The 144179-nt window shown below is 41.0% G+C and overlaps 1 long non-coding RNA gene across 1 annotated transcript; it reads left to right on the forward strand.

Annotated features, from left to right (window-relative positions):
• Positions 1–21239: 21239 nt before the first annotated feature.
• On the forward strand, positions 21240–93243 carry LOC140904727 (uncharacterized). The gene is made up of 3 exons (XR_012156655.2): positions 21240–21401; positions 87050–87335; positions 92443–93243. It is a non-coding gene; the product is annotated as an uncharacterized LOC140904727 (long non-coding RNA).
• The last annotated feature ends 50936 nt before the right edge of the window (positions 93244–144179 follow it).

Here is a 144179-nt window from a genome sequence, read left to right on the forward strand (position 1 = left end):
CAAGCTGAAGCACAAGGCCTGTTGCCTATGCCCCTGGCCTATACTCACCAAGGTTGGAACAACAAAACAGTTCATTGAATAGCTAGGGATACTGATTATGTTCTGGCTTGCACTTCATTGGAATAAGGGGAGCGATTTTTAAATAGTAACTTTATACTAGACCAATGGTTCTCAAACTGTGGGTGGGTCATGACCCCATTTTAATGGTGTCTCCAGGGCTGCCTTAGACTTCCTGGGGCTGAAGGCTGAAGCCAAAGCCCAAGCCCCACTGTCCAAGGTTGAAGCTGAAGCCTGAGGGTTTCAGCCCTGTGTGTTGGGACTCAGGTTACCTTGGTCATCAGCTTCTCTCCCCTACCCCGGAGTTGTGGGGCTTGAGCAGGTTCAGGATTCGGTCCTCTTTCCTGGGGTCATGTACTAATTTTTATTGTCAGAAGGGGGTCATGGTGCAATGAAGTTTGAGAACCCTGGGTATGCACTGACAATAGTTACCTTGTGCTTTGCATACCTTACAGTGGAAAGCCTGGCCCTAAGCTCATCCTCTAAACTGGTGCAGAGGCTTTCCCTGATTCGCAGATGAAAAAAGAGAATGTATGGTGACATGTTCAACAGGCTAATGAATGCCTCTAGGACAGCTGACATGGAGCTAAGAGCCTGGAGGATTTCACTGTCTGAAAAACTGGACATGGACATGGAGCAATGTTCCCTCTAATTTTTCCATCCATGTGCAGAATAAATTTTGTTATGTGCACTGAGGTATGTGTGGATGTGCTCCACAAGTAGAAACAAAAAAACTAGATATAATAATATAATATATATATTTAAAGTTACTATAGGGATAATTACTCCAGCTAGGACAGGTTAGGCATTTTCTACTCAAATAATTAAATTTATGTATAAGAGAGAAATAAAAATTATGAAATGCACAGAGCAGTCAAAAAACTAAAATAACACACTTTGAAAGAATAAAATTACAGAGAAATATATGTATGTTGCAGGAAGTACCAAGAAATAACAACAACAATAATACAAGTATGTGTTGGGAGGTGAGTGTGAAAGACTGTGTGTGTGCGTGAAAGAGAGAGACAGACAGACAGTGTGTGTGCTGGCTGCTGGGGAAGTTTCTGAGAGATGCTGTGAGCTGTCTATTTAAGGCACTTATTGAAATCTCTCCTGCTCCTCCTGAGCCAGTTCCCCCTTCCCTGCTCTGCAAAGATGGGGTACATGGGCAAGGGGGGAGGGGAGAGACAGAATGTGTGTGTATGTGTGAGAAAGAGAGAGAGAGAGAGAGAAAGAGAGACAGATACAGAGACAGAGACTCTGTGTGCTACCTACTGGGGAACTCTCAGAGACCAAGCACTGTCTCTTTAAGGCACTCACTCACCACTCAGAAGTCATGTTCAGACCTCAGAGCTGCTGTGACTCCTAAGTCCTGCCCCCTTTCCCCTGCTTTGTGGAGATGGGGTAGATGGGTATGAAGCAAGCGGGGGGAGGAGGAAAACCATGACATCAGCACTCCCCTCCCCCACTCTGCACAGCCAGCAGGAGGGTCCTGGGAGAAGCTGCAGGAGCAAGGTGTCTGTAAAGCAGCGGGGGGAGGGGCACCTGAACACATGCTGCTGGATGTGCACAGCTCTGCTAATCAAGTGTGTGGCACTTGAATCATTCCTGGGTGGCTGCCTGACCATGCAGCTTAGAGTGAGAGGAGGAGAGCAGCCCAGAAGCATCAGTGTGACACACAGGATGAGATGCTGTAGATTATGAAGGACCAATCAAACATGTGGAGGTATCTGGTTGAGTTTAAAGAGAAACAGCTTAAGGCCAGATCCCCTCTGCAGCCCCTGCAGAATGGCTTGCAAACATCGCCATATTTCCAATCCTCCTCCCACAAATGTTCCAGGGGGTGGAGAGGGCGGGTGCAGGGGAGAAACTGAGGAGGAAACTCATGGAGATGCAGAGCCCCTTGCTGGGCTTTTTTTATTGTCCTGGTATCCGGCTGCTCGAAATTAGCTGTCAGCCTATCTGCCTCCATACTTCACCCCTGCAGAAACTTCTCTCCCTTTGTCTCACAGATCTTATGGAGCACACAGCAGGCAGTGATAACAATGGGGATATTTGTTTCACTGAGGTCTAACCTAATAAGCAAACTGCGCCAGTGACCCTTTCAGTGTCCAAAGTCACATTCCACCACCATTTGGCACTTGCTCAGCCTATTGTTGAACTGCTCCTTACTGCTGTCCAGGTGGCCGGTGAACAACTTCATGAGCTATGGGAGAAAATGGTAGCTGGGTCTCTGAGGATCACTACAGGCATTTCAACATCATCAATCGTTATTATGTGATCCAGAAAGAAAGTTCCAGATTGCAGTTTTCTGAACAGACCTGTGTTCCTGAAGATGTACATGTCATGTACCTTTCCTGACCATTCCATGTTCAAGTTGGTGAAACACCTCCTGTGATCCACGAGTGCTTGCAACACCATAGAAAAGTATCCTTTTTGGTTTATGCACTCTCTGTCAAACTGGTCTGGTGCCAAGATAAGGATATGAGTGCCATCTATTGCCCCTCCACATGTAAGGAACCTCATCATGTCAAAACTATCCAGTATGTCCTGCACATTGCCCAGAGTCACTACCCTTCTTGGAAGAAGTTGATTAATGGCCCTGCATACTTGGATTACAACAGCTCCCAACTCCAAATTGATTCCCCACTGACCGGTAGCAGACCTGCACTGCAAGCTTCCACACAGCGTTCAGCATTTGCTTTTCCACAGTCAAAGCAGGTTTCATTTTAGTGTTGTTGTGCTTCAGGGCTGGGAAAAGCTCTGCACAAAGTTCCTAGAAAGTGGCCTTCTGCATTCAAAAGTTCTACAGCCACTGCTCGTCATCCCATACCTGCATAATGATGCAGTCCCACCAGTCAGTGCTCGTTTTCCAGGACCAGAAACGGTGCTCCACTATGTTCAGCTGCTGCCCGACTGTCACCAGAAACCAGGAACTTTTTTGTTCTATGGCTTGCAGCAGGGTTGCTTCAAGGACATTGTAACATTGCAATCTGCACAGTGGATCCTGTCTTGACTATGGAAATACTGCAGGATAAGACACGAGATGTTTGTAATGCTCACAACAAGATCACATACCTGAGCAGGATACATGCTTCTCAGACTATGGCATTCAAACGGCTAAACCAGCCTTTTGAAAAAAAGCACGAAAAAGTATGGTTTGTTTGCCATTGATATCGGGGAGGAAGGGAAGGAGGGAGGGAGTAAATTGCATCAAGGTAGGTTGAAGCCATGTTCCCATTCCATTCCCCCCGCAACAATGTTTGTGTCCCATGAGGCATTGCAAGCCCTTCCTAAAACCTTCTCCAGCTAGTTGCACTGTGTGATAACTACACACAGTGCACTGCTCTGTGCATCAGTGCAAGTTCTGCTAGTGAGGAGGCACTCCACCAACGCAATGAGTGTGGTATGGATAAGCCCAATTGACTTAATTACTGCAGCAGCTGATGGCAACTTAAAGTAAGTCGATTTAACTTTGTAGTGCAGACACGTCCTAATTAAAATCTAATCCTATCTAGAATGCTTAATGGATACTTTCGAACACTGTTTCTCTCATAGGACCCAATCCGGCAAAGTGGCTTGTGCCCTCAGCTCCTGTTGACTTTAATGGAAGTTAAGTTGAAGGTATTTAGCAGCTTGCAGGATCAGGCTCTTACTTACTTTTGTGTGATAGGTGGGGTTGTTTTTAAATTCTGTCTTTCCTTTGTACAAAGCAGCAATGCTTGAAAAGGAAAGCAGCAAAAGATGAGTTAGAGGTGATATGTGGTGCAGTGGCTGTAAGGACAGTCTGTGTATTTACAATATGTCACTTCTTTTTTTGTGCCACCATTTGTTTTTGTTGTAGAAATTCAGACAGCTGGCAGAGTTCTTATGCTATAGGGACCAGGGTGGTGTATTAAATAAACCCTAGTGGCAAACATCTGGGGAGACAGATATGGGAGGGGGGACATTAGTGTTTCAACTTTTCTTTTATTTAATTTCTGTGCACAGTTGTTTATTTGTGAAAACTAGATGTGCATGTGTCAAAGTACCAGTTTCACTGCCTCCTGAGATTGTTTCAAAGCCCTAGAAAATATCTGCAGAATGTCCAGTTTTGCTGAACAGTGTCTAGCAACTGAATTGGGAAATATTCCCAAGTCAATACTCAAACTTGATTTATATTCTTCTCAATGCTAACAGAAAAGAAGCATCAAGTGATGAGAACAGTCACAGGGGTGTTAAAATAAAAGTGGCTGTGACGCTCTGTACCTCAGGGGAACACCCTACACCCCCATGTTCATCTTTATAAAATGGCTGTGTGGTATCCAATGAAAAGTTTGTCATGGCGGGTGTCTTTGGAAGGCTCATGATGCACTGAACATACTTGTTATAGTAATGTTATAAGTTGTAATTTCATGTATATAGTTATGATGATGAAAATGTGTCGCCATGGCTTAAAACAAGCCCAGGCCCAAGAGCAGAGGGGCAGTTCACACCTTATCAGGGCACGTGTGGGACAAACCCAGCCCAGCCTCACAGGAACAAAGGACATTTGGCCTAGGCAGCTGCAAAGGATCTTTTGGTCTTTTGAGTGATTCACCCCTCACCCCCTTTCCTTTGGTCAGTTTGGGACTAAGATGAAGTAATGCTCATCTGAAGGGGAGAGAGGGGGCAAAGCCAAGAGGGAAGAAAGAACATGATAAAAGGGAGAGATGTTTGTCATGCTCTTCCTCTCTCTTCCACCTACATCTACAGATACCCACCACCACCAAACGACTGAAGCACTGATCAGAGGGGAGAGCCTGGCTGAAGGGCAACCAGCCAGTTTGTGGTGAGAAGCATCTAAGTTTATAAGGGCACTGAAAGTGTTAAGATCAACTTAGAATGTGTTTTGCTTTTATTTCATTTGACCAAATCCGACTTGCTGTGCTTTGACTTAGAATCACTTAAAATCTATTTTTGTAGTTAATAATTTGTTTGTTTATTCCACCTGAAGCAGTGCATTTCGGTTGAAGAGTGTCAGAGACTCCCCTTGGGATAACAAGCCTGGTACATATAAATTTCTTTGTTAAACTGATGAACTCATATAAGCTTTCAGCGTCCAGTGGGCATTACTGGACATTTCAACACAGAGTTTCCTAGGGTTGTGTCTGGGACTGGAGATATTGGCTAGTGTCATTCAGTTGCACAATCCAAGGAGCAGCTTACATGCCAGAGGCTGTGCGTGAACAGCCCAGGAGTGGGGGTTCTCACAGCACAGCAGGGTAAGGCTGACTCCCAGAGTCAAGGACTGGAGTAACCTAGCAGATCACCGGTCCAGATAATACCAGGAGAACATCACAGTGTCTTTGTGTGTTTCTTAGGCCATGTCTACACTTACAAGCTTCCAGTGGCATAGCTGTACCAATACAGCTGTGCTGCAGTTAGCTGGTTCATATAGCTGCCTGATGGGAGAAAGCACTCCCAAGGGCAGAAAACCAGCTCAATGAGTAGGCAATAGCAATGTCAGTGGGAGAGTGACATAGTGCTGTGCAAACAAACACTTATGCTGGAAAAATGCTATGTTGCTTAGTTGGTGTGTTTTTAACGCCTCTGAGCCACAAAAGTTTTGCTGACATAAGTGCTATTGTAGACACAGCCTTCCTATACTATATACCTTTCTCCAAACAGACCATGAAGATGTGACAGAACTGCCTCTTAGCACCTGCCATAATCCTTCTGGGTATCAAAAATTCACTCCAGACCAAAAGTCATTGACATTTGGTGCTCTCTGTGAAATGGTCTCATTTCCAAGTGAATACAATAACTTGATGTAACAATCAGAACCGCTGGCAATCTCAGCAAGGATGGCAAGCATGGGACAGGGGTTAGTCATAGAGCATGAGTTTTTCTTTTTCTCTAAGATATGGCTCCTCCTTCTTGGGGTGGAGTAGAATGACAACATCATGGAATCTTTCCCCTCTACTGCCAACACTGGTTATGTTTACAGTTTGTAACAGAGTGCTGAGCGACAACAACCATGTCTACACTAAATCATTTACAGCAACACACTTGCACTGATGCAGCTGCGCAGATGTAGCACTTCTGGTGAAGACATTCTAAGACAGGAGAGAGCACTCCCGTTGGCTTAATAACTCCTTGTTTCTTGGGAGGTGATAGCTATTTCAGTGGGAGAAGCTCTCCTGCCAACATAGTGTGTCCACATTGGCACTTAGGTCAGTATAACTTATGTCGCTCAGGGAGGTGGATTATTCACTTCCTTGAGCAACATAAGCTAGATCAAAATAATTAGTAGTGTAGACATAGCCTGAGCCAGCTCTCTGGTCACTGCAGCTCCAATTTAACACCGCAGAACAGACCTTGTTAAGAAGAGTTGTGACTAACTGGTGAGTGGAGGAGAGCTGAAAGGCTAATTAAGCTATTAGGCAGAGACTACAAAAAGGCACAGGAAGGAATGGGAGGGAAAGCAGATAAATAAAGAGAGAGTGTGTGTGTGAGGGAGTCAATGCTTTCTTGCTCACTTGTTCTTTCTGCTTGCCCCAGGAGCTGAGGGCCCCCTACGACTGTAGGAGTAAGGCTGTATAATGTACAAGGGTGGTGGGAACTTATGCTGTAAATAAACTGCACCAGGTGTTTTACCAACATAAAGGTCTCTGAGCTGTTTATGGGCTTGAGAAGAGGCAGGAGTGAGTGGGCCCTGCCACACAGTTAAATCAAGACATTTGGTTTTAGGGCTGTATGACATTACTGACATAACCTATAACTGTATAGATCATTGTTGCAACCACTGTTATATATTTGAAGCAAATATTGTAGAAAGGTTGTCGTGTAAGGTGTCTATGGAAAGGTTATCATTTGCTCATTATGATTATGCTATCTGTATGGGTGTATCATTTTTGAAGTTGAAGTTATGAATATTGGCTATGTACTTGTATATCAATGTGTTTTAATTCTACGTAGCCTAAGTGAAGCATTTGGTCATCTTCTTGAGAAGGGACTATTCTCAGTAAGTGCCCAATCAAGAAACACTTAACTGACAATGGACTTTGGGAAATGCCAATCCACATCTGAACTTTCCTGGGAACATTCAAACTAGCATGTAAACAATGGTGTCAGCCTGTAAAGAACTGAGTCATACATGGACATGTGACTTGCCCATGTGACTCCAAACTCCATCTTGCGGTGGCGATCTTCCAGAGGGCAGGGAATATAAAAGGCTGCTGCCTCATCTCCATTTTGTCTTCAATCCTGCTTCTTACTTCTGGAGGAACCTTACTGCAAACTGAAGTTCTGAACAAAGGACTGAATGACCCATCCCAACTGTGGATGTACTCCAGAGACCTGATTTGAACCTGCAGTTTATTCCATTACTTCTACAAGCCTGAACCAAGAACTTTGCCTTTACTGTATATAATTGATTCAATTTAACCAATTTTAGCTCTCATCTATATCTTCTTTCTTTTATGAATAAACCTTTAGATTTTATATTCTAAAGGTTTGGCAACAGCATTATTTGTGGGTAAGATCTGATTTGTACACTGACCTTGGTCTGGGGCTTGGGCTTGGGAGAACCTTTTCTTCTTTTACTGGGGTATTGGTTTTCATAAACATTCATCCCCATAACGAGTGGCATTGGTGATGATACTAGGAAACTGGGGTGGCTAAGGGAATTGCTTGTGTGACTTATGGTTAGCCAGTGGGATAAAACCAAAGTCCTCTCTGTTTGGCTGGTTTGTTGTGCCTTGGTAATCAAGGGCACTCAACTTTGGGCTGTAACTGCCCTGCTCTAAGCAATTTGTCCTGAATTGGTTCTCTCAGAAGTGTCCCACCAAAGGCAGCCTTGTTACAGGTTGTCAATACTTTTCATGTACACCATGGGACTTATTTACTGCTGTTGAAGTCAATATTAAAACTCATATGCACTTCAGTGAAGTTGGATCCGCCCTTATAGGATATGTCTACACTGCCTGCAGCAGGAAGCATCCTGATCCAGTTTAAGCCTCCTGATCCAGTTTGATCGGTTCGGACTGGCAGGGCTTGTGCTAGCTCTCTAAAAACAGCCGTGTAGACAATGCTTTGAAGTTGTAGCTTGGGCTGGAGCTTGGTGGAGCTTGGTGGGCTGGAGCTGGTGCTCCGAGGTGCACCCTCCTCCCTAGGCCTCGGAGCCCAAGCTGCAACTTCAAAGCGCTGTCTGCACATCTGTTTTTAGAGCACTAGTGCAAGCTGAGCTAGCCCACGTCTGTTGACCATGCTGGGAGGCTCCCTGCTATGGGTTGTGTAGATGTGCCTATAGTTACTTCTAAAAAATACATAATGCCATAACTTACCTTTTGAGAACAGTTCCACAATCCAAAAACAAAATAAAATACAGCTAGCTTTATCCTTATGAAATACAATCTGATAATATAAAGGGGGTCAGGGAGGCAGACTGTTGGAGAAGGAGCACTTCCAGTTGTTGAAAACAGAAAGCAAGAGCCTCCGCTGGTGTATATGGAAATAACATTCTCTAAGTCAATTGAGCTATGCTAATTTATAAAACTGAGGCTCTGGCCTACAAAACTGTAAAGAATCTTTCTATATTTATATACAATATAAGAAAGGCATGAAAGGGAAAGATGTAGTGCTTCATAGTTGTGTGTTTTGAATATTGAAAGTTGAAATGTGTATAAATATGTAATGTTCTGTTGGACTTTAAACTGTCTGGGATACATGTAATAAATTTGAACTTAGTCTTAAAGACATGAAGAGCACTGGAACTGTTAGGGATTTAAATGTGAAAGACATTGAGAAGTAGATTGCATACTCATGACAGTACATTGCTAAATGCTAATAAGGTGTTTGGAAGGTCTAAATTAGAGTGGGTATATGCTGGCTCTTCTTCCAATGTTTAGATGGACAATAAAAAGTAACCAAGACACCAGGACATTAGATCATGTGCTTAATCATATTTGCTTGATAATTAATTGCTTCTGTTCACCTGAAACATTTTTTTAAATAAATAACAAGAAACAAAAAGTTACTGGCAGCAATTACTCTGGAATTCCACGAAGGACTCACAAGTACTGCTCAGCTGTTCTGTGACAATATAACAGTATATCAACAAAACAGCTGCTGCTCTCAGACAAAAATAGAACAATTATACTAAAATTCTATTTTTGAGAGAAAGACATGAAAAAATCTACATGAGGAACAGTTTGTTGGAGAGGTAATTTATTGAATAAGGGCATGCACAATTGTTGCATTAGGAAGGAGAAAGGGAAAATGAAAAGGCCCCAATCTGTTAAAAGGGGGCACTCATAGTAGGAGTCTTACAGATCAACTATACACATAATGTAAACTTTGGTGAACCAAGGCAGCTACTAATCAATGAGGCACGTGCAACTGAGCAGAGCTACTTCCAGACAAGTGTCTCTGTATTCTTTTAACTTTTATTTTGTGCTTAGTAACTTCTATCATGGGCTGATTCTGAGCTTGGACAGTAGCTCATAATGTAGAAATATGAAACAGGAAGTAATGGAGAAAGCTGTTGAATTGCAGTGTATTTAATGTCTGAGGATAATAAAGTTAAGATATTTTTTTCTGTTGTAATACTACGATACTGTAGTCTCTTTTCCACATATGCAGGAGCACCCAATCTGCTTTGTCTACTCCTTTAAAATTATAATCAATAATGGGTCCAAGCTGCAAAATCCAGATCCATATTTCAAGGTTGGAACATTTGGACCCTAGGAATTTAGTTAAAGGATGGTCTGTTTTAACACAATTGTAATGTGGAATTACTTTATCAAACACATTTTGGTCAAGATTTTAAAAAAAATGATGGGATTCTAAGTGCTTCTGTTTTTGGCACATAACTTGGGGCACCCTAAGGAGGTTTTCATAATATATCTGTCAAAGCAAATACAAAAATAATAGCCATGAAATACCAGATTATCAGCGAGTGATTCCCAAATCACAAGTGTATATTCTCAGGTATTTGCAAAAACTACCAGACTAAGCACATGACCTCTTGCCAAAGGAGTAAGGAGATGTCCAGGATCACACCACCAGTGTGTGCTGTTCATACTCATGCCCTAGTGACAAATGGCCAGTCCTTCCAATACGGAGGAAGGATGTTCTTGTAATTTGCTTTCAGGACAGTGAGTCAGGAGATTTGCATTCTTTCCCCAGTGCTGCCACAAAATCTGTGTGACTTTAAACAAGTGAATTACTCCCTCTCTGTGCCTTGATTTCCTCATCTGTAAAAGCTCTCATTTCCTCATCAAGCTCTCATCCCTTTCACCATAACATCCAAAAAGTAACATCCCTCCCAAAAAGTAAAGCTAATGAAACACCTTCCCTATATTTTCTTCCTATTTGCCTGATTGTGAAGGGTAAAAATCTTGACTAGTTAGTGGAGTTTTGTTTTACATAAGTGTGTGTGAAAATTATTACATGCAGTGCTGTGGAGCCATGTTGGTTCCAGGATAGTAAAGAGACAAGGTGGATGAGGTAATATCTTTTATTAGACCAACATCTGTTGATGAGAGACAAACTTTCACACTTACACAGGCCTCTTCTTCAGGTCTGTGTAAATATGAAAGCTTGTCTCTCTCACTCTCACCAACAGAAGTTGGACCAATTACAAATATTACATCACCCACCTTGTTTCTGTGTAACTTATTGTTGAACTGAAGAAATATGTGTTTTCTTTTGGTTCTCAATTCACTGAGACAAACCATGGTTATTTTCTTATCACTCACAGTTCAATTGTCCAGGTCCCTGTCCTGTGAAAATTATCTCATAAGCCTCCTCTACCAGTCAACACTACCATGGTTTCAATACAAGAGACTTCTTGGGGGGACAGAGTCACAGGGGAAGAGGCAATGTGTCAGCTACCCAAGACTTATCTCAAGGAGGGCTTTGAATAGGATTTTGTATTCCTTCAGAAGTTACTTATTGCCTGTCGTGTTTTTTTCCCCTCTCTTTCTTCCTCCCCTTCACTGGTTTCCTCTTTCTCCAGCAAGGCTTCTATTTGTGCTGACCAACTATAGAGAACTAGTACCATATTCACACACTTAGCACTTTGCCATATTTAGCTGAACTGATAGATTTAAGCTGATAGATTTGTTACAACCCAATGGTCCCCTCCCTCAGGTCCCCTGGGGAGGCAGATCAGAACTATATGTTGCTAACGCTGTTGCAGGCATTGAAAGGTATTTCAGGAAGGGTTAAAGGTGTAAGTGTGGAGTGAAAGGTTCCTTTGCAGGTTGCAAAAGGTCGAAGAGGGAGGGAAAGAAAAAATAACAGGTTAACTCGACGCTTCAGCTAGCTCAGTCCGAAGATAAGAGGCTGACTCCAGCCAAGGCCACTGAACACAACCGACTCTCAGCTACCTGCCAAAAAAGACAGGAGCCTAGATTCCAACCCCTATTAGCCATGAGAAATGAGAACTACACTGAGCAGGACTGTAAAAATTGCAAAAAACTAGAGAGACGGCAAAGGCCAGCAAGGGGAAAAACAAAGTCTCGCATCCCTGAAGCTGGTGTGTTTTGGAAAAGCTGAGAAAGCTGCAAAAAAATGGTTTGGGCTGGAACAAAGGTCCCTGAACAAAAAGTCCCCAGAAGAACCCAGGACTTAAAACCCTCCCGGGAGCTAAAGCAAGTTGGAGATCAACAGTGGACAGCTTGTGCACAAGACAGAACTCTCGTCCACCCTTCCCCACATCTTCTCCTGATGTTATACCCAGGCTTGGCCAGCCTCGGGTCGTGCATGTGTGAGTATGAAAGTGGGTTAAGGCTGGGGCATTAATGCTTTCTTTCTTTCTCTAAGTGACATGGGGGCATTTCCAGCACTCACCACTGTTATTTTATTATTTTATTAATAAAGCTTTAAAACTTAGACCCTTGGTGTGCTCCTTCATCTCCTTCCCTAATGATCCTCAGCCTGATCACCTGACACCTCAGGCAGATGGATAATAAAAATCTGTCACAAATTTGCCACAGACTCCATCAGAAGTAACCAAAACAGGGACTTCTGCACTGTGTGGGAGGAGATATAATGGGGCCTTCTAGAGGCCATCCCTGTCACTGGCATCCTATGGATCCAGAACTGTGCAGATCCTTTCCCCCCCACACACACACACTCTGGGGGCACTATGATACAGATGCTCCCTAGCCTAGGGAGAAGACTGCAGATAGGAGCCAGCCACAGACTCCATTTGGAAGAAGCAATTTCAGAAGCTGCTAAAAAGAGGGACTTCTGGACATTCAGACTACTTTCTATAGTTTTGCCTGGACTTTCTCTGCCCTGTGGTGATTGGCTGTCCTTGTCAAGCCCCTTCACAATATCTTTGCCTGAGATTTACTCCACAGCTGCCCCTCTTACCCTCTTCTACCCTGCCCTGTCCTCCTCACCCCTTTCTCATCACTTTTGCTTTCCATTTTTTTGACCTCTCCCAACAAACCTGAAAGTATGGCAATTTCATGCCATTAGCTGTTACCACATTGATCACTCTGCTGGTGTTAGAACCCCTCCTCCACTCTGTGTTTGTCTTGTCCATTTCGATTGTGAGCTCTTTGGGAAAGGGACAGTGCCTGGCTCAATGGGGCCCCTATTTTGGTTGGTCCTTAAACACTGCCATAATAAACATGATTAACTTTTTTTTTTTGGCTGAGTTGAGAGCTGCAGATGAGTATGAGAAACATCTCTAGGGATGGGTAAGAGAAATCATTCAGGGAAAAATTACAACCAGCCTGAACACACTGCATGGGGCTGATTTTATCAGCAATGTCAGAATGATATATTCTGGGATGACTTTAGTGAACCAAGAAGCAATGGAGTAAAAATAAATTTATGAAATGCAAGTTTAAACATATTTATGTTCTGAGTGATCTCAACATTTGCCAGTCATTGCATGTGTCTGTGTGTGTGTTGTGTGTGTGTGTGTACTTATAAAATAATAATATATGGACTCAATTCTACTTTCACTGTAGCTTTGCAGTTCTCCTTTCAATAAATTTTTCTGGATTTTTTTTTTAAGAGAGAGACTCTGTTGTTCTGAATTTTGAAAGCACAATAAATTATGTGCAATCAACAAAGCTGTTATATGACACTGTCAAATATACAACTAATGAAACTGTAATCACCAGGCCTTATCATTCTAGTTGATGTTCTAATTTAATAATAGTTTCAAATCCTCAAGAGCCTTCTTAAATGTATTTATCATGCATTTGCCATTACCTAATCCAAAATAATTGTCTAAAGTTGATTCTCTAAATTATACTAATAGCATCTTGAAAAGGTCTACATTTTCAATAGGTTCATGGTAATGTAAACATATACATCACATTAATATGTATATGCTGTAGTATATCCTATTAACAAGGATTCTGTAGAATTGCAATTTAGTGCTATAGGTGTTCCCTGCCATGACCAGGCCATAGATCCAATTTGTTTCTCACCTCCCGAAGGCAAGGAATTTATCCAATCTGAGTCATTGGATTTTCACCTCCTGTTTCATTTTGGATAGATTCTCATCCATTATATGCCTCCTTACTCTCGTAATGTGCTCACTTTTCAGGATTGGATTGATTCTGCAGATTTAAGGTCTTGATTCTACACCCATTAAATCAAAGGCAAAGCTCCCATTGACTTTATTGTTCCAGGATAGGCTCTAAATACAGGAATTCCTAGTTGATATAGTCTATTCATTCTTTTAGGGCTCAATTCTGCCAAATGCTGAATGTTCTGGCTCTAGTTCAGCAAAGTACTTAAGCATGTTCGGAACTCTTGGTTAAAGTTAAGCACATGCTAAACTGCTTTCCTTGAGTGGGGCCAGAGTGCTTAGCACCTTGCATGAACAACTCTATCATCGGGTTTCAGATACCAACCCCATATGTGCAGCTCCCTACATTAAAACATTTGTTTTGTTCTGTTAGAAGTGGAGCAAGATGAGGTTATCTTTGCAAGGGTGTAGCAACAGCATTTGCAGTTTTCCTGTGCCCCCTGGAAACATTGTGCTTGCTTCTGGCACAATATTTCCAGGAGCTCCCATTAAAAGTTAGAAAAATCAGTTAATTTTAATTCACAGCCTTTTCTTCTCCTTACTGCAGTTCACTTTCTCATCTGCTCCTTTAATTACCCTTCCAATAATTCACCACTTTAATTTCTATGGATAAAATTACATAATTTAAATAATGAGCAACATGATCATTGTATAGATTTTGGGTTTTTCAGTAATAACTAAGCTGATATCTCATGCTTTCTGTGATGTAGTGGATCGCACTTTTGCACTGCCGTGTTTTCCTGTGCAATTTAGTTATCTAATGAAAGCTCTGTGACTCTAACTAATGTCAAGATCAAGAAAAAGAGAAGAAATAAAAACAAGTGAAGCTAGACCAGGCAATATTTTGTCTTGCCTAATTTTTGTTTCCACTTGTCAGGAATTCTGGAGATTAACCCTGCCACAACAATGCATAGTAAAGCAGGTTATTAATCTGTATTAGAATCTGTATTAGAATCTGTATGCACAAAACCCCTTTGGCAACTGTATATGTGATAAGAAAAGGAGTACATGTGGCACCTTAGAGACTAACAAATTTATTTGAGCATAAGTTTTCATGAGCTACAGCTCACTTCATCGGATGCATTCAGTGGAAATACAGTGGGGAGATTTTATATACGCAGAGAATATGGAAGAGTGGGTGTTACCATACACACTGTAAGGAAAGTCACCCACTGTTCCATGTTCTCTGTGTATATAAAATCTCCCCACTGTATTTTCCTCTGCATGCATCCGATGAAGTGAGCTGTAGTTCACGAAAGCTTATGCTCAAATAAATTTGTTAGTCTCTAAGGTGCCACAAGTCCTCCTTTTCTTTTTGTGGATACAGACTAACACGGCTGCTACTCTGAAACCTGTAATGTGATGTAAGGGTGGGATTCACAAGGGGGACTCAGGTGCCTAAATTGAATATTTTAGGTGCTACTGGCATGCACAAAAACCCTGCTTAGCTGCTGACTAACACTGTATATGCCTAAGTTCCCTGGGTGCCTAAATTTCCACTGTTAAAGTCCCCAAGGCACTAACATTTCACTGTCTGGGTATGCATGAAGCTGCCTAAATCCTAACACTGCCTAACAACTCAGTACTTAACTCCATCCTAAACCCTTTGTAGCTTGCCTTTGGGGTCTGATCTAGTAGGTGTGTTCAGAGAATATCTAAACCCACACAAAACAGCCAGAGGAGGAAGTGGTGGTGTCCTTAACTTTTAGCTCAGTGGTTACAGCACTCCCTCTGGACATGGATCCCTCTGTCTCTTGTGGAGCAGAGATATGAACTTGGATCTCCTCCCTCCTAGGAGAGTATATTAACTTATCGGGTGCTCTGTTGAAGCTGTTTAACTTTATATAAATTAAATATCCATTGGGCCAGAGTGACTGTATAGCTTGGCAGTTAGAGGACTGAGGTGTGAGACCCAGGTTCCAGTCATCCTGCTCTAATTACAATATATTTATACAAGGGAGGCCAAAATACCACATAGTCCAATGCTCTAGATGCTTTCCTAGGAATATGGAGACCCAAATGGAGTCCCTCCTTTCAGATGTTGTCATGGTATCCTCTCGCACTGAGGATATCCCTGTGGAAGAGGAGACCCCAGTTATTAAGAAGAGACAGATAACTATAATGGGGGTTCAATTATTAGAAATACAGATAGTTGCATTGGTGATGATCAAGAGAACTGAGTGGTGAATAGCATGTTGGATGTAAAAGTTGCAGACCTCTTGAGACATCTAGATAGACTTAGGTGCAGTGTTGGGGAGGAGGCAGTGGTCATGATACATGTAGGTACGAATGACATAGGGAAAGGCAGGAGAGGGTCCTGGAGGCCAAATTGAGGTTACTCGGTAAGAGATTGAAGCTTAGGTTGTCCATGATAGCAGTCTCTGAAATCCTTCCAGTTCCACGTGAAGGGCCAGTTAGGCAGAACTGCAGGGTATCAATGTGTGGATGAGATGATGATGTTGAGAGGAGAGATTTAGGGTCTTTTTGTAACTTAAGGTTTTGACTAGAGGGATTCTCTATGTTTTGAATCTGATTACCCTGTAAGGTATTTACCATCCTGATTTTACAGAGGTGATTCTTTTACTTTTTTTTCAATTAAAATTCTTCTTTTAACAACCTGATTGCTTTTTCATTGTTCTTAAGATCCAAGGGTTTGGGTCTGTGTTCACCTATGCAAATTGGTGAGGATTTTTATCAAGCCTTCCCCAGGAAAGGGGGTGTAAGGCTTAGGGGGATTTCTGGGGGAAAGACTTTCTAAGTGGGCTCTTTCCCAGTTATATTTGTTAGAAGCTTGGTGCTGGCAGCAATAAAGTCCAGGGACAAAAGGTAAAATAGTTTGTACCTTGGTGAAGTTTTAACCTAAGCTGGTAAAAATAAGCTGGGGGGGGGGTTCATGCAGGTCCCCACATCTGTACCCTAGAGTTCAGAGTGGGGAAGGAACCTTGACAGTGTCCATCTTGATATACTTTTTCAGTTTCTTTGATCTGGGTACATTTCATCTTCCTTTATTGAATGTATTTACATAGGCAATCCCTGAGAAGGGGATGTACCATCATGGTGTGTTTTTTTTTTCAAAATCATTCACAACTGTAATAATTAATCTCCTATAAACAGGTCAGGGTTCCTATTTTTTCCTGCCTCTCATATTTATCCAAACATTCTTTTGAAAGTTTATGCCCAGAATAATTATATCTCAGCTCAAATTAGCATTCTTGAACCTTTAAGGTGATTGTCTACTCTTTGATTAAATCATTGTGGCATGCTAACTAACCTCTGTTCAAATGTTTATTGTCCCTGGTTTAGGGTCTTACCTTGAAGAGACATGATTGCTATTTTCCAGTAATTCTATATTAACATGATTTTACTCCATGTTACAGATGAATTATTAATAGTTTAAAGTTGATACACCTACCAATAAAATGTTAAAATAAAACCTATTAATTGTACCAACTATAATTAAATGATTCACCTCTATAAATATAAAATAGATAGAAATGGCCAGAAGACATTGACAATCATCAGGAAAGGTGAATAGAGTATATTGCCAAACAAATATACACTGAAATAAAGTAACCAGTACAATTACATTTTTCCACATTATGCATTTCTAAAATATTTTTGTTTAGTAACATTATTAGAGCTACTACACACTGAGAACGATACAAATTCATTTAATGGTTCAATATAGACCGATTTTAAACTACTAGAGTAGATCAGTTAAAGTACTTCATTTTGGAATACTAGAGTTGTCCTAAAAATAAATTATTCCCATAATTTTATACCATTCTAAATTGAAAGCTCAAGATCCTGATAATTTTCAGACCTCAGTATTTATGGTAGGGAAAGAAAAGGAAAACGAGCACTCAGAATAGCAGTAATTTGTTCTGCTTTGCACAAATCCACTTTTGGATTTGCATTCTTGAATGAACTCAGATATCTATGCAAAGTCTGAAGTTATTTGCACTTATTCAAACTTTAAAAAGGAGAAATCAAACAAGGTGAAGCCAAAAAGAGGGCAAAAGAGGAGATAAAAGTGCAGGCGATATTATATGGTGTTGAGCTGTGCAAAATTTCCACTATGAAACTCAAAACCATAAGAATGCAGTGATCCAGACAGAGCCAGTGAAAACTGAAAGACTTAAATACAGCTGAGGAGACATCACAAAGGGGGAAAAGGAGAGAGAAACCCAAGTGGGAGTGGACTGGGGAAAGGACTGCAAACAAGATTGGTCCCCGACTTTCAAAAGTGCTAATCGCTCAGCAGCTCCACTGAAATCAATGGGAACTGCAAGCTGATCTACATTTTTTTTTTAAATCAGGCCACTTACTTAAGCATCTAAATATGGATTTAAGACACCCACTAATTTTAGACACCCATTTTTGAAAATCTTGGCCTGCAAATATTATTTAGCTCCATCACTGGTCAACAAGGAAACTGGAGAGGGCCATGATTGAGAGGGGCTTGGGAGATGAGTGTCCTGCAGAGCATAAGGAAGTTGAGGTTGTGATTCCCTAGAAAAGCAAGGACAAGAAGGGAACAAGGCTGCCTCCTTTCCAATGAGTCAAATTGATATCCAACTCTTATTGTACTCTTCTCTTCTACCAAGCCATGTCTTTTAAAACAAATTGTATCCTTATGGCCATTGACACATGAAATGTAACAATCAGCTGAGCTGTTAAGTTATTCTCTCTTCTAGTTTCTCCTGGATGCCCTTTCATCCATGGCTGAACTCTATTCCCACTCCCACACACTACTGCACTGAAAGAAACCTGTCACTTTTCCCTCCTTCAGCCCAGTTCTTGTCTAGGTCCCAGATCCTCAAAAGGGAGTTAGGCACCTAAATATTGTTGAGGATCTTGGGTCTAGGCATATATGCTGAGTTTCTAATGTGCCAGGGAATGCTCCCCCTGGCTCCACCCCAGGCCCTGCCCCCACTCCACCCTTCCCCCAAGACCCCACCCCAGCTCTGCCTCTTCCCGCTCTGCCCTCACCCAATCTTTTCCCACCCCATTTCACTCCCTCCCCCAAGTGCTCCCAGCCCTTACTCCTTCCCCCTCCCCCTCACGCAGTGGAACAGCTGATCACGGTGGGTAGGAGGCACTGGAGGGCGGGGAAGGCACTGATAGGGTGGCTGCTGGAGCCAGGGCTGGAGCACCCACAGAATTGGTGCCTATGGGTCTAGGTGATTTTTCCATGCATCCAACAGGCTGAAATACCTTCTGAGAGAGAACTTCTTAGTGTGTGCCCTTTCTTTACTACTGTTTTAGAGGTTGTATGTTTAACTTTTCTGAAATAGTCTGTGAGATTCCCTGAACATTCAGAAGGCCAGATTCTGAACTGGTGTAAAATGGTATAAATCTATAGACGTCAAGGAAGTGACACCCACTTACACCAGCTAAGAGTCCACCCCCCCGCCATGTTGCAAGTGGTCTGTCTAATTAAAAAAAGATTTATTTAAGAATAAAGTGAGAATCATATTAAAACAAAATGAATGTTCTGAATAACATATCTAGTTCAACACCCACATCTAGATAGGTCCCATGAGGTTGAGTTGCAGTGAACAAAAAAGGATTTTGTAGTTCCAGCAATCCTTTCTCACCTCTACTCTCTTAACCATGTAGCTCATCAATCAGACACTTTTTCCTTTAAGTCTCTTGAGTTTTCTGTACCCCCTGCATCCTAATCCTTTATAGTGTATAACCATTTTTAATATTAAAGGTGTGACAAAATTAATTACCATATCAAGCATGTAGGTTATATCAGCATTTCAGCAATGTAGAGTTTGATCTAGTGAATTATCTGGGGGAAGTGAAATAGTCTCTGTTCTCCATAAAATAGCTATTGTTCCCTGTATCTGCTTACATCCCCACTCCCTGTCTAACTCCAGATAGATTTCCCACTTTCCCGTTTCAGAACCTAATATTTCAAATCCCACTTTGAACTTGCCTGAACTTTTGTCAGCGAAAGAGTTGAGGTGACAGGATCTGGGTTTGCAAATCAATTGTTCCTGGCTGGAGGCAATAGTTAAAGCCAACCTCAGGCTGTCTTCAAAGGAACAGGATTTACATTTATTGTGTAGCTTCTTCTTACGGGTAGTTCTACTCAAAGCACATATGAAATGTTGGACAATTAAATCCAGTGTGCCACAAAAAATGCTCAAATTCCTTTGTAAAAGAGCTCAGGAGTAAGGGTTGTCTGAGTGTTACATCTCTATAGAAAAATCAGAATCATGCTAATTGAATACGGTTGCCTTCAGCAACTTTCACCAGTAATACTCTGCATTCTTCTTTGAACCAATTATTATTGGCTGAAGGCAAGGGGGTGTTGGAAATGGTTGATCAAATACATTTATTGAACAAAATATGGCCTCATTTCTCGATTAATCAACTTAACAGTTAGCATTTGACCAGCTTTTGTATAAAGTGAGAACAAAAAGACAAGCTAATTCTTATTTCCAGCTCTAAAACTATGGACTCTAAATATAAACAAGAAAATAGGTCCATGAATCAGGGAAATAACTGTACATGTATTTAGGATGGAAAACTAATGTGCAAGAAAAAAAATCAAAAGAACTCTTACTGTATAATATTTATTAGTTCTTATCTAAACTTCTTTCTGAAAAGAGTATTACCAAAAGACTCTTATGCCTCCAAGTGTCTACTCAGAAGATGCTCACTGTTCGCTCCTTCCTTCTCAAAGCAAAAAATAACTAAATAAATAAAAAATAGGCCTGGTGCTGTGCTCTCAGTACAGCCCTGTTAATCTCACCCACAGATAGTATCTGAGAGAAGATGCCTTAGCTTTTGATTCCCACCATTTCCCAAGACTGTTGAGGTAGTCAAAGACTCCTTCCACTACCAGTTAAGCACAGTTTCTGCAAAAACTCTTTGGTCAAACTGTGTAGCTTTGGTGTTCAACTCTAATTGGAGGTCTAGGGCTCTCCCATTTATGAAGAGCTGCAATTAGGATTTGCAGTTACATTCTTTTGGTGATATCTTTCCATGAGTCTACTGCACATGGCTGACATCATCCCCAGTGATATGCAGCCTCACTCTTTTCCCTTTTGTTGGAAGCTATGTAATGATCAGAGACAGCCACTGCTTTTCCACCTTGGCTAGGATGCTCATTCTGCCTGCAAAGCTGAGGCAACATCTTGGTGATTAAGAATTTTTTTAAAAAATGGAAAGTGGTAACTGGGAGTCAGAGAGGACTCAACTAGCTTGGAAGTGGATATATTAGAATAATTGATCTATATGTGAAGCTTCCAAACCCCAGAGTATTATAGAAGTACTACCAGAGAAATTCTCCAGCCTCCATTTTGTGAGTCTAAACTCTATTCTGAATAAGCAGGAGTCACTCCACTCCAAGATGGAAATTGTAGATATTGAGCATGCTAGGTGCTGAAAAAGGGTGAAAAGTGTTGTTAATTGGCAGAAAGCTCAGGAACACTAAAATTGCATCTTGGCAAAAGGCCAAGTGGATGAAAGGCCAGTTGAGGTAAACAACTAGCTCAAGATCCTGCCTTAGCAAAAAGCCAAGTGTGTGAAAAGGCCGGCAGAATCATAACTCTGAGGTAAACAGCAACTGTGAGCATTTGCAAAGTGTTGTCATATATACAAGAATGAGGTAATGTTTAGTAGCAAAACATGCCCAGACAAAGACCTGGGAGCTGATAGCACTGTGTAACAGTCAGATGCTCAGGACCAGAGTTAGCAATCAGGAGAGGATGGACAAAGAGATTAAAAGACTGCAAGAAAAACTGATGAAAAAGAAGTTAGAAGCTGCTAAGAGACCTGACCGCAGAAGATTGGAGTGGAGGTAAATGACCAGAGCTGACCAAGAAGCAAGCAGAAATAGCAGTAGCAAATAGAAGCAGTAGTCAGATACAGAGATTAAAGAGTAAAACCAAAGTATTTATAAAGTAAGTCTTCTAGTTTTTTAATGATAATATAGCATAAATATAGGGTAGGGTAGTGTATAGTATTTGTGTGTGTGTGTGTGTGAATAAGAATGCATAAATTCTGTTTTTAATTGCAATTTACCTATGTAAAATTTAGGGCATATTTAAGAATTTCTATCAGCAATCTATAGAGGACTGACCATCTGTTATAGAGCACATTGCTTAGAGTCATTTAATGTATGTATGCTTAGAGTTATGTATACTGTTGTAGTTTAAAGGTTCTTTAGCTTTCAGTAAGGGATTTGTGAAACGGACTTATGCCTCATTTAGGATTTTAGATTACATTTCACTAGGGATTGTTGCTTACATTAATAAAAGATACTTTGTTTTGGAAAGCATGCTACCTATGTCAATCACTTTATCAGAAGGTATATCCATGACCTTCAAGGATTTTCTGACCTACTCTGGAGTCCAATACCCAAGGCAGAGCCGATTAAGGGAGAACAGGCAGTTTATTCTAGGGGTGCCCTAAAGCCTAAATTTCAGGGTAACAGAAGTACCTAGATTATGACACAGTACTGATTGATCCATGATACAGTCTCATTTGTGTAATGAGCCTAAAGATTGACCAACTCCTTGGGATTGTGATTTCCCCCCTGTCAAAACCATACAGCTAAGGGTAGCCTAGAATTCCTCCTTACCTGTAAGGGGTTAAGAAGCTCAAGTAACCTTGTACAGTTAAGGGTAGCCTAGAATTCCTCCTTACCTGTAAGGGGCTAAAAAGCTCAAATAACCTGGTTGGCACCTGACCAAAAGGACCAATGGGGAAAGAAGATACTTTCAAATATTGGGAGGAGGGGGAGGACAGCTTTGTTTTTGTGTGTTCTCTTGGGAAGCAGAGAAGCATCAGGTCAGAAAACTTCTTCTCCTATAAACCATCCTAAAAGTCTCTCATATTACAAAAATTGTAAGTAAAAGCCAGGCAAGGCATGTTAGATTATCTTTTGTTCTGCTTGTGATTTTTTCCTTTGCTGGAGGGAGGTTTATTCCTGTTTTTTGTAACTTTGAAACTAAGCCTAGAGGAAGTTCTGCTGTGTTTCTGAATCTTTTGTTACCCTGTAAAGTTATTTTCCATCCTGATTTTACAGAGGTGATTTTTACATTTTTTTTAAAATAAAATCCTTCTTTTAAGAACCTGACTGATTTCTCTATTATCCTAAGACCCAGGGGTTTGGGTCTGTGATCACTTTGTAACCAATTGGTTAGGATATTATTCTCAAGCCTCCCCAGGAAAGGGGGTGTAAAGGCTTGGGGGGATATTTTGGGGGCATAGGAACTCCAAGTGGTCCTTTCCCTGGTTCTTTGTTAAATCACTTGGTGGTGGCAGCATACCCTCCAAAGGCAAATAATTTTAACCTAAGCTGGTAGAAATAAGCTTACGGGGTCTTTCATGCAGGTCCCCACATCTGTACCCTAGAGTTCAGAGTGGGGAGGGAACCCTAACACCCCCCATTCTCCGATAGTGAGTCCAGTTTGCTCTCTAACCATATGCAGAGGTTATGCAGTTCTGCGGCCATGCTTTCCCACCCCCAGACTCTTGACGAAATATGCACCTCTGAAAGTATACTTTTTGCTTCTGTCTCTGTGTCTTACATTGGTTGCCTAGTACCCTAGTACCCTCAATCCCCCTGTGTCCGCACACAAAGGCCGCTATATGTCACCAATTTAAGAGTACAATACAACATATTAGTAAGAATAGATGAAAAATATTAGCAAGTAACTAGTGAGACTGAAAAACCCTGGTCACCCTTGAGGTCAAATCCCTAATGTATCCCCCAATTTGGCTTCCATTTCTGAGCACATTTTTGTCTATTATTACTGAACAAATGAATTTGGCACAAGTGATACTGTATGCAAAGTGTATGTGCAAAAGATTGCATATATGCAAAATTTTACATACACAATCAGAGTTTGAACCTTTTAGACAAGTGGTGGGCAGCCTGCGGGCCACATGCAGCTCGTCAGGGTAATCCACTGGCGGGCCACCAGATAGTTTGTTTACATCTGCACGGCTGCCCGCAGCTCCCAGTGGCTGCGGTTCACCATTGCCGGCCAATGAGAGCTGCAGGAAATGGTGCGGTCCACAGGGACCTGCTGGCCGCTGCTTCCCGCAGCTCCCATTGGCCGGCAACAGTGAACCATGGCCACTGGGAGCTGGGGAGGCTGTGCAAACATAAACAAACTGTCTGGCGGCCTGCCAGCAGATTACCCTGACAGGCCACAGGTTTCCCATGACTGTTTTAGACTTTCCCTCCCCTCCTCCCCCCACAAGTTTAGATATAATATTTTAAAATTGATGTTCCAACCAATTTAAAATAAATCTTACCCATGCCTGTCCTAGAAATCCTACTATGAAACATCTAAAATGTGTTCAGTAACACTCTAATACAAAAATATCAAAAGGCAAGAAATAAGGGCACTGTGTTAAACTTGTTAGTTTAGATTTTTTGAGAGCAAAGAGAATTTAGTCTGAGGCCACTCCAGTTAGCACATGTAAATGGTTGAACTATTACATTGTTATTGGTTGGGTGATTGAGTCACATGGCTGAAAATAATGGAAGTAGCACCCAAAAACACTGGCAAATGGAAATGCTGAGAAGCTGAATCATGTAACCAGAGGGTTTTAAAATCCAGGGATTGAGGCTTTAATTGATGGAACTGTGTGTGTCTCTTTGTGTGAAAGACAAGTTGAGTACATACAAGAAACTGAGAGAAACTCAGGGAAAGAGAGAAAAAAAAGCCAAGCAGAAGTCTGGAGCATGAAGTGTGTGGCTGACTGACTATATCCTCTAATATCCTGAACAAACATTACAGAATTAAGTTAAACCTTATTGAATTATGGTTAATAGCTTTAGGGCACATGGTATTAAACACGTAATTGTGTATGTGGTGGTGTGTCTTTTCATGTACCTTTTCTAGTAAGAAGGGGGGATGCTAGTGAACTTCTTCTGTTGTTATCCTTTGAAGCCACCATCCGGGAAGATATGCATATGCTGGTTCAAACTGGATTCTCCAACAGAGACCAACAGAAAAATAAAAGACTTTTGGACAAAAGCCTGAATTTAAAATGACTCAGGTCCTTCTTCCTGATCCAGTTAATGGACAGGACCCCTAGTCTATGGAGAGCCCAAATCCTTAGAGGAAGATATGAAGGACTTAGTCTACTGAGGCCCCATAAGACTGTGTGCTTGTTCTGAGCTGAAGCTCTGATGAACTTGTAACGACGAAGAAGCCCCTATGGAAGGGTGATGCCTGATAAGCTTATTAGGATGTGTTCCTAATAATGTTCTTTTAATATTCCTAATAATTTTTTTTCACTGTGAGGTTTTTTACCTAAAATAAAGTAGGCTTGCTTAGAAAGAGCTGTATGGTCACTTATATCTGTAGCAATCACTCTGTTATGTGTCACTGAAGAGAAAGCAAGGAAGTCTGTATAGTCAGATGGTTTTGCTGGGAAATATCCAGTGAGGGCAGGGAACTGTGCAGTCATGGAATACCCTTGTCAGAATAGAGAAAGATGCAGTTGCCCACCCAGAAAGACAACAGCTGAGGAGCTGGAAGCTGAGGTATTGCCCTTGCTGAACCACTGAGTTTGTGCAGTTGCCCTGCTCTGTGACAGTACGGCCCTGGGAGAAGCCAAGAGAGAATTCTGGGTTGGGATGCTGGCTGAGAGAAGCTTGGGTCTATAAGCAAAAAAACCTACTCCTTTTTTTTCTCCTTTTTTGTGCATGTGTGATTCTCCTAAATTTGGAGAAGTGGGACGTTGTATGTTCCTTTTAAAAATACCTGAGTGTATCAAAGAAAGCACCAGTTCCCATTTCTCCTTCATCAGTTTCTGCTCCCAAATAGAACTTCTGCAGGACCCCAAACTTTGACTAGCTGCTTTGGCCAAAAAGGGACAACAATATTTTAAGATAGGATAACGATTACTGATTGACTGCTAAGAGAGCAAAGGGATCAGTAAAAGAGCTGGCACACTGTAAAGAAGACTGCTCTATTGTTCATCAAAGTTTCCTATGACTAAGCAGTTATTTCAAAACAAAACAAAAATCTCGCAGTCCAGCACATTCTGGTGTCTCATCCATCATAGCAGACACTTTTCTGATTTGATTGAAATGTTTTTTTTATTTAAACACTGCATTGATCGCAGCAGCTTGCTGATGACTGCCTGGACAAGCCTGGGCGAGCAGATATCTTATCCAGTTATGGCAATTATAGGCAAGAAGAGGCCATCCACTTGCAAACCCTATATTGTACAATGTAGGAAGCATAAATAGTATCAGGGTATCAGTAGATTTTTTGTGGAAATTTCTGTCATAGATACAACATATTTTTCTGAATGTTATATAGCTTTTAGCTTGCACTTCCATCTAGTCCAGCAATTTATTATGTATCTGTACTACTAATGTATAATTTAATTTGACTTATAAAACAGATAAAACATTTTGATTTTGTATTTATACTACCTTATACATTTCTTGGGTAAGGGTTAATGGCTTCCTCCATGTACTGGACACCCCTAAGTATATTTTCAGTATTCAATATATAATAGATGATGACAATCTTAAGGAATGATGCAAGTTTGTATTTAATAGGAGGAGGGAATATTTTCTAGAGATGTGTGAATAATTTTAGAAGCTCAGAATTTTAACAAAACTCACAATTATTTAGGTCCATATTCATAGCTTTGTAAGGCCATAAGGTATCCTCATGATTATCTAGCTTGACTCCTACAAACAGGCCATAGATTTCATCCAGTGCATCCTTCATCTAGACCAACAACTGGTAGTTAAACTAGAGCATATCTTTTAGATCTGTATCTCCTTTCGTTTCTCTGAATCTTCACAAGTCGCCAATTGTGTTGAAATTCATCTATGACCCTTTTTAGGTCTCACCCTCTCCGCTGGGCAGGTGGCTCATCTATCACACAAGTTTGAGAAAGTTGAAGGAAAATATATTCCTAGGTCCCCCTTACCTGAGAGACTCCCAACAATGCAAGATTTAAATAAGAACAGCTGGACAGAATTCACCTTCTGGATAAACTGCAGAGCAGGAGGGGCTCATCTGGGCCTTGGCTTGGCCACTTTTAAATAGACAGGGCCCATTGTAACTACAGGCAAACTACAAGCAAACTAGGCAGCTGCCTAGGATGACTAGGGTTGCCAACTTTCTACTCACACAAAACTGAACACCCTTGACTCACTGCCTGCCCCTCCCTTCCTCTGAGCCCCTGCCCCCTGCTCACTCCTTTCACCCTCCCTCTGTCACTCTCTCTCCCCACACTCATTCACTCGCTCATTTTCACCAGGTTGGCTCAGAGGATTGGGGTGCGGGTGAGGGTGACGGTTCTGATTAGGGATGCAGGCTCCAGGGTGGGGCCAGAAATGAGGAGCTCAGGATGTGGAAGGGGGCTCTGGGCTGGGAGGTGGAGCCACGTGGTTAAGAGTATGGGAGGGGGCTCTGGGCTGAGGCAGGGGTTTGGGGTATGGAAGGGTGTATGGCCTCTGAGCTGGCGGTGTGGGTTCTGGGTTGGGGCCAGAAATGAGGGCTTCAGGATGCAAGAGGGGGCTGCAGGCTCAGGCTGAGAGGTTCAGAGTGTGGAAGGGGCTCCTGGCTGGGTCAGGGGGTTGGGGTGAAGGTGTGTGTGTGATGACTCCAACTGGGGGTGAAGGCTCTGGGGTGTGGCTGGGGATGAGGGGTTTGGTGTGTAGGAGGGTGCTCCAGGCTGCTATTGAGGGGTTTGGAGGGCGGGAGGGGGATCAGGGTTGGGGGAGGAGTGGAAGGGTGCGGGGCAGGCTCTGGGTGGTGATTACCTCAGGCAGCTCCTGGAATCAGCAGCATGTCCCACTCCAGCTCCTGCATGGAGGCACAGCCAGGCAGCTCTGTGTGCTACCCCATCCACAGGTGCCACCTCGCAGCTTCCATTGTCCACGGTTCCTGGCCAATGGGAACTGTGGAGCTGGCGCTTGGGATGGGGGCAGCGTGCAGAGCCCCTGGCTGTCCCTATGCCTAGGAGCCATAGTAGGGACATGCCGCTGCTTCTGGGAGCTGTGCGGAGTGATGGCAGGCAGGGAGCCTGCATTAGTCCCACCGTGCTGCTGACCAGACTTTTAACGGCCCAGTCAGCAGTGCTGACCAGAGCTGCCAGTGTCCCTTTTCAACTGGGCATTCCAGTCGAAAACCAGACACCTGGCAACCCTAAGGATGACAGATTCAGCCAAGGGTGGAAGGGGTGGCCAGGCCAAAGCAGAGAGATTCTGTGACCCCATGCACCAGGTCACAATGCCACTCACTCAAATTTGTCAGTTCCAAACCCACACTTGTGCCATACCCACTGAACCATGAGAAGGCTCGCCATGTCTTCCTGCCTGGAAAGTCTGATGCACCTCCCCAGGATACTGCAACCTCCCAGTGGACAACCCCTTCTCTAGGGCATAGGAGGGGGTTATCTGAAGGTTATTGTATGGAACAAACCTTTGTTCCCCACAGCCCCATTTGATAATTTCTGTCTTGAATGGAATGTCACCAAAGAGCAAGATACTTAGGAGCCAGGGGGAAGGAATTTGGCACACAGGTGATTTTACTAGTTGTCAGGGAAATGGAAGAATGGGGATGAATAAATGATTAAAGATAACATTGAACACTGAGGAAAGTGAAAGATGTGCAGAAGGTGGAAAAGAGTTAGCGGGAAAATTGAATAGAGGCCAGAAAAGATTCAGACATATTCAGAGAAGCTTCAGATCTGTATGCAGTGCAGATAATAGTCAGTGGGTGTATTTGAAATGAACCTTTTGAAGTTTGCCCATCATTAACATTTACACAGAAGATCTTCTAGGCACTTAAGATATGTTTAGAAAAGATGAATCAGAAATTCTAGTCACTGCATTTTAAGGCAGTATGTCTATGTTAGTAGTAGGAGCTAATGCATATTTTAGTTTGTTTGTTTTTTTTTTATTATGAGATTTTATAACACTTAGGGGTAAATTATCAGCCTTTTTTTTTTTTTTTTGGTCACTAAAGTGTGCCTAAGAGATTAAATGAGTTTTTTATTTCAGTTTTTGTACCTTCCTCATCTAGCAGCTCATTAGAAAGATTGGTGTACATTTCAGCTTGCTGGTTATTCTGCATCTGATTCTGCATCATGTAGTACCTTCCTTTCCTAAACCAAAATACGTTTTAAACTGTGTTAGTTGAAAAACAGGTGCATAAAATGTAAACTGGAAAGTGCATGGGTCCTTTACCTAATGCTTGTCTCTCCTTTTCCTTTCAGCTGGTCTGAGGGCAGCAAGCTGCTCTCAGCTCTCCATTTACAAGTATTTTGTAAATGTAAAGCTGTACAGTAATTCTATCTCTCCCTCTCACTCACACCCATGACTTAATACAAAATCATTTGTTTTAATATTACAAAATAATTTTAGAAATTATTCTATGCCCATTACAATCACTATAAACAGAGTTATCAGAATCAGACAAAGAAACACCACCACAACAAATCCCAGCAGACTAGCAGATATCTGGAAAGTTCTTAAAAAAAAAACCCAAAGCAAACCTAAATAACATATATTGCATATCATGTGGCTCAAATAAATCCTGCAGTAGGCTAATGGTGTAGGGGTAAATCCCATGGCATCTATACAACATATTGAGAATAGTCATACTATGTTAAATCCATAGTAATCGTATATTTTTATTTGGAGATTGTTATTAAACTGTCTGGAAAATACATCATTAACCTATCGTTAATTAATGATTAGGTAAAACATTAGCCCAGGGGTGACCGGTTTGTCTGCTTATACTGAATATCAAGTTTGTTCCTGCCTCAAGTCTTTCTTGCTTTTAGATTATAAAGAGTTCTTTAACTAAGTCTGAGAAAATTGTTAAGCTTCATTATTACATATTAATGACTTTATTCTACATTTGATCTTTGTACAAAATAATTGGAGGTCTATGTGTAGAATTGTAATGATCTTGGATGGATGTAAATATAGTGAAGGAAGAGTTGGCATTTCATGTTTAAGGGAAGAGAACAAAAGGGAGAAAGGAAAAATGGAGTGAAATAAAATGCAGCAACACAACCATGTTGAGGAGTATTAGGTAACTGGCAGGATAATTTTACTGGCTTAGAGGAAGAGAAGCTGAGAATGTAAACAAAGCGGTCTTGATATGGCCATATTGTAGTGCTTGGGACTTTAAGGACTCAGCTTCCCAGAAAGCGATTTGGGGTGGGGCACTGTGAAGCTCTTGTTGTTCTGCACAACCGACTGGAACAAAATACAGAAAAAGCAGGTCTTAGCACTTAGCACTCCTTAAACACTAAGATCCTCCACCTGCCCAGGAGGGTACACCCGAAGGGACAGAAACAGAGGCTGGGAGCTGTTCTTTGGTACCTCAGCCCCCAACCCATGGAAAGTGGAGAGTTTGGGGCTCCACACAGCAGCCTGAGTTCCCTGGGCAGCTTTTACCACAGCCCACCTCTGGCTTCTAGCAGCATGGTCTCAGGGGGAAGAGGAGGAGCAGTGGCAGGGTAACGGAGTGGGTGGGGCTCCTGCATGTGTCCTGCTTTTGCCTTTTGAAAAAGTGGTCACCCTGCTCCCAACTTAAGCCAACTTAGGCAGCTCCCTGCCTAGCGTGCTTCCTTTTATGGATCCTATTCTTAGGCACCTATCTCTCCCTTTGCATTGTATAGGGAGCCTAGGTGCCTAACTCAGGCTTTGTGGATTCTATTGGGTGGTTAGGTGTCTACAAGGTAGGCATTGAAGCACTCATTGGCTATGTCTCTTTGTGGATTTGGGACTGAGTAATCACTGAACACCGCACAGAGAGCACAGTGGACTGTAGAGTGCAAATAGGAGCCTTCCTCTAGACAGCTAGATTCACAGCAGATTTGAGTTCCAGAGCAAACAAACTAGAGGAGTTCATGCTTAGAAACGGTCAAATATACAGCAAAGAAACTTGTATTCTGTGTTCTGTTTTTAACAATGCAGGTAGCAGTCCTGTGCTATTAGAATATATACTAAATGTATCCACAGCCTTCAGATATTGTATGCTGGTTCAGTTGGCAAGCTTCATTTCATCTCAATTAAACAAGAGGAATCAGGAAATCCCCTACCAAAGCATAAACAAGTTAAAATTAACCCTGCAGAGTTCCAGGGTCTTCTACCCATGCAGTTTCTTGTGTCATCCCTCTGGAGACAGCACACAAATTGGCTGTAATTCAATCCATAGAGCAGAAGGCAGAAATTTCTTGCCACAAACAAACACAGCCCCAGGACATTTTATTCTCTTCAATACAGGATTTATGGCTCCCTTAAGCCACAGTAGAAATGCTATTAAGGGAGGAAAAAGGCCTGAGAAGATTGTTATATAGACATCTGTACTTGGTGGTGAGCAATTTAGGAATTCAAAAGCTAAGACCTAAATCATTGTTGCCTCTGTGGATGCACTGGTGGCAGGAGACAATATTGCAAGTCCTTTCCTCCTCACACTCCCCTGCAAGAGATAGACACAGTTTCATAGGCATATATATTTTAAGCCCAGAAGGGACGTTTAGTATGATCATTTAGTCTAACCTCCTGCATAACGCAGGCCTTCTAAGACTTCCTTTAATTAATTGCAGCTTCAAGTCCAATAGCTGTACTTTAACTAGAGCATAACTACAGACTTTGACTACAAGTGTTATGACCTATGGAAATCAAGATGTGCTGCTGAAACAGCCTTCCCCAGAGAAAAGTGTCTGGATATAGTGTGGGAATGGCCAGAGGCTTGCCTTTTCTACATGTGAAGCAAATACCACTGCTTCTTGTAACCCCTCAATATCCTGGAGACAACTTGCTTTGCAGAGGCGTGATGTCCACGGGCACTACAACTTGAGTGTTCCATATCCTCATCACCCTATGTAGCTTTGCTTTTAACAGTAATAATTTGGCCGTAACCTTTAAAATAATTAAGATTAAGATGGACAGATCAATGCTTTCAGATTCAGAAATGGACAGTTTTAAGAGGTCCATCAAAGTAGTTGTATACAGACTCAATCAGTTACAGACTGCCAGTAAGAAACAGTCTACTTTTTGGACTGTAAAGTTGCCATCTATGTAACACGGGAACCTCTTATGTTTTGGCTGTATTTGTATAATAGATGTTTGGATAGTAAAATGCCTCATGGGTACAATGTGTGCCTTAAGAATGGGTACATGATTTTCATCCTCACCATTCCCCTCCTGTCCATATTGGTCTGGGCATGGCCATTTCTCTGTTGGTTTTTATTTATTGTAACCTTATTCAAAATTTATTAACCATACTGTCCGTTTGTGGCTCCCTAGAAATGTAAAGTTTGTTGACATTTAGTCTCACCCATTCACTTTCTGCCTCTTCTGCACAGATCAAGGCAACCCATCATTAGTCTGTTCAGTTATTTATGTTCCTGGACAGGAAAAAAAACAAACAGCATGCAAAGATATTTTTCACAGTTTGCTACATTGTTTGCATCACAGCCTTAGATACAAATTAATTGAACAGCCCTCATAAAGCATATGGGTATATCTATGGGAAGAGAAATAAAGTTTTCACAATATTTGAACTGATTTTTGTGAGTTCACAAAACAAAAGTGAAGCCTGCAAAAACATAACAGTGGTTTCCTATTGCTGTTTTAATAGGTGGTATTTTAATTAATTACTGTCTTGGAGGTATCTATATTTTTTCCACTATATCAGTCTTGTGTTTCTCCATTTAGTAAACATTTCCCTGTGTTATGAAGGGATCTGAAATTCACATGCCAGATTTTTGTCTTAAAAGATCAATTTCTATTAATTCTTCTCATGCCAATCATTTTGTTTTATGCCTTACTTATCTTCAACAATTGGTGGAACAACAGTTAGCTACTACTTTAGAGCCAGCAGAGGGCACAAAAACCATTCTTGTTGTTTTTTGCCAGACAAAAAAATAAATAGTTTCTGTAAGTTCTCTGCCAATGAGCCGGTGTCTTTTAAAAACTGCATTATTTAAAATTCTGACTCTTATCATTCTTAAAGTAGGTCAGATATCGTTTTGATCCTGAAAATATTGAACGTGTCTCTTTAACTGCAATTTTAAAACTTGATCCTGCAAAAACATACAAACTTGGGTAATTTGCCTTCAAAGGCTAAATTATTATGTTGCTGTATTTGTGTGATTTGACCAATTAAATTACCAGAGTTTTGGGGTTTGTGGGATCAGGCCTCTAAACAAGATTTATACATAATCCAATTTTCAGAGGTTCTATCACCTTTCTATTTGGTTGGTAGGCTGCTGGTTGGCTGAAGGGCTGTATTTTTTAATGAGCGACCAATTTGGGCTAATAGATAAATTACCCTTCAATCACTTAGTAACCAATTAGTTGGCTATACAGAGAAACCATTTTCATTTGTGTCTTTTAAGAAGGACAGGCAAGTACCTTGACCCCAAAGTCAATGGTAATAATGTTGGAAAATGTAAAGAGTGAGTGTTGTTTTATTTATTTTATTTTATTTTATTTACTTGAGTCAGTTTGCTTTTCATTTTTTTCTCCAATGGAAATAGCTTCTTAGGCTTTGATGTTTTCCTGTTAAAGTTATTCTGGCATGAGAGCCCTGGTTTAACTCAGTGAGTAGTTCTCAAATGAAAATTTTACAATTTAACCTTAAACCACTTAGAATTTTAAAATGACGATGGTTCTCTTATTGTTTTCCTTTCCCCTATTTTCATTTCTTGCTTTGGAACAAGCCTTTATTGCCCTCTTGCATTATAGGATAACATAGGCTGCAGACAGATTCTGTTGTGTTGGTTTTTCTGAAGCTGCTTTGTAACATCTTGAGCACTTTCTTTGTCCTTCTTTAGCAAATTATGGTCCTGATCCTAAGAGCTGCTGACTTCCTAAGAAGTTGTAGGTGCTTGGCAGTTCTCAAAATCAGGGCTTAATAATATTTTTATCTTTGTTAATTTTGTCATACTTAATGTTCCTGATAGCGTTATGGCAAAGATATACTAAGATTACTTGGTTAGTGGGTGTAGGTCTCATGTGTGTGATCAACAATTTATGGCCATTGAAAATGTAAAGGGAGCCAGTAACAGACAAGTTCTCAAATATGGATGAGCTCTCAAATTAATGCTCAATCCTATAACTGACCAATCAAACTCAATTCCTGAGCTGTGTGCTGGGTCAATGGCAGGATCAAGGTTTTCACATCCATGAAAGGCTTGGTGGGGTTTTTTGCACAAAAAGGGTAAATAGCACATGCAAGTACCCTTCTAACTGCACAATAACATTGTTGTAGTTTGCATCAGACTTGTGCAACATGGATAGCTTTCCATGGATTTGATGTGAGAGCAGTTGGAAATCAGTGATTTTTTGACTCTGGTTTGCTATGAGATGTTGATCTTATTTGAACTCAGAACACAAAGTGAAATGGGTTGGACTGAATAAAATATTTGTACCATGTCTCTAAAGCAAAACCATTTGATTTCATACTGTTTAAGTCCATAACATCCTAATGCTGTTTGCTGCTACTCTTGCTGCATTGAAGAAGAAAGATGCTGCGGGTGCCATTCCTTTGTAAAAGGAAAGACTTGAGATTTACTTTTAGCCTCCACTGACACAACTGCACCTCCATTCTATATGCCTTATGTTTTTAAATTATTATGGAAGCAGGAGGCAAAGTCAAAAGAACCTGCTATGTGACTTTTTGGGTCAGGCACCAGGCCTGGGCATGCTAACACCCCTCCTTCACATGCTTTAATAAAACCAAATGGGAATTACAGCTTGAAGAAGATGCTGCTACAGAAGCTGATCTGTTACTCCCAACATTGTTGTTGCTACTTAACTGTCTTCTTAGCTCTGACTACTGCCTTCTAATATGCTTCCAGCAGCTTTTTGCTTAAAGGAGGAAACAGTATTTAAACAAACAGAAAAGCATTCACTGTCTCCCACCTCCACCCCAACTTGCCTTCCCACAGCAAAATAATGAAAATAAGATTCAGAAATATTTCTCCCTCAATAGAAAATCATACTTATGAATAAGTGTGAATTGTAGGGGCCTTAATGATTAACTACAATCTTTTCAATACCATTTCTATGGGGCTTTTTTGCACTGCAGATGCCCTCTGCACTGTGAACTTGAGCACTTGCTGATTGTACATTGTCAGTAAAACTCTGCCTTTGAAATCTTTCTCAGCATGTGGAACTGACCCTTTAACTTCCTACGCCCACCCTCTGCTGTGATGTGTGGCTCTGATTTCAATCGTATTCACTGTCCAAGCCTGCTTTAAGCTGAGAGTGAAAATAGGGGACTTTATATTTAAATAAATATTTTTAAAAATACGACCATTACAGGAAAAAACAAACAAATAAATTGGATTTTGCTGTTTATATTTTCTAACTAATATATTCTTAAAATCCATTTTTTTAAACTAAGTGCAAAAATGTAAATGAAGCTTCTAGATCTCTTTGCCCTTGCAACTTTAATTATCAAGGTAAATATAAAATGTATGTGTAATTACTTTTAGATAAGGCTGTTTTTTTTTAAATTGTTTTAGAGCATAGTTGATTAATTCAAGTGGTATTTTAGTTGGAGGAAATGGGGGAAGGGGTATTTTTCCTAAGAATGATATATTTAATTTTTTACCAACATTAGAAACAAAAAATTTGTTGTATGGCAGGAGTGCATTAGGGCCAGGGGGAGAAATAGTTGACATTCACAAGTAAATGGGAGAGTGCTTCAAAATACCGGCCCTCTTTCTCTTCAGATAAGCGTCCACACTTTGGTGCTTATCCAAACTATGTAAAGGTAGTATGCAAAAGTAGGTTGGTTATCTCATGAGGACAGATGTTCTCGTGAGATTTCTTTTATTTATTATGTTATTGATTGTTTGAATTATGGTACCAACTAGAGGCCTTAGTTAACATCTAGGGCCCGTGTCTTCTCGATGCTGTACAAATGTGTCATAAGAAACTGGCCCTGCCCCCAAAAACATAAAAAATCAAAATAGAGTCCGAGAAAGGAAATCCTATTAATCCTGATTTTACACATTTACCTTTGTAGATCTGGGCTACGGAGATTAAGGTTTGGATCCACAAAGGGACTTGGGTGCCTAAATTAGTGCAAAAACAATGGGATCCACAAATCTTGAGCTGGCTGCCTAGGCTCCCTATACAGTGCAGGGAGAGAGAGAGGGGTGCCTAAGAATGGGATCCACAAAAGCCAGCACACTTGGTGGGGAGCTGCCAATGAGAGGGGTATGTTCTAAATCCCACCCCCATCACAGACTTAGGAGCCTAAGTCTGGGCTGCAGGGAGGCACCTATTTCTGTCTCCGATCCACAACCAGGAACCGCTCTCTTAAAGTCAGGCAGCTTAGGCACCTCAACTGTTTCTTGTGAGAGAAAGTTAAGCTATTCATCTGAAAGGGAACCCCTATTCAAATCCCTTTTCCTCAGGCAGAAGGAAGAATTGAATGGTGTCTCCCACATCCTGGGTGAATACACAGGCTAAAAGTTATAAGGATGTATTTCCTCTGGCATTTCGTGTGATGTTAGGTGTGCTTAGAGCATGCCTACTGGGTCAGTCACTGCAGACAAAATAAGCGGAGGTGCACCACTCTCTGGTTTGTGGATCACACTAGGACTTTGGTGGGAGATGGGCGTTTGGACACCTGAAGTTAGGCAGCAGTGTGCATGCCCAGAAGCAGAAACAAAGGCAGTTACAGGCAGCAGCAGAGTGGAGGGGTTGTGGATTGTAGTGGTGCTTAAAACTAGGGTTTAGATGCCTGTGGTCCTTTGTGCATCAGGGCCAGAAAGCCCAGTTCAATGGGTGAAAGTTTAACTGTTGTATTTACAAAAAGAAAAAGAGTACTTGTGGCACCCTAGAGACTAACAAATTTATTTGAGCATAAGCTTTTGTGAGCTACAGCTCACTTCATCAGATGCCTGAAGTAAGCATGGGACTGCGCTTTTTCTTTGTGTTTGTTCTGGGGAGCTGTGTGGTTTGTTGTATCATTTTAATTCCACTTTTAGAGAATTGTAAAAGTCATTTTAGGCTATATCCATTTTTTGCAAATACCAGAGTTGTTTTTTCCACTGACTTCAATGCACTTTGGATCAAGTCATGATTCTTGAGTGCTCTGTCCAGTATTGGTTTAAATGTTTCAAGCATTGGTATTTTTGCCACTTTGCTCAGGATGCTGAACCATAGTCTAATTATAGAACTCATTAGTTCTGCATTTGCTTTTTTCAAACCCTTTGGTATTCCTTTTATATCAATAATGCTTGCAGCATAATTGCCAGTGGTTCAATGAGTTTATTAGTTAATTCCCTTAAGACTGTGGGATTCATATCATACTGATCTGCTTATATATATAGGTTCAGATTTTCCAAATATTCCTTTCCTGCTTTTATCAACAGCCATGTTGACAAAATCTTAATTAATTCCTAATTGTCCATACCACTCTTGTTTTGATCTATTCATTTATTAATGGATTTACATTTTTGCTGTTTTATTTTCTTTTTTCTGATAGTACTTATTATTTGTATGACTATTGTGCCTGGGAGTCCCAGACATGGACCAGTACTCTGTTGTACAAGGCACCATACAAAACACACAGCAAGATAACAGTCCCTGCCCAAATGAGCATACGATCTAAGTATAAAACAAGAAACAACAGATGGATATTAGTAGACAGAGGAGTTCAAGTGAATAGTGAGACAATATAAATCAATCAGGGTGCAATCCACACAGGTCCTTTGGCACCTATACCCTGTTTTTAGGCACAACTTGCAAGCTACAAAACTTTCACTCTGCTGCCACCTAACCCTGTAGGTGCCTAAAATCACTCAGTACCTAAATGTTTGCCTCTGGGCACATGCTCTGCTACTTTATTCTAGGCACCTGTTCCCTGCCTAGAGCAAGAGCAATTCACAAACTGGGGAATAGAGGCATTTGGCCACCTAAGTCATGTGCAGTGGCCAAGCCAGTGGGCATGCTCACAGGTTCCTACCAGCCTGAGCCTCTCACATGAAGCAGAAAGGTGGAGGAAGGAGGCACACCCTTAGCATCTTTTAGCGTAGTAGTTAGGGTACTCACCGAGGATGTGGGAAATACCTTGGTCAACTGCCCCCTCTGTCTGATGAGGAGATGGGATTTGAACAGGGATCTCTTGGGTATCTTTCCTAACCATTGGACTATGAAATATTCTGATGTGGGCTTTTTTTTCAATCCCTCCTACTGAAGTTGTTCCACTTCAATTCAATAATTAAATATTAATTGGGCCAGTGAAAGATAATGACTCTAGAATAGCCTAGTGAACTCACCTGAGAGGTGGCAGACCCCTTTCCAAGTATGGAGAACTTGAATCTGGGGTCTCCTATATCCTGGACAAGTAACCTACCCACTAGGATAAATATTACAAAGGAACTCCACCTCTTCTCCCCCCCAAAAAAAACTTTTGTAGAGTTAGGTCACCTCTGAGTACACCTACCACATCGAGCTATGCATATGGCTTAGGCAGTCAAATGCCTATCCTTCCCCAGTTTGTGGATCTCTAGCAGAGCTAAGAGCCTCCTTGAAGCCCAGACTGAGGCACCTATTTCTATGACAGGGGTGGGTCTTAGCGCACACCTCTTTGATCAGCATCTCCTGTTGGTTAGCTTAGGTGGCTCCCTGCCTAGTGTACTGGCTTTGTAGATTGCATTCTAAGGCACCTATCTCTCCCTAGTCATTGTATGTGGAACCTAAGTGCCTGTCTCAGGCTTTGTAAGTTTCAGTGTTGTTTCTGTGATTTTCTTGGTGCCTAAAATTTAATCACCATGATTCTCAGCATTGCAGTTCCTAAGTCCCTGTGTGGACCTGCCCAACAGCCTACCTGTTGTCTATTTTTTTGTAGGTATCGTAGTAAAAGAGATTTTCAAGCAGGTATTTGAAGGGAGATACTGAGGTAGCTTTGTGGATATTTACAGGAAATTGCTCCTGCGGATGTGAGGCTGCATGGGACAAAGGATGAAGGTACATACTAAATTTTCAAATAAATGGGAAGTAGCTATATCTGTAAAAACACCCTTCAGATATTTCTTAACTATTTTGGGTATGTCTACGCAGCCCACAGAAGCGAGTCTACCCGCCCGGAGCTGAGCTAGCAGGGCTCATGCTAACATGCTAAAAACAGCTGTGTAGACAGTGCTCTGGGGTTGTGACTTGGGCTGAAGCTCAGTCCCTGAAGCCGAGGGATGGGTTTTGCTACCCACGCTCCAGCTCAAACTGCAACTTCAAAGTGCTGCCTAGACAGCTATTTGTAGAGTGAGTTCCACCAAACCCCATGAGTGAACTTGGGCTGGGACGCTTGCCTCCATGGGCTGTGTAGACAAACCCTTTAGCAAGTGTTAATTTAGAGATAGGATGTGATCATGGGTGTCATAAATATAAAGGGAAGGGTAAACCCCTTTAAAATCCTTCCTGGCCAGAGGAAAAATCCTCTCACCTGTAAAGGGTTAATAAGCTAAAGGTAACCTCGCTGGCACCTGACCAAAATGACCAATGAGGAGACAAGATACTTTCAAAATCTGGGAGGAGGGAGAGAAACAAAGGGTCTGGGTCTGTCTATACGCTGCTTTTGCTGGGGATAGACCAGGAATGGAGTCTTAGAACTTTAGTAAGTAATCTAGCTAGGTATGTGTTAGATTATGATTTCTTTTAATGGCTGAGAAAAGAATTGTGCTGAATAGAATGACTATTTCTGTATGTGTGTCTTTTTTGCAACTTAAGATTTTGCCTAGAGGGATTCTCTATGTTTTGAATCTAATTACCCTGTAAGGTACTTACCATCCTGATTTTACAGGGGTGATTCCTTTACTTCTATTTACTTCTATTTCTATTAAAAGTCTTCTTGTAAGAAAACTGAATGTTTTTTCATTGTTCTCAGATCCAAGGGTTTGGTCTGTGGTCACCTATGCAAATTGGTGAAGATTTTTACCAAACCTTTCCCAGGAAGTGGGGTGCAAGGATTGGGAGGATTTTGGGGGGTAAGACGTGTCCAAACTACGTTTCCCAGTAAACCCAGTTAGAGTTTGGTGGTGGCAGTGGATATTCCAAGGACAAAGGATAAACTTAATTTGTACCTTGGGGAAGTTTTAACCTAAGCTGGGAAAAGTAAGCTTACGAGGTTTTCATGCAGGTCCCCACATCTGTACCCTAGAGTTCAGAGTGGTGGAGGAACCTTGACAATAGGTAATGATTCTGTTAAGTGGTGGATAGATAAGAACAAATGAATATTTTAATAACAGATTTCTTTAACCAAAGTGGGCCTTAGTTTCTCATAAACAATGAGACAGCTGCAGCATCCTCCAAAGTCGTTAATTGGAGTGGATATAGCAGTAGCACCTTCCCAGTTTATCATTGGCCAGACTCTGCCAACCTTAATCAATGCAACTACTCAAAGTGATTAAAGTTTGCAAAATTTTTCCTAATGGGATTATAACCATAACTAATCTGTGGCCTTTAAAAGTTTTTTCTGTACTTAGTTATACAGGACATAGTTGTTGGTTTATAATCAACAGTATTTCTAGGGCAGCATGTAGTTGCATTGCCTGAGGAGCAGATTGGGTAGTCCTGGCACAGTCAAGGAACTATGATGAGTTTGGAATAACAGAGGCTTGGTGGGGTAATTCACATGACTGGGGCACTGTCATGGATGGGTGTAAACTGTTCAGGGAGGACAGGCAGGGCAGAAAAGGTGGAGGAGTTGCACTGTATGAAAGAGAACAGTCTGATTGCTCAGAGCTCCAGCATGAAACTAGAGAGTATATGGGTTAAGTGTACAGGTGAGAGCAACAAGGGTGATGTCTGTAGACCACCAGACTGGGAGGATGAGGTAGACGATGCTTTCTTTAGAAAACTAACAGAAGTTTCCAGATCACAGGCCCTGGTTCTCATGCGGGACTTTAATCACCCTGATATCTGCTGGGAAAACAATACAGCAGTGCACAGACAATCCAGGAAGTTTTTGGAGAGTGTTGGGGACAACTTCCTGGTGCAAGTGCTGGAGGAACCAACCAGGGTCCGTGCTCCTCTTGACCTGCTGCTCACAAACAGAGAAGGATTGGTAGGGGAAGGAGAAGTGGGTGGCAACCTGGGCAGCAGTGACCATGAGATGGTCGAGTTCAGGATCCTGACAAAAGGAAGAAGGGAGGGTAGCAGAGTATGGACCCTTGACTTCAGAAAAGCAGACTTTGACTCCCTCAGGGAACTGCTGGGCAGGATCCTCTGGGAGGCTAATATGAGGGGGGAAAGCCTTATTGACAGGGTAGGAACAAACCATCTTGATGTGCAGAAAGAATAGCAAATATGGGAGATGACCAATTTGACTTAACAGTGAAATCTTCGGTGAGCTTGAATACAAAAAGGAAGCTTACAAGAAGTGGAAACTTAGACATATGACTAGGGAGGAGTATAAAAATATTGCTTCAGCATGCAGGGGTGTAATCAGGAAGGCCAAAGCACAACTGGAGTTGCAGCTAGCAAGGGATGTGAAGGGTAACAAAAAGGGTTTCTATAGGTATGTTAGCAACGAGAAGAAGGTCAGGGAAAGTGTGGGACCCTTACTGAATGAGGGAGGCAACCTAGTGACAGATGATGTGGAAAAAGCTGGAGTACTCAATGCATTTTTTGCCTCAGTCTTCACAGACAAGGTCAACGCCCAGACTGCTGCACTAGACAGCACAGTATGGGGAGGAGGAGAGCAGCCATTGGTGGTGAAAGGAGAGGTTAAGGACTATTTAGACAATCTGGACATGCACAAATCCTTGAGGCTGGATACAATGCATCCAAGAGTTCTGAGGGAGTTGGCTGATGTGATTGAAGAGCCAATGGCCATTATGTTTGAAAACTTGTGGCAATCGGGGGAGGTCCCGGATGGTTGGAAACAGGCAAATATAGTGCCCATCTTTAAAAAAAAGGGAAGAAGGAGAATCCAGGGAACCACAGACCACTCAGCCTCACCTCAGTCCCTGGAAAAATCATGGAGCAGGTCCTCAAGGCAAGCATTCTGAAGCACTTGAGGGAGAGAAAGCTGATCAGGAACAGTCAACATGGATTCACCAAGGGCAAGTCATGCCTAATCAACCTGATTGCCTTCTATGATGAGATAACTGGCTCTGAGGATATGGGGAAAGCAATGGGTGTGATATACCTGAACTTTAGAAAAGCTTTTGATACGATCTCCCACAGTATTCTTGCCAGCAAGTTACAGAAGTATGGGCTGGACGAATGGACTATAAGGGTAGATAAAAAACTGGCTACATTGTTGGGCTCAATGGGTAGTGGTAAATGGCTCGAAGTCTAGCTGTCATCCGGTATCAAGCTGAGTGCCCCAGAGGTCGGTCCTGGGACCAGTTTTGTTTAATATCTTCATTAGTAATCTGGATGAAAGGATGGATTGCACCCTCAGCAAGTTCGTAGATGACACTAAGCTGGGGGAAGAGGTAGATACACTGGAGGGTAGAGACAGAGTATAGAATGACATAGATAAATTGGAGGATTGGGCCAAAAGAAATCAGATGAGTTTCAACAAGGACAAGTGCAGAGTCCTGCACTTATGATGGAAGAATCTCAGGTACTGCTACAGGTTGGGGACCAATCAGCTAAGTGGTAGTTCTGCAGAAAAGAGCCTGGGGATTACAGTGGACTAGAAGCTGGATATGAGTCAACAGTGTGCCCTTGTTGCCACGAAGGCTAATGTCATACTGGGCTGCATTAGTAGGAGCATTGCCAGTAGATCGGCGAAGTGATTATTCCCCTCTATTTGGCACTTGTGAGGTGACATCTGCAGTATTGCATTCAGTTTTGGGCCCCCCACTACAGAAGGGATGTGGACAAATTGGAGAGAGTCCAGCAGAGGGCAACAAAAATGATTATGAGACTGGGGCACATGATTTATGAGGAGAGGCTGAGGGAACTGGGCTTATTTAGTGTGCAGAAGAGAAGAGGGAGGGGGGATTTGATACTACCTAAAAGGGGGGTTCCAAAGAGGATGGAGCTAGACTGTTCTCAGTGGTGGAAGATGACGAAACAAGGAACAATAGTCTCAACTTGCAGTGGGGGAGGTCGAGGCTGGATATTAGGAAAAAAAAATATTTCACTAGGAGGGTGGTGAAGCACTGGAATGGGTTACCTTGGGAGGTGGTGGTATCTCCATCCTTAGAGGTTTTTAAGGCCAGGCTTGACAAAGCCCTGGCTGGGAAGATTTAATTGGGGTTGATCCTGCTTTGAGCAGGGGGTTGGATTGGAAGACCTCCTGAGGTCTCTTTCAACTCTAATCTTCTATGATTCTATGAAGCAAATTGTGAATCAGTCATACTCTGCCTCCTGGTGTACCCTTTATTTTGTGCCATGGGTATGTGCGGAGAAAGTATCCAGGTCAGCCCTATATCTGGCACAATGAATGCCAAGGCTCCAACTATTCCCCACCCCACATTATACAGTAGTATAATGGCCCTGGGAGGACTGCTCTCCCCACTGCACTGCTGTCCATGGCATGAGGAATTACCTTACTCCCGTATGCAGAATGGGGCATAATTTGGTCCAAATGAAGACACACAAGTGGCATGTAATTCTAATATCTTCCTTTCAACAACAACAAAAATTGCAGTAACACTGCCTTTCAAACGTCTCTCTGTACATGTAACAGTAACAAAGGTTTGGGTTTAGCCTGATGATATAGTTTGGGGTCCCTTCTAGAAAAAGAATCATTTTCCATTTTCAGGAATTACTACCTTCTTCTAAAAAAGAAAAGGAGTACTTGTGGCACCTTAGAGACTAACCAATTTATTTGAGCATAAGCTTTCGTGAGCTACAGCTCACTTTTTTTTTAGCTCACAAAAGCTTATGCTCAAATAAATTGGTTAGTCTCTAAGGTGCCACAAGTACACCTTTTCTTTTTGCAAATACAGACTAACACGGCTGTTACTCTGAAACCTACCTTCTTCTATGATTTCTCTTAAAATAGTGAATCCAAACTGAAACATGCAGGGAGACGTGTGTGAGCACGCACACATCTACATCACATGAGCAGTTCTAATGCATTGGACCCCTTCTGCTGCAGAAGGTTGTGGTACTAGAGACCCAGATGACACAAACTCTGATATTATGGATTAGTTTATCATGAGAAAGCAAATAATAATCTGTTTTGTGGACCATAATTATCATAATTACTTCTCTCTCCCTCCCTCCCTCCCTCCCTCACTCTAGAGATTTTGGACTATGTCAATGGATTTATGAGATGATGATTATAAGGAAGAAGCAAAGCAACCTGGACACAATAATAAACATGAAGTTTGATCAGAACTCAAACAAAACATGAGACCAGAAAAAGTTTAGTTGATATTTTCTGCTTATCATTCCATTGGTGTGATATCTATCTGTCCATCTTAGCGATTACTAGAGCAGTTACCATATTATCTAAGTGCCAAATGTATCTCTGCATTTTCTGGCTCTAGGTGACAGCAGGAATGTGAAAATACCACAAAAATACTATCATCATTTCATTCCCTGGCTAATTTTGTAGATCCAAGAAGGGTTCAATTTAGATGTGGTTCAGACTTTTGACTGCTTCCCCCTAACTAAATTGTTGTACTGTCTTGAGTTCACCTACCAGTAAAAACTGAACATACTTCAGATACCTATTAACAGCGGATTTTTTTTTTTGTCTCTGCAGTGTACTTTTAGTCAACCATTTAAAATAAGGACAAAAGTATAATATTTAAACAGGAGGCTTCCAATGGTAATGTTCTTTAGATTTATTGTGGTCTGCTGTCACTGAAATCAGTATTTTGAACAATGAAGGGTTCCCCCCCGCATTTCTGTGCCAAGAACCTTGCCACGTAGGGACTGTTAGATGACAATATGGCATTAATAAGAGAAGACACCTAATTTTTGAAATTTTGCCCCACCATAGCAAGCAAAGAAACCTGTTTTAAAGTTCTGGATTCCCATCGGGGCACCTGGTGGTCAGAAGAATCTTCTTGTCAAGTCCATGGAATGCAATTGGACAATACTTTCCCTTAAATTAGTGATTTATATATTTCAGTACTTGGAGGGTAAATTATAATTTTACTTTAATAAAAACTGTTATTCTTCACTTAATAGTGCTTTAAAAAACAAAAACAAAAAACCCCAGCCATTTTGGAAAAAAAAGTGATCCTTTTATTATTAATGTAGGCTTTGAAGTGTCAGATCTCAAGGCCTGAATGACAGCTTTTTGATCTTAAAAGCCGTGTACGGGAAGAGCTTCACTTTTGTGTACCGATATAGTTGCAGATAATTGCAGGTAGTCTGAATAAAGGCTTAAGGCAACAAGAGTTTACATAAATGGTTTCTATCTCAGCATAACGATCAACCGCCTGATGGGATTAATTTAGGAGGGATTGCAGAGAAGTATTTAATAAGTGAAAAGAGGCTGGTTAAGAGTTAGCCAGGATTCTATCTATTGGTTAAGAAGAAGTGATAGAATAGGATATAGAACAAAACCAGCCCATTCAGGGCTTAATAAAAGGATAAAAAAGTACATCTGAGGAAAAGAGAAAAAGAAGAAAGGCAAAGACAAATATTTTTGCTCTTTAATAATAAATATTGTCTTGACACATTTTTTTTAAAGTCATTAATAGGAGTGGTAAGAAGAGCAAGGTTTAATGCAAGTTTTACTGAAGCTGCCAAGGGAACAGTAATAAAAATCACATTACATTACAAACAGTGCTACACTGCAGTTTCAAAGTCTTCAGAAGAATGATCACAGATGCCAAAAGGAAATGGCCATCATCACGGAAGATATATTTCTAGAATCTGATCTGGCTGCCTTTGAAGCTAATAGAAAAGGAGTACTTGTGGCACCTTAGAGACTAACCAATTTATTTGAGCATGAGCTTTCGTGAGCTACAGCTGTAGCTCACGAAAGCTCATGCTCAAATAAATTGGTTAGTCTCTAAGGTGCCACAAGTACTCCTTTTCTTTTTGCGAATACAGACTAACATGGCTGTTACTCTGAAACCTGTCATTTTGAAGCTAATGGCAGCCTTTCCATTGATTCCAATGGGAGCTGGACAGGGTCCTTAATTTTTCTACTGCAAAATAAAAAGAAAAGATTTATATTTTCACAAATTATTAAAATAACTGGGCTAAGAAAAGATAAATATGCCATTTTCCCAGATAGATCATAAAACATTTATGTCAAATGGAGCTTGGCGATTTATTTTTTTCAGATAGTATATTTCAGCCATCCAAAATATTTTTCAGGTAGCAGCCTCTCTTTTAATACTTAGCCTAGTGGCTAGAGCACTAACCTGGGATGTGGAAGACCAACATTCAATTCCCCCTTCTGCCTGACATAGGAAACTTGGGTTTCCTATCTCCCAGGTCAGTGTCCATCCTGCCAGGCTATAGAGTGATTCTCACCTGCTTTTCTTAGCCCAGTGATAGTCACTGTCAGTATATGTTACCATGAAGCTGTGAATCCAAGCCTCCCACACCTTGGGTAAGTCCTGTGATCACTAGGCTACAGGGTATATGTGGGGGCAGCATCATTACCACGTCCCCCTTAGGTTTTTTTTTTTTGAGAGGAAGGGATGACCTCGCTTAGATGGCTAATCCCAGGAGAGGGTGGATGGAGGAGAATCCCAAATGGAGGGAAGTGTCTCCCAACAGTCCAGATTTAGGCGCCTACCTCCCTTTGAGGGAAGGGCTTAGGTCCCACCCATCTGCTTGACATTTCCTATTCTCTAGTTTAGGTGTCTGCCTGCTCAATATGCTAGCTTTTGTGGATCCATTCTTAGGGACATAACTTTCCCCATGTATTGTATACGGAGCCTGGGCACCAAACTTGGCATTGGGGATTCCAGAAGGTGGCAGGGCACCTAGAAATTAGATGCTGCAATGCTCAGCGGAGCAACACCTAAATAATTCTGTGAATCTGGCCCTAGGTGCTCAATGTGGTAGCTCCTGTTACATCATAAGCATCTCCTATGCCATGCAGGAACAGTGCCCTGTTCTTGCAGGGCTTACAGATGTCTCATGACAACTACCTTCCGATACTGTGTCACTCTTCAGCTACACAGATGCCTGCTCTGTTCAGGAGCTATGCAGCAGGGCAAAGCAGCTGCTTGGTGAAGATCTTAGCCTCACCACAGTAGAATCCTGGCTGCCTGGTTGTTGAGTATTGTCAACCCCAAGGTTTCAAAAACCATAAGACTGGCTTAAAAATCATGAGATTTACCTCTTATATAGCTACATAAAGGTATATGTATTTTTTCTTTGCCGTCTTGGTTCCGAGCCTTTAGGATGTACTCAGGTCATATTTTCACATTTTTCTAAGCAACCATGAGGGCTAGAAACTTATTTTTAAATGAAATCTGAGATTTTTCACATGACTCCACAAGATGTCATAAAGAAAGAGGTCAAATATCATAAGATTCAAGATAAAATTCTGAGGGTGCTGGGTAACATCCTCCCATACCCTCTCTAAGCTTTTCTCTCTGAGTCAGTTCTCCCGCCCTGTCTATCTCCTTGCATGAGACAAAAAGTCAAAATTGCTCATCCTGTTTGCTTCCACTGGAAGGCAATGGATTCCCTCTCATAGCCCTCTACTTTATATTCTCTTCAGGACAGCAGTATATAAAGAGAGGTAGGAAGCAAATTGAACTACACAGGTTGTGGGGGAACTGTAGACAAACATTCAGCGAAGGGGAGAAAGCAGTAAAGGCAAACTAAGGAAAAGAAGATAGGAAAATGGCCCTCTGAGTGTAATTACACAATATGGCATCTTGTCAAAAAGCTAAATTTTTGAGGCATTTGTTTATAATACATTAGACATGACGCCTTGAGGATATCAGACATACATAGGTCCCCGCCCGGTAAACACCACAGTGGATCTACTTGCAAGATTGTATTTACTCATGTGTTTGATAGATCAATCCCATATCTGCTCTGCTTCACTTAAATGGAGTTTTGCAGTGAACAAATGCCAAAATCAATGAACTTGTCAGGGGAAAAAATGAAATAATCACTTTTTTACCTTAGAAAAAAATAATTGTAGACATTCATTAAAATGTTGGCACTCATTAAATTGGATAGTGGCCTTAATATCCAGTCCTGAATTTTGGAAGCTGTAATGTTCTGTGATATAAATATATATCTATTGCATTACAAAAACCTACATCAAAATAATGTTAAGGTTGCAAATTCAAGCACTCATAATTGAGGAAATGCCAGAATTAGTTGCCTGTCATTCAGTCTCTTTGTGCATATGCATTAAGATAGTCTTCACTTACAAGGTCACATACAATTTTTTTCAGAGGACCCCAGCCTCATTCAGCCCACAGGATTGATGGTGTTCTCTTAACAGCCAGCTATTCAACATTGTGTTTTCTCCTCACTGTTCAATACATGGATCCATGCCTTATTCACTGCACATTATTCAAACCTTTCTCTGAAGACAGAATTATTAATTCCCTGCTTGGCATCTCTATGGAGCTCACTACAGCATCTGAGTGCTTAAGAAACACTTATGGTTTTATCTTCAAATACCCCTGTGACATGGTATTATTTCCATTTTATACATAGGAAACTGAGTCACAGACATTAATGTAAAAATGTCCATTATTTTAGATGCCCCAGTTGAGATTCCCATTGTCTAATTTTTCAAAGTACTTCACATTTCATAGGACTTTATTGGTTCAGAGGACACTTATTATTAATTTCAATTGCAGCTCAGGGTGCTCAGCACATGCATGTCAGACCACAGGTGTCTCTAGTTGGGCACCCAGAAAATGAGGAACACAAAATTAGTGTGAAAACTTTCATTTAAGTGATTTTCCTAACATCCAATAGGACCTCTGTGGCAGAGACAGAGATAGAATCCTGTTCTCCAGGGCAGTATTCAGCTCCCTTAACCAAGAGACTGTCCTTTCTCTTCCTGTAGTCCCCGCTTCATTCGCTATCTACCTTTTAGCTTCTGAAACAAAAGAAGTGCAGGGCTCTTGCAGACAACAGCTTTATTCACTACACAGCTCTGATCGATTCTTTAAGCACTGTCCATCCCGTGTACTGAATGAGGCAGGGGATCTATGGAAAAAATAGAATGTGATCATGTAATTAAAAACAATATAAAATGAATATGCACAAAGGGGGAAAATTAAAAGTTTTAATGAGGAAACTTAATTCTGGCATTTCCTTTTGAGTCCTTGACTGCAACATTAACATTCTTTCAAGTTTTTTTAACATAATTTCCTAGATTTTTTTAAGCAAACTGAAAAAAGGGAAATGGGATCATGTAGAACAGAAGTCCCCAAAATGTGGTTCATGTCCCCTGAAGGGGAACAGAGGAACTCTCGGGGGGGGGGGGGCACGGCAGGGCCAGGGCCACCCTCTATAGAGGGCGGGGAGGGAATGCCACCTAGCCCTGCTCTGCCAGTAGGTCTACTCCATCCCCAACCCCAGTCTTGGCCCCCGAACATGGCCTGACCGCAGCTTCTGCTCCTGCCCCCTGACTTGCTCCCATCCTCAGTCCCATTCCCACCCCCAGCTGCAGCCTCAGCCTCAGCACCCTTACCCCTGTCCACGACCCCCTGGAGACATGTCCCTGCTCTGGCCCTGCCTCCTGGGGAGAGGGGGGCACAGGCATGAAAATTTTGGGGACCACTGATGTAGAAGAATATTGACTGTAACATCGTTCATCATCAAGGCTGGCACCTTTAGGTCTTCCAGACAGACCTCTGCCCCTTGAACTAAATGAGTAATTGATAAGAGTAGGTGGTTGTGAGGCAGACACTAGAGGAAGCTGAGGCATGCATTTTGCCTGAGTCCACAGCTATTTGCTCAGATGAGAGGAATACTGAAGTCATTGAATCAGGGGTTTTGTTTCAGTTTCTGAAGGGACTGGAAGTGGCTACAGACCCTTCTGCCCTTAGGCTCTCTAGACTGTCCTTGTCCCTGTCTTCTTCTCTGCTCCCCTCCCCTCCCCTCCCCTTGCCCCAGTCTCCTTCTCTCTGCCCCCTACTCCAGCTCTGTGTTCAAGCTCCAGCTCTCTCCCACTCACACATTCTTCCCCCAGTCCTGGCTTCTCAGTCTCTAGGCTGGAATGCAGAGGAGTTTCTCCTTCTCATTGGGCCCAGGAAGCACCCAGGGGAGTGTTAAGAGCCCAGAAAAGGAAGTCACCCTGCTCTCAATTCCTGTATCTAGTGCAACGGCAGCTCTGGCAGCCAGGAAGAGCAATTGCAGGGAAAGGTCTACTTAGCTCCTGTAGCTGACACACTCTATTTAGCCTCTACTGAGCATGAAAAAAGGAGGCTTTCTGAGGCTTGTGACTTAGCCAAATGTAGGCGGATTTTAATAGACAATAAAAAGACACATCTCTGACCATAGGATGACCCACCTTACCAAATTTCAAGTCTCAACCCCAATACATGGAGATGCAAGAACTTCTCAACAAACCAGATATAAGACATTTTTAACATGGACAAAACAACTTATTTTTTCCCTAGCCTCCCTCTAAGAAAAGATGGAGCCATTTGTGATTAAACTTAAATAATGATAATAATGAATAATATTCAGCTTGAGGCAGACACTGAGCATGAACAATTTCAGGCCAACTGGTTAAAATTTGGCAAAGTTATAAGCAACTTAAAATAGAGTCTTATAATGGGAAATGTTGGGCAACCTTAACATAGGTTTCACCACCTATACTCTAATAATTTAAGAGTAGTTTTTTTGAAAAATTACTATTTACTTTTCCCTATATCTGATTTGGCTGAAATTCTTTTCAAGTTATACATTTTTATTTAAGATTAAAGGAATTGAAATTGAATGGGCGTAAATATAAAATGTTCTGTAATACTTATTTAACCAGTTTAATATTTATTTTTTACTGTATGATATTGAAATACAAACCAGTCCAATTTAATGCTTAGAATTATGAGACAGCTGAAGTTCCTGCCCCAAATCCTAACTGTTTTATGGAAGTAGACCCACTAAAGTTAATAAGGCAAGCAGAATATGCCCCAGTTGTATGTCAGTGTGACAATGACAACTTGCATGTGTTGGAGAACATTATGGTTTCTAAGGGTGAACTCAGCTGATCAGTCTTTTTTCTTCCTTTGTAAATGCATAGGAGAATTTAAAATATTAACTAGATATGTGTTAAGTATTCACAATGAAACCTGAAATCCTGCAAAATATCCCTGTTTAGGGCTGTGAATTTGGGCCTCTGAGCAAATTTGCCATAAAGTTTACTAACGTGCACAAAACCATTGAGTAAACCTGGGCTAGATTATGATGGTCATAGAATCCTAGAAAGGGCTCAGTGGGACCTTGAGAGGTCACTTACTCCAATCCCTTGTGCTGAGGCAGGGCCAACTATATCTAGACCATGCCTGACTGGTGTTTGTCCAACCTGTTCTTAAAAATCTCCAATGACAGGGATTCCACAAACTCTGTTGAAAGCTTTTTTCAATCCTTAACTAGCCTTATATCTAATATCTAACCTAAATCTTCATTGCTGCAGATTAAGCTGATTACTCCTTGGCCTTTCTTCAGTGGACATGGAGAACAATTGATCACTGCCCTCTTTTTGTAACATTCTTCAAATATGTTAAGGGTTGTTATTAGGAACTCTCTCAGTCATCATTTCTGAAGACTAAACATGACCAGTGTTTTAAGCTTCCTTCATAGGTCCGGTTTTCTAAACCTTTTGCCATTTTTGGTGCTCTCCTCTAGCCACATCTTTCCTGAAGTGTGGTGCCCAGAATTGGACACTACTCCAGCTGAGGCCTCATTATTGCTGGACAATTACCTGCCATGTCTTACATGCAATGTTCCTGTTCATACACCCCAGAATGATATCAGCCTTTGTCACAACTGTTTCACATTGTTTACTCATATTCAGTTGGTGATCCACTATGACCCCACATCCTTTTCAGCAGTACTACTGCCTAGCCAACTACACACATGCATTTCAACTGAAGTGAGATAGAATTCAGTTTTACATGGTTTCTAACACAAAATTCAGTTAACCTCAGTGGTTTCAAATGAGCTTCACAGTGGCATGTTGTACAAACCTGAACCCCAAAGCAAAACTGAAGGAGATGTAAACCCCAGCAGATTGAAACCCCTGTGTAGGAAATCAACTGCCTTTGAAATAGTTGTAGAGTGAGTAGGGGAAATAATTTAATGCTATCATTAGTGTCTAGCTGCTGTAATTCCAATATTTTTCTTTTAATTTTACAAATACCATCCGCTCCTCACCAGACTTCCCTTGTTAATTGCTACCTCAGGTTAAATTCCTAATGATAGTTGTAAGTTCCACTAGTATATTTGCCAAAATACGTTGTTTCTTTTAACATATCGTTCATTTATTCAGTGTGATTATCACTTTGTAAATATATTAGAGTCCTATTGTCAACAGTCATTAAGATCATTCTGACTTTATTCACATTTTATTTGTGCAATGCAATTGAGGCTTTTCCATAAAATTGAAAGAAATATTTTCTTTCATGTGTACATATAGGATACCGTATGTGTGGGGGATACATTGTGTCTCTATTGCAAAGTCCTTTTTTATGGATGTGTGTGGAGATGCAACACCCCAGCAGGAACTGCAAGACATTGGCCCCAATCTCAGAAGTATTTAGGCACCTAACTCCCATTGATTTTAATGGGAGTTAGGTGCTGAAATACCTTTGAGGCTCTGAGCCATTGTGTCTGAGGGAGGTACAAATACTCCACAAGGTTTTAGGAAATAGGTGGTATGTTGGAGTTGATTAGCCCCTGCTATATCTGTTCACATGGGACATCACAGTTAGAAATGTGACAGCTCCCTCTATATGGATTTCCTTTGGGGAAGCTAGCATCTTGGACAGTTCCCGAGAGCAAGGTATGGGATTGTTTCTGGACACTTCTCATAGGGGCAGTGTCTACATGCAAGGCCTGATACACAGGGAATTGGCACAGTATTTACATATGGTCCAGAACATCTCACTTACAGTTACATTAAAGGCTGAGTTCAAAAAAGACCAGTCTACAATATAAACATGCTATATCTGTTTTTTTTTTTTGTTGTTGTTGTTAACCGTCACGCTGTCTGAAGTGTGACTGTCAGTTCGGACTGTCGGAAAGAAGGCAGATAACCCAAACTGTTGGTGCATTCTATAATTAAAAACAGTAACAAATGTGGACTCCTGGATCACTATACCAGTCTCACCACAGAGTCACAGACAGTCCCTTAGATTCTCCACCTATTTTTCCACCCAGAAAAACTGCACTTTGTGATAATGGTCACTTAAATCAAAAACCACACCACATCAGGTTGCTCCCAGTCCCAAAAGACCAGTTACTTACCCCAGATCAATTGGTACTCCAAATCCTACGCCAAAGAAAACATGGACAGTCAATTCTATAGTAAATTAACTAAAGATTTATTAGCTAAGGAAAAAGAATGAGAGTTATTGAGGGGTTAAAGCAGGTAACATACATGTATAGGTGAATCACAGTTTGTAATTCCAATTGGTAGCCATAATATAATAAACTGCCAGTGTCCCAAAAGTCTTTTCAGGGTCCCCTGTAGGAGTCCAATTAGTCCAAAGTTTCCTTGAATCCATGTTTAAAACTTCTGACAGAAAACACACTGACAGTGTCTTTACCCACATGGGCTTTTCCTTTGATGACGGTGAGTGAGGAATGCATTCAGAGACTTTGACCTTTGACTTTGGTCATTACACACAATAGCCACTTGCTTTGAAATTAGCTTTTTTCTGTTAAAGTTCTTCATTTGCATTTCACAAGGCTACCTTTTTGTCTGATGAGTTATTTAGTTACAGGTGTATTTACAATGTAAATGTTTTCAATTATAGTATAACAGGACACATAAGTAAAAATAATGCATGTAACATCCCATTAGTTTTCATGAAGTTTAAACACCAAATACACTCTTATACATTCAACAATTACTGTGATCTAAACTAATTCACAAGAGAATTGACCTGAATACACTCTGGCATGACCTAGTCTGCCAGTGTCACAGACACAAAGTCATATTAGATGTGGATTAACCATTTAGATAGTCAATGGATAAGTACACTGTCTGCCATTGAAAACTCACCATTTACACTGGCTGGGAACCTGTCTGATTTTTCAGATACTAAAATAAGTGTATCACCATTTCAAATATGTTACTTGCTCTGAGCACCAGGAAGCCAGCTATATAAGTCAGTATATTCATACCAAAGCTCAGATTTTCCATGGCTCTTATTTATGAAAAAAAAATCTATAGAACTGAACAGCTATTAAACCTGTAAGATTCTAAAGAAACTAGATTACTAGGGTCATTTAAAAAAAATCGATAAAAATTAAATATATGTGCATCCCCACTATATGTTTTTTGTCCCATCCTGAAGAGTTGTATAGTCAAACTACAACTTTCATTACATTCTGTAAGACTTTTTTCCATAAGACAGTGGTCTTGTGAAAGCTGCTGGATACCAAATAGTATTTCCTCAACAGTGACAGTTAAATGCTATAGAACATAAATATCAATTTGAATATTAATGCCCCCTTGTGTCCCGGCCCTGTATTCAGAAGCTGCATCTGGCCCAGGGTCAGACATAAATTTCCAGAATATGGATCCAGATGGGGATAACATAATCTGAGAATGAGGTAGAACATCCCACCAGTTTGTCATTCTCCCACTGAAATTATTTATTCCTGCTGAAATGCTCAGCTACCAAAACAATGAAGTGATCTTTGATGCAATTGTAGGGAAATTAGGCTTTCAAGAAATGCTGGAACCAACCAGAATGAGTTTTTGAGGCTCAGATTTCTTCAAGTAATTGGAATTTATAAGAAGATCAAAGCCTGGATGAATGTTTTTCTTTGTTCATCTATGGGATGATGAAAAGAATTGGGCTGCAGTTTGCCTGCATTTGATATGGGTACTGATGCCTGTAACTATAATGGGGCCAAGTGTGCAACCCTTCCTCACAGTGGTAAACATATGTGCATGCCAATGTTTCAGTTTAATTCAGTGGGACTACATGTATTCATATGTGCTCACTGACATGAGCAAGACTGACACAGATAGTTCTTATGGAGTTAAAATGCTTTTAATAGGCTCTAGCATCCGTGTTATTTGCTTTAAAATTCCTTGAGGTTGTAGCGCAAGGTTGTCATGATAGGGCATCACTGACCATAGCTTCACCCAATAAGTTGTTAGGAGTAGCTGCCACATCACAAGATGTGTACACAGCAGAGGAGCTAAGCACAGGAACTGATTTATAAAACACCTGAGAACACCTCATCCGTTTGGCTATGCCTCTGCTTCCTGATAGGATCTCATTGCGCACTAAGTGGTTTCCCTACTCTCAAACCTCCTCCAAGTTAAGTAGAGTATTTATTTTTTTAAGGAGGAAATCATGGCACTGTGACTCTAGTGTGGGACTGGAAGTCAGGAATCCCAGATTCCATTTTCTGCTCTGCTTCAGATTCTTTCCATGAGTTTGGATGGGTCATTAGACTCAACATTTTCAAAACTGGTGCCTGATGTTAAGCACCTCAGTTTACGTACAGGTCCCAAAATGGATGGCCTGGTTTTCAGAGGTGCTAAATCAGTCCGTGGCTCAATTGCTCCATCTATAATACTGAGTTAATACTACTTACTTGGCTCCCAGGTGTAAAGTGAGAATAAATTGGTTAACTATTTCAAATCATGTTGATATCCTGCACTAGAACATGCTATAGAAGAGCTAAACATTAATGTTAAGGTACACAGGCAAACAGCAACTTTAATACTGTGCATCAAAGAGACTAATTTATTTGTGATCAAAATCAGAACAATATTGTCTAATTCAGAGACATTCAGAGAAGCCAATCACTTTATTAGAGGTACTCAGGAATGCATGTCACCTTGAGTTCTCCAGGAATTACAGTGGCTATAGTTCAGTAAGCATCTCATCATAAAACCATTCATTCTGATATTTTAGTCACTATTAATGATGCATGAAAAGCACCTCCAACCTGCTACGACAGCTCAATACTGTTCCAATTAAAGTAAATGGGAATCTTGACTTCAAAGGGACCAAGATGAAGCTCTCTGTAGAATTTTCTTGAAAGACAGATTTTTATTGGCTGCAATCTCATTCATTCTCTCATGTCATTGTTAATAACCAGGCTTGAGCATACTTTACCCCAAAAAATTTCCAAAACATATGTTGCTAGGCCGTCCTTTGCCCTCCAGAAAAGTATTGGATCCAAGCTCTGGACTGTCATGTTCCACCACACCAATTTGGAATGGTGTATGAATGCTGACAGGGGTTTGAGAACTGCAGAAATGGACTACATGGCATGTGTGCGATACAAAGCATACTGAGATCTGTTTAGACAGTGCTAAATCCTCAGCCACACCAAGGTTGGATTGGAATTATGTTCCACATGAATGGAGTCGGTAGGATTGAAAGGCCCACAGAGATCTAATGCCTGTAATTACATTGTGTGTGAGCATCAAGGGAGGAAGATGCTTTTGAAGCTGTGCCTTTTGTTCAGGCTTGACAATCATGCTTGAATGCTTGCCAGTCTAGAGCTTATTGGGAAGGTGATTGTATTAGTTAGGGGTGTGATCCTCATCAAACTGCAAATCCGTGCAGCTCCATTGACTTTAATAGAGTTACTATTTACAACACCTGAAGACCTAAGCTGAAATTTTTGAACTATCAGTTGTACTTGCTGCTGCTGTGATGTGAGAACCAGGTGTTAGTGAGGAATCCAAGAGTACGCTTAGACTGTGGACTGAGATCCTAAAATGTGCCTGCTACAGATATGAACTGAGGCCTGGTCTAGCTATAGTTTTCGTACCACTATAACTATTTCAGCTAGAGAAGTGTTTTTGTTTTTCTTTACCAGCATAGTTATATCATTAAAATCCCTAGTATGGACAAAGTAGCACCAGTATAAAGATGACTTATTATCACTGTAGCATATTTCCTCTCCTTTATGAGAACAAGTTATGCTGTTTATAAAGATGTTTATAGCCAGCATAACTGCACCCACGGTAGGGAGTGTTGTACTGCTTGAAATATAAAGGTGGAGTTAAAGCAGTACAACTCATGTGTGTAGACAAGCCCTGAGACCAATCTGCTTGGCTGATATATGGCCCCAAAGTGTAGTTCATAAATTGTGTTCTGACCATGCAGACTTCATTAAGCACATGGAAACAGCTGTTCATACTAAATAATTCCCTTTAATCCTTCCAAATAAGTAAAAAACAACAACAACAAACCCCCAAATACCAAAACTATCCTATTAAAACAAATGTATTGTGACAAAATTCCTCCGCTACCTTGGTGTGTCTTGCGCTTATTGACGGATTTGCTCGCTTTGGAGATACACAGCAGCTCTCAGTTTGGTTGTTTTTGTGAACCCATAGTCCAGGTTAACTTCACCTGTGTCTGACCAGGAGTTGGGAGGTTTGGGGGGAACTCGGGCCCGCCCTCTACTCCGGTTCCAGCCCAGGACCCTGTGGAATGCAGCTGTCTAGAGTGCCTCCTGGAACAGCTGTGAGACGGCTACAACTCACTGGGCTACTTCCCCATGGCCTCCTCCCAACACCTTCTTTAACCTTACCATAGGACCTTCTTCCTGGTGTCTGATAATGCTTGTAATCCTCAGTCCTCCAACAATACGCGTTCTCACTTTCAGCTCCTAGCACCTCTTGCTCCCAGCTCCTCACACGCCCACCACAAACTGAAGTGAGCTCCTTTTTAAACCTAGGTGCCCTGATTAGCTTGCCTTAATTGATTCTAGCAGCTTCTTGATTGGCTGCAGGTGTTCTAATCAGCCTGTCTGTCTTAATTGTTTCCAGAAGGTTCCTGATTGTTCTGGAACCTTCCCTGTTACCTTATCCAGGGAAAAGGGACCTACTTAACCTCGGGCTAATATATCTGCCTTTTATCACTCTCCTGTGTCAATTTCTGTAGCCATCTGGCCCAACCCTGTCACAGTATAGTTTCTAGTATTAGGGGGCTTATTCCTTCACCCACTTACTTCCCTGGTCCTTCTCGCATGAACAGAGAGCAACAATACCCGAAGTCCAAAGGTGCAAACAATTCAATGTTTATTGGGGTGAACTTCCAGCAAGCATGATTCCAGTTTCCTTCCTTAGTATCCTCCTTCCCAGCTCTGACACCACAGAGCCTTACACCTGTGTCCCTGTTCCCATTCCTGCCCTTAGCCAAACATTATTCCAATTTTCTTACCCCCATTCCCTGTTCCCACCTCCCCCACCCACACCCACTCCCTCCCACCCACACCCACTCACTTCCTCATTGACTACAGATTATATAGTAAAACTTGAGTTCTGCTTAGCTATACCTTAACCAATCATTTTCCTGAAATTTAACTAACCAATCCTAACATATTGTAACATGATTATGTAACCAATTATATCCCACCACCTTAATTAGTTTACACCCAGCAAATTTAATTATACAGCAGACAGGAACAATCACAGAACCAGACAGAGATTATACAGACAAACAATAGCAAAGTGGGAACTATAATGACAAAACAATACAGAAGTGAGGATTTCACATCCCAGCTATTGATAAGTGAGTTCTTGCCAGACAGGATGCTATCAAACTAAGTTTCCTTTTACATCTTCTAGGCACTTCCCTTTCTCTGGAGGTGATAGGAATAAAATCCTGTCCTGATAGTGCCTAACAGCCCAATAGCACCTTATTTCAATGTGACTAGTTTGGAATGTGAGGATGTGACTGTTCACTTCCTAGCTTATGGCTGCCTCTGCTGCTTAGCCAAAGGCCTTAGCCTAAGAACAGGGCCTCAAACTGTCACAGTAAGAGAAGGCCCTTACACCAGCAGACAGTGATTTTGATTCTTTCTTTTATACCTCTAGAACTAGCCAAGTGATAAGAAAAGACCTTAATTCTTAAAGTACAGGCCTTTGCAGACAGGCCTGAATATCTATATCCTAACATCTAGCCTGAGACATTTTATGATGGTTGAAAAGACATCAGGAAAATATTCCATAACTGAAAGTCCCTGCTATTCCTGTTTTCTAAACATCTTGTAAAATTCACTGCATACTTTGCAGAAAAATGCTACCCTGTTCTAAGATCTCAGATGTGAAATTTCTGGTAGATGTGTTCAATTTTGGCAAAGACAGGGTTTAGGAAATGACTATACATGCAGTAGTTATAAAGCGGATGGCAGTGCCTGACTTTGTATAGATGTTCACAAGGTTTGATGCCAACACAACACTGAGGGTGATAGGTATGTGTAGAACCCATGGATCTTGAAAGGTGTGTTGTTCAAGGTGTTGATCATTGTAGCAGTGGAGATACGAGAGCAGGTTTTGCAGCTTTTCTTCTGGAAAGGTCTATTGCCACCTTGAGTTGGTGTGTCCTTGCTTGTGGAGAGCTTAATTCTAGCAAGGGGCTTTTCATGGGCCACCTTGAAGAAAAAATTCTGGACAAATGCATCTCAAAACCAATGATATGACTGAGATACATCAATTATATGTTCATCCTCTGGACAAATGACTTAAATTCCCTCATAGATTTCCACCACAACTTCAACAACAACAACCCGTTGATTAAACTCTCTCTGTAATACACCCACAGGCCTGGACACCACAATCAGCTTCAGTAATGGAATACTATAGACAAGAAACCCATGGATAAGCACACCTGCCTTCATAGATCCAGTTGCCACACCAAACACACCAAGCAATCTACTCCAGGATATATGCCTTAACACACTCAAAAATGCCTTTAATTAACAAGTTTCAGAGTAGCAGCCCTGTTAGTCTGTATCCGCAAAAAAACCAGGAGTACTTGTGGCACCTTAGAGACTAACAAATTTCTTAGAGCATAAGCTTTCATGCGCTACAGCCCACTTCATCGGATGCATTGAATTGAATATATAGTAAGAATATATATATATATATATATATATATATATATATATATATATATATATATATATATATGCGCAGAGAATGTGGAATTTACCATACAAACTGTAAGAGGCTAATTAATTAAGATGAGCTATTAGCAGCAGCAGAAAAAAAGAAAAACTTTTGTAGTGATAATCAAGATGGCCCATTTAGACAGTTGACAAGAAGGTGTGAGGATACTTAACTTAAGGAAATAGATTCAATATGTGTAATGACCCAGCCACTCCCAGTCTCTGTTCAAACCCAAGTTAATGGTATCTAGTTTGCATATTAATTCAAGCTCAGCAGTTTCTCATTGAAGTCTGTTTTTGAAGCTTTTCTGTTGCAGAATTGCCACCCTTAAGTCTTTTACTGAGTGGCCAGAGAGGTTGAAGTGTTCTCCTACCGGTTTTTGAATGTTATGATTCCTGATGACAGATTTGTGTCAGAAAAGCTTCAAAAACAGACTCCAGTGAGAAATGTGGGGAAGATATGCAACAGTCTTTGTTTACAGAGCTGAGATTTTCCCATGCACTTCACCCAGAATACACTGGTTAAGATAAAACATAAAATGAGTTTATTAACTACAGAAAGATAGATTATAAATGTTAGCAAACAGATCAAAGCAGATTACCCAGCAAATAAACAAAACCGCAAATTAAGCCTAATATATAAATAGATAGGATTTGAATTAGCAATATCTCACCCTGACTGATGATACAAGCAGGCTTACAGATTCTTCAGGTACAAGCTGCACCTGTTTTGCAGCTTGGGTCCCCCTCCCCCATTCCAAGACCTTTGTCTTCCAGAGATTCTTTCAGGTGTTGAATTGTGTGGGAGTGAAGACATATCATGATGTCATTCCCCACCTTGTATAGCTTCTCCATATGGCGGGAACCCTTTGTTACAAGCTAAGTGCCCAGCTTAGGTTGTGGAAAAGTACACATACCAAAATGGAGTTTTATATTATGTGAGCTGGTCACATGCCCTTGCATGCCTTGTTTAGTCATAGCAGACATTACTCAGAGGCTGGCTGAAACTTTCCCAGATGAGGACAAACCTTTTCCATGGTCCATTCTTTTTGCTGATGGGCCATTAGCACTGTCTAACTTCTTCACGGTTGTACCTGAAAGGCTAGCTGTGGGTGTTTTCAACGTCATAACATCTTTCAGTAAAACATACATAGCAAAACTTTATAACTTCACATACAATGATAACACATGCAATTCAACAGGATATTAATGCTCAACAGATCAAGACTTCTAGAATGATACCTTACAAAGCATAATTTGTACAAGATACCACATAATTATATCATACTCATACCATAATCATATTACTACGGTGAATGTGGGGTGCAGAGTGTTACAATCCCATCCAGGGCACTAAATGCCCCAATAACAGGAATGTAGGTGAAACCAGACAATCACTACACTTTCAAATGAACTCATACAGGAAAATAATAAAAGCATCCTTGGGTGAATACTTTTCACAAAGTGATCAATCTATATCTGACCTCTCAGTCCTCATCCTTAAAGAAAACCTGCACAATAATTTCAAAAGATGAGCCTGGAAGCTTAAATTCATAATTTTCTAGACACTAAAGGTCATGATATTAATAAAAACACGGGATTTATGGTTTATTATAACAATCTGTAACCCTCTAATCCCCCTTTTTGTCCTAAAACTGCAGGGCCTTGAATGGTCCTTTAGAATATGTTCTAAGCTATCTGTTCAATTTTATATTTAGCTGTGGCACTGCAAATACCTTTCCAAGAACTGAAGAAAAGCTTTGTCTAGCTTGAAAGCTTGTCTCTCACTGACAGAAGTTGGTTAATAAAAGATATTAACTCATCCTCCTTATCCTTTGAATTTGTCCTTACTGAATTCCATCCTGTTTATTTCAAACCATTTCTTCAGTTTGTCAAGATCATTTTGGTCATCCCCAACTTCACGTCTATCACAGCTCCCCTGACAAAGGCAAAGACACCAAGAAGGTCCAGTGGGTTGACCAGTCAGATGAAACATTTAATACCATGAAGGTGTGACTGATCCAGACACTAGTCTTTGCCAAACCACACTTCACCAGGAGTTTATTCTCTATACAGATGCTTCTGATGTCAGCTTGGGAGTGGTACTTTTGGGGAGAAGACCACCCAGTTCTATATTTAAGCAGAAAGTTGTTCCCCAGGGAGAGATCATATTCAGATATTGAGAAGGAAGCTTTAGCTATCAAGTGGGCTGTAGATTCCTTCAGGTATACCTGCTGGAGCGTCCCTTTTTGCTAGTCACAGACCAGCTACAATCCATGAAAGATTGAAAGACTTCAGCACTATTGCTTCTGGGTGCAGCTCTGAGCAGGGAAAGAGAACGCAAATGCAGATTTTTTTTTTTTAATTTTAGGGAGAGTGGGACTGAGGAGATACTCGAGCAAGGAACCTTTTGGTCTTGAGGGTGAGGATATGTGATGGGATATGCCACCATTCCACTGATAGAAATGCATCCATTGGAGCATTCCTTCATTCGGGCAGCACCAATTAGGTGCACCTGTAAAACATGCTCCACCTGGAGAAGGGGAGTTTAAAAACATGAAGTTTTCTACTGCAATAGGTGGGGAGATTGTTCAGGAGTAGAAGATGCTAGGGGTTACCAATGAGCTCCATTAGCAAGGGTGGCACAGCCCAGGGTACTGGCTGGCTTTTCCTTTCCTCACTCTTTATCTCCTTGTTTGGGAGCAGACTGACATTGCAAGCCTGATACAGACAAGGGGCCTTGGAAGGCTGCTCCATTTTCCCCACAACTGTTTCCAAGCCTGTTGCTTCCCTCAGACCTGTGCATCTGCTCCATCCTCAATGTTGCGCTCTGACTTAATGCCCCAGTCTGGCATGAAGTGATTTGCACAATCTCACCTATCCAGTCCTTCACAGAGCTAGAAATAGAACCAAGAAGTCCCTATTTCCAGACCCTTGTTTAAATGTCTGTGTTTCCATACTCTTTTGTCTACTGTACTAGTAATATTATTGATTTTACTCTGTTTAAACACACCTAGAAGAAAAATAAGCAGAGAGACAGAAATATTTAGGAATCTCCTTTCCAATTCCCTTGAAGTGAGATTTATGTTTTCTCCACTATTTTTTGGAATATTAATCAACTGGTTGTTGTTTTTTTTAATCCTTCTGCTTTTGAAACATTGCTGCCTTTTCAGCAGTCCATGTCCTTGGTTTATTCAAGTTACTTCTCCCCCAGCCTTAAAATGGATACTTGAAAGTACTGGAGACTTTCAATAACAATGTCTTCTTCAGGCAGTAAATCTTGAAAAAAGCTGTAGCTTTGTTTGATGATGAAAACATCATTTATATGGATCTCTTCTCCATCTGGCCTTGCTTTACAACACAAATTCAAAATGAAAATAATATAGCACTTTATTGTTCACATATAAAAATGTGGCAGAGATTGAAGCTTATTCTGATTTTATTTGTTCCTAACACAAGTAGACCAGGGCTTTTTCAAACTTCCTTTTTAAAAAAAAAATCAAATAACTTTTAAATAAGTTCCAGAATAAAGGGAATTTGCTGATATTCTCACAGCAGTCGTTTAAAAGAAAAGTTTGTCTGAACGCAAAACGTGATTTGCACAATATATGTAATATGGCTAGGTGATAATGTGCAAATCGCTTAGGGATAGACTGGGGCATTTGGTCACAACTCTACATTGGAGATGGAACATATAAATGTATAGAAGTTGAATTGCTGTGACCACTAAGTATCTGACCCAAAGCCCCCTGAAATCAGTCCAAGTCTTAACTCCGAATTCAATGGACATTAAAAGGCCATTTAAAAACGTTATTTTGGGATATAACATTTTAAATGGCTTTTTAATGTCCATTGAAATTGAAGAAAAGACTTGGACTGATTTCAGGGGGCTTTGGGTCAGATACTTAGTGATCACAAAAAGAAAAGGAGTACTTGTGGCACCTTAGAGACTAACAAATTTATTTGAGCATAAGTTTTTGTGAGCTACAGTTCACTTCATCGGATGCATGCAGTGGAAAATACAGTGGGAAGATTTTATATACACAGAGAACATGAAACAATGGGTGTTACCATACATAGTGTAACGAGCATGATCAGATAAGGTAAGCTATTACCAGCAGGAGAGAAAAAAAACCTTTTGCAGTGATAATCAAGGTGGGCCATTTCCAGCACTTGACAAGAATGTTTGAGGAACAGTTGGGGGGGGAGGGGGGGATAAACATGGGGAAACAGTTTTACTTTGCGTAATGAAACATCCACTCCCAGTCTTTATTCAAGCCTAATGTAATGGTGTCCAGTTTGCAAATTAATTCCAATTCAGCAGTCTCTCATTAGAGTCTGTTTTTGAAGATTTTATTGAAGAATTGCAACTTTTAGGTCTGTAATCGAGTAACCAGAGAGACTGAAGTGTTCACCGACTGGTTTTGAATGTTTTAATTCCTGACGTCTGATTTGTGTCCATTTATTCTTTTACGTAGACACTGTCTGGTTTGGCCAATGTACATGGCAGAGGGGGCATTGCTGGCACATGATGGCATATATCATATTGGTAAATGTGCAGGTGAACGAGCCTCTGATAGTGTGGATGATGTGATTAGGCCCTATGATGGTGTCCCCGAATAGATATGTGGACACAGTTGGCAACGGGCTTTGTTGCAAGGATAGGTTCCTCCGTCAGTGGTTTTGTGGTGTGGTGTGTGGTTGCTGGTGAGTATTTGCTTCAGGTTTGGGGGCTGTCTGTAAGCAAGGACTGGCCTGTCTCCCAAGATCTATGAGAGTGATAGGTCATCCTTCAGATTAGGTTGTACATCCTTGATGATGCGCTGGAGAGGTTTTAGTTGGGGGCTGAAGGTGATGGCTAGTGGCATTCTGTTATTTTGTTTGTTGGGCCTGTCCTGTAGTAGGTAACTTCTGGGTACTCTTCTGGCTGTGTCAATCTGTTTCTTCACTTCAGCAGGTGGGTATTTTAGTTGTAAGAATGCTTGATAGAGATCTTGTCGGTGTTTGTCTCTGTCTGAGGGGTTGGAACAAATTTGGTTGTATCGTAGAGCTTGGCTGTAGACAATGGATCGTGTGGTGTGGTCTGGATGAAAGCTGGAGGCATATAGGTAAGCATAGTGGTCAGTAGGTTTCCGGTGTAGGGTGGTGTTTATCTGACCATCACTTATTAGCACTGTAGTATCCAGGAAGTGGATCTCTTGTGTGGACTGGTCCAGGCTGAGGTTGATGGTGGGATGAAAATTGTTGAAATCATGGTGGAATTCCTCAAGAGCTTCTTTTCCATGGGTCCAAATGATGAAGATGTCATCAATGTAGCGCAAGTAGAGTAGGGGCGTTAGGGGACGAGAGCTGAGGAAGCGTTGTTCTAAGTCAGCCAAAAAAATGTTGGCATACTGTGGGGCCATGCGGGTACCCATAGCAGTGCCGCTTATTTGAAGGTATACATTGTCCCCAAATGTGAAATATTTATGGGTGAGGACAAAGACACAAAGTTCAGCCACCAGGTTTGCCATGACATTATTGGGGATACTGTTCCTGATGGCATGTAGTCCATCTTTGTGTGGAATGTTGGTGTAGAGGGCTTCTACATCCATAGTGGCTAGGATGGTGTTTTCAGGAAGGTCACCCATGGTCACAACAATTCTTATTCATCCGTAATATTACAGACCCACTTCTTAAGCTATGCTCTTCCCTTCCCTGCACCCCCCACCCCTGGCTCCCCATTAAAAAAAAAAAAAACGAACCAAAAAACAAAAAACAAGAAAAACCCACTGTTCTATGGTGGAGGGCCAGCAGATGAAACAATCACATCCAGTGGTTTCTCAGTGCTAGTGCTTCAGTGAGATGCCAAGCACTTTCCCTGGGCAAGGCAGCTGTCTAGAATGCAATTTAACAGGGTAGCCTTGGGCAGGATTAGACATTTATTCAGCAGTTCATTTTTTGATACAAATATACCCCACTCTGTCATACATACAGCTTAAAAGCCCTGATGAAAATGTGCATTTTTCACAATCTCTTTCATAGTATTGTTTCCATAGCATATTCTATTAGCTAATAATATAATTTAATTTGGAGTCAAACTGCCCCCCCTTTGTCCATCACCCTATTTTCCCAGTTCTTGTAGTTCTTTAGTTCTTGTAGCTCTCACTTCTTGCATAATATTAGCCTTTAAATGGTAAAGTCTTGAAAGCAGAGACATGTCTATATGGTTTGTAAGGTGCATTACATATTGTAGGTAATTCTAATAATTAATGAAATTTAGTATGTTCTTAATTTCCTGCTGATTATTGATGTTTTCCAACATCTCTCTGTTCAATTTATTTATATAAATTAAATTATCAGCTAATATTTCATTGCATTGTGATTGGAAAGACTAAAAAACAAACCCAGAATCTGTCTTCTTAAACGTCCAGAGTGTTCATATCTTCATTCTCCTGCTGCAAGGATGGAGGGATGCACATATCCCATTGATATGTTACCATCACCTTATGTCTATGCTATAGGTCTGCTGCATAAGTCACTATCTGAGGTGTGTTTCCCAGCATTAATTGTTTTATTGCTTTTTCAATTTTTTTGCTCTTCAGAATTCAGAAGAGAAGGATCGAAGTTGTTAGGTGCACCTGAACTTTTCTTAATTGCCTAAGTATCAAAGAAATAGCCACTCAATAATTGCCCTGTTCTGTTCATTCCCTCTAAAACATCTGGCACCATACACTGTCGGAAGACAGGCTACTAGGCTAATTGGACCACTGGTGTGACCCAGTATGGCTGTTCTTATGTATCTAAATTTTTGGCAAAACGAAGCAAGGCACTACACTCAGTTTCATGAGATTTCTCTGTCTGTAATGCAGTAACTTTTGATAAATACATCTGATCATTTCCAAAATTTCAGGGAACATTCCAGGAACCAATAGGTAGAACCCTACTGATCTTGGTGAATAGTGGATAAGCTGATCTCCACTAAAATCACTATTTGGTCATTTGGGTTTGTTTACATTGCAGTTACACACCCATTGCAGGCCCATGCCAGCTGACTCAGATTTGCAGGGCTTAGGGTAAAGGGCTGTTTATCTGCAGTGTGGACATTTGAGCTCAAGCTGGAGCCTGGGCTCTAGGACGCTGTGAGATTGGAGGGTCCCAGAGCTCAGGCTTCAGCCCAAGCCTGACTGTCTACGCTGCAATTAAACAGCCGTTTACCCCAAGCCCTGCAAATCTTAGTCAGCTGGCATGGGCCTGCCATGGGTGTAACTGCAGTGTACACATACACTCTTGGTATGGGGGTAGGGTTGTGAATTTAGGGTTAGATTAGTAGACCCCACAACTCCCACTCTGGTCAGAACTCAGTTGATTTTGGTTAACCCCCCCCCCCAAAAAAAAATTGGAAAAGTGGAAATTTTAGTGGAAACAACTTTTGGGGTTTTCTAGAATGATGGCAGTGGTAGTGGGAGCTGAGTGTACAGCTCAACCTACTTAAGAAATGAAGTGTGTGACCTTATCATTATAGATGGCAATTTTGTACATATTGCCAAAGAAGCTAATTGCTAGCAATTATCATCGTCATCTTTTTTTAAAGTTAACTGAAGCTGTCAAGGTTCCTTCCCCACTCTGAACTCTGAACAGATGTGGGGACCTGCATGAAAGACCTCCTAAGCTTATTCTTACCAGCTTAGGTTAAACACTGCTACCACCAAAGTGTCTAACAATAATAACAGGGAAAGTGCCCACTTTGAAACATCCCCCCCCTCAAAAAAAATCCCCCCAAGCACTACACCCCCTTTCCTGGGGAAGGCTTGATAAAAATCCTCACCAATTTGCATAGGTGAACACAGACCCAAACCCTTGGATCTTAAGAACAAGGAAAAAGCAATCAGATTCTTAAAAGAAGAATTTTAATTAAAGAAAAAGTAAAAGAATCACCTCTGTAAAATCAGGATGGTAAATACCTTACAGGGTAATCAGATTCAAAACATAGAGAATCCCTCTAGGCAAAACCTTAAGTTACAAAAAGATACAAAAACAGGAATATACATCCCATTCAGCACAACTTATTTTATCAGCCATTTAAACAAAACAGAATCTAATGCATATCTAACTAGATTGCTTACTGACTTTTTACAGGAGTTCTGACCTGCATTCCTGCTCTGGTCCCAGCAAAAGCATCACACACACACAGGGAGAACCCTTTGTTTCTCCCCCTGCTTTGAAAGTATCTTGTCTCCTCATTGGTCATTTTGGTTAGGTGCCAGCAAGGTTATCTTAGCTTCTTAACACTTTACAGGTGAAAAAGGTTTTTCCTCTGGCCAAGAGAGATTTAAAGGTGTTTATCCTTCCCTTTATATTTATGACAGACGCAGATGTACTTTTACATACTGTTATGCATAAATTGTTGTTGCAAATGACAGGGACCAATAAGGACAGACACAGGCAAGAGAATTTTTGGTCAAGGGGTCACAACTTAATTATAGCTTAAACAGCAAAGAAGCTTGTTTCTAAGGGCAAGATATCCTGGAATAAGTAAAAAGAAGAGAAGCAACAGTTGCCCCAAGCACTCATCAATCTATTCCCACTTTTGGTGATCAAATCCAGAGGAACTTACCTGTCTGAGGCCAAACCAACAACTTAAACCCAAAGCCTTTTTGGACCCAAGAAGTTCTTAAGCCTTTTTCAAGGCTTGAGGTCTTCATTGCAAACCGAAACTCTGGCACAAAAGGGTCAGGCTCAATTGACAGTCTTGTGGAGTGAAATCCTTTATTTGTGCATAGTACAGATACTGGGCAGGCACAACACAGCAAGCTTCCTCACACAATCCTTTTAATGTTCCCTAACCTGCTGTGGAGAAAGGGCTATGTTAACTTGAAATTGTATGATATGAGATGCTGCTAGAGGACAAGTGCTATATGAATGTGTATGATGGAGCATGTTGTGGGACACAGACCAAAAAGAGGATTTGGCCTTGGGGACACGGAGGCTTGACTCCTGGATAGAACCTGAACTGAGGCTGCTTTTATGGAACTTTGATGGGGGCTGAATTTGAAGAGTGATTGGTTGGAATCAAGGAGAGAGGAAAGAGGGTCACAGAGGGTGTCAAAGAAAGAGACTGTGATCAGGAAGGGCAGCAGTGCCATGCTTTTAAGGGATCAGGCTGTCCTGCTGGGATTGAGGAATAGAACAGTTACTGAACACCATGAATATGTTTGTTATGTCTAATCTGGTTAAGGAAAAGTGAAGTGGTTTTTCAAACTCAGTAGTTGGAGGAGTATTCAGTCAGTAGGTTTTGAAGAGAGCTGTAGGGCCCTTAAAATCAAGTTAAGAAAAGCAGCCAGGATCAACTTACTTACAAGCAAGTGTCTTGGGAAAAGATTCTTATGGTAAATAGGCTATATTAGTGGCCTAGAGTCACTGGTGTTGGACAAGTTGTGTGCCCAGGAATGGGCAGGCTGTAACACCTGTCCTGGAGGGAACCACCTTTAGAAGTGAAAAGAACCATTTGTTCCCAGATCGTTCTGCTGAGCCTGCTAACAGAGGGTCAGTTTTAGTGGTGTGTTTTTTGACAATCACTTGTCTTCTAGGAACAGGTCTGATCCCAACAGCTTATTTCACACAGGCCCCCCAAAAGCCATTAAATGACAACTTTCTGTCACTAATAACAAGGGCTGGACACATACAGGTTTCCAGTAGTATAATTAGTATTGACATTTTTATTACTTTAAAATTAAACTCCTGTGCATAATTTAATTCTTTTCCATGTGCCTTCGTAGAACATTTTTTAATAATGTTTTTAGGTTTAGAGAAACAGGCAGTAATAATGCTTCTGTAACCAAATTAGGCTCATTTGATTATCAAGCAGTTATCTAAAGAAATGAATGCATTTAATTCAGAATTACAGGCCAGATTGTGGCCTGCTCAGCATCGAAGAGCAAGGTAAAAAGGGTATCCCTCTCTTGCTCTTGAATGCCAGAGGACAGCTCCAGGGAACTGGCAGTACGAAGCTTCATAAAGCTGTTACATTCCCTCTTTGCGTGTGTGTGTGTGTGTGTGTGTGTGTGTGTGGGAAGGAAGGTGCAGGGTGGAACTGGGGGCTGGAGGGGGGCAGATCCAGCATTCTTCATTTGAAGCAAATGGCAGCATAGCTGAACCATGGTATCAGGGAGATATGCTGTGTGGGTATAGGCCACGTGCAGTTTAGTCCCTCCCCTGATTCACCTAGTCACTGTCTCTCTCCCAAGGCAACACAACAAACTATATGGTTGGCCTAGCTCCACAGTTATAAAACTGTGCCTGCAAGCTAGCTAAATAATTGTTGTTGGATTCTTGCTTCACTTCAATGGATGAGTGAAAAGGAAGGAAGGGGAAATAGAGATGAAGTGAATTGCCCAAGGTCGCAGACAGAACTGGGGTAGAAGCCAGGTCACTTATCTCCCAGCCTGCTATGATATCCTCTGCAGCACTCTTCTCCTCAAGAAAGTTTTTGTGGGTTGCATAGTTTATTTTCAGAAATATGATCTACTAACTGTAAATTATATAGGTCTTCACCAGACATCAAGAAAGTTGTGCAGTTCTCTTCTGATACTCCTACCTTCTCCACCCGCAAAGTTCAGCTGCCTTTTTTAGAAACAAGTGTATCAGAAAGCACAGAGACATATGGGAAACAAACATTAGAATTTCATGTGTGCGGTGTTGTAGCCAAGTTGGTTCCAGGAGATAAGAGAGACAAACAAGGTGGGTGATGTAATATTCACTAACAGAAGTTGGTCCAATAAAAGATATTACATCACCCACTTTGTTTCTCTATTATAATTTCATGACTTATAACTTAAGGATACCTGTGCAATCTAAAAAGTGCATGCATGTTTATTGCATGTAACATTACTTGTATTAATACACACACAGTAAAGCATTCACAAATAGGGCCTCTACATCTAACAGAAAAAAAGGGATAAACCTTTAAAATTAACATAATTTGGCAGCAATCATTCACTCATTTGGCATTCATTATAGCAATATCAATCATGTAATAAGCTAAAACAGGTCATTAATATTTATTAATAAAATTTATTGATATAAAGTATATTTACATAGGAAATTGTGCTCTGCCATTCACTAAATGCATCATTTGTAAGTATTTCCAGGCATAGAGGGTTAAAACACAGAAAACACACAAAAATAAAACATAACCATAAAGAACCATAGGGAAAAGACACCCTAGCTAAGCTACCCTAATAATATGTTTCGAGCTTCTTATATTTATTTGTTGGGAAAAACTGGAGTGTTTGTTTGAGCTTTCCTCAGAAATCAGCTTGCTGTCCATATGATATGTCACATTTTAGATCAGCTAGGGCAGTAGCAAGCTAACAGTTAATAGGTTTAAATATTTGGAAGCTGCTAGCTGGGCATTTTTGGTATAGAGCCCTTAGATGTACAACCTACTTTATCTGCTGTATTGTCAAAATTACCCTCTGAGGGCAATGGTCCTCTCCTCACCCACGTCATTTCTGGGAGCACAGGGATGATCATTGAGGAAGTCAACAAGTTTTGTATAATTAATACTATCAGCAGCAACAGACTGTGTGGTAGACACTTTTATACAATGAATGCCTACGCAATTTGAATGTGAGTTTTCCCTCAGTGAATATTCTGGGATCACCAGATAACCATGTACTTTCCTCCCTAAAGTCTCTGTATTGCATGATATGAGTTTCATTTTTTAAAGCATTTTTATAGTCCATTGTTTCCCAAACTTGGAAGGCCGCTTGTTCAGGGAAAGCCCCTGGGGGGCCAGGCAGGTTTGTTTACCTGCCGCGTCCGCAGGTTCAGCCGATCGCAGCTGCCACTGGCTGCGGTTCTCCGCTCCAGGCCAATGGGGGCTGCGGGAAGCAGTGCGGGCCGAGGGACGTACCGGCCACAGCTTCCTGCAGCCCCCATTGGCCTGCAGCGGTGAATCGTGGCCAGTGGGGGCCACAATCAGCCAAACCTGCAGAAGTGGAGGGTAAACAAACTGGCCCGGCCCGCCAGGGGCTTTCCCGGAACAAGCGGCATCCCAAGTTTGGGAAACACTGTTATAGTCCATAGTATATTGCCATAAGTGATTACTTTTGCATAGTATTCTCTCGTCCATTCTCTCACCTAAGTACGATGTTAGTTTATTCATTTCTCCAAAAGATTATTGCTTTCAACCATTTAATCTGAAGTTTTATTTGTTGCCATTTTCAGATTTTCATGGCTGTTCTTAAAAACATTTGTTTTGACAACCCTTTTGATTAAAAAAAAATAGATTTATTCTATTTCTCTCATTCCGTTTAGGTGTTTTCTTGTAGTCTAAGCTTGTTTTCCTGTTACAGGTAGATGCAGGTTGGTTTTTCCTTTAAAACTTTTATTTTTCTGTCTTCTATTGAAGGTTAGTGAACACATGAATCAACATAAATGATAGAAGCAGAACCAGCTAAATATGGCAGGCACTATTTTACTTTCAGGACAAAGCCAGTTCATGTATTTGGCAACAGATAGTTCTGGGAACTTTTAATGAGGCTGCAGAAGTGTGCGTGCATGCTTTTCCTTCATTTGTTTTGGCAGTGGCTGTGTTTAGATGCAGTGACTTTAAACATGCTGTGAGTAGGGAAGATCAGAAAGAAATGCTGCCTTCTATGCAGAGAACATTTTCCCACTCCTCCTCTGAAGTTTCCTCTGTGTTCTGCTCTAGTGCCTTTGAAGAAATAAAGTTAAACAAATGTTTTAGGCATGTAGTTAGTGTAAATTAGGTAGGATGCATTTGTATTTTTTTTTTATTTTAAACTGTGCTTGCCACCAATGTGCCAACATTGTTAACAAACTTAATGAGATGTATCTATTTTGGGAGGGACTTTTTTGTGAGGGGATTTGTAATTAATCCATGTTTTGTGTACTATTTCTAATATTTCACTGGATGTTGCCTCAATCAAGTATTAACTAGTCAGTAGTTTAAAATGGCTAATACGGCAATAATATGACATTATTGTAACTTAATCTATTCTATTGTTAATTCCAAATGATAAATAATGTACATTTTAAATCCCAAACCTCTTGAATAAAGCCCAAAATTTGTTTGTACATATATATTACTTGGTGATTTATCTGGAGCTTTATAGATATAATCTCTACCCTCCTGTTCCTACAGAGAACAGTTCTTGGACAGAATAATTTTTAAGCTTGTCTCTAAGGCCTGGTCTACACTACAAACTTAGATCAATGGAAGCCACCTTAAATTAACCTAATAATGTATGTGTCTACATTACCAGGTTCCTTCCACTGACCTAAATTGCCTGTAACGTTGACTTCTGTACTCTGCGACCACGAGAGGCATATCACTTATTTGATGTTCACAGGTTTAAATAGGGGTAGTGTAAATGTTATGTTATGTAAATCGTATTAATTGACTTCCAGGAGATGTCCCACAATGCTCCACTGTGACCGCTCTGGAGCATCTTTTCAACTCTGCTGCATGTCAGCCAGGTACACGGGAAACAGCCCCTCCCCTGGTAAAGCCCTGGGAACTTTTGAATTTTCATTTCCTGTTTGATCAGCATGGAGAATTCGCCAGCACAGCTGACCATGGAGACTCAATGCCCCAAAGTTGCTTCAGCCTGGTGAACACAGGAGGTGGTGGATCTTATTGCTGTGCAGGGAGAAGAGTCTGTGCAGGCACATCTCTGATCCAGCAGAAGAAACGCTGACTCTATGCAAAGATCGCATGGGGCATGGGGGAGAAGGGCTACACCAAGGACATGCAGCACTGTCGAGTGGAAATAAAAACAAACTTCAGCAAGAAAAGGGAGATGAATAGTCATTCTGGTTCTGTCCCACAGACATGCTGCTTTTACGACAAGCTGCATGCGATTCTTGTCGGCGACCCCACCACTACCCCAAAATGCAGTGTTACCTGGGCTTCCTCCGAACCCAAACCTCTAAGTAACTTTACTCTCTGTGAGGTGGCATCAGAACAAACCAAAGGAGATGCAGCACTTCTGTTTGCTATATGACTGACACAAACAAATCAAAACCATGTGCTTTCAGTTAAAGCCAATACTTTATTAGTCTCCAACACTCCCACTAGAATGCCTTCACATAAAGTCACTAGACTCATAGACTATAAGAGTTGGAAGGGACCTCAGGAGATCATCTAATCCAACCCCCTGCTCAAAGCAGGCACAATCCCCAATTTTTTTTTGCCCCAGATCCCTAAATGGCCCCCTCAAGGATTGAACTCACAACCCTGGGTTTAGCAAGCCAATGCTCAAACCACTGAGCTATCCACTTTGTTTAGTCTCACACACATGCAAACACAATAGATTATAGAGCACCCCAAACTGATAATTACCCCTTAGGAATTTGGAACAGTATTTGTGTGTTTCAGCTGCAGATTTCAGGTAGTCGGCCTTCTGTCTGACGCTGGAGAGCCTTCCAATGTGTCCATGAAGTGATCCGCTTGAGCAAGCTCAACAATTCCCCCCTTATATCCAAAAAGTTACAAAGACATGTCAATCAAAAGTGTTACAAAGCTGACCAAACAATATCAACCATTGGGGAAAAGCAGGAGTTACAAAAATATGTCACTAAAAAAAGAAAAAAATAAGCAAGCAGTTTCGAGACATAGTCTGGCAGTTATATTTCCCCATAAGGGCAGTCCTAAAATATAGCCAGACCACCTGCTTTTCACAGATGTTTACCCCAGCTTATCAGAGAGGGTGTAGAGTCAAGCTGACTTCATGTGATAGCTGCCTATCCTTTCCGGCTTGCCTTGGTTACACTAAGTTCCTGCCCAGGCATGCTAACTGGCTAAAGGCAACAAGCAGAATAATTACTAGTCCATCCCAATAATTGTCAGTGGCTAAGACACCTGTCTGGTTGCTGAAATGCCCCTTTACACCAGGAGTCTGAGTCCCGGGCCACCTCGGGCAACAATGCGGATGAAATTGTGGATGAGGAAGAGGAGGAGGAGGAGAATGGGAGATGGGCAAGTGGTGAATACGTTCTCCCCGACAGCCAGAAACTGTTTTTAACCCTGGAGCCCAGCCGGACACAGGACAGAGTGATGGCCGACCATGATGCTGGGCAAGGCATTTCCAAGCAAACTGTTGGGGTTACATGCTATTATATTGTAATCAGAACATTGTATATGTGTAATCAGAACAAAAAGTGAGGTGCAGTGAATATATGCTTCCCTGTGGCCGTTCCAGCTATCCAAAGGCAGTTCCCTGATAAAAAACCGTTTATGTGCACAGGGATGGCCCAGGAATCCTCCATTAAGATCTCTATGAAACTTTCATGGAGGTACTCCGTAATCCTTTGCAGAAGGTTCTTGGGAGGGCTGCCTTCTTTTTTCCACCATGGTAGGACACTTTCCCACACCATTCCAGTGTTAACTCTGCTGGCATCATTGCAACACACAGAACAGCAGTATAAGGACCAGGTATGTAGCCAGATGCTTGCAGCTTCTGCTCATTTGACCACTTCTGTTATCCTCAGGAGATTGATATCACAAAGGATCACCTAGGGGAAATGGAGGACATTTTCATTACAAGTGCTTATAGCACAAACAATAAAGCATGTGATCCACCAGCCACAGTGAATTCCAAGTCCCTAACGTGTCATTGCTTTGGTTGGAAGGGATTACCATCTATTATGAACAGCATTAAGTAAAGGGGGGCAGGGCTTCATGTGCCCCCCCAAGAGCCACCTTGGAAAAAGATGGCAATTTGGGACTCTTAATACTGTCCCCGTTCTCAAGCACCGTCCATATAACTGTGGGGAGGAGGCATTGCTCAACTGTCCAACTGTGCTCACAATATGGGTGTGGTGGGTTGCACCACCTCCGGGTTGCCATCTGATTTAGGGGTACCAATGAGCCCAGCTGTTCCACCAGACTGGCCTCCCTTACACAGTCCTGTTGAGCCAGGCCTCCAAGCCTCCTCCAGCAACCACACAGGTAGGGACACTCCCAGCTGCAGAAAGACACAGACGCTTAAATCACCACTGCAAGGGTAGACTTCACCTAGGGAACTGTCTGGTGCTCAAGTGCACACCCCCTGTGGAGTGTAAACCCAAAATTATACCGCCTTGTGCTGCACAGAGAACTGTACAGTGTAAGCTCATGAAATTTGCTCCCTCCCTCAATGTGGAGGAGGATATGCACATCTTTTTGCCCCTCCCAGTTTATGAATTCCACAAACTGATTCAGAGAAAACAAAAACAAGTTTATTAACTTCAAAAGATGGATATTAAGTGATTATAAGGGTTAGCAAACAGATCAAAGCAGATTACCCAGCAAATAAAACAAAAACACAATATAAACTTAAAATATTAAAGAAACTGGTTACAAGTAGTAATTTCTCACCCTAAATGTTGCTTTATGCAGATTGCAGAATTTCTTAAAGGCAAGCTGTCCTTGCTTGCAGCTAAAAACTCCAGGTATTCCTTTCACAGGCCGGACACCTTTCGAGCATGGGCTCGCTCCTTCTTCCCCTTTGTCTTTGTTTCTTAGATGTTTCCAGCAGTCATCCTGGGCGGGGATTCAGTGAAGAACAATCACCTATTATGTCCTGCCCCTGCCTTAAATAGGTTTTACATATGGCGGGAATCCTTTGTTTTCCAGTGTGTCCTCCCCAAAAGTGGAAAAATACTGGTATTCTATCATGGAGTCCAGTACCAGGTAACATGATCCTGCAGTGTTAAAGCAGCCATGAGTTAAAGACCGTTTGTAGCATCCCAGGAAGGTGGGAGATTAGCATCTTCAAAGACCCATTGTTCTCCCTAATGGTCCACTGACTTGTCCGCAGCTAGCCAGCCAGACTGATTGCATTCTGTCTGGTGGGCGTCCCCCAGGCGCAAACACTTTTGTAGTACAGATGTACCGTCAATATTCCTAACTTTAGATACAAAAATGATACATGCATACTGTTAAAGAGCATATTCCTTCACTCTCCCACTTCCCTGGTCCTTCTCGCGTGAACAGAGAGCAACAATACCCGAAGTCCGAAGGTGCAAACAATTCAATGTTTATTGGGGTGAACTTCCAGCAAGCTTAAATACAAGTTCCTTTTTCCTTATTTTCGAATCCCAACTTACTTCCTGTTTGCCCCTAATTTATATAATAATATTCTTAGCTATACCTTAACCAATCATTCTACTGAAATTTAACTAACCAATCCTAACATACTGTAACATGATTTAGCTAACCAATTATATCCCACCACCTTAATTAGTTTACACCCAGCAAAATTAATTATACAGCAGACTGAAACAATCACAGAACCAGACAGAGACCATGCCAATAAACAATAGCAAAGTGGAAACTATAATGACAAAACAATACAGAAGTGAGGATTTCACAACTACATCTATAAAGACATAAGAGTTTCCCAGCTGTGTCTATTGATAAGTGAGTTCTTACTAGACAGAAAACTATCAACCTCAATTTCCTTTTACATCTTTTAGGCACTTCCCTTTCTCTGGAGGTGATAGGCACTATCAGGACAGGATTGTATTCCTAACAGCCCGATAGCACCTTCTTTCAATGTGACTACTTTGGAATATAAGGATGTGACCGGTCGCTTAGCCAAAGGCCTTAGCCTAAGAACAGGGCCTCAGACTGTCACAGTAAGAGAAGGACCTTACACTCACAGACAGTGATTTTGATTCTTTCTTTTATATCTTTAACTAGACAAGTGATAAGAATACACCTAAATTCTTAAAGTACGGGCCTTTGCAGACAGGCCTGAATATCTATATCCTAACACATACAAATAGGGTAATAATATTCAGCACACCATAACCTTTCACTGATACCTCACATGCCTTATCTTGCACAAAACATTTCATAGTTATGTTGAAATCATATTATAACAATATTTATATGAAGTATATGGGTTGTAGTGTCACAGCAGGTTTGTCGGCCATGCCTCAGGGCCATATTCACCCTGGTTGGAATAGCAAACTGACTCATGGAATAGCTAGGAATTCTGATTATGTTGTGGTTTGCAGTGAACTGTAATAAGAGGATTTTTTTTAATAGCAATCTTGCATCAGAAACAATGTATGCGCTGACAATGGTTGGCTTGTGCTCTGCATGCCTTATAGTGGAAAGCATGTCCTTCAGTGCATCCTTCACACTGGGAGAGAGGCTTTCCCAGATTAGAAGGTGGAAAAAGAGGACGTGGGATGACATTTTTCAGAGAGATAATGAATGTCTCTGGGACAGCTGAGACCAAGCTCAGAGTCTAGAGGATTTCACTCTCCAAGAAACTGGACCTGGAACTGGAGAGCAGGAGAGTATCCCCAGAGCAGGGGCATTCAAGGCAGTATGAGATGCTGCAGATTATGAAGGACCAATCAGACATTTTAAATTGACTGTCTGAGCTGCAAGAAAAGCTGCTTGAGACTACACTCCCTCTTAGAGCCACCTGCAAGCATTTCTCCCCGAAATGTTCCAGGCAGCGGAGAGGGGAACAGTTCAATATCCTTTCCACTCAACCATGGGGAAGGGTACAATGAACAGAAGGCGCCCATTCCAAGAACTTTGATGGGAAAGCCATTGCGTTGCTTTTGAAAAAAAGCTGACTTTGTTTCTCCCCTCTTAATGTTATCAGCCCTTTTGCTCAAGTTTACCTTACTTTTTTGTGCTTTCATTTTTTTTGTCTGTGCATAATAAAAGTAAACTCCTTGAGAAAGAAATGTTCTTTATTTATTCCAGTCATGCGGGTGAGGGATGGTTTACAGGGGAGCTAATGTAAAAGAGGGGATGGTTTGGGAAGGCACAACCCAAATAAGCATCACACATTACTGTGGCTCATTACTGAAATGAGTTTTCAAAGCCTCATGGAGATGAAGAGCCCCTTGCTGGCCTTTTTATTATTGTCCTGGTATCTGGTTGCTCAAAATGAGCTGCCAACCGATTTACTTCCACACCCCCCTCTGGCAGAAACTTTTCTCCCTTTGCCTCACAGATATTATGGAGCACACAACAGGCAGCATTAACAATGGGGATATTGCTTTCACTGAGGCCTAACCTAGTAAGCAAGCTGCACCAGCAACCTTTTAAGTGTCCAAAGGCACATTCCACCACCACTCTGCACTTGCTCATCCTATTGTTGAACTGCTCCTTACTCCTGTCCAGGTGACTGGTGCACGGCTTCATGAGCTATGGGAAGAAGAGGTAGGCTGGGTCTCCCAGGATCATGAATTCAACATCATCAATGGTTATTTTGCAATTCAGAAAGAAAGTCCCTGCTTGCATTTTTCTGAACAGAGCTGTGGTCTAAAAAGATGCACACATCATGCACTTTTCCTGACCTCACACATTAATGTAAGTGAAATGCCCCCTGTGATCCACCAGCATGTGCAACACCACTGAAAAGAATTCCTTTCAGTTTATGTACTCTTCGGCAATGTGGCCTGGTGCCAATATAGGGATATGAGTGCCATCTATCACCCCACCAAAGCTAGGGAACCCCATCACAGCAAATACACCCAATATGTCGTACATATTGCCCAGAGTCACTACTCCTCTCAGCAGAACCTCCCATAGTGAATTTACCAACTCCTAATTGATTGCCCACTGACCAGTAACAGTCTGGCATCACAAGCTTCCATAGAGCAATCGCCACTCACTTCTCCACTGTCAGAGCAGCTCTCACTTTAGTTTCAGAGTAGCAGCCGTGTTAGTCTGTATTCGCAAAAAGAAAAGGAGTACTTGTGGCACCTTAGAGACTAACAAATTTATTTGAGCATAAGCTTTTGTGAGCTACAGCTCACTTCATCGGAGCTCACGAAAACTTATGCTTGAATAAATTTGTTAGTCTCTAAGGTGCCACAAGTACTCCTTTTCTTCTCACTTTAGTGTTGCTACACTTCAGGACTGAGAAAAGCTCTGCTCAGAGTTCCTGGAAAGTGGCCTTCCACATTCAAAAGTTCTGCAGACACTGCTCGTCAACACATAGCTGCATAATGATGAGGTCCGACCAGTCAGTGATTGTTTCCCAGGACCAGAAATGGTGCTCCACCATGTTCAGCTGATGGGTGACTGCCACCAGCAACAGACAATTTTTCATTCTATGGCTTGCAGCAGGGCAGTTTACATGAGATCGCAATGTTCTGCACAGTGGCTCCTGTCTCACCTATGAAAATACTGCAGGATAAGGTGCAAGGTGTTTGTAATGATCACAACAAGAGTGCACAGTTGAGCAGCATCCATACTTTTTATGCTATGGTGTACATGCAGCTACACCAGGCTTTCAAAAAAAGGATGCAAAAAAAACAACAACATGTGTTGATTGCCATTGATATCAGGGGAGGGAGGGAGGAAAGTTCATCATAGGAGGCCAAAGCCACGTTTCCATTACCACCAGTGTCCATCTTTTAGTCCTATGAAGCATTGCAAGCCCTTCCCAAAACCTCCTGTGGCTAGTTGCACTGTGGGATATCTACCCACAAAGCACGGCTCTGTGCATCAATGCAAGCGCTGCTAGTGAGGACACACTCCACTGAGAGAATGAGTGTGGTGTGGACATGCACAATCGATTTAATTAATTCAGAGGCTCAATGTCAACTTACACAAAGTCGACTTAATTTTGTAGTGTAGACATGCCCTTAAGTGTTTATGTTTTGCTTAAAGGCATGCTTTCTATCTATAGTGATACTTTGACTGAGGTGATTTTGATTGTGTAGATACTTTGTACTCAATTATCTTTGTAAATTCAACTATATATAATTTTCTAGAAATTTTTGGTTTTAGACACTACTTTTAATACCGGATAGGTGTCTCATAAGGAGCCAAAATACTTTTCTGGGTAGAAATAATTGGTGAGGAAGAAATAGTGGGTGTGGGTCAGAGGGAAGGTTTGACACCTTTGATGAACATATGTTTAAATAAAGTTAGGCTTTTCCCCATTCTTTACTTAAATACATTACAATGTGCAGAATATGGATCAGCACAAGGAGAAAATGAACACCTGGAGGTTAGTTAAAGGTCAGTTCAGAACTAAAGTACAGGTGAGAAAAAAGACAGTGAATGTGGAGCAGATCCAAATAAAGAAATAATGAGGTGTATCGGGGTGGACTGAGTAGTACTGGAAGCTGTGTGAAGGGCAAAAGTACAGGGCATAATTGCATGAGATGAGATAAGTTGATTGCAACATTCTAATTTATGTGCAGCATGTAGAGAGGAGACTGTAGTCTTGCTCCTGGAAGGGTCATAGTTCTGGTGAACGGTCTGCAGGTGTTCAGGGGAGGCGGGTGAAGCAATTGGGTGGTGGAGATGGAAGAGTTTTTGATGGTTTGATGCAATCAATTTTATTACAGGTGTTGGTTTTTTTTTAATTTTGTGTCAATTATTATTTAATTTATGTAATTTGGTATATGGAATTTTAAGAAGATGGGATTGGGACATTTTATAAATTGCAATAAATGAACAAATACATGATATAATCGACCTCAGATTCACTCTGTGCCCATGCTGACATTAAAAATAACAAAACTAAATTTACCAGTAAACTACTGGACTACATTAGAGGTGTTTTATAAAATGATATACTGCAAACTACTCATGGTAAGAGTGTACATGTGTGTAATGGAACCTAAGTCTACAGGACCCAAAGGCTTTTTCTACAGTAGAAATGTGCACCACTTTAAACTGGCTTTAAAATAAAGTCCTTGGTGCAAAATCGTTCTGTATAGGAAGGACTAAATATATTTAAGTGCATCTGCATTAAGATTGTGCACCAGTTTAACTAAATCAATTTAAAAATCAATTTAAACTGGTACACTTCTCTAATATAGATATGGTCTCTTTTGCTGTCTTATACACACCAAAGATGCCAAGCAGTTCTGAGATTTAACATAAGTTTGGGGTAGTCAGCTTACTCTTGTTGTTGGCCCTCATTTTTATAGACTATTATTAATACACACTGAGAGACTGAACGAGAAGAGCATAAATTACAGTATTACCAACACCAAGCATTCAAAAATTATAAGTCTGGCTTAAAAATAATGAGATTTAAATAAATATATATAAATGTTGGCTTTTTTTTTAATTTGCCTTTTGAGGTTTAAGTCTTTAGTGTTCAGTCATGTCATTTTCTTCAAGCTTTCCCCCACAATCAAAGGAGCCAGAAGCTTACTTTTGGAGTGAGGGGAATTTCAGTGAAAACTGCATCTCACACAATTGCAGTACTTCAGGGGCAGGGGCTTTCAGAAAAACAGCACATATCATAAGACTTGTAATAAACTTGCAAAAGTTACACCAACTGAGATTTTATTTGACCGAGTGGGAAAAGTTCAGATGTGTAAGTTATGTGTTGGTAAATGTGTATAAGTAAGATAATGTAATTGGCGTAATTTATGGGCTAAGAGAAACAGAAGAAAGTGTAAGTATCACCAAATTAGACTGCCCTCTGAATTTAACATAATGTTACTCTTCTCCAATCACTGAAACCTGAACTTTAATGCTTTGCACATTTTCTAGTGTATCTTTGTGTATGTATCTTTGTGTGTTTAACCTTCAACAAAAATATGGCACTGTTGGTTCTAGTCAGATTGACATCACTGTTGTGTATCTTGCAAACTCTTAACTGAGAACTTAACTGCTCATGCAGTTCAGGAAAACTTGGGAGTAATGTGCTTAACTGGAATTTGTTCTAGGAAAACTGGCAAGCATATTGTGTTTCTTCTTTTAAAGTGAAAAAAAACTATGTCTACACTACAGCTTATGTCTGCATAACATATTATTCGGGAGGGGAGAAGGGAGACAGAGACTCCCCTTGGGATAACAAGCCTGGTACATATCAATTTCTTTGTTAAATTGACGAACTCATGTACGCTTGCAGCGTCCAGCATACACTGCAAGACAGAGTTTCCTAGGGTTATGTCTGGGACTGGAGATTTTGGCTAGTGTCATTTAGTTGCACAATCCAAGGAGCAGCTTACATTCCAGAGGCTGTGCATGAACAGCCCAGGAGTAGGGGTTCTCACAGCAGAGCAGCATAAGGCTTTCTCCCTGAGTCAAGGATTGGAGTGACCGAGCAGATCACCGGTCCAGATAACAGATAACCAGAGGGGAAAATCACAGTGTTAATTAAGAATTACTATCAGGAATACAGGAGTATTAGGAGTTTAATAATTGTATTCTATTATTATATCTAGGTTTGTCACAATTATGTCATTTCCAAAATGTATTATTATGAGATTTTAGTTTGAAATTCTCACTGAAATATCAAAATATACACTGGTTTCAGAGTAGCAGCCATGTTAGTCTGTATTTGCAAAAAGAAAAGGAGTACTTGTGGCAATTTAGAGACTAACAAATTTATTTGAGTCTAAGCTTTCGTGAGCTACAGCTCACTTCATCGGATGCATTCCGATGAAGTGAGCTGTAGTTCACGAAAGCTTATGCTCAAATAAATTTGTTAGACTCTAAAATATATACTGTTTGACAGTCAGTTTTGGGGAACATATTAAACACAGTTTAAATTGCAGTATAAACTTCAGAATTTGGATTTATATATGTCTGGCTTATGGTGGCAACACTGTATAGTGCAGAACAACCCACAGTAGAGGCAAGAAATGGTAAAATGTAAAATAGCCTCTTAAACAAATTGAATGCATCCAATGAAGTGAGCTGTAGCTCACGAAAGCTTAGGCTCAAGTAAATTTGTTAGTCTCTAAGGTGCCACAAGTCCTCCTTTTCTTTTTGCGGATACAGACTAACACGGCTGCTACTCTGAAACCCTAAACAAATCATGTGACTTATAAATAAGACTCATATTTTAGAATATAAATAGATATTTATATTTGCTACAGAAAGGAATCAACCAGTAAATACCAATGGAATATCAAGAGCAGTTTTTGTGACAGGATACTTAACTGTACTTCAAAAGGCTAGGCTATGTTTTTATTCTAAATAGTTCTTATTCATGGCACAGTGTCAATATTAGAGCTGTATTAAACTTTTTTTATACTGTACAGGCAAATCATGTCAAAAGCATATTCTTGCTCAGCTGATTCACAAATGTAGTCTCATTAAAATCAATGGGACTGCTCATCTGAGTGAAGTGAGTAGGATTTACCCTACAACACGTACAGGTAATTAAATTCTACACAGTCTAATAAAACCATATTTATCCCACATTTTTATGCTACACAGGCAATTTGCAGAGAAAGAAAGAAAAAAGACTAAATTCCAAGGACCTAAATGGAGGTTCTTCCAGGTGGTGCTCAATCTGAGACAATTGCTGAGACAATCTATTATTTTAGTATTTAAATAATATATTTTCTTTTAGGCACATGTACAATTTAAATCAGTATTTTGAGGTGGATTAGATATAAAATATTTCTATTTCTTAACACAGATTGTTAATTATTCCTTTTTTCATACAGTGCAATGTAACAATGTGCCAAGTTGTAATATGCACCTTCCAACTGTGTTAAACTAATAATACAAAAATGAAATCACATCACTATCAAGTATTATTAGTGCTTCAAGCTCCTCTGTGTTTTATTAACCATTCTACAGGTGTGAACTTTCTATGTGTAATCATTGGAAGGTTAGGTGAAATTAAACAGTTATTTTGATACAAATATCAGAATTTTCATTAGAATAGATCAGCTATTTCTTCAGTGAAGTTCCATTAAGTAATAATTCAGCTTTTATGTTTAGGCTTAATTGGTGCTGTTTTCCACAGCTTGATCATCTCTTCAGTTAGATTTTCCATTGATGTTGTTACATCAGTATCTTAAAATGATGTCAGGTGTGACAAAAGGTGAGAGCACCTTTTAAAATCAGATGATTTCATCATAGCTCAGTTTTACAGTAGCACTACCCATTATATCACTTCATTACTTCTCTCCGTAGTGTAATGGGGATTGTAAAAAAATAGAGAGAAAGAGGGAGCACATGAGCTCAGTCTACCCCTTTTACTTCACCAGCTTAACAATATGGCTGGCAGCTTATTTAGTCTACAGACTAAAAGAATGAGGGGGGATTCGATCATATCCTTCAACTGCCTGCAGCAGGGTTCCAAAGAGGGTGGAGCTAGGCTGTTCTCGGTGGTGGCAGATGACAGAACTAGGAGAAATGGTCTCAAGTTGCGGTTGAGGAGGTCTAGGTTGTATATTAGGAAATACTATTTCACTAGGAGGGTGGTGAAGCACTGGAATAGATTTCCTATGTGTAATATCCATCCTTAGAGGTTTTTAAGGCCAGCTTGACAGGATCCTGGCTGGATTTAGCTGGGGTTGGTCCTGCTGTGAGCAGGGGGTTGGACTAGAGACCTCCTGAGGTCTCTTCCAACCCTAATCTTCTATGATTCTAAGTGTTAGAATCATTATAAGAAGGTGAGACCTCATCTGCAGTACTGTGTGCAATTCTGGTCTCCTATCTTTAAGAAAGATGAATTCAAAGTGGAACAGGTGCAGAGAAGGGCTACTAGGATGCTCCAAAGAATGGAAAACTTATCTTATGAGAGAAGACTTAAAGAGCTGGTTTTGTTTAGCTTAACCAAAACAATGCTGAGGGAAGATATGATTGCTCTTTATAAATACATCAAAGGGATAAAATCCAGGGAGGGAGTGTAGTTATTTAAGTTAAGCACCAATGTTGACACAAGAACAAACACATATAAACTGGCCATCAACAAGTTTAGGTTTGAAATTAGGCGAAGGTTTCTAACCATCAGAGGATTGAAGTTCTGGGGCAGCCTCTCAAGGGGAGCAAAAGGGGCAAAAAACCCCTCACTGGCTCCAAAATTGAGCTAGATAAGTTTATGGAGGGGATGATATGACTGGATTGCCTACAAAAATCCCCAACGGCTGTAAGACGGAATGCTAGATGGGGAGGGCTCTGAGTTACTACAGAGAATTCTTTCCCACGTATATTCCTGGTGGGTCTTGCCCACAAGGTCTATTTGATCTCTATATTTGGCGTCAGGGAGGAATTTTCCCCTGAGTCACATTGGCATAGACACTCGGGGGTATTTTAACCTTCTTCTGCAGCATAGGGCATGGGTTCACTTGAAAGTTTCAGCTAGTGTAATCAGTGAATACTCTGTAACTTGAAGTCTTTAAATCATGAATTGAGGGCTTTAGTAACTCAGACAGAGGTATAGGTCAATTCCAGGAGTGGGTGGGTGAGGTTCTATGGCCTGCAATGTGCAGGAGGTCAGACTAGATGATTATGATGGTCCCTTCTGACTTTAGTAAGAGTATCTGACTAAGAATATACATTACAATTTTAAAATTAACCAGTATCCCTTAAGTGACTTGCCACAAGCTTTCAGAACATGATAGTATTAGAGCTGAGTATATCTAATATTTATTTAATTTCTTTCTTGTTATAGAAATTAGACACAGTGCTCCTATCCATACTTTTAAATCATGGCTAACGTGCATATGCAACGTTTTGATACAATACTAAACACTTACACTGATATAAATACCCAAATCCAGTTGCTTCCTAAACTATTTTACCTGCACTATAAACTTGCGTTCACATATGCTGAGCATTAATGACTGGATAATTTTATTACTATCAATCACATTTGTGTTTGAGGAAGCTAAGGTACTATGATTAAGATATTTATTTATTTATTTGTATTATTGTACAGTGTAGGATCCCTAGTTATGGACCAGGATCCATTGCACCAAGTGTTGTTTAAACACAGAAAAACAAACAAACAAACATACAAACAAACAAACAAACAAACAGACAGACAGACAGACAAGTATGTTGTCCCTGTCCCAAAGAGTTTATAATGTTAGTATAGGACAAGAGATGACCAATGGATGTAGACAGATGGGTGAGTACAAGGAAACAATGTAACAATATTGTATAAATAGACAAGACAGATACCAGGTGGAGGAAAGGGTAGAACACACAAGCAGAGAAAACAATGTGATAGCAGCAAATGGCATGTTAATTCAAAGATTTTTTAAAATTTTATTTTATGTATTTATTTGGTGGGAGCTCCTAGGAGGGGATAAGCTAAATGTAAAGAAAAGGGAAGGGGACTAAGAGGAACAGGGCAGAGTAGAAGAGGGTAGGAGTGAAGCGGAGGTGAAGAAACTGTGAGGGAAATGAAGGGGAATGAGGAGGGTTGGAGCAAACAACCAATCAGCACACAACAGAGAAAGTCAGAGAATGTTCTATACTTTTGACTGGAATGTCCAGAAGTCCAAAGATCCCATCTTTGGCTGCTTCTGCTCCTTCCAGCTGAAATGTCTGTCTGGCTCCTCTCTGCAGTTATCCCCAAGGCCATATGGCAAGGGGGAAAGGAGATACCAGCTGAGACCTAGCACCCATAGAGTCTGTGTGTGTGGTCCCTCCTGCACAATTCTTGGGTGCTGGGGTAAGCTTAAGATAAGGGTAAGCAAATGTTATACCTCAGAGTATAAGATAATTTCCTACTTGGTCTGACTCAAGAAGCGGTTAAGTGCTTGTTTTTGTTTTGTTTTAAATGTTTTTTTCCTTGTGTTTGTTCTAGATTCCCCTTATGCTTTGATGGGGAGATGCAGAAAGAGAGAATTGCCTTCTTCGCTGTGAGCCTGAATCTTCCAACCTTATTCACAATGGCTGAACAGTAGCTCACTCTACCACGCAGCTCATTGATTTCTAACTCCTTTTAGAAACAGGCCCATTTGGTTGCTTTTTGGCTTCATTGAAGTGCTACTCAGCATTAGTAAAGATTGAAGAATTGAGCTCTGAAGCATTCAGTATTAATCATTGACCCAGGCAAAATTCTAAAGCAGAGGGGAAAGCAGTCAGTGCAGGTATGCTAAATGATGAGTACTCTGCAGTATTGCACAGTGCCCAAAGCGTGCTGTGCACTTTGCAAACACGAGACCTGATCACTACACCCTTACTCATGCCAGGTAGAACCTTACCTTGAAAATAGTCCCATTAGTTTCAATGGCACTTGACATAAAGTAAAGTGCTGTTCAACATTAGTTATGAGAGAAGATACAGTCCCTACCCAAATATAAAGAATTGTATGTTTAGTGCAAAAAGAAAAGGAGTACTTGTGGCACCTTAGAGACTAACCAATTTATTTGAGCATAAGCTTTCGTGAGCTACAGCTCACTTCATTTGATGTATAGAGTGGAAAATACAGTGGGGAGATTTATATACACATAGACCATGAAAAAATACACATTGTAAGGAGAGTGATCACTTAAGATGAGCTATTACCAGCAGGAGAGTGGGGTGGGGGGAGAGAAAACCTTTTGAAGTGATAATCAAGGTGGGCCATTTCCAGCACATTTCCAGGAGTTTACAAAAACGTCTGAGGAACAGTGACGGCGGGGGGGGGGGGGGGGGGGAGGGGGAAAGGAATAAACAAGGGGAAATAGTTTTACTTAGTATAATGACTCAACCACTCCCAGTCTCTATTCAAGCCTAAGTTAATTGTATCCAATTTGCAAATTAATTACAATTCAGCAGTCTCTCGTTGGAGTCTGTTTTCGAAGGTTTTTTGTTGAAGGATAGTCACTTTGAGATCAGAAATCGAGTGACCAGAGAGATTGAAGTGTTCTCTGACTGGTTTATGAATGTTATAATTCTTGACATCTGATTTGTGTCCATTTATTCTTTTACGTAGAGACTGTCCAGTTTGGCCAATGTACATGGCAGAGGGGCATTGCTGGCACATGATGGCATATACCACATTGGTAGATGTGCAGGTGAACGAGCCTCTGATAGTGTGGCTGATGTGATTAGGGCCTATGATGGTGTCCCCTGGTTCACTGCTCCAGGCCAATGGGAGCTGCTGGAAGTGGCACGGGCCGAGGTACATACTGGCCACTGCTTCCAGAAGCTCCCATTGGCCTGGAGCAGCGAACCGCGGTCACTGGGAGCCATGATCGGCTGAACCTGGGGACGAGGCAGGTAAACAAACCAGCCCGGCCCGCCAGGGGCTTTTCCCTGCACAAGCAGTGGAACAAGTTGGGGAACCACTGGTTTAGTATATACAAGGATTGCAAAAGAAACTGTCTTGTAGTTAACTATTTTGTGCCAGATTTTCATACTCTTATCCCATAGGTAGTTCCACTTCTTTCCATTGGATATGGGGCATAATAAAACAACTACTCATTGTAAGTAAGGGTTATGGAATCTGGTCCATATGTGTTTTGGAATGTTTGTATATTGATTTCTATGTTGTTCAGAATACCATCTTCATTGTTTTCCCTTTGGAAAGTCAAAACTATAATGTCAGTATAAAACAGCAAATATAAGTTTATCTTTGCCCACCCCACAGGACTGAAAGAAATTTACATTCTAAGTTTCAATAACCTTCATTGATAAGTTTATAAGATCATTCCTCTTTCTTTAAATTTGTTTGTTGTGTTACTTCACTGAAACAGCATTAGTCGGGGTCACACAGGAGTGCTTGTTTATAGTAAGGCAGCTTTGGCTGTTGCCCTGCCAACGTTCCCTTTAGGAGATAATCGGCTTCCTATCAAAGAAGAAAAGAGGATAGTACTTGGCAATGAAGAAAGTGAGTGAGTGCTCCACAGACAAAAATAACCGGAAGGGGGGAAAATGCCAACTGGGAAGAGGTGTTTTAAACAACACCAAGCAAGTCTTAAGTCACAGCTCTAACAACAGCAGGTATGGACAGTTCTTAAAAAGAACAGTAACAAAATCTGATGGTTTCAATAATACAACTCTGTCCCTGAAAGGATTTTTCAGACTAGATTGATATAGACTGAACAGTTAAAGGTAAATGGAGATCCCCAAGACAGTTCATTTGGATGAACAGATGCACTCCATATGTCCTAGAACAGTGGTTCCCAAACTTGTTCTGCCACTTGTGCAGGGAAAGCCCCTGGCGGGCCGGGCCGGTTTGTTTACCTGCTGCGTCCGCAGATTGGGCCAATCACAGCTCCCAGGGGCCACGGTTTGTCACTCCAGGCCAATGGGAGCTGCTGGAAGCATTAAAACTTTTAATGCCTACGACAGCATGTCTTTGGTCTTGATCCCCCCTCTCCCAAAAGGGGGTAAACCCCTCCCCTGAACAGCTAGAGAAAATGATCTGAGGAGACAAATGTGGGCATTTTTTGGGCAGCGTTTCAGGGCTGAACACATGATGGCTTTCAGGCACAGCCCCAGGCTTATTGTCCCCTTCTGTACATTCACAGGGCTCCCTCTGGCCAGGTGCCAGTGCAGGATGTGCTGGATTCTGACAGCCTCCCCCCACATCATAGAGGTGGAGAGTTGGATCTTCCCCCTCAGGAGCACCCTGGGCTGCAGGAGGAGGAGTAGCTTGAGGAGGAGGTGCCAGTTTCTGGACACTAGCAATGGCTATTGGGGCAATTGGAACCAGAATCTGTTCCACCACCATTTGTACCAGGGACTGCAACAGGGCATGATCCCAGTCTCTTTGGGCAAGCTCCTGTTCCCTATTCCAAGCATTCTGCTCCAGGAACCAGACCATTGCTGACTCCAGCTTCCGGAAAAAAACAAACAAACAAACATTCCTTCCACTTAACAGCCCAGTCCACTCTTTCCATCATAAAGTCAAACTGCTCCTGGCTCCTTCTGTTAGAGCCAACGAGTAGGTCCTCAAGTGTCCTTATCCATCTGCCCCGACTGTCCCTGTGCTGTTACTCCTAGTTCTAGGACTGAATGATTTCAACCTCCTCAGCCAACAGTCCTGCCAAATCAATCACAAGAACAGCATCATATTTCTTCTTTCCTTTCAAAATGAGTAAAAAAATCCTCCCATTTAACACAACTTTGCTGTTGAAGACCACAATATAGATATTTTTCAGCATTTCAGGAATGCCATAGATTCAGTATGTGTAATGACTCAGCCAGAGGGGCATTGCTGGCTCATGATGGCATATATCACATTGGTAGATGTGCAGGTGACCAAGCCCCTGATGGCATGGCTAATGTGATTAGCTCCTATGATAGTGACATGCCCCTCTGCCATGTACATTGACCAAACCGGACAGTTTCTACACAAAAGAATAAATAGACACAAATCTGACATCAGGAATCATAACATTCAAAAACCGGTAGGAGAGCACTTCAACCTCTCTGGCCATTCAGTAAAAGATTTAGGGGTGGCACTTTTGCAACAGAAAAGCTTCAGAAACAGACTCCAAGGAGAAACTGCTGAGCTTGAATTAATATGCAAACTAGATACCATTAACTTGGGTTTGAATAGAGACTGGGAGTGGCTGGGTCATTACACATATTGAATCTATTTCCCTATGTTAAGTATCCTCACACCTTCTTGTCAACTGTCTAAATGGGCCATCCTGATTATCACTACAATTTTTTTTTTCTCCTGCTGATAATAGCTCATCTTAACTAATTAGCCTCTTACAGTTTGTATGGCAACTTCCACCTTCTCTGTATGTGTATATATATCTGCTTACTATATGTTCTATTCTATGCATCCGATGAAGTGGGCTGTTGCCCATGAAAGCTCATGCTCCAATAAATTTATTAGTCTCTAAGGTGCCACAAGTCCTCCTGTTCTTTTATTTAAAATGAGGCTCAATCCTGTGAAGTGCTGGAAGCTGTAATTCAGGACACTACCTCACATGACTGGGCTCAAACTGATGTTCCCAAACTAGCTGCATCAGAGGAGCATGATTTTAAAAAGTTTTATTTATTCATCTATGTATTTATTTATTTATTTGTGCAATTTAATTGCATGTTTGCTGAAGACAGCTGATGCCTGACACAGTATTGAACAACCTAAATTAGAACAGTATTTTCAGGTGGCATTTGTGCAAATTACCTGGCTCTTACATTAGAAAAGGGAGCACATCTGACCATTTTAAATACAGGGTCAAGCACTAATTTATTTACTATTTCTGCTTCCATAGTTCCTACAATAAATCATTATTACCATAATCCACAGCAGTACATATTATTTGGAATTTCTACGGTGTTAGTCCCTTTACATAAGAACAGCCATACTGGGTCAGACCAAAGGCCCATCTAGCCCAGTACCCTATCTTCTGACAGTGGCCAATGCCAGGTGATTCAGAGGGAATGAACAGAACAGGTAATATTCAAGTGATCCATCTCCTGTCGCTCATTCCTAGATTCTGGCAAAAAGCGGTTAGGGACTCCATCCCTCCCCATCCTTGCTAGTAGCCATTGATAGACCTATCCTCCATTAATTTATCTAGCTCTTTTCCAACCCTGTTATAGTCTTGGCCTTCAGAACATTCTTTGGCAAAGAGTTCCACAGGTTGACTGTGTGTTGTGTGAAGAAATACTTCCTTTTGTTTGTTTTTAATCTGCTGTCTATTCATTTAATTTGGTGATCCCTTTTGTTTGCAGATGTGTGAGTGTGTATCTGGTTGTTGAATGGGTTAAACGACTGTTCATTTGCCAAACATGGTGAACGCTTAATATATCCATCTGTTTCTCCTGAAGTATCTATATGGCTAACATGTACTTTATTTTGTTCATTCCAGAATAAGCATCCCACTCATTTCTGTGCTGTACATAACAGACTGCTATAGTAACTGTAATCAGCATTATGTGGAGATAAATAATCTTCTGCATAAATTTTGGGCATGTATATGTAGGTTTACATTAGAAACTGAGGGGAATAAAAATTGTAATGGATAAGTAAGATTTCATTTGCTTTTCATTGTTAATTCATCATAACAGTAAAAGTGGATGAGAAGATTTTATACCTGAGCTGATAAATCTTCATGGCAATTCTACAAGGCAGATTATTATATACACACATGTGGCCTGCCCACAGCAACTAGAATCTTTCCTAAACAAATGCAGCCAACTTCTAAATGAACCTAAGTTTTATATTTTTAGAGTTTCTAGTCCATATGGTGTGTAAAAGTCTAGTTGTGAGTTTATACTGATGCAATGTCTCTCTGTTCTTCATAGCTTTCCAAACTGTAGCAGAATGAAAATTGATCAAAATCTGGAGGGTGGACTGGAACAGAAAAAGGAAGGGAAGAAGACAGAGCAGGATCTCACGTATATCAACTCGGGGTCCTTGCTGGTACAGCACAGATGATCAGGCAGTCCCACTGATGTACTGAGTCCTGGGTGTCACAAAGAATGACAGTCTCTGTAGCGAAGCAGAGGCCTATCTGCCTTCCTATGGGGAATGCCACCAAAATCCATGCTTTTGCTTCCCAAAGACTCTCTTTTTAAGAACTTCTAAACGGGGATGATGGACAGAATAGGCTACAATCTCATTATGTAGTCCAATAAGCCTAATTTCTGAGACAACAGTTTTGGTCCATTCTCCTCTTATTTACAAATCAGAGCCTCAATGCAGTCCTTGAATTATATCAGCACCCCATTTTTATATACTGTCATAAATATAAAGGGAAGGCTAACCACTTTTAAATCCCTCCTGGCCAGAGGAAAAGCCCTTTCACTTGTAAAGGGTTAAGAAGCTAAGACAACCTCACTGGCACCTGACCAAAATGACCAATGAGGAGACAAGATACTTTCAGAGCTGGAGGTGGGGGAGAAACAAAGCCTCTCTCTCTGTCTGTGTGTTGTTTTTGCCAGGACCAGAGCACGAATGCAGGTCAGAACTCCTGTAAAGGGTTAATAAGCAATCTAGTTAGATATGCGTTGGATTCTGTTTTGTTTAAATGGCTGATAAAATAAGTTGTGCTGAATGGAATGTATATTCCTGTTTTTGTGTCTTTTTGTAACTTAAGGTTTTGCCTAGAGGGATTCTCTGTGTTTTGAATCTGATTATCCTGTAAGATATTTACCATCCTGATTTTACAGAGGTGATTCTTTTACTTTTTCTTTAATTAAAATTTTTCTTTTAAGAATCTGATTGCTTTTTCCTTGTTCTTAAGATCCAAGGGTTTGGATCTGTGTTCACCTATGCAAATTGGTGAGGATTTTTAACGAGTCCTCCCCAGGAAAGGGGGTGTAGGGTTTGGGAGGATTTTGTGGGGAAAGACATTTCCAAGCAGGCTCTTTCCCTGATATATATTTGTTAGACGCTTGGTTGTGGCAGCAATAAAGTCCAAGGGCAAAAGGTAAAATAGTTTGTACCTTGGGGAAGTTTTAACCTAAGCTGGTAAAAATAAGCTTAGGGGATTTTTCATGCAGGTCCCCACATCTGTACCCTAGAGTTCAGAGTGGGGAAGGAACCTTGACATATACTGATTCATCTCATTCTCTCCTTTTTGCTCTTTTTCTAACACTCATTGTTACAGATTAGTGAAACAATTTATGAACTGTCATCTCCTTTCCAACAGTTAATTTAGACTAACTGGTTCTCGATTAATGCAACAGGAGCTGGGATGTGAGTCAGAACAAAGGGCCGGGGGGAGGGGGGACAGGCTCCTGGAGGAGCTATGGTAATCTTCCCCCATGAAGAAGAATACAATCCTATATAAACAATTCATAAATTGAATACAATGGCCCACAATGATACTGAGTGGCATTGTAGTGTCTGTCACAATGATATCGCCCTGTTAGAATCATAGAATCATAGAATATCAGGGTTGGAAGGGACCTCAGGAGATCATCTAGTCCAACCCCCTGCTCAAAGCAGGACCGATCCCCAATTAAATCATCCCAGCCGGGGCTTTGTCAAGCCTGACCTTAAAAGCTTCTAAGGAAGAAGATTCCACCACCTCCCTAGGTAAAGCATTCCAGTGTTTCACCACCCTCCTAGTGAAAAAGTTTTTCCTAATATCCAACCTAAATCTCCCCCACTGCAACTTGAGACCATTACTCCTTGTTCTGTCATCCACTACCACTGAGAACAGTCAAGAGCCATCCTCTTTGGAACCCCCTTTCAGGTAGTTGAAAGCAGCTATCAAATCCAACCCTCATTCTTCTCTTCTGTAGACTAAACAATCCCAGTTCCCTCAGCCTCTCCTCATAAGTCCTGTGTTCTAGTACTCTAATCATTTTTGTTGCCCTCTGCTGGACTCTCTCCAATTTTTCCACATCTGTCTTGTAGTGTGGGGCCCAAAACTGGATACAGTACTCCAGATGAGACCTCACCAATGTCGAATAGAGGGGAACGATCACATCCCTCGATCTGCTGGCAATGCCCCTACATATACATCCCAAAATGCCATTGGCCTTCTTGACAACAAGGGCACAATGTTGACTCATATCCAGCTTCTCATCCACTGTAACCCTTGGTCCTTTTCTGCAGAACTGCTGCCTAGCCATTCGGTCCCTAGTCTGTAGCGGTGCATGGGGTTCTTCCGTCCTAAGTGCAGGACTCTGCACTTGTCCTTGTTGAACCTCATCAGATTTCTTTTGCCCCAATCCTCCAATTTGTATAGGTCCATCTGTATCCTATCCCTACCCTCCAGCATATCTACCTCTCCTTCCAGTTTAGTGTTGTCTGCAAACTTGCTGCGGGTGCAATCTAAACCATCCTCCAGATCATTTATGAAGATACTGAACAAAACCGGCCCCAGGACCAACCTTTGGGGCACTCTGCTTGATACTGGCTGTCAACTAGACATGGAGCCATTGATCACTACCCATTGAGCCTGACAATCTAACCAACTTTCTACCCACCTTATAGTGCATTCATCCAGCCCATACTTCTTTAACTTGCTGACAAGAATACTGTGGGAGACAGTGTGAAAAGCTTTGCTAAAGTCAAGGAACAACATGTCCATTGCTTTCCCTTCATCCACAGAACCAGTTATTTCATCACAGAACGCAATTAGATTAGTCAGGCATGACTTGCCCTTGGTGAATCCATGCTGACTGTTCCTGATCACTTTCCTTTCCTCAGAGTGCTTCAGAATTGATTCCTTGAGGACCTGCTCCATGATTTTTCCGGGGACTGAGGTGAGGCTGAATGGCCTGTAGTTCCCAGGAGCCTCCTTCTTCCCTTTTTTAAAGATGGGCACTACATTAGCCTTTTTCCAGTCGTCCGGGACTTCCCCGGATCGCCATGAGTTTTCAAAGATAATGGACAATGGCTCCACAATCACATCTGCCAACTCCTTTAGCACTCTCGGATGCAACGCATACGGCCCCATGGACTTGTGCATGTCCAGCTTTTCTAAATAGTCCCGAGCCACTTCTTTCTCCACAGAGGGATGGTCACCTCCTCCCCATGCTGTGCTGCCCAGTGCAGTAGTCTGGGAGCTGACCTTGTTTGTGAAGACAGAGGCAGAAAAAGTATTGAGTACATTAGCTTTTTCCACATCCTCTGTCACTAGGTTGCCTCCCTCATTCAGTAAGGGGCCCACACTTTCCTTAACTTTTTAGGAATCCCAGATCACTCCCCATTCCCACCCAGCAGCTGGGGAGGGGAGGACTGGCTCTTCACTGTGTACTTCCCTTGGGCAATAGCTCCTGGCTCCGTATCCCCTTGCCTCATTTTCATACCAGGTTTTTTTGACTAGTTAGTTTAGTCCTCTGGCTGTTAGGTGTTTGATAAAATTTCCAAGCCCTGTGTGTGAGAAGATGTGTGAAAATAAGCACCTAAATAGATCTTGATGACAGACAGTGGGACAAATTGATGGAATACATTAGAAAAGAGAATTGTGATTTGATGTGCGAAAAAAATGATTTAAAGAGAATGCTGAGGTTGCAAGTCAAGCACTCAAAAGTAGGAAATTCTAGAATTATGGTTGCCGGTGCAGTACATAACTGCTGTGTTCCTTTGAAGTGGAGGGGTATGGCAAAGGAAGTAGGATAGGATTGTGATTGTGTGGTATCACACTCTAGACAGTAGTCTTAGTCATTGGATAGTTCTCAAAACCTGTTTATAAAATACAAATATGTTCAACCCGTATGTTCTTTAGCATTGACAAGCTGAAAAACTGCTGCACCCTCTCAGCTGGGTGCTACCAACCAGGAAGGACAGATGTGACATTGCAGGTAATCCCAATTCCCTACCTCCATTTATACCTTTCCAGAAAATTGAAGAACATGGGAGACCGGGTGGCAATAAAAGATTACTGAATAGTTACAGGCTTTGGAGCTTTCCACTGACATGTTGCTGATTTAAATTGAGCCTAGGTCACTAGCAATCGTAAGTCACTGCTATCTGAGGGTTGTGCAGTAGTCTGAATAAATGGTCTAATTCCAGTTTTTAATGGAAAGGGAAGTTTCACATATAACAACCTGTCAACAGAATCAACATTGATTAACAGTCTTGGTAAAGAGACCAAGGTACAAATGGCTACTGACACCTGTAGGGGCATCCCTAGGAGGAAGTGATCCAGGGGAGAGTTGTGGATCACAGGTGTAGGGAAGCTTGGATTACAGCTAAATAAAAGATACATTGGAGAATTGAATGTCTAAGGCATCACTAGATGTAAATTAAACATCTCTGGGAGAAAAACTAGTGCAGCAGACAATTCCTTAGCCAGCGAGTAGATGGGTGTCAGGGAGGAACAAAGTAAAAATTATTATTAAAACTCAAAAAGAACTGCTAACACATTTGCTAAATTGTTTTAATTGCAATTGACAAGAAGATAATGACATCCTCTGTCTTAAAGCCTAGCAGCTGCCAATTCAGAAGATAAAAGGAAGGGGAGAGAAGAGTGTAGCTCTTAAATGTGTCTGTTCTTCCTTAAAAGCTTCTTTAGAAAAAAAACCTGCTAAATAGAGCTTTGCTCACATTTTAAAATGGTTTTGCTTTGCAGTCAAGATCTAACTTGGATGACAGCTCCAGTGTAGAGATGAAATGAACTGGGGTTGCTGTTATGCTGTAATGAACAAAATGAACAAAAAATGAACAAAAATGAACAAAAAGCTAAACAATGTGAATTCCAGACCTTTGAACCAAGTTACATTCTAGGGGGTTTCTCTACCATTCAACTTTTATTCAAAAGCACTCCTTCTGAAAATGTCATTTGCTTAAATATTTTCATATTTCTTCTAAGTCCAGCTCATTTAGTTCATTGTTGATTAAACAAACAACTGATAAGAGCACATGTGGGGGAAGTAAAGTCACTTTATATTCAAGATTTATATTTTCAAGATTTATATTAAAACTGTCAGAGAAACAAAAATCTGGCTGAGGTTATCCTTGGTTGGGGATGGAAGTCTGTGAGTTGAACCTTATGGAATTTCCTGGGGGTAGTTTTTGGAGTTAGCCCCTAAAATCCAGTTTTTCCTTTCCTCTGTCCCCTCTACCTTGCGATCAGGACAGATCTCAGGGAAACCACACAGGCCAACTCCATGTGTGTGAAGAGCTTATTCGTTTTGGATCCTTTCAGTTCTCTGACCCCTGTCCACCAGATATATGTTGTCAGACAACTTCCCTTGTGACATGGGGAACCCAGATACATTTAACAGTGATGAAGTAACAGATCTGCAGAGTAAAACACCACAGGGGCACACAATGCCACCTTCACAGCCATACCCCTGAATGACCCCCTCCTGCCATGAACTCCTCTCCCTACCATCTTGTCTTCACGTTACAAGGTTTAAGTCTCAATGGCCGCCAGTGGAATTTCTCTGTGGGCTAAGAGAACAGGGGAATAGTAACCACATGCAGACCACTCTGTTCAATAACTCCCAACCTGGGATCTATTTGATCCAGGTTCCATCTTCTTTCCATGGAAGTAGATTAACCAACATGGTCTCAGTGTATATCAGATTGGAAAAATCCCATTGTTGAGAGTCTCAGGGCAAGAAGAAGTGCTATCTAGACAACTAAAAGTGCCAATTTCTTATTCACCAAACAGAGACAATTAGGAAGGTTCAGTGAATGCTGATTAACATCAGACACAGGAACACTGAGCTACCAGTCAGAGAACAGCATGGTCAAATGGTCAGAATGGTAGAGAAGGAGAGAGAACAGACGTGCCTCAGTGGGAAGGAGAGAAGTGACTCACCAGAGCAAAATAAGTCACCTGCTAGTCAGAAGAGAGAGCTGGGAGGAAGCAGGATGAGCAGAATATGAGAGTGGAACTGCCAGTCAGAGGGGAGATGATAGGACTATTTGATGTCTGCCACATAATTGGTCCTGTAGGAGAAGGGGTGGGACCAGGGAGAAATGCAATTCTGAGAAGACCTGTGGGAATAAGTGATTTTTATTGGTTTTCTGGCAAGTTCTGAAAAAAGTTTCAGGTTATCTGATTGTTTTCAAAATTTTAGGCAACCTGAAAAGTCAAAAAAAAAAAGTTTTGGTTTCAATGTGAAACTAAACATTATATTTAGATTTCAAGTACGTCTAACATTTTATATTTTAATAAAATGGAAGGAATTTTTGAAATAAAATATTGTTTTGAATTAAAAAAATTAAATGTTTCATTAAAAATATCAAATAGAAATGTTTTTCAGATTTTTTTTCTGCTTTCTTTCACACAAACCATTTGGCAAAACCAACATCAATTTCCAAAACATTTGGTGTCACTAAATCTGCATTTTTTTCCTGCAAAGTGCTCTATTTATGAGCATGCCTAATGGGGGACTTCCGTTGGAGTTTGTTGGTGCTCTGATTGAAGGTATGTGATGAATGGGTCAGGGAGAGTTTGCATTTGGGCTTCTCAGCTAGAATTCTATGTTATTTTTTGTATGAAATGTAAGCAACATTTTAATTTCCAATCAGCCAGAATAGTCAAAATTTATAGCCAGGCACAATAAGCAGTTGCTAATTTGATTTGAAATCTATAATTCACAGTCAGGTAGTTCAAAGAGCGTTATTCTGGCTAGAAAAGTATCTGATATCTAATTTGTCAACTAAGCTCAATTTGATTCTGTATAAAAATAAACCACAGGTTGACTGCCTGCTGCAAAATACAAGTTGAATTGTTTTTAGGAATCCTTTCCTTTTTGGATTCTTTGTTGCAATCTTGCAATTGCAAAGTTAGCTGCAGTTGTGAGGGCCAAGCAATTGAATTTGCAAATAAGTCTTTGAATTTGATACTATTTTAAATACATGTGAATAAAAACATTTGGTATGTATACAGAGACGTTGCTGATTTTGAAAAACAAAAGGGAAAAGAGTTTGGATAACATAACACTATCTCTTTAAACTTCTGGGGTAAAGAAAAAAATTCAGGCTGAATAAGCAAAGGGCAATACTGAAGTCCATGGGCTAGGTTAATATAAACTACATGGTACAGCAGTATGTGGTAAAGAACATGAAAAAAATAGATGTAAACACATTTTGTAGATTTCATAGAAAGCTAATCATACATGGTGAGAACATTAGACTAAAAAAATAAATAATAAAAGCACACATTGATTGTAGTTCTCATGAGTTCATTGAATTTTGTGTTGCTTTGCTAAAGTATGGAAGATAGAATTTTTTAAAAAGTGTATTTAAAGTAAAATTTAAAAATAATTATAGAAAGTTAAGATAGATGATGTGATTTACAAAGATTAAATGAAATAATTGAACATAAAATGTTTAAAATATCAAATGGTTATAAATTAAGATATTCAATCACTGTAAAAGTTTTATTAAAAATGGTAGGTTTATTCCAATTCTTTACTATTTCTGAGAAGTGACTGAGGCATCAAGATGGAACTCTCTGGCTCCTTAGGTCTATAATAATAATTGACCTACTGAAATAATGGACAAACTGAAAAGGTCCTGAAATGTTGGGAAGGGCTTGTGTACACATTGCACACCAGTGGAGTGTAAATTCTAGTCCACACCAGGGTGTCATGCACTAACGGGCCCGTGGGAGCCAAATACATTAACAACGAGATAACAAAAATGAGAAACCTTGACACAGTCCTCTAAAACAGGACAAGTGGAATGCAGAGAAATCTTTTGGAGGATCACAGAGGCAATAGTACAATACTATTTAATTTTTAATTAACCTGAAAGAGTGAGACTACAGCCTGAAAATGGGGACAACCACATTTTCGGGTGTGCGTGTGGGGAGGGGAGGGGGGAGTTTTAGCTGCTCATGTAGAAGAGATCGGGGGGCGGGGGGGGAGGGAGAGAGGAAGAATCCCAGATTGGCATATACCCTTATAAGAAAAGAGTCCATTCACAATTTGTTTTTTATTTGATGAAGTCCCACTCTGCTCCTGGATCATTGTCTATGTTCTTAATGGAATCGGAGTGATATTTCAATTTCAAGTTATAACACAAGAAGATTGGAAGGATGGTCAGGAAAATGATCTCGAAGAAGTCTAGTAAGTGCTTTATCAGCCCTGCTTTTTTGAAGAATGCAGCCTGTGATAACGTAAACAGTTTTATATTTTGTCTAAGTTACACTAAACAGGGTAAGATATTTATTCAGCCAGTGGATCTCAACCTTTCCAAACTACTGTACCCCTTTCAGGAGTGTGATTTGTTTTGCGTACACCCAAGTTTCACTTCATTTAAAATCTACTTGCTTGCAAAATCAGACATAAAAATACAAAAGTGTCACAGCACACTATTACTGAAAAAATTCTTACTTTCTCATTTTTATCATATCATTATAAAATAAATCAATTGGAATATAAATATTGTATCTATCTTTCAGTGTATAGTATAAACAACAGTATAAAGAAGTCATCATCTAGTTGAAATTTTAATATGAAATTATTGGCTATTGCTTTTTTATGTAAAACTAGGCACATATCTAGATGAGTTGGATGTACCCCCTGTAAGATCTCTGCGTATCCCAGGGTATGCCTATACTCCTGGTTGACAAACACTGAATTAAGCAGTTCAGCCTGTTCTATACATGTTATAGGGTCATTGCAGTAGTGCAAAAAATGACAAAAAACTGCATGACTCAAATGCTTATTTTAATTTTATTTCAGATCCAGACCCATTAATAGTTTAGACTAAAACTCTAGCTCCTGACATAAAAGGTGGACAAAGTATCTGCTTGCTGTAAGTCAAGATCTTTACCAAATGCCTCTCTAGGCTGACAGAAGATGCTGTAGCTGCTTTCCTGAAATACATCAAATTATAAACAATGTTGGCTAGAAAGCTTGCTGACATCTGCAATAAAAGTTTTTTGGGGAAAACTTTGTTGTATTGAATTCTAGGATCCTATCACCCACTTGAGTTTTATCTATGGCCTTTTGATCATCTCTCTAAAGATGTATGCTACACAGGTTGCAGCATGAAGATCAAGGAATTAGATTCTGTCTTAATGGTTTATTCAGTTCTTCATTCCAAAGCCTTTTAAAGTCAATATTCACCAAAAGCTTTACTTATTCTTTTGATATCCTCTTCCTCAATTAAAAAAGTAATAATTAGGGGAAGAACCCACAGATTTCCAGTTTCCACATTACCAAGCCTATTGGTATACTTATTTTAGTAGCTTATAATTTTGGAATCTTTTGTCAGATATTTTCCATTTTTCTTTAACAGTAATTTTATCCAATGTCAGCATTTCCTTATGACACTGATCCCTAAAGGAAGATGCTACCTATTTAGAAGGAAAATCTAAAAACATACTGACATTAAAAGGGACTAGAGAGGCACTTAATGGTGTTTCAGGGGAAAACCATCACAATAGGCCTAGAACAATAATCCAACATTATTATACATATTCATAGACCTTCAAATTTCTTCTTTCTATTGGGGAAAAAAAACAACATGGTATTTCTATAGGAAGTCAGTGATGTTCAGTGGAATTCAGCCGGCAGGAGAGATGATATTTTGAACATATCAGGAGTGAACGATGAATGAAGAATAGAATGATCCCCATTCACCCAGCACACTTTAAACTCCACAGGTGAGATAGCATTTGATTTATTTTTCTCTTTGAAACTAGAGGCTGTGAACACTTTAAAATATTATTAAATATTAATACTATTAAAATATCTTCAAAATGTTGTCCATGAAATTTGGGCTCCTCCCTCCCCCCAAACAAACAGAAAGAACCAACTATTTCTTCTATTTCTTGTAAGGTTCAATGTGCATATACAAATCTGTGTATTTCTTTTAGAGGAAAAGTGAAGTGCTTTTTTTTCTGAATCTATGTAGGATTTTCACTTATGTGAGCCTCATATCCAGTGTGAATCAAGAAGGAAACTCCCTTAACTGATGATTTGTGGCTTTCTAAGGCACAATGTACTTGCAAATTGAGGCTGGCTCAAGAGTGATACCCTACAATGTATGTTGATCTCAGGAACCTTAGGGGCCCCTGGAACATTCCAGCCAGTTCATTTAAGCAAAGAAACTCTCACCCAGAGGATCTATTGCCTAATAGTTCAAACTGATTCTCCTCCAGCTCTCTGTTGTAGCCCTAAATTAGGTGTTTAAAGATACCATTTAGTGGTTATGCTTCCAAATTCCAGTCAGTCTCCTTATACACCTGAGCCCAGAGGCTCTATTTCTATCACTCAAGGTCAATTTTGCTTAACACGCCATTATAAATGTGTCTTGAGACTGTTTACCAAGCAGCCCTAGCACCTCTATTGTTTGCAGTAGACATATGAATGTGATAAAGAGCCCTGAGGCCAGGGAATTGTCTTTTCTGTATGTTGTGAAAAGTAATTTAGGTTTAGCTGCGATACAGTGATTTGAAAAATCACAACTTCTCTTCTCCCTCATTTGCATTGTCAGAAATGTTTTGGCAGGATGCCAACATAATAAATAACTCTTAAAATTCTAATATAAGTACGGTCTTATGCCACCACCAAAGTAGCAGCATACTGCACTGGGATCCCTGTGATCAGGCAGCCTCTTAGGCAGTGGGTACGTTGGTCCAAGCAACCTCTATCAACCAGTATGTGGCCCCAGAGGCCTATCCCCTGCTCCTGGTGCTCCACCTGGGAAAAGATCACCTCCCTTGTGACAGGGGAAGGAGAAAGCCAAGCTGCGCTCCTCAAAACCATTTCCGTGTATTCAGTACATGGGTCCAGCAGCCAATCACACCTCACTGGAAAAACAGCCCTCATCAGGCTATTGTAGTCAGTCCTGAAGTGCAAGCTGTGCTGCTGTGCTGAAAATCAGGGTTCAGATTCTTTAGATGATGTATAATGAAGATGGGGAATGGGTTGTTTCATACGAGAATTTGATTCTACTCTTTTCCTTAAAAAACAAACAAACAACAACTATGAAATTACATAAGAAATTAGCTACAAAACTGTTCAAAATAAGTTAATTATGTTGCAAAGCCAAGAAGTCAAAAAATGGGAAATGCCAGAATTTCAGCAGCCCTTGCAACTTTAATTCACCCCTTTGTGCATTATGATACAGTCTTAATTACATGATCATATGATTACTTTTCTGCAGGGCCCCTGCTTTATTAAGGGAACAGGATGGATGGTTCTCAGAGAATGAAACAGTTGAAACTATGCCGGTATTTTTATGGTCCTTATTGCCACAGTATTTGAGAACTTCAGTCACTCGTGGATTTTATCCTTGTGTTGTATGGGGATAGTATCCCCATTGTCCTGGTGGAAGAACTGAGTAGAATAAGTGACTTGCCCAAAGTCAAACAGGGATCCTGTGGCTAAGCTGGGAGTTGAACCCTGGTGTTGAGTCTCAGTTTGACCATCTTATCGACTAGACCATACTTTCTTGATAGCTAAAAGTATCCCGAATGCACCAATATTGATAGCCAACTCTGCCACAGGATATTTTCTTTTCTGTGTCTTCAGCATGCTTCCTATTGAATGGAAAAGTTCACAATTATCTTGTAAAGCATACATATGTAAGTATTCTTATACAGCATAATAACAAAGTGCATTACGCATTGTTGTGCATATCAAAAGCCAAAATAGTCTACAATATAAACATGGCTTTACACCATTTAGAATTGAATAAAGAAAAGGAGTACTTGTGGCACCTTAGAGACTAACCAATTTATTTGAGCATAAGCTTTCGTGAGCTACAGCTCACTTCATCGGATGCATACTGTGGAAAGTGTAGAAGATCTTTTTATATACACACAAATAATGAAAAAATACCTCCTCCCACCCCACTCTCCTGCTGGTAACAGCTTATCTAAAGTGATCACTCTCCTTACAATGTGTATGATAATCAAGTTGGGCCATTTCCAGCACAAATCCAGGGTTTAACAAGAACATCTGGGAGGAGGGGTAGGAAAAAACAAGGGGAAATAGGTTACCTTGCATAATGACTTAGCCACTCACAGTCTCTATTCAAGCCTAAGTTAATTGTATCCAATTTGCAAATTAATTCCAATTCAACAGTTTCTCGCTGGAGTCTGAATTTGAAGATTTTTGTTGTAATATAGCAACTTTCATGTCTGTAATCGCGTGACCAGAGAGATTGAAGTGTTCTCTGACTGGTTTATGAATATGATAATTCTTGACATCTGATTTGTGTCCATTTATTCTTTTACATAGAGACTGTCCAGTTTGACCAATGTACATGGCAGAGGGGCATTGCTTAAACGTGATGACATATATCACATTGGTGGATGTGCAGGTGAACGAGCCTCTGATAGTGTGGCTGATGTTATTAGGCCCTGTGATGGTGTCCCCTGAATAGATATGTGGGCACAGTTGGCAACGGGATTTGTTGCAAGGATAGGTTCCTGGGATAGTGGTTCTGTTGTGTGGTATGTGGTTGCTGGTGAGTATTTGCTTCAGGTTGGGGGGCTGTCTGTAGGCAAGGACTGGCCTGTCTCCCAAGATTTGTGAGATTGTTGGGTCATCCTTCAGGATAGGTTGTAGATCCTTAATAATGCGTTGGAGGGGTTTTAGTTGCGGGCTGACGGTGACGGCTAGTGGAGTTCTTTTATTTTCTTTGTTAGGCCTGTCCTGTAGTAGGTGACTTCTGGGAACTCTTCTGGCTCTATCAATCTCCCCAGGAATCCGAAAATATGGCCACATTGTCAAGGTAGGCGACTGCATATTCTCCTAATCCCGCTAGGAGACCATCTACAAGTCTTTGGAATGTGGCGGGTGCATTTTGCAGCCCGAAAGGGAGTACATTAAATTCATACAGCCTGAGACGTGTGGTGAAGGCTGATCTTTCCTTGGCAGATTCATCTAGCGGTACCTGCCAGTACCCCTTGGTTAAGTCCAAGGTAGAGATGAACTGGGCCCATCCCAGTTTCTCTAATAGTTCATTTGTGAGTGGCATTGGATTGTTGGTCTGGGCGATTTACAGCATTTAGCTTACGGTAGTCCATGCAAAAACGTATCTCCCCATCTGGTTTGGGAACTAGAACCACTGGAGATGCCCATGCACTTTCAGAGGGGCAGATTATACCCATCTGTAGCATGTTCTGGATCTCCTGTTCTATAGCAGTTTTAGCTTGAGGAGACACCTGGTAAGGTTGGACTTTAATTGGGTGAGCATTACCTGTGTCAATGGAGTGGTATGCCCGTTCAGTCAGTACTGGGGTGGCTAAGAATGTTGGTGCATACCTAATGCACAGCTCCTTGATCTGCTGTCGCTGCATATGCCCAAGGGCCATGGAGAGGTTCACCTCTTCCACACCACCAGCACTTTTCCCTTCATAGTAGATACCTTCAGGCCACTCAGCATCGTCTCCTCCCTGGGCTGTAAACTGACAAGCCTTTAATTCTCTGGAATAAAAGGGCTTTAGAGAATTAATATGGTACACCTTAGGCTTTTGGTTGGAGGTGGGGAATGCTATGAGATAATTAACAGCTCCCAGGCGCTTCTGGACCGTGAATGGCACTTCCCACGATGTTTCCATTTTATGGGCCTGGAGTGCCTTTAAGAACATGACCTGGTCCCCTACTTTGAAGGAACACTCTCTGGCATGTTTATCATACCAGGTTTTTTGCTCTTTTTGAGCATCCTGTAAGTTTTCTCTAGCAAGGGCTAAAGAGGTTTGGAGGGTGTTTTGTAGGTTGGTTACAAAGTCCAGAATGTTAATTCCTGGAGAAGGTGTAAATCCCTCCCATTGCTGCTTCACCAACTGCAATGGCCCCTTAATCTCACAGCCATATACAAGTTCAAATGGGGAAAACCCTAAACTGGGGTGTGGTACAGCTCTGTAGGCAAAGAGCAACTGCTGCAATACTAGGTCCCAATCATTGGAGTGCTCATTTACGAATTTACGTATCATGGCCCCCTAAGTTCCATTAAACTTCTTCACCATGCCATTTGTTTGATGGTGGTAAGGAGTGTCAACCAAGTGATTTACCGCATGAGCTTCCCAAAGGTTTTCCATAGTTCCTGCCAGGAAAATAGTCCCTGCATCTGTGAGGATGTCGGAGGGCCAACCTACTCTGGCAAAAATGTCTGCTAGTGCCTGGCACACACTTTTAGCCCTGGTGTTGCTTAGAGCTACTGCTTCTGGCCATCGGGTGGCAAAATCCATGAAAGTCAGTATGTACTGCTTTCCTCTGGGTGTCTTTTCCGGAAAAGGACCCAGAATATCCACAGCTACTCGCTGAAATGGAACTTCAATGATGGGGAGTGGCTGGAGAGGGGCTTTGACCTGGTCTTGGGGTTTTCCCACTCTTTGGCATACTTCACAAGACCGGACATAGGTAGAAACATCTTTGCCCCTTCCCTCCCAGTGGAATGACCCCCCCAAACGGTCTTTGGTCCTGTTCACCCCAGCATGGCCACTAGGGTGATCGTGGGCTAAGCTCAAGAGCTTGGCCCGGTATTTAGTTGGAACTACCAACTGTCTCTGAGGATGCCAGTCTTCCTGGTGTCCACCAGAAAGAGTTTCCTTGTATAAAAGTCCTCTTTCTACAACAAACCTGGATCGATTAGAAGAGCTGAGAGGCGGTGGGTTGCTCCGTGCCACCGTCCAAGCTCTCTGGAGGCTTTCATCTGCTTCCTGTTCAGTCTGGAACTGTTCCCTTGATGCTGGAGACATCAGTTCCTCATTGGATTGTGGACCTATGCTTGGTCCCTCTGGAAACGATTTAGGGGATGGGGCTGTTTCCATTGACTGTGAACCGCTGTCCACTGGGACACTATGTTGGTGTTCAGACTCTGACTGAGCCTCTTGTGTAGGGTTCTGGGCTGCTGCCGGTTCAGGTTTGGTGGGGCCCTCTGGTGTTGAGGTTGCAAGTACTGGATTCAGTGCTGGCAATGGGTCTGGTGTTGGTTGTTCCACTGGTTCTGGTTCTGGGACTGATTCCATCTGGGTCTCTGGGACTGGACCCACTACTGCTGTTGCAGACATTGGCCTGGGGTCCGGGTCCATCACCTCTGACTAGGTCCTGATAGAAGTTTCCGGAACAGAGCTAGGCCTCACGGCTTGTTTAGCCTGGCTGGGGGTGACCATTCCTAACCCTCTTGGTCCGCTTCACATGATTGGCCAAGTCTTCCCCCAACAGCATGGGGATGGGATAATCATCATAGACTGCAAAAGTCCACGTTCCTGACCAGCCCTGATACTGGACAGGCAACTCGGCTGTAGGCAAATCAAAAGAGTTGGACTTGAAGGGTTGAATCGTCACTTGGATCTCTGGGTTGATTAAATTGGGGTCCACTAAGGAAGTATGGATAGCTGACACTTGTGCTCCGGTGTCCCTCCACGCGGTGACCTTCTTCCCGCCCACACTCACAGTTTCCCTCCGCTCCAAGGGTATCTGGGAGGTATCTGGACCTGCGGACCTCTGGTGTGATCCCGGTGCAATGAACTGTAATCTGTTGGGGTTCTTGGGGCAGTTGGCTTTTACATGCCCCAGCTCGTTACATTTAAAACATCGTCAGCAGACAGGTCACTGGGGCGAGGTGGGTTGCTGGAGAACGGGGTGGTGGGACGATAAGGGGTCTGGAGGGTTCTTTGGGAGGTAGGTGGGGCTTTGGGCGGCTCCCGGTAATAGGGTGTGGTCTGGGGTTGTCCCTTCGGGTCTCCGCTCCAACTGCAACCAGTTTTCTTCTTCTCGGCCACCTCCACCCATCTGGCTCCAATCTCTCCTGCCTCAATTACAGTTTTGGGCTTCCCATCTAGGATGTATCTTTCTATTTCCTCAGGAAGACCCTCTAAGAATTGTTCCATTTGCATTAGGAAGGGCAAATTTACTGGAGATTCAACACTTGCTCCTGATATCCAGGCATCCCAATGTTTCACAGTGTGGTAGGCATGTCGGGTAAATGACACGTCTGGTTTCCACCTTAGGGCTCTGAACCTCCGACAAGACTGCTCAGGTGTTATCCCCATTCTGACTCTCGCCTTGGATTTAAACAGTTCATACTTGTTCATGTGTTGATTAGGCATTTCAGCTGCCACCTCAGCTAAGGGTCCACTGAGCTGCGGCCTCAGCTCTACCATGTATTGGTCAGTAAAGATGTTGTACCCAAGGCAGGCCCTTTCGAAGTTTTCTAGGAAGGCCTCAGTATCATCGCCTGCCTTGTAGGTGGGGAACTTTCTGGGATGGGGAGTGGTACCTGGAGAAGGATTCCTAGGGTTTGTTGGTATATTCTGCTGAGCCTTTACCTTCTCCATCTCCAGTGCATGCTTCCTCTCTTTTTCCCTCTCCTCCTCCACATGCTTCCTCTCTTTTTTCCTTCTCCTCCTTTTCCAGCCACATAAGTTCTATCTGTCTTTCATGTTCCATTTGTTTTTCCTCAGCCTGAAATCTGGCTAATTCCAGCTTTTGTCGAGCCATGGATTTTGTCATCCTAACCTCTCTGTTTTTTACTAACTTTACACCCGAGGTTTAGAAATAAACAAACAAAACTTGGCTGTAAAATTTTGCTGTGCTGGAATAGAATATCTATTCTCTGATAGTGATTGTCAGCCTACAGAAAAAGACAATTCCCTTTGTCTCTGCTCTGGCCCCAAATCAAAGCAAAAAACCTCCAACTACTTGGAAACCTGCTTACCAGCAGCCCAAAGGGAAAAAAATCCTTTTCAAACTTGTGCTCCTTATAAAAAAAATCAAAATCCTAAAAAAAAAAAAAGCCCTGCCACTTTTGTTTCCAGGCAAATGGGTAGAACACTCCCCCTATTTACTTTTAGGAAAAAAAACATTCTGGTTTATCAAGACTGTGAATTTCCCTGCAGGAGGTTAAGTACCCTGCCTCCAGGCAAAGAAAACCTGCAATTCACAAAGATAATCCCCTTTTGTCTCTGCTCTGGCCCCAAAGCAGAGAAAAAACAAGCTGCTTTCCAGCAGCTCCAAAGGAAAAAAAATCCTTTTTAAAATCTGTATTTCTAGTTCAAAAAATCTCAAATTGATCTCAAAATGATTTCAGGTAAATCCCACCACTCTGCCACCATGTCAAGGTTCCTCCCCCACTCTGAACTCTAGGGTACAGATGTGGGGACCTGCATGAAAACCTCCTAAGCTTACTTTTACCAGCTTAAGTTAAAACTTCCCCAAGGTTCAAATTAATTTTATCCTTTCTCCTTGGAATATCCACTGCCATCACCAAACTCTAACTGGGTTTACTGGGAAACGTAGTTTGGACATGTCTTCCCCCCAAAAAAATCCTCCCAACCCTTGCACCCCACTTCCTGGGAAAGGTTTGGTAAAAATCCTCACCAATTTGCATAGGTGACCACAGACCCAAACCCTTGGATCTGAGAACAATGAAAAAGCATTCAGTTTTCTCACAAAAAGACTTTTAATAGAAATGGAAGTGAATAGAAGTAAAGGAATCACCCCTGTAAAATCAGGATGGTAAGTACCTTACAGGGTAATTAGATTCAAAACATAGAGAATCCCTCTAGGCAAAACCTTAAGTTACAAAAAAGACACACAAATAGGCATAGTCATTCTATTCAGCACAGTTCTTTACTCAGCCATTTAAAGAAATCATAATCTAACACATACCTAGCTAGATTACTTACTAAAAGTTCTAAGACTCCATTCCTGGTCTATCCCCGGCAAAAGCAGCGTACCGACAGAAACAGACCCTTTGTTTCTCTCCCTCCTCCCAGCTTTTGAAAGTATCTTGTCTCCTCATTGGTCATTTTGGTCAGGTTCCAGCGAGGTTACCTTTAGCTTCTTAACCCTTTACAGGTGAGAGGATTTTTCCTCTGGCCAGGAGGGATTTTAAAGCGGTTTAACCTTCCCTTTATTTTTTATGACAGGGTTCTTCTAAGGAAGCTTATTAATACCTTTCTTCCATGATTGGGGTGTCCCATACACCCTGTCAAAGTTATGTTAATTGTTTGTGGTCACCTGTATCTAAAAAGCTTTGATCCTTTGGTAAAAATGTTTAGAGTGTGGTTTTATGTGCAATTCTACCCTAAAAAGGCACATGCCCCAATTAAAACAGAAGACTTGTGGATGAGTGCACAGTACAATCCATGGATCTTTCTATGGGGGTCTCCATTGGGTGCCCACTGCAGGAGAGATATGTGTGTCCATCCGTTGCCTATGGTGATGGGGTGTACAAACTTCAAACTGGCCAGGAAAGGGTAAGAAGCTACTCCGGTTTTAGTTGGCCCCCTCCTGCTACAGTGTCAAGCTTGGAGCGTGGGGTTAAAAAGGCAGAGTTCAGCTTACTTGGGAGGTGGCTAGGAGGGAGCACAGACCTCCAGTTCTCAGTTCACATGGGAAACCTGGCTGAGGCCAGGAAGTGATTAGAGAGAAGCATAGAATCATAGAATATCAGGGTTGGAAGGGACCTCAGGAGGTCATCTAGTCCAACCCCCTGCTCAAAGCAGGACCAATCCCCAATTAAATCATCCCAGACAGGGCTTTGTCAAGCCTGACCTTAAAAACTTCTAAGGAAGGAGATTCCACCACCTCCCTAGGTAAAGCATTCCAGTGTTTCACCACCCTCCTAGTGAAAAAGTTTTTCCTAATATCCAACCTAAACCTCCCGCACTGCAACTTGAGACCATTACTCCTTGTCCTGTCCTCTTCTACCACTGAGAATAGTCTAGAACCATCCTCTCTGGAACAACCTCTCAGGTAGTTGAAAGCAGCTATCAAATCCCCCCTCATTCTTCTCTTCTGCAGGCTAAACAATCCCAGTTCCCTCAGCCTCTCCTCATAAGTCATGTGTTCCAGACCCCTAATCATTTTTGTTGCCCTTCGCTAGACTCTCTCCAATTTATCCACACCCTTCTTGTAGTGTGGGGCCCAAAACTTGACACAGTACTCCAGATGAGGCCTCACCAATGTCGAATAGAGGGGAACGATCACGTCCCTCGATCTGCTCGCTATGCCCCTACTTATACATCCCAAAATGCCATTGGCCTTCTTGGCAACAAGGGCACACTGCTGACTCATATCCAGCTTCTCGTCCACTGTCACCACTAGGTCCTTTTCCGCAGAACTGCTGCCTAGCCATTCGGTCCCTAGTCTGTAGCTGTGCATTGGGTTCTTCCATCCTAAGTGCAGGACCCTGCACTTATCCTTATTGAACCTCATCAGATTTCTTTTGGCCCAATCCTCCAATTTGTCTAGGTCCCTCTGTATCCTATCCCTCCAGAGTATCTACCACTCCTCCTAGTTTAGTATCATCCACAAATTTGCTGAGGGTGCAATCCACACCATCCTCCAGATCATTTATGAAGATATTGAACAAAACCGGCCCCAGGACCGACCCCTGGGGCACTCCACTTGACACCGGCTACCAACTAGACATGGAGCCATTGATCACTACCTGTTAAGCCCTACAATCTAGCCAACTTTCTACCCACCTTATAGTGCATTCATCCAGCCCATACTTCTTTAACTTGCTGACAAGAATACTGTGGGAGACCGTGTCAAAAGCTTTGCTAAAGTCAAGAAACAATACATCCTCTGCTTTCCCTTCATCCACAGAACCAGTAATCTCATCATAGAAGGCGATTAGATTAGTCAGGCATGACCTTCCCTTGGTGAATCCATGCTGACTGTTCCTGATCACTTTCCTCTCATGTAAGTGCTTCAGGATTGATTCTTTGAGGACCTGCTCCATGATTTTTCCGGGGACTGAAGTGAGGCTGACTGGCCTGTAGTTCCCAGGATCCTCCTTCTTCCCTTTTTTAAAGACTGGCACTACATTAGCCTTTTTTCCAGTCCTCTGGGACTTCCCCTGTTCGCCACGAGTTTTCAAAGATAATGGCCAATGGCTCTGCAATCACAGCCGCCAATTCCTTTAGCACTCTCGGATGCAACGCGTCCGGCCCCATGGACTTGTGCACATCCAGCTTTTCTAAGTAGTCCCTAACCACCTCTTTCTCCACAGAGGGCTGGCCATCTACTCCCCATGCTTTGATGCCCAGCGCAGCAGTCTGGGAGCTGACCTTGTTAGTGAAGACAGATGCAAAAAAAGCATTGAGTACATTAGCTTTTTCCACATCCTCTGTCACTAGGTTGCCTCCCTCATTCATTAAGGGGCCCACACTTTCCTTGGCTTTCTTTTTGTTGCCAACATACTTGAAGAAACCCTTCTTGTTTCTCTTGACATCTCTTGCTAGCTGCAGCTCCAGGTGCGATTTGGCCCTCCTGATTTCATTCCTACATGCCCGAGCAATATTTTTATACTCTTCCCTGGTCATATGTCCAATCTTCCACTTCTTGTAAGCTTCTTTTTTATGTTTAAGATCTGTTAGGATTTCACCGTTAAGCCAAGCTGGTCGCCTGCCCTATTTACTGTGAGAGAAAGTGACCTGATGTGTGACTACTAGCCGGATTTGCTACTAGTGGTGTGCCTATTGTAGCTGAATAAAACTGCTGCAGGTGGTGTCCTGCCTGAAGGAGGAGATAGCCAAATAAAATCCTTCTGTCTTTTGTACCTGACTGAGGATGCAGCAGTGGGTTATCATGTGATTCGGGGCAACCCTGTCAGACGCATCTGTTCCAAACTCATGGAACCTCTCTCTCCTAGATAGACTTCTTCTTCAGTGCTGAAACAAGGAGCAACATCCTCATGGAAGCAGCTAACTCCTAGTTCTACCTGAGAAGTGTGTGATCTGCATGAAGAGGGTCCCTTCTATGTGTAGGACATGAAAGCACATTTGGACTTTTTGTATACCATCCTCATCAGCATGGTATCTGAGTACGTTATAATCTCATATAATTTGCCCTTCTCTAGCACATCCAAGGCTTTCTTCAAATTTTCTGAGTTCCAGTAATTTCCCTCCATGTGTTCTTTGGATGTTTTTTCTTCAGCATTTTAAACTTCCTCACAGTTGATCTCATTGTATTCACCTTGTCTCTTTTTCTGTTTCTCTAGGACAGTTTTGTGTTTGAAAGACCTGTCTAGCCATCATCCATGAATTTAATTAATGAAAATTTGAACCTTTTATTCCAGATGGTTAATTGAAACGTTAAAACTATGCTAATTACTGACTGAGCCATTTGGGACTTACCAGACACTTCAGACCTAGTGCATGCTGCATTACATATAATTATCTGAAATCTGAGTATGAGTCGTTTAGTTAGAGCATCCATCCAAATTGTGTGGTGAGCGCCTTGAGCATAGTATATGTACGGTATATCTATCTATTTGGAGAGAGATGTGGGAGGTAAAATTGACCTCTTAATTTTCTTCCTGGTTTTGCTGCTCACTTACATCCTGATCCTGGTTGATTGAAGCCCATGAGATTTTTATCATTGATTTAAGTGGAAGTAGGATCAGAGCATTACAATTTGACCTTAAGTAATTTACCTAGCCTATCTGACTCTTCTTCAAGATGCTGAACCCTCTGGCTTTGAGCCAGCAAAGCACTTGAGCACAAGCTTAGCTTTAAGCATGTGACTAGCCCATTGATTTCCATAAATAAACCAAAATGGAGAGGAGTTCTATCAATCAAAAAACATGTCTTTGGAATTTGCAGTCACTAGCACTTCTCTTTCCAATTCTCAGTGTGAGATAATGAACTGGATGGAAGGGACTGAATATGGCTTGACTTAATCATGCGAGCACAATGTCCAAAAGGTCTAGTGACATTAGCAAAATGGCCATTTCACCCCCGCCCCCAAGAGTAGCAAATTAATTCTGAGGGAAAGTGTTAGTGTGGGTGGCTTGTAAGGTATCAGAAAATTCTACAATATTGTCCAGTCATGGATTCATTCCAAAGTTTCCTATGAACTTTGGATACACTCATTCAAATTCAAAGAAGAGGGCATCTGTGACAACTTGTCCCTTTCACAGAAATTTGGAAGTGCCGAGTTTCACCATCTCTGTGCAATAAATCAATATTATTGAATAGGAAGATATTCTATGCATGTACGGTGATGCTAACATATTAGTCATGCTAAGTATTTGTTTTTTCCCCTTCTTATATTTTTCAGTCTGATAGGGTGATTTGATATTATGTGTTTATATATGCTTTTGCAGTATAGGAGTGAAGTAGTTTATTATTTTAATGCTGGGTTATTTTCAACAGCACACTGTAGCATTTAATTTCAGAATGTGGTACTACACAAAAATTAGATGTGCTGGTGAACGAGCCTCTGATGGTGTGGCTGATGTGATTAGGCCCTATGATGGTGTCCCCTGAATAGATATGTGGACACAGTTGGCAACAGGCTTTGTTGCAAGGATAGGTTCCTGGGTTAGTGGTTCTGTTAGGTGGTGTGTGGTTGCTGGTGAGTATTTGCTTCAGGTTGTGGGGCTGTTTGTAAGCAAGGACTGGCCTGTCTCCCAAGATCTGAGAGAGTGATGGGTCGTCCTTCAGGATAGGTTGTAGATCCTTGATGATGCATTGGAGAGGTTTTAGCTGGGGACTGAAAGTGATGGCTACTGGCGTTCTGTTATTTTCTTTGTTGGGCCTGTCCTGTAGTAGGTGACTTCTGGGTACTCTTCTGGCTCTGTCAATCTATTTCTTCACTTCAGCAGGTGGGTATTGTAGTTGTAAGAATGCTTGATAGAGATCTTGTCGGTGTTTGTCTCTGTCTGAGGGGTTGGAGCAAATGTGGTTGTATTGTAGAGCTTGGGTGTACACAATGGATCGTGTGGTGTGGTCTAGATGAAAGCTGGAGGCATGTAGGTAAAGAAACTACAGCATTTGCTTAAGAAACTCCCTGAAAAAGCACAAGAACAAATCCACACAGACACACCCCTAGAACCCTGACTTGGGGTATTCCATCTGCTACCCAAGATCCATAAACCTGGAAATCCTGGACGCCCCATCATCTCAGGCATTGGCACCCTGACAGCAGGATTGTCTGGCTATGTAGACTCCCTCCTCAGGCCCTACGCTGCCAGCACTCCCAGCTATCTTCGAGACACCACTGACTTCCTGAGGAAACTACAATCCATCGGTGATATTCCTGAAAACACCATCCTGGCCACTATGGATGTAGAAGCCCTCTACACCAACATTCCACACAAAGATGGACTACAAACCATCAGGAACAATATCCCCAATAATGTCACGGCTAACCTGGTGGCTGAACTTTGTGACTTTGTCCTCACCCATAACTATTTCACATTTGGGGACAATGTATACCTTCAAATCAGCGGCACTGCTATGGGTACCCGCATGGCCCCACAGTATGCCAACATTTTTATGGCTGACTTAGAAGAATGCTTCCTCAGCTCTCGTCCCCTAATGCCCCTACTCTACTTGCGCTACATTGATGACATCTTCATCATCTGGACCCATGGCAAAGAAGCCCTTGACGAATTCCACCATGGTTTCAACAATTTCCATCCCACCATCAACCTCAGCCTGGACCAGTCCACACAAGAGATCCACTTCCTGGACACTACGGTGCTAATAAGCGATGGTCACATAAACACCACCCTATACCGGAAACCTACTGACCGCTATTCCTACCTACATAGGAATATATCCACATATCTATTCAGGGGACACCATCATAGGGCCTAATCACATCAGCCACAATATCAGAGGCTCGTTCACCTGCACATTTACCAATATGATATATGCCATCATGTGCCAGCAATGCCCCTCTGCCATGTACATTGGCCAAACCGGACAGTGTCTACGTAAAAGAATAAATGGACACAAATCAGACGTCAAGAATTATAACATTCAAAAACCAGTTGGAGAACACTTCAATCTCTCTGGTCACTTGATTACTGACCTAAAAGTGGCAATACTTCAACAAAAAAACTTCAAAAACAGACTCCAACAAGAGACTGCTGAATTGGAATTAATTTGCAAACTGAATACAATTAACTTAGGCTTGAATATAGACTGGGAGTGGATGGGTCATTACACAAAGTAAAATTATTTCCCCATGTTTATCCCCACCCCCCATCCCCCACTATTCCTCAGACATTCTTGTCAAGTGCTGGAAATGGCCCACCTTGATTATCACTACAAAAGGTATTTTTCCCCCCAGATGTCCTGCTGGTAATAGCTCACCTTAAGTGATCACTCTGGTTACAGTGTGTATGGTAACACCCATTGTTTCATGTTCTCTATGTATGTAAATCTCCCCACTATATTTTCCACTGAATGCATCCGATGAAGTGAGCTATAGCTCACGAAAGTTTATGCTCAAATAAATGTGTTGGTCTCTAAGGTGCCACAAGTATTCCTTTTCTTTTTGAAAAATTAGGAAGTTAGTTAAACAGAAATTAAAAGGTACAGTGACAAAAGTGTAATCCCTGCAAAATGCATGGAAACTTTTTAAAGACGCTATAATAGAGGTTCAACTTAAATGTATACCCCAAATTAAAACACATAGTAAGGAAACCAAAAAAAAAAAAAAAAATGCCACTGTTGCTAAACAACAAAGTAAAAGAAGCAGTGAGACAAAAAGGCATCCTTTAAAAAGTGGAAGTCAAATCCTAGTGAGGAAAATAGAAAGGAGCATAAACTCTGGCAAATAAAGTGTGAAAATATAATGAGGAAGGCCAAAAAAGAATTTGAAGAACAGATAGCCAAAGACTCAAAAAGTAATAGCAAAAACATTTTTAAGTACATCAGAAGCAGGAAGCCTGCTAAAGGAGCACTCAAGAACAATAAGGTCATTATGAAGAAACTAAATGAATTTTTTGCATCAGTCTTCATGGCTGAGGTTGTGAGTGAGAATCCCAAACCTGAGCCATTCTTTTTAGGTGACAAATCTGAGGAATTGTCCCAAATTTGGTGAGGTGTCATTAGAGGAGGGTTTGGAACAAACTAATAAACTAAACAGTAATAAGTCACCAGGACAAGATGGTATTTACCCAAGAGTTCTGAAGGAACTTAAATGTGAAATTGCAGAACTACTAACTGCAGTCTCTAACCTATCATTAAATCAGCTTCTGTACCAAATGATTGGAAGATAGCTAATGTGAACTCAATTTTTAAAAAGGTCTCCATAGGTGATCCCAGCAATTACAGGCTGGTAGCCTGATTTTAATACCGGGCAAACTGATTGAAACTATACTAAAGAACAAAATTGTCAGACACATAGATAAAGGAAGAGTCAACATGATTTTTGTAAAGGGAAATCATGTCTCACCAATCTACTAAAATTCTTTGAGGGGGTCAATAAGCATGTGGACAAGGGGAATCCAGCTGATATAGTGTACTTAGATTTTCAGAAAGCCTTTGACAATGTTCCTCACCAAAGGCTCTTAAGCAAAGTAAGCTGTCAAGGGATAAGAAGAAAGGTCCTCTCATGGATTGGTGACTGGTTAAATGATAGGAAACAAAAGGTAGGAATAAATGGTCAGTTTTCATAAAAGAGAGAGGTAAATAGTGGTTCCCCCAAGGGCCTGTACTGGGATCAGTCCTATTCAACATATTAATAAATGATCTGCAAAAAGGGATAAACAGTGAGATGGCAAAATTTGCAGATGATACAAAACTAATCAGGATAGTTAAATCCCAGGCAGACTGTGAAGAGCTACAAAAGGTTCTCACAAAACTGGGTGACTGGGCAGATGAAATTCAAGGTTGATAAATGAAAAGTAATGCACATTGGAAAGCATAATCCCGACTATACATATAAAATGATGGTGTTTAAATTAGCCGTTACCACTTAAGAAAGAGATCTTGGAGTCATTGTGGATAGCTCTCTGAAGACATTCACTCAATGTACAGCGTCAGTCAAAAAAGCAAACAGAATGTGAAGAACTTCTAAAAGATCTCACAAAACTAAGTCATTGGGCAACAAAATGGCAAATGAAATTTAATGTGGATAAATGTAAAGTAATGCACATTGGAAAAAATAACCCCAACTATACATACAATATGATGGGGGCTAATTTAGCTACAACTAATCAGGAGAAAGATCTTGGCATCATTGTGAAGACGTCCACACAGTGTGTAGCGGCAGTCAAAAAAGCAAATGGGATGTGAGGAATCATTAAAAAAGGGATAGAGAATAAGATGGAGAATATCTTATTGCCCTTATATAAATCCATGGTACACCCATATCTTGAATACTGTGTACAGATGTGGTCCCCTCATTTCAAAAAAGATATACTGGCATTAGAAAAGGTTCAAAAAAGGGCAACTAAAATGATTAGGGGTTTGGAACGGGTCCCATATGAGGAGAGAGTAAAGAGGCTAGGACTTTTCAGCTTGGAAAAGAGGAGACTAAGGGGGGATATTATAGAGATATATAAAATCATGAATGGTGTGGAGAAAGTGAATAAGGAAAAGTTTTTTACTTGTTCCCATAATATAAGAACAGGAGGCCACCAAATGAAATTAATGGGTAGCAGGTTTAAAACAAATAAAAGGAAGTTCTTCTTCACTCAGCACACAATCAACCTGTGGAACTCCTTGCCTGAGGAGGTTGTGAAGGCTAGGACTATATCAGGGTTTAAAAGAGAACTGGATAAATTCATGGAGGTTAAGTCCATTAATGGCTATTAGCCAGCATGGGTAAGGAATGGTGTCCCTAGTCTCTGTTTGTCAGAGGGTGGAGATGGATGGCAGGAGAGATCAATTGATCATTACCTGTTAGGTTCACTCCCTCTGGGACATCTGGCATTGGCCACTGTCAGTAGACAGGATACTGGGCTGGACAGACCTTTGGTCTGACTCAGTATGGCCATTCTTATGTTCTTATGTTCTTAATGTTGGGAATCATTAAGAAAGGGATAGATAATAAGATAGAAAATATCATACTGCCTCTATATAAATCCATGTTATATCCACCTCTTGAATACTGTGTGCAGATGTGGTCGTCCCATCTCAAAAAAGATATTGGAATTGGAAAAGGTCCAGAAAAAGTCAACAAAAATTATTAGGGCTTCTGTATGAAGAGATGTTTCAGAGTAGCAGCTATGTTAGTCTGTATCCGTAAAAAGAAAGGGAGTACTTGTGGCACCTTAGAGACTGACAAATTTATCAGAGCAAGATCTGTGAGAATGATGGGTCATCCTTCAGGATAGGTTGTCGATCCTTGATGATGCATTGGAGAGGTTTTAGTTAGGGGCTGAAGGTGATGGCTAGTGGTGTTCTGTTATTTTCTTCGTTGGAACTGTCCTGTAGTAGGTAACCTCTCCAACGCATCATCAAGAATCTACAACCTATCCTGAAGGACGACCCATCATACTCACAGATCTTGGGGGACAGGCCAGTCCTTGCTTACAGACAATCCCCCAACCTGAAGCAAATACTCACCAGCAACCACACACCACAAAACAAAAACACTAACCCAGGAACCTATCCTTGCAACAAAGCCCGTTGCCAACTGTGTCCACATATCTATTCAGGGGACACCATCATAGGGCCTAATCACATCATCCACACTATCAGAGGCTCGTTCACCTGTGCATCTACCAATGTGATATATGCCATCATGTGCCAGCAATGCCCCTCTGCCATGTACATTGGCCAAACCGGACAGTGTCTATGTAAAAGATAAATGGACACAAATCAGACGTCAAGAATTATAACATTCAAAAACCAGTTGGAGAACACTTCAATCTCTCTGGTCACTCAATTACAGACCTAAAAGTGGCAATTCTTCAACAAAAAAAACCTTCGAAAACAGACTCCAATGAGAGACTGCTGAATTGGAATTAATTTGCAAACTGGATACAATTAGGCTTGAATAAAGGCTGGGAGTCGATGTGTCATTACACAAAGTAAAACTATTTCCCCATGTTTATTCCCTCCCCCCACTGTTCCTAACACGTTCTTGCCAAGTGCTGGAAATGGCCCACTTTGATTATCACTACAAAAGCTTCCCCTCCCTGCCCCCGCTCTCCTGCTAGTAATAGCTCACCTTTCCTGATCACTCTTGTTACAGTCTTCATGGTAACACCCATTGTTTCATGTTCTCCATGTATATAAATCTCCCCACTGTATTTCCCTCTGCACGCATCTGATGAAGTGAGCTGTTGCTCACGAAAGCTTATGCTCTAATAAATTTGTTAGCCTCTAAGGTGCCACAAGTACTCCTTTTCTTTGTATGAGGAGAGATTAATAAAACTGGGATTTTTCAGCGTGGAAAAGAGACAACTAAAGGGGGATAATATTGACGTCTATAAAATCATGGCTGTTGTGGAGAAAGTAAATAAGGAAATGTTACTTACTCCTTCTCATAACACAAGAACTAGGGGTCACAGAATGAAATGAATAGGCAGCAGGTTCTAAACAAACAAAAGGAAGGGTTTTTTTTCACACGGTGCAGTCAGTCTGTGGAACTGTTTGCCAGAGGATGTTGTGATGGACAACACTATAACAAGGTTCAAAAAAGAACTAGATAAATTCAAGGAGCATAAGTCCATCAATGGCTGTTAGCCAGGATACTGGGCTAGATGAACCTTTGGTCTGACCCATTATGACCATTCTTACGTTCTTAAAAATATTTTACGTATGTTTTATTATTGGAGTTAAAAATTCACAAAAGCTCTTCAGTGAGCCAAGATATTGAATTTGGCACATATTTTATTGCTTTCCAACCTAATTGTGATATAGACCTCAGTCAGTCTATTTAATATAATGAGATAATGTTCCATTAAGAAGAGAGCTTTAATTTTGTTTTGCATTGAACTGAAAAAGTTAAAATATTTTGTTATGCAAAATGTTTCTGGACAAAATTCACCTTATTTAATATTTTGAATTAATGGCCAAAGTTTTTAATAACTCAGCTGTAGAAAATCCTTCCCTAAATAATTCTCCCTTTCCTAATCTCTCCCTTTCCCCAAACTCACTGCCTATAAGCAGGCATATCCCCTTCAAATTTATCTTATTGCCTGTCTTTTTTTGCAGTTAGAGATAGTGTAATAGCTCTTTCATTTTATAGTGCACCACAGAACAGAGAGTCAGCCTTTCAGCCACTATTTCTGTACTCTGGAAATTGATCTCCATTCCTGAAGCAGAGTCAGTAGGTATAAATTGCAACTGATTTCACTTTAGACTCATAATTCAGGGAGCAACCTTTCGAAATAAAAAGGCGTTATGGACTCTTCAGTTCCCAACACTATAGCTTTGCAGTAGTGATACTGTCCAGGCCTATTTCTAGAGACTAATCCCCCGAGTCTCACAGGGATAAGGGAGGGGAGTTTTGCTGAATTTTGAACCAACTTTCATTATGTTCACCTAAAAATCAATACAAAATTCTGAAGTAATGTTCTTAAACACTAATGCTTGCAGTACTGGTGCTTCAGTGGGTTGGAGCAATTACAACAGAACACTCTGGTATTTTTATAAGGGTAAGCAATACAATATTGAACAGCAAGGTTTATGTTCCATTTTGACAAGTAAAAATTGACTATGTCATTGCTTTTCTTCCACATCTCTGCTTTCTCCCCCTCATAGGTGCAGCATTTTCATTCTCAAACCACATTATCTACTTTTACCCACCTTCACTCTGATCCTTTCTCATGCAGTGCACCCATGTTCTCTGCAAGTGTAAAGCTGAAGGAATAATTGATTTTTTGGTTGTTGTTTATGTTCAGCCAGCAAATCAAAACGTTGGAAAAAATCTGATTTGGTTCTGAAAATGTTTTATATTTGTCAGCAATTTGGAAAAGCCCATTTCATGCCATCACATGTACATCTATGTGCATTCATTCATTCCCCTCTTTGTAACCTTTAGCACAGGGATTAGGGAACTTGTTTGGAATGGGGGAGACCCATGATTGAATTCTGACTCTGAAACAGGGACATGAATGCAAATCTCCCCCCTCCTAGGTGAGTGCCCTGGCTACCAGGCTAGATGTCATTCTGTCCTCATTTTCTTTTGTTGAAGCTGTTACACTTTGTCAAAATACAGACATGTTCATTGGGCCATGACACTATAGCCTGGTGATTAAGGCACTCATCTGGGGATGTGCATGAGAAGATATGGATTTATATCTTTTCCCTTCCTGTCTCAGAGGAGGGATTTGAATCCACATCTCCTACCTCCCAGCTGAGTTCCTTAATCCGCAGGTTATAGAATTATTCTCTCTTACTCTCTGGGCAAAATAATATTTATGTATTTAACACAAGGTGGAGCAGCTCCCACAGGAGAGATTGAGGGTAACCTACCCCAGAATAACCTATATACTGATAGTTAGGGCACTTATCTGGCAAGGAGGAAGCTCTTAGGTCAAGAGTTGGGGATTCAAGCCTTAGGGCAAATCTAGACTACAAAATTAAGTCAGCCTAAGTTACGTTGACCTACAGTAAATGAATCAGTTTTACACATCGGTACTACACTTCCTGTGTTGGCAGTGTGCATCCTCACCAGGAGCATTTGCACCCATTTAATTGCCAGTGTGGGGCATTGTGGGGTGGTTTCTGAAAAGAGGCAAACATCAATGTAAGCAACGCAGAGTCTACACTGACACTGTGTCAACCTAAATACAGCTAGTTAAGCACTAGGTTTCTCCTGGAGGTGGACTTATTAAGTTGGTGTAGTGGGTGAATTACATCGGTGGGAGCTACAATTCAGTGTAGACGCTTACAGAGTTAGGTTGACAGAAATTACTTTATGTCAACCTAATTCTGTATTGTACACCAGGCCTTAGTCTCTGACAGCTCAGGTAAGTGCCCTGACCACTAGTCTAAACGTTAGAAAGGGAGGAACACATATGTTTGCTGGCCCTGAAAACTGTTTTCCCAGCTGAAGTGATTACATCAAATTCACATAGTTTTTGTTCAAACAAAATTGCATTTTTTGGTGCATAAACTCTTTGTCTGAAAGCTTTTGCCCAGCTCTATTAGTAAGTCTTATCCTGTAGCTGTTCTGTTGTCCTAGTGGAATGTAGCAGTTGTGAACAGCTGTGGTCACAGTGAGGGAGATTGTTTCTCAGAGAACTGATCTAGTCCCATGTAGGGCTCTGAGCATTAGAAACAAACCTTTAATTTAATTCTATGTTCCACAGAGACCTAACCCAGAGAGAGAAACACTGTGGTGACATGCTGTTAGAGGCCCATGTGCTAAGAAGTGAGATTGCTGCATTTTAAGTGAAATGGTGCTTTTCAGGGTCAATGGCTTTATTCACAGCGTGGCAGAGGTCCAACCTTGTCCCTGTGGATCCCACGCTTCCAGGCAGTTTATGCTAGCCTCAGAGGCTCACTGCAACCCTCCATGTAGCCCTTCTCTCTCTAGGACCAGGATTACAGTCTACTGAGCCCTTTTCATCGTAAGCCAGGAAGGATGTTGGTGAGAGAACTCCCACAGTCTCTGTTGTGGGCTTATTCCCAAACAGTTCAGCCTCCTGTCCTGACAGAGACCTGTCTTCCCCTCCCAGGAAGCGTTTGTGTAATGGCAGTTTGGGGGGAACCCAGGCCCGCCCTCTACTCTGGGTTCCGGCCCAGGAACCCTAATGGCAGCAGATGTTGGCAGCTGACGTTTCATTGCCAGAGTTGCTACATTTCCCTGGGCCACTTCCCCACAGCTCTCCTGCTTCTCTCTCTTAACACTTTCTTCATCCTTACCTTAGGGCTCCCTTTCCAATGGCTTGAGGTTGTCTTCATTACCCAGCCCTTCAGCCACACTTCCACTCCTCTGGCTCCCTGACTTCCCTCAGCCTGATTGAAGTGAGCCCCTTCAGAGGGGCCTTAATTAGAGTCAGGTGTTCACATTAGCTTAATGGCCTCACCTGGCTCTTTGCAGGTTAATTGGAGTCAGGTGTTCTCATTAGCCTAGAGAAGCAGTCAGGGAACAGAAACTGCTTATCCAGAGGCCAGTATGTCTGCCTTCGACTACTCTGCTTTGCTCAACTGGCGTGGGTCTATCACAACAGATACAACAGATTTCAGTAATGAAGCTTGGCATCACAAAAGTGTGGATCATTGTGGCCTGATCTGCGTTTGACAGCATCTTTAGCACCTGTCACTATTAGGATTTCTAGAAACAGAATCCAGAAGGACAGACTTGACAACTGGAGATTAGATGTGGCAAGTGTGGCACATATTGAAACTTCTTTAATATACATCACTTTCCACACCATTTTCATTTTTCTCAAATTCAGATTCATGTCATATTCTTGGTCTAAGTGCAGATGATTTCCAGGCTCCACGGATAGCTCTGAGGTAGAAATAAATGGGTGTGATCTACGTATTGCCACCACTAGAGATGGTCAAGTTCATTAACACTAGTATGACTAAAATCTCTGAATTGGGTACAAATGAATAGACTTGTGTATGGTTTGACCCACATTCACAAAGTGAAAATCAGTGCACTGTGTCAGGTCTGAATTGGTTTCATAGTGAAAGAAGATGAACCTGTTTATTGTAAATAATCGTTATGTAAAACCATGCTGGCCTACAATTAACCTGAAACTGTCCAGGGTTGCTTGAAAGGTTCACAATCTTAACAAATCCTTTCTGTAACTATGGCTTGAATTTCAAGTTTGTAACAAGACTCCCAAACCAAAATCTACCTTCAAAACCAAGTAAAACTTTCTAGTACTTCCCACAAATGAAAGCAAAAATAGAAGTGGGCCACTATCAAAATATAGACTCTGAACCCCCTTACCTAAATTTCAAACTTTATACTTCAGGCCCACTTCTAATAAAAATGCATTCCTATTTTTGTAATATTTCCATGTCTGAGCCAAAACACTGTTGCATGAATTAGGCTGCATTTTGTGAAAAGATACAACCAGTAGTGGGCAACCTGCAGCCCGCAGGCCGCATGTGACCCATCAAGGTAATCTGATTGAGGGCTGCGAGACATTTTGCTGATGTTGACCTTCCGCAGGCACAGCCCCCTGCAGCTCACAGTCGCCGTTGTTTGCCATTCCCAGCCAATGGGAGCTGCATGGAGTTGCGTCCAGCACGTCCCTGAGGCCTGCAGCTATCCGCAGCTCCCATTGGCCTGGAATGACGAACTGCGGCCACTGGAAGATGCAGGGGATTGTCCCTGCAGACAGTCAATGTCAGCAAAATATCTCACAGCCCGCAATCAGATTACCCTGATGGGCTGCTGGCTATTGTGAGGCTATTTGCCTCTTCTTCTAATTAGTCTGTCCTGTGACAATATTGCAGTATCTTCTTATCTGGGTAATGATAAATTTCATCTGGATAACCATGTTAGGCTTCAAGTTTGTGTATATTTTTTGTCATCTTATTATTCACTAAATGCTTTTAACTCTGCTGCCATTCTTTGGAGCTAATTGAAGTTGGTTGATGTTTCAGTTCTAATTTGGCTTTTCTGTCATTTGTTTTGTTTTCCTTTTATGTTGTTGATCATACCACAGTCAGTTGTTCCACAGCCATGCAATACCATCTTCATTTTTAATGACCTCCTTTTGTTTCCTTTCAGTATTTGAAAAAACATCATTATCTAACTTAAAGTATGTTTAAACACTTTCAACCCCTCTAATGGCAGGGTTTAGTTGTCGACAGATCTATAGTGAATTTATCACTGTAGGGACACAGCCTTTCAGTCCTTTTAAGTCCGTGTTTCAAATTGACTTGATTCTGCTTCTGGGTTTCTTAGTTTCTGACTTGATTGTGGAGCTCAGGATGAACTGAGTTTTGGAGAAACAATATTTGTCACAGCAAATTGTAATGATTTTTTTTTCTGAGAGAACATTTATTCTGATCTAGTTCAAATATTAGAGAAACTAGCTATGAACTCTAGCCAAGAGAAAATGTGAATAGGTTAAGTGATTTTTAGAAGTGATTCATTGTTAGTGCAGTTCGAAATGCTCTGTCAATGCATCCTTTCAGTAATATGGCATAAATTAAAACAGCCAAACAACTTCACAGCTGCTTGATTTTATTATTTTAGTGTTTTATGATTGTTATTGTATTTTTTATAATTTTTAATGTAAAATTGTAAAGTAGATTTGGTATTTCTCCCTCCCAAATTGGTTAAAGAGGACCTGCCTCATTCATTTGTATAGGGGATGGAGGCGAATCTTGTCCTTGGGATAGCACAGAATCACTCAAAACAGGAAAATCATATTACAGAATAAGTAATATATTGACAGGAACACAAAAAAAGGAAATCAGCCTGAGCTAAGATTAGCATAGCAGTATGAGTCTAGCTGTTTTCTCCTAAGGCATAAAACTGACAGCAAAAGGACTCTGTTTGCTGACTTTCTGTTGTACAGCCAAGCTGTTAATATCTAGTAGAGAGCTCCCATGTGTAGATATGCTCAGACACTTAGCTTTTCCTAAGGATTAATGCTGCTAGGTACAGTTTGTGTTCTGCCAGTGAGTTGACCATTTTGTGCCTCCCTTTTCTTAAATAGGGCTTTACTAACACAAAATGTACAAAAGTGGAGTTGGCCACAGTCTGATTACTGCCAGGATGTTCATGGTTGTGTTATATTTTATTACTAAACGTACTTCTGCATCTGAAAAGAATGCAACCTCAATCTTGGAGATAGAATATGACAGTTGCCTGTTTACTATACAATGGTAATACATTATCTCTAGAGTGGTAACCATTCTTGATTCTTGTTCTCTGACAGGCATTGCATTATGTGACCTTGCTTTGGGGCTCACAGCCAAAAAGCAGTCATGGTCAGGAGAGGTGTCTTTCTGTATAATGCCACATAAAGGGTAGACTCACAGAGGCAACTAATAAGTAGCAAATTCATAGCAAATAATTTAACATACTTTGTCTGTTTGGCTGTTCCAAATTTAGTAAAGCATTTATGTGTGCTTAATTTAAGCACACTGAGGTCAATGATACTACTCAGATTGAAAGTTAAGCATGTGCCATAAGTGTTTTGCTGGATTGGGACCATATCATCAACAAGTAGATCATGATGTCTTTGAATGTGTAATTTTTTCCAATTTACTTGACTTTTTTAGATTGATGACTACAGATAGATTACAAAAAAGGTCACTTGAAGTATCTCAGTCTTGATATGTGAAATCTGAACTGTATTGATTAGTTGCGACTAGTGACATAAATCACATGGTACTGCTTTTGTTCCCTGACTGGATGTGCATAACTCTTTTAAATAGGAGGAGGGACTAAAGAAACTACAGTTTAAGGAAAGATAGAAAATACAGGTTTCAGAGTGGTAGCCGTGTTAGTCTATATCAGCAAAAAGAATGAGGAGCACTTGTGGCACCTTAGAGACTAACAAATTTATTTGGGCATAAGCTTTCATGGGCTAAAACCCACTTCATCAAATGCATGCAGTGGAAAATACAGTAGGAAGATATATATATAAAGAGAACATGAAAAAAATGGGGGTTGCCATACCAACTCTAATGAGACTAATCAATTAAGGTGGGCTATTCTCAGCAGGAGAAAACAAACGTTTATAGTGATAATCAGGATGGCCCATTTCAAACAGTTGACAAGAAGGTGTGAGTAACAGAAGGGGGAAAATTAGCATGGGGAAACAGTTTTTAGTTTGTGTAATGACTCATCAATTCTCAGTCTTATTCAAGCCTAATTTAATGGTGTCCAGTTTGCAAATTAATTCCAGTTCTGCAGTTTCTCACTGGAGTCAGTTTTTGATTTTTTTTTTTGAAGAATTGAGACTTTTACGTCTGCAATTGAGTGTCCAGGGAGGTTGAAGTGTTCTCTGACTGGTTTTTGAATGTTATAATTCTTGGATGGTATTGCTGCCACCACCACGTGATTTAGACAAAGACACAGGAAAAGGACCACTTGCAGTTCCTATTTCCCCAAAATATCGCCCCAAACCCCTTCACTCCCTTTCCTGGGGAGGCTTGAGAATAATATACCAACCAATTGCTTTTAATAAAAGTACATACCAGACTCTTTATGTTTAGGACACTAAAATTAATTAGGTTCTTAAAAGAAGAACTTTATTATAAAGAAAAAAAATGAAAGAAACACCTCTGTAAAATCAGGATGGAAGGTAATTTTACAGGGTAATAAAAAGATTTAAAACACAGAGGATTCCCCTCTAGGCTCAACTTCAAAGTTACAAAAACAGGAATAAACCTCCCTCTTAGCATAGGGAAAATTCACAAGCTAAAACAAAAGATAATCTAACACATTTTCTTGCTATTACTTACTATTTTTGTCATTTTAGAAGTATTATTTCAGGATTTTTTAGGAGCTGGGTTACCTGCTTGGTCTCTCTCTTTGTCCCGAGAGGGAACCAACAAAAAGAACGCAAACAAAATTTCCTCCCGCCCTCAGATTTGAAAGTACCTTCTTTCCTTATTGGTCCTTTTGGTCAGGTGCCAACCAGGTTATTTGAGCTTCTTAACCCCTTACAGGTAAAGGAGGGATTTTATGCTACCCTTAGCTGTATGTTTATGACATGCTCCCCAAATCACAGATGGTGCTGGAAAGCCTGTTCCACACTAGCTGTGATTTCTTCCTGGAGCTGTAGGAGGAAACAGAGTTAATAAGACACATGCACCTCTAGATATACTACTGATTATATAAAAACTAACAATATTTCCTAAATTTCAAGGATGATTTTAACCAGCTGATTGTGGGAAACTTTCACGGGAGAGTGCATCAGCCACTTTGTTAGAAGCTCCTGAAAAGTGCTGTATTTGAAAATAAAAATCTTGGAGAGCTAAACTCCACCAAAGAAGTTTTTTGTTATTTTCCTTGATGGTATGAAGCCACTTTAACACAGCATGGTCAGTTTGCAGGTAGAAATGCCGTCCCCAAACATATGGGAGTAGCTTTTCCAGAGCGTACACAATGGTGTACTGACCGGTCAATAGGGTTGCCAGGTGTCCTTTTTTTTACCAGAATGCCTGGTCGAAAAAGGATCCTGGAGGCTCCGGTCAGCACTACTGAACAGGCTGTTAAAAGTCTGGTTGGCATGGGGATAGCAGGCTCCCTACCTGGCTCTGTGCAGCTGCTCCCTGAAAGTGGCAACATGTCCCTCAGCTCCTAGCAGAGGGGTAGCCACAGGGCCTCCATGTATTGTCCCTGCCCCACATTGAGCACTGGTACTTGTAGCCTTTTATTTTATTTAAATTGAATTTAGTAATGTGATTTGGGTTCGGCTCTGGAGGCTACAGTTTCAAGTATAACAAAGTGAAAGTCACCACTGCTACTTGCTTCAGAGTTAGAGTCTCTAGGAACACATAAAGACCAAAGCTAGTGACCACACAGATATTCACAAGTACAAAGACTGTTTTACAAGTTTTATTAAAGTTACAATTAAAGTTATGATTACCCAAAAATATAGAAATTCTATAGAGACCTATGCACAAGTTACAAATATAGTTATACTCACACCCTTAACAACAATATTAGGATCTGATGGGTCTCTCATGGCTTTATCATCAGTAGAGGGATGGTTCCTGCTGGAGTCACCCATAGGGAGTTCAATTTTCCCATTCTAGGCATCCCCTTTTTATAATGTGATTCTGTCTATACCTACATTCTGTGCATGTCCATAAAAGTGTCAACCCTCTTTTCTCTCACTGGTCTGTGTCCCCTGGAAATTTAAGGGACCCCAATTTTCTACAGGCTGCTTAAATTCCATTTGTTCTGATTAATATTGACGCACAACATGTATTCCATGGTTAAGGCACATGTCTGAGACAGATGTGCCTTTAGACTATTTTTTTGATCTAATATTAATCTTCTGGGTAATTTTGCACAATTTAACCACTTGGTACCCCTTTTCCCATAATTTTAGGGCATTGGGTTATTTCTCGGTCATTGGCTTAAGTCATCATTTCTTGTCTCCAAGGCCTAAAATAGCTAAGCTAAAGTCTTTCAGGCTCAATCTACAGGTCATGTGTTTCAGCTTTTCTTACTCAAATCTTATACTTGGTTCCTCTAAATACTGATCAATATTATACTTTTATAATCTTACAAATTAACTACAATTAACATACAGTGAATATAATATATTGATTAATCATAACATCACACAATACATGGATAATAAACTAAAGTCATTGGCTACACTCTGCAGCTTCCATTGGCCGGAAACCTCCTCCTGCACCCCAACCCCTGTCCCAGCCCTGAGCCCCCTCCCGCATACAAGCTCCCTGCTGTAGTCTGCACCCCACACCCACTCCTGTGCCCCAACATCCTGTCCCAGCTCGGACCCCTCTTGTGCTTCAAACCCCTCAGACTCAGCCCGGAGCCCCCTCCTACACCCCAAACCCTTCATCCCTGGGGTGGGTGGGGGAGAGCAAGCAGCAGAGGGAGGGGAGATGGAGTGAGTGGGGATGGGGTCTTGCAGAAGGGGTGGGAAGGGGTGGTGCAAGGGTGTTCAGTTTGGTGTGATTAGAAAGTTAGCAATTCTTCCGGTCAACCGGACACCCTGTGGAATTGGAAGTAATCAATCAGGCAGCAGTGCAGACAAAAACAACAACAACAACAATAACAACAGGAAATACTGTACTGTGCCTGTATTGCATCTTAAAGGTAGGCACATCTGGGCTGCCTGTCCCCACCCCCAACTCGCCACATGGGGGGCAACCACTTACAGTTAGGAGGTGAAGATGCTGAGTTTCACAGGTACAATTGTGAGCCGCCAAGCAGACAGAGCAGGAGCAGTACTGGGGTCTGTGGCTTTCCTGTAAGCCTCAGCTGCAGTTCTCCCTTCTTCCCCCTCTGGGAAAGAAACTTCCCGAGCTCCTGCCGGAACCAGGTCTGGAGTGTTTGCTACTGGAGCTGGAACCCAAGTTCCTTCCTGCACACTGCGCTCGAGAGGAACACTCAATTTTAAAAGGCCACAGCCTTCACCGTGCATGTACTGACACCATGGTGCCTCACTCATCACCCTAGAACCAGCTGTCTGTCCCCACTCACGAGGCAGTTACTTACAGGTAGGAGGTAAAGACGCTGAAGTTCGCAGGCATAGCTGTGAGCCCCCGCTCTGAACAGTCTTCCCTGAGGAACATCCCATAATGTCTTGTTCAGTGTTATGAACATTTCAGAGTTACAAACAATGTCCATTCCCAAGGTGTCTGTAATTCTGAGGTTCTGCTGTAAACCTGAGTAGGGAAGTTTAGAAATTTTTCAGTCTTGTCCTTTATGGGATGCATATATTATTTCCTCCTAAGGTACCATTCCTAGAAAAGTTAAGCTACCATAAACATTGATTGGGTACAAAGTTCAAATTTAATTTTTAAATTTTCTTTCACATGAACTTTGTGGCCAGATCCATGTCTGGCACCTCTAAGATCCTCTGTTCAAAGGCTCTGATTAGAGCTCGTGAGGTATTGGTTTCCAAAACAAATTATGACAAAAACATTTTGTTTTCATTTAAAAAAATATTGGACATTTTTTTCAATATTTGTTTTTCTTTTTTCCTTTTTGGCTATGAAAGTCTGACATTTTTCAGTTTAAAACTAACAAAAATCAGTTTTTAGTTATGAAAAACTTATAAAAATCATGTTTTCATTATTTATTTTAAGAAAACAGATTTTTTAATTCATGAAAATTAAATGTGCACTTGTTCCTCTGTTTGCAGATTGGCACTTTCACTTATGCATCCTGACTGGGAGGAGGGGGAGTCCATGGAGAGGAGTGCTGCCTCTATAGCTCCCTGTGGGGTTGTAATAGTGCAGGCTGATCCTATCCTCTTTCCCAAAAACCTCAAAACCAAGTTGCACAAGTTACTGCAGACTACCTCTCCCTCCATGCTATGAATCTCAAGAGGATTCCATCTGACAGCTAGGTGTTAGGTGAACACTTGGCAGCAATAGTCTTACAAGACCCATGCTGTTGAAGTACATAGAGAACCAAGTGTGACACTGTACTCCATATTCTTCATAGAGAAGTTACGATAAGATTATGGCATAATCATAATGCATTTTATGCAAGATAGGCCATGTGAGATATCACTGAAAAGGTTATGATTTACTGAATATGATTATGAATTTTGTATCTGAAGTTAGGAATATTGTCTATGTATCTATTACAAATGTGTTTACACATGGGGAACGCCCACTAGGCAGAATCCACTCAGTGTAGATGGCTAGCTGGAAAGGACCATTAGAAGAAACAGTAAGCCTTAGAAGAAATTTATCTCCTACTGGGGGTCTTCCAAAGACAATAGGCCACTGTTGTAAATCAGAAAATGAGGAGGGGGTTATATCAATAAATCGTTCTTAAACAAAAGGATAAAGATTTTATCAACTGTTGAATACAGGTCTCATCACTGCTCTGTCATCATTAACCAGCTCATGAGCAAGTCTGTCAATCTTTTATGGTGATACATTTTTAAGAGATGTGAAGGCCTCTATCTGAAAACATTTTGGCAGAGCAAAAAAAAAAATTAGTTTTCATGATTTAACATGTCTTTCCAAAAAAATGAGGCTGGTGTTGACCCTCATTGTCAACAATGGGCACAAGGGTTCAGAATGTGTATCAGAAAGGAAATTGAAACAGTTCTGGTGGATATTGACGGCTGCTTATGGTCTGGAAGTTTAAGATTATGGCAGGAGAAAATAGGTCAGAATTTGATTACTAGTTCTCCTGTAAGATCAGATCATCAGTCTTCTTTGTACTGAATCCAATAGTTTGTGTCAGTCTTTGAGTTGCTGTAGGGTAAAAACATGCAGTTTAAAAAAAAATCTTCAAGGTCAGAAAAAATACATTATATGTTCATTAGATTAAATCACTTTATTTCCACTTACTGTGATTGGTGGTATTGATCTTGACATTTTAATATAATAAAGAGCAGTAAAATGACTAATCAAGGCCATTTAAAGACCAATGTATGGTGACTTGTAGACCAAGGATGTATTCATTATGTTCAAGATTTATTAATTTCTTAGCATACGAGTATAAATGTTTCATAACAGGATATTTTATTATTCATTGTTTTACAGTCAGTTTCCCACATTATAGTAGTTAGTCCTTTGCCACTTTTAAAATTAGATTCAGTTCAAAATTAGGTCAGCCTACTGCCCATGTCTGGTAGAATGGACTTCAGTACTTTTCAGTTTCATGCCGCCCTGATGAAATCTTGAACTACTGTAAATTAATAATCTTAGCTAAAGTTTAAACTATATTAAGATAACTTGAGACCATTTTGAATTGGCACTATCCACAAAAACCTCTTTGTTAACTATCTATCAGCAACACTTAATTATACTGAAGGAGATAAGATAAATATTCAAGTCACTGAATAAACAATATGGGCTGAGTCACATCTGTAAATCACAGCTTCAGTTGGGTGATGGCGGTGCAGAGAGGCATAATTTTAGCTTGAGCTCCCTCAATGTGCCTCTTTAGGGTGACTAGCATTGTCCCTCTTCTTGTCCTGCCAGAAATGCTTGTCAGTGTATAGAATGGTGGGGCCACGATTGTGCTCTTCCCTTTGAGTGTGTCTTCACTGCAGAGTTAGCTGTAATGATCTACTCCTGAGTTAGCTTACTCATGTGGCAAAATAACATTAGTGTTGCTATGTCCACATTGGCATTGTTCTTGGTCATGCGTGGTCCTAAGACTTTTGGGGTACATCTCTTGGTTCATACTGCTGAAGTGAGCTGGGCCAACAGAATTGTTGGAAGGCACTGGAGGATGAGCAGGACTGAAAAGGCTCTACCCGGTGTCCACATTATTAGAGTGGCCTTGTTACTAGCTGACAAGTTATGCTTACTTGACTTTTAGCTTCTACCCTCTCCCCCCTGCCACCCATGCTAGTCACCATTGTACTTGAATAAAGGAGTTTTGTGTTTAGACTGGACATGAGTTAGGTGCCACACTTGAGTTATAACCTGAGTCAACTTGGCAGTGAAGACAAGCCATTTGAGATGACTTATGCCCCAAGGGGTGCATGGAGGAAAAATGAACTGAGATATTATCCATAATTTTTCAAAGATTTTATGGCAAGAAATGGGTTGTTTGCAAACTGTTGTCTTCAGAGGAGATTTTCAAAGGCAACACTAATGGGTCCTGCCAGAAATCCTAACAGAGGATGCTTAACTCTCATGGGAGTTAGATACTTAATTGCCATTAGTGTCTCTGAAAATCTACCCATTTAAATGTCTTTGGCTATTCATTGTGTGTGATTGGCAACTAAGTTGCATGATATTGGCTTTGCTCCTTCCTTGGATGACTGAAACTTTGCAAGGCCAGGCATTCTCTGTACCAATACTGATGTCTCTATTCAAGCAGAAATATCCTTTTATATGTGTATTCAGTCAAAGAGATGATATTGTTTTCTCTATTAAATTAGAACCCTATTGGTTTAATCCCTATTGAACTCAATAGGAGTTTTCCATGAGGGATTTGTCCAGCTCTACTCAACATCAAATTTTAATTCAACTCTAATATCAGCAGGCACAGCATCTATTAACTTCAGCTGGAGTTGTGCCTACATACACTGTCACAGAATGTGGCCCATGATAATGTAATATTTAAAATGAACTGGAGCAGAACTTTTTGATGACAAAGGACTTGGCTGGTCCCTCAAATCCCAATTATCAGAAGGCTTTAAGAAGTTGTTCTGCAAATTAGGATTCTCCAGTAAAGTGTTTTTCATTGAAGGATTCCTCCCAAGCAGTGTGAATAATTCTTCAGAGAAATTTCAGATTCATTTATTTGTTTACCGTACTGTGACAGAGTGCAGCGAGTTAACAGGTGAGCTTGCACTCTGATCACTCTGACACCCATTAGTTTCACTGGAGAAAGCTGATTGGGGTAATTAAAGATAATTATTAATTAGGCTGGTGGCCTGCATGAGTTAACAAGCCAAGTAGCCCATCACCTCAAGACAGATAAAGAAGCACAGGAAGGAAGAATCAAGGGAGAGAGGACCACGGCTAGCTGAGCCCAGTCTTACAGATGCCTCAGGAAAGAGAGAACTCTGCTCCTCTCAAGTCCTGAGGAGAGGGCCGAAAAGTACCTGGGGCATTGTGAATGGTACTGTTGCACAAGACTGTGAAGCTGTTGGTGGAGGGAACTCAAATAAATGGCATATTGAACACACTACCAATGGAGTCTGAGTCAGTTTCTGTGGCAAGAAGGGGCAAAAGCAGAACACATTCTGATACACATACCTATAGGGAAATTAAAATGAGTTTAGCGGAGGAAAGTTCCGCATGGCTTTATATTCTCTATAAAAAAAGTAACCAATATACTCAATATGCTGCTTACTATTTAAATCAAAGGTAGGGTAAACAGAGAATGTCATTTAGATGAATTGTTTGCAATGATTTTGTGTGTGTGTGTGTAGAAAGCATTCTCATATATGCTTTTGGTAATGCTGTGCTTGCAGTTCAGTAAATATACAGCTTAAAAAAATAACTTTGTCAGCAGTTGATTGCAGATCAATATTTTCAGAGTACTGCTGAGTTTGAATTAAGAAAGTTCTCTGTTTTAGAGACAAATAATGTTGATAACTGGAGGAAAGCTGAATTTATTCAAGAGAGAGTTCAGTTTTGGATGTATAGCTGAAATCAGTGCAGCATGCAGTATATAATAATTGCATTTTGCTCCTTCCATAGCTAAACAATAAAATAAATTAAAGCTTTAAAATATACAAATCCCTCTACTGCCATTTTCAGCATAGCCCTCTTAACGGAAGAACATTCAGTGCTTAGAGCTAAACCATATAAACTTTAATCTAAACTCGAGATAGCTAAAAGGGAATATGTAACCTAAAGTTAGAGTTTCATCCTAAATTAAAAGCCAACTTGTTAGCAGATGGCAGGCATTTAACAGAAATCTCTTCTTACAATTTATACAAAACCCTTCTTGTAAACAAAAAAAATCATATTTGATAAATCAGAATAAAAGTCCACTCTGCATAGAAATAAAGATGGTTGTGGAATATACTAAAGATGTGAAAATTTAGTACTAGCACACTGCTACGCCTACCATTTGAAAAAGAAATATTTTGGACTTTGTGTATTCAAGGTGGGATTCTTGAGAAGCCCCCTCCCCTGCCCCAATGAGCACACTGATCCATTAGATCCCTCCCAATCTGACCTCCAGTAAGCACCACAGGGACTATCCCATGGTGTGTCACACCGTGTTGCCATTCTGCCCTCCGGGAGGCCTTCCTGTGAACAACCCCTTTGAACCAGCCCTCCCTCACTTAGTCAGATGTGGAGTCTGACACACTGGGCACTGCTACAACTGCCAAGCCTACAGGTGACTCAGCTGCATTGCCACCATTTGTAGGCAGCCATGGACCCATATAGGTGGCCACAGGCCATCCTTCTGCTCACAGTGTTGTCAACTCTGGTGAATTTATCACAAGTAATGTGATTTTAACCTGTGCTGGAAACAGTCTAGTGATGAAGTGAGAAACTCCAGTCTTCACTTTTTAGACTGATGGGGAAAATCCATTCTGATTGACTCTCTTCCCCACTTCATTGTCCCTGGGGAAGAGCAGGCAGAGCTCTTTCCCTCCTCCCCTCAGGAGCAGAGAGAAGTTTTTGGAGAGGGGAAAGGGGGAAGGGAGGAGCCAATGACATTTTTACAAGAGTGAGATGCAATAGCTGAAAGAGCACAGCACACCAGAAGAGCTTTGCTCCCTCCCTCCCCTTCCCTCCTGGGAACAGTGGATCTGCTCCTCCCTCTTCCTATGTATTCTTCTGATACCAGAACTGGAAAGTGAACCCCCTGGAGTTGCCTCCTCCAATCAGGAAGGGGATGAACAAAGAACCTCCACATCTGCAGGAGGAGCACGGGGCTAGAGCAAGGGGCAGATGGTGGACTGGGGAATAAGCAAGAAGGGGAATGCAGAACTGTGGTGTGGCAGGATGGACTGGAGTTGATTTAGGGCTGGGGAAGATGTGAAATCTGGGGGGCACAAAATTAATTGATGAAGGTATGAAGTGCCCAGAATTGCATTTCTCACTATAAACCAGCAATGCTAATTGTCATTTATACACTCACAGGGAGTGAGCAGGGCAAGTTAAAAACACCCACAAATTAGCTAATTTTTTTTTTAAATCATGCTTTTGGGGGGGTCTGGATCATGACATTTGCAACTCTTGGTGTTTGCAATACTGTAGTTGATTTCTGTGCACTGGTGTTGAGTACTGGCTGGTGGCAGGATAGTGGTAGTGAAGGAGAATCAAAAGGAGGGGATATAAGAAAGGAACAAGAGAAGACTATAGAATGAATACATTAAGCAGAGAGATGTTCAGGGGAAATAGGAAGGGGGGAGGATGAAGGAGGTGGCAGCAGATTTAAGCAAGGGAAAGGGGTGAAGAGAAAGAGAAGAAAACTAGAAAAAAGAGAGAGAAGTCAAATGCATGAAATCCTCCCTCTTATGATGGCTCTCTCTCTTCCTGCTCCTCCCACCTCCAAAATCCTATGAACACTACCCTGATCCCCATCAAAACTATGGCCTTATCTTGCTGCAAGATAAGTATCCTGTTTTTTTTTTCCTTTGAAAATCTGGTTATGTACTTTTATTTTTAAACTTAACTGCTGTCTCACACCCTATTATTGACATTCGTACCTACTAGCCCTTAGGCAGCTCAAAGCTTCAGAGGAACCTTTCTGAAGAATGTGTGTGTGCGCGCATATGCACAAATTTCCATCAGACTCTTGTACTTAAGGCTTTTTCCACAGTTCATACTTGCCTGATTTTACAAATCCTGAAAGTTTTTTTGATTTTTTGCTGATGTCAAGTAGTTCTTGATCAGTTTACATTTTGAAAAGGTATAATCTGCGCAAGTCACAATAACTACCATAGACACAAAAATGCACAACACAACCCAGCTATGAGGCCCTTCTTTTCATGTTCAGTGGTGGAAATCCTGCGTCTTCCTCCACAAGTATGCAGGCTCCCCTTTGTAGTGGAACCGACCCCAATCCACATCAGTTGAATGGTCCTCTGGGTCTCCCTGCTCATTAGAAAGTGGATGAGTGTGGGGATGGAAGATTTGCTGCCCTGAAGATCCTCCCATTCTTCCCCACAATGAGAGAGGGAATATTCTGGCCACTGGGCAGTCATTACCTCAGCAGAGCAGCTGCATAGCCATTCGAGGTCCTCTGGGGGCGGATTTCTTCCTCCCATACATGTACCTAGTGCTCAGAATAGCTATTCAGGCTGGGAGCTCAACTCTCCATTTCTTCTATAGTAATGGAAATTTGGAAGCATAATCAGCTGGGAAGTGAGGAAACTGTGTGGAATGAACTAGTCTGGAAACCATATATGCTGCATTATTTAATTGTAAAGAAATCTCCCCAAAACACCTCAGGGTCTGGTAAATTGCCCTTGCTTTCTAATTGCTCAACCTGCATTTCATTTATTGAGAATATTCCCTACTAGAAGATAATTTGAAGTCAAATCATTTGGCAGCCCTCTAGATGGTAGGGTCCATTTAAGGTTTTAGTACAATTCCACCTCTGCCCTTTCTCCCCTCCCCCCTCCACAGTGTTTAGAACATAGGAGATGACAGTTTTGCCTCTCAATATTAAAACTCTTTACCACAATGTCAAAAGCTTAAAACAATGGAAGTTGTTTATCTATATAAAGAAAGCAATTCAAGCTGTAGTCCAAGGCATACCTAGGAGTATGCTATCATGGTGATTGGTGACAGACGTGCAATAGTAGCTATACTTTAATGAAACAGAGACCATGAAAAAGAGGGCTAAGCTTTTCTTTACTACAGATAAATGTTCAGTAATCATATTTTGAATAATATTCCATTTCAAAGCAATGTCAGAAATTTAGGGTGCACATGTATTTATTTAGCAGTTGACACTAAATTAAGATAAACATTGCCCTGGGGAAAATCAGAATCTTATTCCAGGTTCATTACTTCAGCAACTCTGTAACTAGAGATAAGCTAAAAAGGATGGGCAGTTGACACTTGACTTTATTCTATTCTCTTTAAATAACAGTGGTGGGATGATATGTAATGTTGGATGTCCATATAAGGCAATAATTGTAATTAAGGGTGAGCACAGATCTGATTAGTGAATTACAAAAAGAATAGAGGAGAGCTGAATACTAAAATGTATTACCTGTCATTACTTGTTCCCTGCTTTTTTCCAACTCCTCTGCACCTTAACTGTACAGACTGAATGGCATTTATCCCCTGTGCAAAAGTCCCACTTAAGACTCTGTATCACTTGAGCCTTAAATTAAGAGTGTAAATTTGGATGTGGTGGTGGGGAGGCTTAAAGAGCACACAGGGCCTTCTGCAAACCCAATGTGTAGAGATGAATTTCACTCATTGTGCATGCATCAAAAGACAATCAGAACTATAGGAATTACTTTGAGGCTGTGTTCTTACAGCCAGGTAATCCAAGAGAGAGACAGACTTTTCTTTGTTTCTGCACAAGTCTCATTAAATAAGGCAGACAAATCCAAATGAAAACAGTGGGGTGAACTTCATCCAGCCACCGTTCATTAATAACTTACATAGGGAGTAACTGGCCACTCATAGTTTACAGGTATCTTGTTAATTTCTGTTGTACTGACTTCAATGACAACACACCCTTAATGCATTTATTTTATTCTATTTTACTCTTAGGGCCCAATCCTGCACACACTGATGCACAAATAACTTTTTGCTCACATGCATGGTCTCACTGAATTTAATGAGACTACTCAAGTGTTCAAAGGTACTCACATGCATAAACGTTTACAGGATTGGGGATTTAATGAACATAACACCAGTCATTTTGGTAAAGGACTTACGTATTTATTATTAGATGCTTGTCCAGTATTTAACAATAAAGGTATAGGTTGCTAAACATGAGTGAAAATGAACATGAACACCAACAGAAACACCATTTAGAAAAGAATATAAATATGCTTCATAAATATGCTTTTTTGAAAGTCATAGTGTAAGAATCAAGGACGAAAAAGGAAAGGATGACAGCTCAATGGCAGCATTTTATAAAATAATAGTTTAAGAAAGAAATGAATGGCAAAGAAGCAAAATAGGGGCAAAAAAGAAAAGGAAAGAGGTATATAGAGAAAAAAACAGAAAATATGATTAATAAAACAGCATGGGAGAATGAAGGAAAAAAAGTTAAAAGCATAAATCCATATTTAATACTCTTTTGGGAAAGAAAAGAAAGAGGTCACTCTTGTAATAAATAAATTACTTTATTAAAATTTATTCATGTGAGGACTTAAGGGTTTTGCTGATTTTGTTAGTGATTTTTGAGACTATAATAATATATTCATGATGTCATCTGCCAAACACAAAAAGTTCAAGTGCCACTGAGTTAATAGCATTATGTGACATGTTGCACCACTGTGGTCATCAATTCACTGTGGTCATCAGTTCATCTCTGATAATTGCATAATTGCTTTATTCCAGTAAGAATCTTACCATTTGTTTCTTTTGTGATACCATGTGTCCAATGGTAGTATAGGAGAAAGTGAGCCTGATTCTAGTTTACATGGGCAAAATAAAAGACCCTTAGTGTAAAGAGAGGGAACCACTTAAAGATCCTTTAAACTGCCAGAGAGGTGTATAGGGGCCTTTGTATAAATAAGAATTGTACCCAGTGAGTATTAATATGAGGATAGTACAATATTAATATATGTCTCTGTTCACAACTTGGTAGGGTAGCACAATTTCAGATTCATATATTATAACCAGGGAAGCAGAATGGTAATCTCTAGTGGTTTTACTTAAATAGTTAATTCAGGTTCTGAACTACTAGTTCTGACCATATGACTCACTTAAAGTGCAAAGATTTTATGTGGAACTGGTAAAATCTCTAAAACTGGAGAGAACTTTCTAAGTGCACCTGTTGTACGTATACAGCAATGTAAGGACTGACACACTCATATCTTTACATAACTTGTCCTTTGCCAGAACAAGATATATTGGTCAAGAGTCACCCATGGGGTGACTCTTCTGACAAGGCTAGTGAAACTTTCCCTTTCGCTTTCTGGCCTCCAGTGTTCTATGATGATTTCATGGTACTGTGCTAGCTTGGATTTTGAGAGAAACGTAACAGGTCCTTTACCTTTTTCAATTCTCCCCCCCCCCGCCCACACACACACGTGTGTGTGGCATAATTTAACTAAATAAACCACATGAACGCTTTTTTACGGGTTGAAGGTATCTTTACCTTTGGGTCAGAAGTTGCTAAGCTGTGCTGTTGTCCTTGTCCAAGAACATACTTGGTCTGAGCACATGACTGACAGTGGAGGAATTACAGTGTTCTAATCTCAACTCAGAAAATGACTCCTCTCTTTGGGCTTGAGCAACTCACTTCACCCCCTACCCAGAGTTACCTAGCTGTAAAAGGAGCATAATTAATCATAGGGGTATCCTGATGTTTAAAGGCCACATCTTCAGCTGGCAAAGCTAATTTATACGAGAGGATAATCTTGCTCTCATTGGCTAATGGTTGTACAGTGCATTGCAAATAGAAATAATTGAGTTTATTATTATTAAATTTTATTTATTAATGTCAAATACGATCACTTATTCAAATTACAAATGTATGTTATATCTTAACCCGGAGAAACAATGAGAGGTCTTTCAGTGGGTTAACTTAGTACTCTTATGTTACAGGCTCATGGAGAAATGTTCTCTGCAACTGATCCTCAACACACTTGTACAACAGTGCAACTTAAATGTTGTTGGGTCAGTTATTGTATTTTGACATTTCTTGAACCAGTTAGTTCAACCTCATTAAGAATCTTTTTTTTGGAGTAGCTGGGATTTCAGTAAGGAAACTCATTTGGCATTTGGGTAGCTACAAATATCGACTCCATTTTTACAGAGAAGAATAGTAAATTTTAATTTATCTTTAGATTATCTGCCCAAAGTGGTTTGTGTTTTTCTTATCAATCAATGTCTTCCTTTGCCTGATTTCTAGCTCAAGCCATAACATTTCTTTCACATGTATTAGAGTCATATGTGATCACTTGTATCTGTACGTGGCTGTGGCTTTTAGAAGACTAAGGACAGTTTGTTTTATTCTGAGGAGAAAGATATCTATGCCTGAAATGCTTCATTTTCAAAATGGATTAAAATATATTTTCTTCTTTGTAAAACTATGTTCCAGATTCCTCCAGCTTGATTAAAATGCCATTCTTGAAGGGATAACAGTGGCATGGACAGAGAATGCACACAGGCATGTAAGGCAAGGCATGTAGATGCCTGGAAATACACTTCTCCATTTCAGGTTGGATTTCATGCCTTTAATCAGTTTAACTTTTGGCTTTAGGGTACTTCATAAGGTGGTGTACAAATAGTCTTTTGTTCAACTCTCCTGTGTTAGTTTTCTGTTCATTTTTATTAGCCTGGTTTTGGTAGAAAAGAGATGCTTAGTATGGATGAATTAACTCATTTTGCCTAATTTTGAACCCACTCACACACTTTAGATCTTTGAAAAGACTAATTTTTGCCTGTCAGAATAACAGGTATTTCTCCTAATGTCTTTATCCTTTATCCTTATCCTTTATCCTTTATAATTTCTGCACTTATTTCTGTGTTGTGCAAGATAATATGCCAAGAACATGTTTTGTATGGAGTCTATTTTCTGGGTTGCTTACAGATATTTCCTATTCTTAGGGGAACATTTGGAGCCAGTCAAAAGATTAAAATAGTCTTTTAACAAATCTTTCATTTAAAAAGTCTTAGTAGATATTCTTCTGAGACTTGTCTCTATTTTGCAATTCCACATGCTTATTTTATATGGTAGGCTTGTAAGGTTTTTTGTTCAAAGTTTTTTTTCTTAAGAAAAAGTTGAGCAAACTTTGAGTTTTATTTCAGTTTCATATGTGAGATTTCCTTTGCATTTGTCATGGATATTGTACTGCTTTTAATAACTTTGAACACTGTCGGTTTGTGAATATTTTTTTTTGGGGGGGGTGTCACTCGATTCCATAACTTCTTGACTATACAAGGTCTCTGAAGATTCCAAGTACTTATTCTCAATCTCATTTTTTTTGCTGAAGATGCAGATAGAAGCAGAATTATTTCCCCTCAGACACTGCATCACTGACTATAAATTAAAGACCTTATTTTAAATTCTCTATATCATTTGAAATGAAGCAAATGATATTACAAAATATATAAGAAAAACAGTTTGTATGGGTCAGTTTAAATTGCAGCTTCTAGAGATAGGACCACTGTGAGCAGAAGCTTCTTGCAGGCTCTTGAGTGCAAGTGAAACAATATTTTTTTTTCCAAAAATCCTTTTAAAATGACATTGGGAGGAAAAAAAAAAGACCTTTTACCTGACTCCATTATCCAGTCACACACTTTTCAAAGACACCCAAAGTGATGATGATTATGCTTTAATACACGGTAATAAGCATTAGTATAGCTTTCATGGGAGAAGGAGGGGAAAAGGAAAGCTATAGGGGTGATTCAGTACTTGCAGGGTCTTACCCATTTTTTTTACTTTCAGGCCACTCATAGACCCCTAGCTGTTAAATGGCCTTAGATAGCTGATGTGACTATTATTACTCTTCCTAAAGCTCTAAGAAATATTTTGTTCCTGCTGACTGAGATCTGCCTTTTGAAGCTTGTCATAGAACTGTTTAAAATAATGCAGTATTAGTAATTGGGTATATTGGAAAAACTCCATTGAAGTCAGTGAAATTATACCAGTGTAATAACTGGAGTAAGCAACAGAAGAAGCAGGCTTATGGTGTCTGCCAATTATTTAGCATAGGGGAAGAAAAGAGATTGTTACCATGGAGATCCTAAGAAGTTCTTTGCTTAGATAACTAATTATGAAGCTAGAGAACTGGCTGCCAGAATATTTTGCTTGACGGGTATCTTCAAACTGGAGTA

Source organism: Lepidochelys kempii, chromosome 1, assembly GCF_965140285.1.
Source record: "Lepidochelys kempii isolate rLepKem1 chromosome 1, rLepKem1.hap1, whole genome shotgun sequence".
In the NCBI taxonomy this organism is placed as follows: domain Eukaryota; kingdom Metazoa; phylum Chordata; order Testudines; family Cheloniidae; genus Lepidochelys; species Lepidochelys kempii.